Source organism: Cuculus canorus, chromosome 1 (assembly GCF_017976375.1).
Source record: "Cuculus canorus isolate bCucCan1 chromosome 1, bCucCan1.pri, whole genome shotgun sequence".
Taxonomy (NCBI): Eukaryota; Metazoa; Chordata; class Aves; order Cuculiformes; family Cuculidae; genus Cuculus; species Cuculus canorus.
In genome coordinates this window covers 60,624,522-60,768,700 of record NC_071401.1, presented here as the reverse complement: position 1 = coordinate 60,768,700, position 144,179 = coordinate 60,624,522, and the positions used below count along the sequence as shown (strand labels likewise).

Genomic DNA, 144,179 nt, shown 5'->3' with positions numbered 1-144,179 from the left:
GTAATGAAATTATCAATGTTCTTGAATTAATTATGAACATGATTAAGAAAGCTAAAATCTCAGGAGCCAGGATCTCATTACCCATTCAGTCTTAGGGATTGCTTTCATTCAGCAAGGCAAAAAGGCTTTGAGCAGTCCCACAATTGCCTTAGTCTCATTTATTTGTGGTAGTATTAAGGTTTATTTGTTTTCTGGTTTCCACTTCTTCTGAAATTATTTCTCTTAGTTTATTCATTTAACAAAATGTTCTTTCCTGTGCACAGAAGAATGTGCCTATAAGGCCTACATAGGTTCTTCCGTCTGCAAACCTCCCTTTGAGAACATTTCTTTCAACTCACATTGCTGGAGCTCCTAAATATCTTTCAAGGTAAGTCTGAGAATGTAGCCAAAAAAGTTCTTTCAGATTTATGTCTGCAGCTGTACTACAGTACTGTCTGATTCCCATTCAGCTCGGAGCCTTAATGACATCATTATTACGCTGTCTGAACCAGATTTAACTTGGAGTCTGCACTATATTGTTGCTTATCTTCCTTCCTGTGTGGGAGATTCAGTATTACTTTGTTTAAAAAATAGTAATGACCAGGTGATGGTGTCCCAGTTTTTCAGATTCTAAACTTTCGAAAACTGGGGAGACCAAATGAGCATTGGATACCTGCAAGCTTGTCTATTTTGAATTCATTTCTGAGTCTAGGAAATTACAGATGGGTGATGCTTTTCTTGCACTATTGTCTGAATGAGCAGTGTGATGTGCAGCTGCCTTATTTACAGTCATAATGCACTGTATTACTTAACAATTTGACTTTTCCTCTTTATGAGGCCCTTCTGAATTTCTTGTTATTGCAGGGTTTGTCCCGAAATGAATGTCTGTGTGGTGAGGTATAATGATTAAATTCTGGCAGTAGCTCTGCAGAAATAAGGCACTTAAAGCTTTTCAAAAACACAAATAAAATCTTGTTAGCTCGAGAAGCAGGGATCTAACAGACTGCAGGTTTTTCTGATGGTGTTTTTTTTTTTTTGTTTTTGTTCTTCTATTAATAGAAGTTTGATATGTCTTTTTTTTATTGTTTCTGGATTTTATGTTCAAAAAGAAGAGAGGAATCTCTAGCCCTATATTTGGTACAAGCTATTATCTACCAGAATAGACCAAGGACAGCAAAGAACATATTTTAGATCTAAATAAGTGCTGTCTGTGACAAACGAGAAAGATTGATTCCAGTTGTTTTCTCCATAATGCTTTGATATAGTATTTTGCTGCCTTTCCTAATCTCAATTAATAAATATAAACAAAATGCAAAGCAATTAATTTACCCAGAGTATGTACATCACCTAAATGGGACAATCAGACCGAAAAAACAATGATAATGCCTTTCTCTTGGTAACCTTGAAATGTAGGATTACATTTACAGCCTCAAACAAAAAAGCATGTACAAGTATTACTGTTAATCTGTTCCTGTGAGTCTGCAGATCTGCCAAATGACAATATGTTTAAAGAAATAAATTTAGAGGAACTTTTGTTAAAACTGACATGTGAAAGTCATTCATACTACTAGCATGTACATTCCATGGCAATTAGAAAGCAATACTCCCAGTTTTTTTGGGTTTTTTTTTTAAGATTCAGGGATGTGGGTTTACATTTATGTCTAAATGGAAGATTTTACACTCAGTACAATTCTTTGCTGTCTGCTTTAAGATTTCATATTTTATTCAAAAAATGGCTATTGAAGATAATTTGTTATACTCTTAAAACCTATACTCTCTTGCTTTGGGCCTCGTTCTAACTTTCATTTTGATGGCAACTTTGCAAGTATTAAAGCCAAATATGATACAAGGGCGTACATACTGTTCCTGTATCAGACTGAAGAAAAAAAAGATTTTTCTCTTTTTTAGGTTGTTTTGAAAAAGTACTGAAGATACAGCTTTTAATTTTATCTCTTTCATCAGAACTGAAAGTATCTCTGTCTGTTTTGATATTTCTGTCCCACTCCAGCCTTAAAAAGCAATATTCTATAGATGCAAGGAATTGATCAAGTTACAAAGCAGTTTCCAGTTTTATCAAGAGAGAGAAGTTCAGCAGCATATTTTAAGGTGCCATCTCTCACTTCAGCACTTGGATATATTCTGATGCTCAAGCATATTTTGGAGGATAAAATTTATTATCTAATAGGAAATATATAGCTACCAATAAATGCAAGAGTAAATAAATAGATTGTTACCTATATGGTGTGAACCTAGAAAGTAAACCTATCTCTTTAAACTCTATTATCATAAGAAAATACATTGTTTTGTTTTATTAATGTTGCAATATATTTCTAATACAAAATTCATGCTGATTTGGTTATCTCAAAGAGTTCACGTTTGCATAAAGTACTGTGAAAACACCGACTGAACTAAAACTATGTAGTTTAATATGAAGTGTTTAAATCAAATAATCAGTAAGAATCTAACCTTTTGCATTTGTGGAGAATACTAAACTGCACTAATTAAAATAGTTCAAATGTGTAAGAGATTTCATTTAATATGCGAACCTTTGTAATGGTAAAACCAGAAATGCTGACTTTTTGTGTGTGTTTACCATATTCTACAGTTTTGTTAATTTCCGGCAAAGGAATGTATTTAGATGGAAGGAGGGAAAGTATGTGCATAATTCGAGTCACTGGGGAAGGGTTACGGAAGGATTATAAGGTCAGGATCTAAATGAGCTCTGACAAAATTGCTCTCTAGGATGACAAACAAGCTTGCTTGCTTACTAGAATCTGAATCTCTTTTTCTTCCTACTATTATTCAGACGAATAATCCAGAAATAAAGACAATGTCTCAAAAAATAAGTCACAAGGAAATCCAAGAAGTTTGAGATCATCAAATTACGGCTGCTGATTATATGTCACTTCGATTCCATTAACTCGTAAGACATGAGGGACCGACCGTTGCAATCAATAATTTAACCCAAACTGACTTTGGAAAGAGGAGGATCAGGTCCAAGATAATTATGAAGGTGACCGTTTAGTACAAATGCTTGAGCTGAAGTTAGTAGTGAGAAAGTGTCACCAATGTGTGTTGCTTATATACCCTGATTCTCTTGAAGTGCTGTGTTTATCTGATGGGCCCCTCCTGGCTGCAAGCCAGTCGACGTTCACAGATGTGTCAAACTGAGTGCAATAGGATGTTTTTGTCTTTCTGAACACTAATCAAAAAGTAATGCTGGGAGACCTCTGTTATTTAATTACTGGCAAAATTACCAGATCATAATTTAAATAAATTAGATTTGCAATGTTTTTAAACTGTATTTAAATACCTTCATTTGAAAAAATATAAATTAAAGTTTAGATTTTTTTTTTTAATTTAAAGTTGGAGGGAATCTCCATTGAGAAAACACTAAGAATTTAAATAACTGTGGCTCTCCAAAGTGCTAACTATTATTAGACTGCTGAATATAACAGCATAATATTTTCATTTTACTTTTGGAAGTTCAAGAAAAGTTACAATTACATTTTCCATTGCAATGAATAAAAATATCTTCGTAAGCAAATGAATTCTGAAGACTCTCTTCCTATAAGCTTTTTGCCAGAAAATTTCATTGAACTGTATTTAGATATTAACTTTTATAAAAAAAAAATTTTCAGGAAAACTGGCAGTAAGTTGATTTTAGACAGGCTCAGTTAAATTCCTCCTGCATATAGTGTCCTAGTTTAGTTCAAAACAGTTATTTTCAAGAATATTAGATTTTACTCTTGCAAAGTATTGTATCTTTGCAGAGTAACATGCTTTTAGTTTAAGGCACATTTAACGGGGCAGGATCTTATAACATTGTGTTGTTTCCTCCTCACATCTGCTGCTGCTGCTCGGATTCTATGTGTATTGCACCTAGTAACACAGAAATACTTTGCATTACTTTCAGAAGAAATTATTTTGTGAGGAGGTCAGCTTTGTTCTGAATGGGTTAAACAGAACTACCTGCTTTAGATTGATTTAAATCAGTAATGGATCTGCTCATAAAGCTGCTGCTACTAGATATTACACTGCTATCTTAGTCCTTTGATAGCCCCGATAAGAAGTGCTTACCACAGAGGATGCTCCTAAAGGACAGATATTGTTTCCTGTACCTCAGGGAGTAAAACGCCATACTGCTGGATCAGGAACTTTTACTAACAGCAAGTAAATTCAGGCCTTATCAAGTTACAGCCCAAACTGCACTCATGTTTTATTATTCTCATTAGAGATTTAAGGACTAATTCCAGTTGTTAGCGCTTAGCAGCTTAATGTTTTCCATAGATAAGAATTAAGATTCTTCTGGGGGATTTTTTTTATTTGCTAAAGCTTGCAAAATACAATGTGGTAATTCACTTACCCTGATGTAACACAACTGGATTTCCTAAACACTTTTAAGGGATAGGGTTTTAAAAATGTAGCTCTAGCAACTAAATTTTTTCAGCTCCAAAATACACTCTTTTTCAAGTAAATAGGATTCTTAGAGCTAAAAAGGCATGGGTTTTTTTTGGAAAAAAGTATGTCAATATTGTGACATCGAGCTTTACTATGCGTTACTAATTCTTTCAGATAAGTGCAGATCAACAAAGGTAAGCTAAGGATTTCAGCATGTGGAAAATTATTAGTTGAACCAACTTATTAAGACTCCTTTTCAAGTAATTTTGATACATCTTTGGGTTGGAAAAGGAGTAAATATGGGTTGTGTTCCTCCTGAAATGACATATTCAAATATACAATAACTCTTAAATTTTCCATCCATTAATTTATCAGGAAATTCATGGAGGCATGAAATTGAACAATGTGAAACAAATAATTATATATTTGCATTAGGTTGATGAAGGTAATGATGTCAGAGGAATTAATATGTGTTTTTGCTTGATAAGGTGACTTGAAATCGAAGTTGGGGTTTCATTACTTCAGGTTTCTAAGTTTAACTTCCTTTGGGAAACTAGGAATCGATCTTGGAGGTGGGTTTCAGAGCTGTGGCAGTGCCACTGATGCCAGCTATAGTTATGGCAAACGATTTTGCTCCCAAAACTCTGATGCATCTGGTCAGCTTTTAGAAATTAAGCATTGGCTCCCCCATGACTTGTCAGTCTTCTCGTCTCCAAGTCATTCTCTCTGTCGCAGACACTGCAGATACTGCAGGCTTAGTTAGAATGACCTTGCATCTTAGGAAGTTCAGTTTGGGTAATTAAGTCTACTTATCTAAATAATTAATATCATTTACTATAATCCACATGGATAAAATAATCATAATTTCCAGTCCTCATGTTATAAATTCTTGGAGTGTGTTCTTATAGTTGTTGCACTCTGTATGGGCAGATTTCTGTTTGATTCCTCTTTATATTTTCTCTCTAAGACATTGCATATATCCTATTTGAAGTGCTTTGCTTGGTAATAGTACCTCATAAAGGCAGACCCTGTAAAAGTATCACAGCTAATCAATAATAATTGTTGTTAGTAATGATTATTGATTAGTCATGACATTGCATTTGGAAGACATTTTTCATGGAGTAGCAATACCAGAAATAATAGGATAAATCCCACTGACTCAGAGACATGTTTCCAGAAAAGCTTTTAAATAAGTGTATTTAAGTATTGTTTTTAAGTTAGGTTATACGATAGCTAGTTCCTTGAGTAGTTTATTCTTTATAACAGGTGAGGCTCGCTATTGGTACTCCTAGCTTTCATGCAAGATTGTTTTCCTCTGTTATTTTCCTTTTGAAGGTTAAGGTTATACTTCTTGCAGTCATGTTATTTGGTATAATCCTCCCCTATGTAAAGAATAAATTTATTATGAGGACCTCCCACTAGATATCTTGGAAAACTTACATATAGCTATTCTGTGTCCAAAATGCCGTTCAGTAGGTTTTCCAAAGCACCCAGGTAACAGCTGGTGCAGGCCATGTGCCAGCCTTGACAGCCCATATGCTCTCTTTAGTGCTGTAATTATCTCAACAAAAAACTCTGATAACCCAGTCTACAGGGTCCAGTTTCACTAGGTTAAATTGACTCAGTGGCTTTGTTAGTAAGTTCCTTTGGCACAGTAAGAACTTCATCAGGACTTTAAGTATTGCGGCAGGCTTGGAAAACCAATATGACTGTTAGTTTCAAGACAGGTGTCTTATTAACCCTAGGAGATTGTAGGTTTCAGTTCATTATAGTGGCACCCAGCAGCACTACTACAGTTAAAGTTCTGTCATTCCTTCCATTATATGCCCTCCTTTTCCAGAAGACTTTCTGTTTCCTTTGGTTTAGCCTGCTTTGGACTATACTTTGGCATATGGCTTCTCAGCCTGGAGGAAATTTTCTTCTCTTTCAAGAAAATTTGATCAAAATTTATTTAGTTCTGGGTTGGTTTTAGTTTTTTTTTTTTTAATTAAGATTAGAGGAAAAAATCACGCTTAGTTTTTATACAGTTTGAAAAGGTTATGGATACTTTTCTTTTGAAAATAAACACTTTTATTGTGTTGTGAATTTGTGCACACTTCTTAGGTCAAAAAAGACCATAAATAGAATAGACTGGGATCTACTGTATTCCACATTGTGAGTGGCAGGAAGAAAATTGAGTGAAGGTCAGTACAATTATTTTTTTTTTAATGACCCTGCGTGGACCATAGGAACAAATATTCAGTTGCATGATTAGACAGAATTTCTTCTGATACCTTTACAATGCCTGAGCCAAAGTTCAGTGAAAAGAAAATATTATATCTGTGATTTATGTCTGACTTGTGTGCTACTGGTGTTGGTTCATTTTGTTGTGAACAGGTACTCATGTCACTACTAGGTGCTTGGATGGTCTCCTTGTAGTGGCTAATCCACATCGTTCTCATCCAAAACCAAAAGGAGTAAATGAAATTTTTCCCTTAGGCTTTTGGTCCAGCACTTAGTGGATGTGAATTAACTAGGAGTGGTCTCTGTGGTTCAAACTGATGGGGAGTTAACATGAAGAAAGTTAAACTATTGCACGCGTACTACAAGGCTGAGCCAAAAAATCCTTGCCTTGTTCGTTCAGAGCCCTTATTGATTCTTCCATGAATTCTTTACATGGGTGAGGTAAATTACAGCTCACCATTTGGATGATGCTAACTGTCAGCAGCCCTCTGCTTGGCAAGCTGACCTTTAGCATTAGCACAGGATGTATAGGACAACTTTTAAAGCTCTGCAAATTGTTTGCTACCAGTTGCTGAAACAGGGTGCCCAGCATTACTAATACCATAAGTTGTCTTCCCTTTTAAACCACAGCTGTTCTGTCACACAGGGAAAATGCTGTGTTGCACTTTGGAAGTGAATAAACTTCAGATTCACTCTGCTGGAGAAGAAACACAAGGACTCCCTTTATCTAGCTGTCTTCCACAGGTAGTCATGCAACTTGCAGACATCATTTATATGTTGTCAGGAGTACTCACCAAATTTATTGACTTTCACATTATTCTGCAAATAAGGTCTAGCTGCTCTCTTCATATTATAATTAAAACAGCAAGGACTTTAATCATTTATGAAATTTTAAACTACATACGGAATATAAATGTATCATTCAATGTGATAAAATGAATTAAATTCATCATTGTCAAATAAATGTATGAAAGATGAAATATCTCTCATCCCACATCATTATCCAATAAAAAGTCTGTTTTCCAAGTGCTGTAGAATAGCATGTGCTTTGTATCATCTTTAGGATATTTCTAGCAAATGTAAGACTTTCAAAATGCCTTTAAAAACTTCATTTTTCAAGGACTGTGTTTTTAAGAACATCTAGCTTAGAACTAAGCCTTACAGTGACCATAGAAGGAAGCACTTGTTCTTCATTAGTTCTGGGAGGGATGTCAGCTATCTTACAGGTGGGGTAGACTGTTTCTTTCATTACCTAATGAAGAGGCCTCTTACAGTCCCATGCTGTTTAAGTATAAAAGAGACAGGCTGTTATTCACCTCTTATTCTGTTGTCCCACTAAAACTATGTGCCACCTCAGAACCTATGAAGTTGTTGTAAGTACAGGATGAAGGGTGCCTCCAGCTACGGTGATGAAAAAGAGGTCCTGGCACAGCAGTTCCCATGCAGTTACAGTGCCATGACACTGGGCAAAACATCTGTCTTCAAGGGAAGCCTCATTTGTTTTCTGTTGATTTTGTGTGACCATGTGTTTTGGAGGTGAGTCAAGAGGTCATTCATTGAGCTCATGGTTTCTTCAGGAAGAATCAGCCTGGGGAACAAAATACAGAAAAAATCTCAATAATTTTTCTTCCTTAACCCTACCTTGTCTTATGGAGCTGTCCCTGCAGAAAACTTTGTCCAGCTTCTATTTGTCCTTCTATGTTTTCACAAAAACAGCTGCAGACAACATACAGGAAAACTTTTACTAAAAACATGACTGATACTTATTCTTTTTTTAAAATCTCGTCCTTTGCTGGGAGATTTTCTTTATCCTCATCTTTTATCCATCATTTTTCTTTGAATCATTTTATTGTTCTGCAACAGACTCTCATAAACTCCTATGAGTGCTGCCTGTCTTCTCTGTTCTCCCAGTGACTCCTGCAAATCATCTTGTCATTATCAATAAAGAAGTTATCAATTTCACTCTTGCAAACTAAAGCAGCAGTTCTGGAATCTTTTGCTCAGAAACCATATAAAGTGCTGTTATTGGGAAATCACCTCCCTACGCCAGTCTCCTGCAATGGATGGGCAGTTCTCTGGGGTAGATGGAGTGTGACAGAGTAATTTTTTCACTCAATTACTCACAGATTAAAGCCTTTGCATACTCGCCACCTATCTTTGTAGAGGTACTTGTGCTGTATAGATCATCAAAGGATCATCAGATAGTGTATTTTGAACTCCTGCTTGAAATTGTCCAGATGCTAAAAGGATTCCGCAGAGGGGGCTGGATCCAGCCTCGGATCATTACTGATGTAGATTGTATTCAAATCACTGACCTACAATTTATTCTGGGTTGACAAATACTTAAATTAATGAAGCAATCACTGTCTTGAATAACACCGACAATATTTTCTGAATTCACAGTTAATATGCCAGTAGAAAGAAATTAAGAAAATAGAATGTGTTTAATGTTTCTCATTTGTGTTAGATACACCACATTCTTTTTTTCACATGTAGCATAAATTAGATGCTTTCCACTGTATGTATTATTTGTATAGCATTTGGCCATATATCAGGATGAAATATAGTTCTCTAATTAGCTCCTTCCAAGTACTTACAGTACCTCAGGCTGGTGATCACCCATATTAAAGCAAATGTGGCCCTGGTGATTGTTTGTACATGCAATCGGACAGCCATGGTAAAAACCTTCCTAAAGCTTTCTTGTGGCTCACAACCACAGTATGAGCAGTAATTGTCTGAGGCAGTTCACAGGGATCAGGCATTTTCCTTGTTATGGGGAAGCACATATGAAAGAAGACATCTGAGGCTTAATGATATCTTTCTAATAGCTTTATGATAGAGTTCCTTTATACTGAAGGATTTTATTAGGTTGGAAATACAATTTTCATGAAGTCTCAAAATAAAAAAAGGGTAGAAGCAAAGTACATTTGCTAAATCCTTTCAATTCTTTTTCTTTTGCTTCCCAGTATTGTTTCAAAGACTAGAAGGTGATGTTGTATTCCTTGGTGTGCTGTTTAAAGTCAGGAGTGGCAATATTTAGCACATGCTTGGGCAGCCGTGTTTGAAATCCGTGCTTCCTCTCTCTGGTGTTCTGATGTGCCTTTAGGGGATGCTTGCCTGTTTGTAGTTTGTTTTCTTTTGTTTAAGGTTTCAGCTACTGCATTGACTAATGATTATATAGCAGTAAACTCTCGTCCCTGCTAAATTCAGAGGTAATGCCTCAAAAGCATTTTTCCCCTGTGTGACATAAAACAATAAAAGAACTAGACAATCCCCTTTTGAGGAAGAATAATCCTTTGTTTAAAGAAAAAAAACGCCAAGCATCTTCTTGATGCTGGAGGGTGTAGAATTCAAATCAAAGATTAAGCTAATTGATAAAAATAAAACAAATGTCTCTCAGTATAATCCTCTTTGGGCAGAACTAAGGTTTTTCTCCTTAACGAGTTTCCAGTATGAATCACCTATGCTATTTTGAGTATTACATCGCACTTGGTTCTGAACTGTACAATGTCTATTCGATACAGAAAAAACATGGAACATACTGAATCAGAATTTCATCTTACACCTAACTCTAAAGCAAATTTCTTTCCTTCAGCACTGTCTCCTCAGCAGAGAACTGACGGGCCCTCAGAACTCAGAGATTAACATCACATCATTACTAATATAATTTAGCTATATGTAATTCCTGTATTTGGTATCATAAATAAGAGACATGTATTTATAATCTTAATGAGATTTTGGAAAAATCCTTGCCTAGTCTTACTGAGGCATTAATCTCTACATTCAGCCATGCTATTGAAGAATTTACAAAAAAGTTCTAAGTGCTTTGATTAGCCAGTCACTTAAAGGAAAAAAAGAGAGGAAAAAAAGAGAAGACTTCAACACGCTGTTTATTTATGTACTGCCAGGATCTTCTGAGCCTTTCTATAATGTGTGCTGCCAATTTAGGGCAGTTGTTAGCCTAAAATGTTAACAGCTAACTATAAATGAGAAGTTAGTTATATTTGAAAAAAAGGCTTACAGTTAAGAAGCAAAAGCATGGCATGGTTAAACTACCATTTCATCCATAGTCTGCAATTGTTTAATATGTTTCTAGTAGACTTGTTTTTTCATTAGTAGAAGTTTCAGAGCAATAATTACTTATATCTTGCCTTTCATCTAAATAATGCCAAACCTATCGGAGAAAGGTTTGTATTTAGCTTTCAGAAGAGTTATTTTTCTTTTCTGTTTCTATTTTTTTTTTTCCTTTTGCCTGTATTTCTGGGCTTGCAGTCAATTACTAGCATGAAACTGAGGGGGCAATTAACCCCTGATGCAAATGCTATTGCTGACGTGTCTAAAAAGAATACAGAGTAATTATAGACTAACTATCCAGGACTACAGTCAGTCACACCTTCATTCAATTTGACTTGTGGAAGTGGCATTGCTGCCACTGTAGTAAACATGCACGCTTATAAGAACTGGACAGTTGCTGTTTGCAGACTGGTGTCTTAACACTAGTCTGCTCTTTTGTAATTGATTGTGTCCTGAGTTGACAATGAACACAAATTCAACGACTGGGTTGAGTCTCCTGAAAATCTGAGCCATTACATGAGTGTAATCCAACAGACAAACCAGAAACCAGTTAAAATTGGACACCAAAAGCAGATGTTCTGAGTTTGGGCATCATGTTCAGCCTTGTTCACAGAGAAACAAAATGAACTATTTCAGACACAGGTGCAAAATTATAACACTGCTACAGGCAAGAGCAGTGTGTGTAGCCTGAAACCACAGCTTCCCCGGACCGTTTTCAGCATATAAACTCTACTCTCAATGGGAGCACCTGTGTCAGAACCAATGAAGAAAATGAATGCATGTTGGAAGTACCTTCTGCTCTTTATTGCTCACTAGGACCATCACCCAGATTGACACAAGCATACAAGAATGCCTGAGCATAAAGTTACTTAAGGACAATTGCCTTATGTCCATTAGCCTAATGTTTTGTGGGGAGACTAAAGTCTATAAAAATGTTCATATTCACAAAAATTAAGCACCAAAGTCGCCACTACATTTTCTCTGCAGTGAGTTTGTAGCATTTCTGGAGGTTTATCCTTTTGCAAAACCACTTACTCCACAAATGTATAAAATACAGCACTTAACGGAGATAGTACATTTAGTCAAGTGCATTAGATAGTTCTTCCTTCTCTTCCTGCTTGATTGGCAGCCAGAGATTCTAGACGTAACTCTGTAGGAGATATTGTTTATAGCCAAAACAGCAGGATCTAGCACCAGAGATAACTCCACAGGCACTTGTGTTGATGGTGGCTTTGCAGTTGCCTCTGGGTCTTTCATGTGGCTGGGCTGATGAAAGTTATCTAGGCAGTTATACGCTCTTGGAAAACATTTCATTTTCCATTGACATTTTAAATGGTTGTGGTGATTAACTGTTTGTACACAGAGAATTTCAAATCCTCACCACAGTAAGTCTCTGCAGAAGCTGCTGGCACATGATATGCAACTATATTTCTCTTTTCTGCCTAAAAGTCCTTTCCTGTATTGGTCCAAACATTTGTTTCACTGCATTTGTTCATCTTTTCAGTGCTCCAATTCAGAGGAAGAAAATCTGAGGCTCTAGACACAATGTAATGCGAGATTTTAGTCCTAGCTTCAGGTCCCCTCCCCTGAAATAGCTTGGGGACTTCATTCTGCACATCTCAAGATGCAAGGATATGTGGTAGGATACCATTCAGAAAGTTTGCTGCATGTTTTGGAGCAGGTAAGTAATGTAGTACATAGGCCTTGGTCTTTTTTCTCAGCTTCCTGCTTGTCACTTGCTACACGCACAGCTCAGAAAGGGAGAGAAAAGAGTAGTTCTTTGGCCCACAATGGTTTTATATTGGGTAGTCCATCCAAATGGCTAGCCCACACTGCTTCTTGGTGCCTTTGGAGATTGTCTGCTGACTCAGGCACATGCATTGTCTTAGGTAAAAAACACAAGAGATACACACTTTTGGAAGAAAAAACCCACAGCAAAAGAACCTCAGATCCAGAGCTTCAAAGTGGCAGAAGTTCCAGCCTGTCTTGTACTTTTGATCTTAATTAATGTATTTCTCTGCTTAAATGTTAACAGGTGTAAGTTAGTGCCAGGTTAAAGAGTATATCAGTTAAATAAAATTTTCAGCATGTGATGTAAATCAAATGCTTTGCTCTTTATTAGGCAAAAATTTGTTATCTTTGTGATTGTATTTTAGAAGATGAATTCAATAATTTGTATATTCCCAGACTGTGAAAGAAAGAGTGACCCAATCTCTACTCCATACCTTTTTCTTCTTTATTTAGCTCATGGAAAAATGCTGTGTTTTTACATGTTGGATTTTACATTTATGTTGGCAAAATTTTTCAGACACTCTTTAGCTATATTTTCTATTTTTGCTCAAATAGCATCAATACTATCAGGGACAAGTATTTAATTTTCAAGAGTCTAGAGATATTCTTACACAAATGATAGTTTAGTTTTGACAATACGTTATTTTATCTTCTGCTGTAATGTATTTAACAGTAAAATTAACTTATGTTTAATATCATTATTTCTCATTTATGTTTTTCTTACAATTAAAAATATTTTTGTAGAAAATAATACGTGTGTTCCCAAATCCATAAGTCAAAACAGTGAAAAGATGGGTCTGATGTGTCTGAAACTTCAAACAAACTGTGTGTGAATTTTGAGGTCGTGCTTTTGAAACTGAAATCATACAAGATATAGAGTGTGGTTTCACTAGGAACACATTGCTGGCTTAAATCATGTGAAAAGTACCCATAGTACAGACTCTGTACTTGTCAGTGATGGAGGTAGTTTTAAAATGGATAACCCAGAAATTTTTTTAAAAGTAAAACCCTGCAACAAAACTGAGAAAATATTTTTTTTTAAAAAAAGAAAGGGGAGTTCCATGTACTTGTGAACAACTGTTCCCCCATTAAAATCACCATAGGGTGTCCAAGACAAATGTTTCACTTTATGTTGCAGGCTTGCATTGGCTCTGAATAATGCTGGAAAAATTCCTGGTTTGCTGTATGTGGTAGATGGCTTATGGCAAGCATCCTGAATTCTTCTTGTGGACCTGCTGCTATCCTTCCATTTCACTGGAAACCAAGGCTGCTTCATGTCTGCTACAAGTGATATAATGGAAGGAAAAGGAGGGTGAAACATTGGCAGCAGAACACATAGGGAAGAAAATACAGGATAAGCATATATAATTATATAGTTCTTTCTCGATATAGGATCACATTTTGCTAAGGCAAGTCTCTCTGAGCCTCTGTATACGCAGACTTAAGTCTGGTTAAAGTGCATGCTATATACTGATCTACAATGGGAAGAATGGAGATTTGCAGGGGACAGATTTATTTTACAAATATAGCAGTTAATTATCTTGCTGACATTTTGTTGAGTCCCCTCACCATTATTCTTTTTAAAAAGTGCTTCTTTTCAATCCGAGCAGCTTCTCCACCTCTTAGGTACTATGATGATACTTAAGAAGAACAAACCAACTAACATTATTTTAGTTAGGTTTTATTAGGACACTTTTCCAAAATCTATTGGATCATTAAAACTTCGGTATTTTGGGTCAGCCTTCTCGTCTCAATTCAAACACAGCTCCTGCTGGCTTCAGTGGGAATTCTGTCTGAAAGAAGTCTCAAACTTTGGCTTAATAAAATTAATTGCTTACTAAAAATCAGTTGATACCTTATAAATTATCCTGATACTAAAACATCAACAGTATGAGTCCCATGAAAGAACTATAAAACAGAATAAACTTACTGAAAAAATTCTTGATTCATCAAACTCCTCTGTAGAAGTCTATTGGTCCCACTGACATCTTGCTTTGAAAAACAGTAGCAATTATTTAATTAAAAAAAAAATCAACCAAGTTTACTTTGGTTTTGTCTGAAATGTAGTCTTTATTTTTTGTTTCCAAACTTTTTATTTGTTTCAAAAGATGTTGCATTTTATATTTTCCTATTAATTTCTATTTATTGTATTTTCTTAACATTTTTATATTTTATTTTGCTATTCCAATTGTTCTTAAATATTATAGACTATATAAAATTATGCTTTTCAGAACATAAACTGTGAAAACTTGTACAGTTTCCCACCTCTCTAACAGTGGAAATTCCTAGGAAAATCAAAGTTCAATCTTCTCTTCTGGTTTGAAATTTTCTTTTTAAGCTGCTAAGTTTAAGTATAGTTTAGTCAAAAGTTTAAACTTTTAAATTTGAAGTTCAGAGTTTTCATTATGTATATTTTTATCTGAGATATGGTGTCAATCCCGCTAGACAGTGTAATCTATCATGGCAGAGGAGGGACACAAAAAACCCACTAAGACTTCTGGGCATTTCTTCAGCTGTCTGAGAAATGATAAATAGCTCATCTTATATATATGCACGCTCTTTGACTTCACCTTCTATTTTCCTTTGGTGGTAACAGTGTCTAACTTCAAGCAAACTTCCAATGTCTGTCCAGACTGTGACTTCTTGATTTTAAATTGAATCCTTCGTACTGAGAAAATTAAGATGGATTTTATTTTCTATACTACTGAATATTTTGTTGGTATAACTCCATTTAAAGGTGATGAATATCTGAAAATATTTGTATGCTTTTGCCAGTTTCTAATAATTATTTCAAGATTTTCTCCTTGTTTGCAAATATGTGCTGGGAGTGGCTTTTCATGCTTCATGCAGATTTGAACATGCTATTGAAGTTCTGTGTTCCATCAAATACTATGATAAAGAAAATCAGCTATATATGCATTTATTCTATCTCCGGGAAGAAAGTGACCTCTGAGAGGTTTAGATCCAGACAAACTAGAGATGTAGGTAAATAATTCTCTAATGGAACTAGCTTGCTCCCTTCGTATATACTTGATGGTTTTTTAAACTTCAAATTTTAGCATCATGTGTACTAAAGCTACCTAGAATTTGCTGAACTCTGCTTTTGTGTAAGTGGATAGAATGTGGTCAAATCTTGCACATAGTCTTAGTTTAAGTTCTTCCTGCTGTCATGGAAACTATGACTGTATGCAAGCTATGTAGTATGTATTGCGTGAGTACTTCTGGGAGAAATATGTATTGGGTATATGTGGAAGTATGATAACTCTTTTAGTAAAAAATCGCAGAATCAAATAATGGCTGAGGTTGGAAGAGACCTCAAGAGGCCACCTGGTCAAACAACCCCTGCTCAAACAGAGTGCCCAGGACTATGTCCAAATGGCTTTTGAATATTTCCAAGGATGGAGATGACTCTCCAATGTCTTTGGGGGAACTTACCAGTGCTCAATTGCCCTGACAGTAAAAAACGTTTTCCTGATGTTCAGGGAACCTCCTGTGTTCAGTTTGTGCCCATTGTCCCTGGCCCTGTCACTGAGCACCACAGAAAAGAGCCTGGCTCCATCTTCTTTACATCCTCCCTTCAGGAATTTATATACATTGATAAGATCCCCTCCTGAGCCTTCTCTGCTCCGTGTTAAACAGTCCCAACTCTCTCAGCCTGTCCTCATATGTGAGATGCTCCAATCCCTTCATCATCCCTGTGCCTCCACATTGAAACCTTTCCGGTATGTCCATGTCTATGCTCTATTGAGGAGCCCAGAACTGGACACAGCACTCCAGGTATAGCTCCCTCAGTGCTGAATAAAGGGGAAAGACCTGCTGGTAATGCTTCTTCTAATGCAGAAGATATTATTTACCTTCTTTGCAGCAAGGACACATTTCTGGCTCATGTTCAATCTGGTGTTTACAAGAACCCTCGAGTCCTTTTTCTGCCAAGCAACTTCCCAATATCTATGTCCTATATAGTATAGATAGGTAATAATTCATTTTTTGGTGGAAATACATTGTTTCAGAAGGCATACTATACCATAAAATATTAGGCTTGTAGTTTGTTCTTAGTGAGTTTCTTACAAGATTAGAATTAAGGACATACCTTATTTCTTTCACTTGAAGTTTTGAAGATGTTATTCAGCTGTGTTGCAGTTCAATTCTCCCAGCCTTCCAAACGACAGGAATAATGTCAGAAAACATGAGTCACCTCAATATCCTGAAAAGAAAAAACTCTGAAAAGAAAAACCCTGAACCCTCAAAACTTGGAACATCATAGCAATGTCAGATATAATTACAGCTGGTGTGGTTAAGTATATTACCACTAGGCTCCTGTTATAGATCCATTATTTCAAAGCTGTCCACTCATGAATCATAGAATCATAGAATCACCAGGTTGGAAAGGACCCACTGGATCATCGAGTCCAACCATTCCTAACACTCCCTTAAATCATGTCCCTAAGCACTTCCTCAACCTGTTCCTTAAACACCTCAAGGGATGGTGACTCGAACACCTCCCTGGGCAGCCTGTTCCAGTGCACAATGACTCTTTCTGTGAAGAATTTTTTTCTGATATTCAGCCTGAACCTCCCCTGGCGGAGCTTAAGGCCATTCCCCCTTGTCCTGTCCTCAGTCACTTGGGAGAAGAGGCCAGCTCCCTCCTCTCCACAACCTCCTTTCAGGTAGTTGTAGAGAGTAATAAGGTCTCCCCTCAGCCTCCTCTTCTCCAGGCTAAACAACCCCAGCTCTCTCAGCTGCTTCTCATAAGACTTGTTCTCCAGCCCCCTCACCAGCTTTGTTGCTCTTCTCTGGACATGCTCCAGAGCCTCAACATCCTTCTTGTGGTGAGGGGCCCAGAACCGAACACAGTACTCAAGGTGCGGTCTCAGCAGTGCTGAGTACAGAGGGAGAATAACCTCCCTGGACCTGCTGGTCACACCATTTCTGATACCAGCCAAGATGCCATTGGCCTTCTTGGCCACCTGGGCACACTGCTGGCTCATGTTCAGTTGGCTGTCAACCATTACCCCCAGGTCCTTCTCTTCCGTGCAGCTTTCTAGTCACTCTTCCCCAGTCTGTAGCACTGCATAGGGTGGTTATGCCCCAAGTGCAGGACTCGACATTTGGCCTTGTTGAACCTCATGCCATTGGTCCCAGCCCAGCGGTCCAGCCTGTTCAGATCCCTTTGCAGAGCCTCCCTACCCTCCATCAGATCCACACTTCCACCCAGCTTAGTGTCATCCTCATGATGTGCATGTAAGCCACTATCCAGATCTACTTTTGTCTGTTTGTCACTTATTAGTAATGACTTGTGAGGCATTTTACTTCAGAGTTACAGTGAGCATTTCTGATCATGATTTCATTTATAGTTGATGCAAAGAGATAGTCACAAGTTTAATTTTAGAACTAACAATAAGCAGTCTAAGTGCAGGCATTTCGCTTTTGACTCGTGTAATATTGCTGTTAGAACTAGACTGCTGAACTGTGTAGATGTACTTTCATGAGTATTATGATCATGGGTAGTGACTGATTGTAAACAGTTGATCACAAACAGGGTGGAAACCAAAGCAATGTGAATTTCTTGTATACTGGTTTAAAATGTTTATGATGCATTTAATTAAAAAACAGGATAGGCTGACTTGATCTAACTGCAAGGGTCTGAAATTGTTTGCTTTCTCTCTAAATTGAGGTTCATATGGTTACCTAATGAAATCTACAGCTGACCTAAAAACACCTTTAAAGATATTAGTGCACATTCAGCTGTGTTTAGAGGGTTAAAACTTAATTCAGAATAGTGTATTTTTATCCTAGCTGCAGTTGATTAAGCTATATCATATTTTGAGACATTTCTGTCTAGATGACACCAAATGAATGAATTTATTTCTTTAAAATAAACTTCTAATTGCATTGCAACATTGTTCTCAGACTCCCTGGGAACACCAGTAGCCTGGTCGCCCTGTGCCCTAAGAAATCGTTATTGCCATCCCACTGTCTCTCTTTTCTGTAGTGTTTCTGACACTATCTTATGAGCTTTTCTTGAATTTGCTGCAGTCAGAGTGGAGTGAGTTGAGAAAAAGGAACTCAGTTTGTGCCTGTGGAACCAAATCTCGCAGTCAGGAAGAATGAAGTGTGATGTCAATATGCAAGACAAGCAGAAGACCAGTGCTGTGTTTGGGCTTTCCAATACACACATTTATTGATGTAATGTCCAAACAGCCCGTCACAGAGCTAGAACTGATTTTGCCTAGCTTTAGCCATCTCAGATTGGTACATCTAGGGCTGATCTCATCATTCTAGGTGTTATGGGTTACCAGTGAGGAGAAACAGCACCTTTGGAGAACAATTACCCTCATCCTAAGTCGCAAACCTCAGCTGTGTGGAGGTGCCCTTGGAAGTGGATTCATCATTTCCTGATGACTCTGAAGTACATCAGTGGCTCAGACCTCAACTTGTAGGTGTCTAAACGGAGAGTACATGAATCTTGACTGAAAAGATCATGGGAAGTAGATTTACTGTACATGTCATGCTCATGGCTATGTGTATATATATTGTCAGAGTGGCATATCACTCAGTTTTGGACCCCTCCCTTCAAGAAAGACACTGAAGTGTTATGGCATATCCAAAGAATAGCAATGAAGATGGTGAAGGATCTAAAGAACAAGTCTTATAAGGAGTGGCCGTGTGAACTGGAGTTGTTTAGTGTGGAGAAAAGGTGGCTCAAGGGAGATCATATCACTCTCTGCAACTACCTGAAAGGAGGTTGTAGCGATGTGTGTGGTGGTTTCTTCTTGCAAGTAACAAGTCATAGGAAAAGAAGTGGCCTCAAATTGTGCCAGGGGACACTTAGACTGGATATCAGGAAAAATTACTTCACTATAGAGCACTATCAAGTGTTGGACAGGCTGCCGAGGGATGTGGTTGAGTCACCTTCCCTGCAGGTGTTCAAAAGATGTGTAGATGTGCTATGGACATGGTTTACTGATGGTGGACTTTGCAGTGTTAGGTTTACAGTTGAACTCTATGATCTTAAAGTTCTTTTCCAACATTAATAATTCTGTCATTCTATGATCTTTGCCTCTGTAGTGTCTGTACTTGATGTATTTTAGACTGCAGCAGCTTTACGGACAAGACATCTAAAATCTACATCCATATTAGCAAGCTCAGTGGGCCAGGGTCTATTCTCTGATCCTTTGAGCAAGTGATGTGTCAGAGTGAGTTCCTATCAAACACAGTGGCCTGTTGTACACCAGGCAGAGAGCGGTCTGGCCAGTGCTGATTCCCGATTTGTATATAAGCTTTGCTGTTCTTCCACTAATTTGGAGTTTCCTGAAATTTTGGAAGTCTAAACATTTCACAAGAGAGATTAAAGTAGAAATATCCTTAATCTTCTTTCACAAGACTGAGGTTGGCCACTTCTTTCATATTGTCCAAAAAGCTGTAAGTCCCCAAATCCTCAGCCAGGCTATTTCTGTTTTAGCTATGCTTATTCCTCATGCTCACATTAGTGGTTTGATTTCTCAGTTGAGAACAGGAATGACCGATTGCCTTCTTCTATGTTCCTCCTTTAAGTTAAATACAACCTGCCAAAACTCTCTTCTGGTTCCTCAAACCCTCAGTATTTTAGAGTGGTTGGTATGGCCCATTCAGAGAGTAAAAATATATCCTTGTTGTTGGCCACCTTGAAGCACTTGCCTCTCTTTCTTCTGTTCTAGTGTCACAGTACCTCGACTCTTCTTGACCGTGCAAGGTAGCCCAGCTGTAGCAGTGTTCCTTCTGTAACTATGTGATGACCTCCCTCTCTCATCTTTCTTTTGCAAGTTTCTCTCCATTCAAGCAAATACTGGTTTTCAGTACCCCAAGACCTTGTTTTGCTCTGCTAATTTCCAGTTTCTAATTTATTTACCTCTTTCTTTTTGCCTCTCACCATCTCAAGTTTGCTTGTCTTCCCCCTGCCCTGAATATTTCTCTAAATCTTGCTTCTCCTAATTTTATTCTTCTAGTATAGTTTTGCTTTGGCTAGTTTTGTTCTAGGGTTGCAAAGTAGAAGGTTCTTTACTGCTGTCTCTGTTCTCATTCTACTTTTACAGGGCTTTTGATGCTGTTGAATAATTAATAATTGCTAAAGTCCACATTGGAAAACTGAAAAAAGGTTAAAATATGTTAATAAACCTTGGAAAAATATAGAGGAAAGCATATTTAAATGAGCTATGCTAAAACATATTCATATGTCATGGAGTACTCTCCTAAAGAAAGTCATTATAAATGGAGGTAGATGCATAAAATTGTCAGTTTTATGACTATTCTGTGACTGAATCTCCTGATTTACCCCAGTTTAAAGATAGGCTCTAATTTTTCTAAAAATATGTGTAAAATATTATAGATCATATTTGAAAGCTGATTTGACTATATTTAGTTATTTATCCCTAAGTGAACAGGATGGTATTCTGTAGGAATAAAATTAAATTCTTATATTGTATTCTCTTAATACAGATAGTGACTTCAGATACCAGTATTTTGCTAGTTAACAGTTTTACACAGTTAAGCCAGCCTCTTCTATCTTTGATAAGACCATTTTTTTAAATTTCTTTCTTCCCATTTCCAGTTAAAGCACATTTTGCTAAAATACTGCCAGAATCTGTGGTCTATATGATTAAATGAGCTTTCTAAATATAATTTAAGATATTAATGATAAATGAGTACTCTTTGTATCTGCTCTTTCAGAAGTTTGAATTGTTTTAAACAATTAAGGTACCTAAAAAATCTACCTGGATCCTCCTAAGATCAAGATATTTAGGGAAAAGGCTCTAAATCATCAAATGAGTGTTCCATTTCTTACATTGCATATATCCTAGTGATCTTTCTTGAGTTTTTCTTACAAATTTCTCTCTGAAAGACAGAATCTTTCTCAGAATATTTAAATATGAATAGACAGCCATCAAACAACATCTGTGTTTTATCAAGAGCTATGCCTCTTGTCATTTTTCAGGGGCTAAGGTCTTGATGCTGTCCTTAATCACAGATTCTCACCTATATTGGCAGACATTATGGATTAGATTTGATATTGTGTTGGTCACTGGTATAACATTTCACTGTGAAATGAGAATAGAGAGAAACACGTCGTTTTCTACACAGATGTGATTTAAGGAAATTTTGTCACCTCCTTCTGTGGCAAAACCCTCTAGCTTTTGCCTCCTGTTTATCAAAAGCATCTTCTCAGCCAGTAATAATGTGACTAACACCTACTTTTTAATTAAATGTTGTAGCATTTAGGAAGATGCATGCTAATCTGAGACCCACATCTGCAGCCCTCAGCTTTACAAGATGCTGCTCCAGCAGAGGCTGTAAGGCTCTCGATAAGACGGGTAAGGAGCAAGGTGCAGGTCCCACAGCGATAACCTCCTGACTTCAACATTATAGGTCTTTCTGCCGGAATTGAGTTCTACATCTTCCTCGATTGGTTATTGTCACAAATGAGTAATGGATGCACCCTGCCTGTGTCCCCAGGTACACAAGCCAGTCCATCAGGCCATCGGGAAGCACAGCTGCCGGACGCAGGGGCAGCAGATAACAGGCAGACCCCGAGAGAGCTGTTAAAGGCGCCATGACCACCGGGGCACCAGCCGAATACCTGCCGCTCTTCTGAATAACTACCTGCCTGCAACTGCTCCTTGTACTGCTTAGAGGGGGCATTAATCAACCTGCTCCCTGGAATCATGTAGGAGACCAGATAAAGCTGTACAAACAAATCAAAAGCAGAGTGGCAGCTGGAAAATACACAGCATTCTGTCTGTGCTTACATTATTTTATTTTGGTTTATTTTTCAGGAGGGGAAATGTTCAGAATGCCCTGTTCACACTAGGAATTACTGTTTGAAATATATATACTTACATGCATGCATATATATGAAATATATATAAATAAAACTTACAAAACTGTCTAGTTACTAGATGAGCAGCAAAATGCACCTACCAGTTTTTTTTTGCTGTCAGTGATGATAAGAAAAAAGTAAGTTGTATTTTAGTAAACATGCAAGGGAATTTACTCTTGCTGACTGAAAAGGAAGGAGGTAAATAAGATTGTGTTTTAATTCAGTAAGTGTGTTACTTTGAAAGTAGTGTGATTTACATTGCTATTGCTAGTGTGAAGGTTTGAGTGAAGGTTTTCTAGAGCATACACTATTAAGTAAGTTTCTGTTTAACACCTTGGGTAAATCTGAAAGTCAGCTCCATTTCTAAATACATCTAATTTAGACAAATGGTCTACGTGACACTCCAGAGGAGGACATTTGTTGTATTATGCTGCCTAACATAATAGTATCATTAGCTGTATTTCAAGAAATTCGGTTTTGTTATCATGTTGATTCTTGGAATAACAATGATTTATGATGCAAAGCTCTTGAAATATTTTTTCAAAAGTTATAACTAGAATTCACACAGAGGCCAGACTTTTTAAAGAACATAACTCCTGATTAATCAACTCAATAGATGTTGGTCATGTTTCCAAAAGTGGTCAGAAGCCAGAGAAAAGCAGTAGGAGCTGTGGTGTTCCAAGCTCCTTTAATATCTAGTCATAACTAGTATGTTGTCTGTAAGTGTAACTATATCCTCATTGCTATATTTCTATAGGATTTGATTTGACAATACCTGAACATGATAGAAAGCATTATACAACACTTTGTCATACAGAAGATGGCAGCTAAATCAAGGCAGAGACCATATCTGATATTCTTCCGGATGAAAATTGCGAGGTCGTTTTTGGAATATGAAGAGGGAACTCCCACACTGTTCGGGTTTGCTGTATCACTGATCTAGCAGTTGCATATTCTGTGGGAGAGAATGGGGAGTGAGAGAGGAGATGAAAGAACAATCCAAAGAAGTAAGAATTCCATAGTATTTGAAAGTTGCTACTTTGCGTTTCAGAATTATGCAATAGTCTATTTAATAATCTTTCTTCTGTTGTGACTCAGAGTTATAACGCAGTTAAGTATTTCCTTTAACCATTGTTAAAGGGCCTTGACAGGCTTGAGAGGAGGGCAAGTGCAAACCTAATGAAGTTCAACAAGGCCAAGTCAAAGGTCCTGCACCTGGCTCGTGGCAATCCTGAGCACAAGTACAGGGTAGGAGGAGAAGGGGTTGAGGGTAGCCCTGAAGAGAAGGACTCTTTGGACTGTAATTTTAAGTGCTATGGTTTTGCTTGAAACAAAACTGGTTTAGAAAAAAAAAAAATGACAAAGATTGTTCAGCATTTTTGGGAGTAGGCTCAATGATAAAAAAATAGTATTTCACTAGAAACGACATTTCTTCAACCTTTTATTTAAAAGGTCTAGCACCTCAGAAAGGAGAGATGTTGCTGAAATTATAGATAATGCTTTTTCACCATCCTTATTCAAACTTCCCCAAAGTCAGCCAAACTGTAAATCCATGAGTTTCTTTCTTTTCACTTGCTTATTAGGAATATGTTGGGCATGACAGAATTGCTAGGCAGCAAGACTGATGTTTGAGATCAGCACTAAGTGCTCTCTACAGCTCCTGAAGCCTCTACAGGACTCTACGTCTTCCTCCCTACTGCAAGGACCTATAGCAGGCACACAGAAAAGCTTTGCCTTCACAGAGATCTCTGAACCTGTTAACAAAGCTTTTCCATTTTATCTGTCTGTCCATGGTGCCAGCTAAGAAAATCTAGAAAAGCTTGCTCACATTTTGTTATTATCCGTTTCCCTAGTGATGCCAAGAAAAGAGGAAGGAACCTCATGGACTATAAATGAGGAGGAGGTAGTAGTCCATGGAGCCAGGTGGGATTTTAGAAGAGGGCTGGATATAAACTGTAGGGAGACAGAAACACAATGGATGAATATAGAGGAAGGGAAACTGTTGCAACATACTGAAGGATAAGTATATAAATTCCCATTAACTTGATATTCCACCCAAGAGTGCCAAGTGCAAACCTGAATTCATACATTATGGTATACTATATACAGATTATACTATGTTAATAGGTCTTCTCACCTTCTAAATTTCTCTTTGTTAAGCACGCTTATGCATCAAACCTCAGGCCTAATGAGGTGAGCAACCTGAAACAAGGAATTGATTGTTACCCTCAGAGATGCCCATATCCCCACTAGCTCATCTGTAGTGACCATGACTCTGTTCAAGATAACTAGTGAAAAAGTGAGAATTGCAGAAAAAATACATTCTGAGATATAGTCTGCATCTCTATGGCCAAAATGGAGAAGGGACACAGCTCTCTGCAGTGCAGCTCGTCCGTACCAACTGTGACACCATTAATCGCTTCCTATCATCACTTGATCCATTTCCTGCATATGTCCCTCCTTGCTTCTGCAGAAAGACATGCAGGATCTCTGCAAACAGCACCCTCCTTCACTGCACACTCATTTTTTGAGGATCAAGTGTTGTTGTGTGTTGAAAACTCTGGCTCATCAAACCAGGCTATGTAAAATAGCCTGAGATTTTGCGTATCAAATTTAGCTCACCTCAAATTTTAGGCTGTTTAATGTTATCAGAATGCTGCTGGGTGCTCTTCATCCTGGCCCTTGTCTACAGAAAGTCACAGCACTGATGAAGATAAGACTGACTCTGTTTAATACGTAGGTTTGGAATTTGGTCCTGCTCACAGTGGAGTCAACAGGAATATTAATTTAAAAGTAGTAGGCTGATATTCAAAGTACAGAAGGGAAAAGACAGTATGGTAAATTATGATTTTAAGATGGGTTGGTTAATGACTTGAGAGGACACATTAATTTGAAAGAGTAGTCACACACATTTAAGAGAAAAAGTCTTACGAGACACCACAGTCAACAGAAATAAATAAGGGGGAAAATTAATCATGTCATTTCCAGGAGCTGTAAGATCATACAGAGATTTCCCTTAATTCACCTATTTTTTAATCTGTGCTTTAAACAAACAAACAAACCCTTCTAAAATCAATCCAGAGAACTGAGTCTTGGAAAAGGAACCCCAGAAAAACAGCAGTGGGCATTTCAAAACTTGGAGTACTTTTCATCTTTTCCAAACAGTGGAAGTGGACCACTTACTGTATCTAAGAGGTTATTTGTGGCTAAGGCCTTGATCCTCTGGAAAATGTTACTCTTGAAATGGAAATGAAAACAACCACAAGGGGAGATCACAGATTTTGCAAGACTTTTTGTTGATCATGCTGCTTTCCTAATTGGAAAGGTATTAACAGCTGAAACATTGTTTTCTGCAGAAGGCTTTATAGGATATTCTTAGTGCTAAATGCTTTTTCTAAGCACACAGAATCGTTGTTCTGTGTATTGTCTCTGCAAAGTGTGTTTGTTTTAATGTTTGACATATGCGAAATTCAGCTTTGGTGGTTATATTACAACCTTAAAATAATAATAATGTTTACCCCTACCATGAATTCACTTCTTAGAGTTTGCCATTGCCTGAGTACTAACCCCTCTGCTGTGCTTGAAGTGCAGCCGCAAAGAAAGTTCTTGTTAGAATTTAAGACGTGAGGATCCATTTCTGCCTAACAATCTCCTACTCCTGCATTCCCTGAAGTGTATCCCATCTGCTTTTGGGAGCCCTCATTGCAATATGCAGTGATTGCAGGATAAGCACACCATTTTCCTGTCAATACTTTCCTATTAGCCTCCTGGATCCATACATCATCGTCTTGCTGGCCTGCAGTTTGCTTATCTTTGTCTCTGAGGCTGCCTTTGATTTATCTAACACCCAGGTTAATGAGGCATGGAGCCCAGGGTGGCTCCAAGGATAATGCACTACTGTATAAAAATGCTTAAGGAAGGATCAAGTGATAATCCATTCTAGACTAAAAGGCCTAGCTCTTCAACAAATGTTGTATTTCTTAATCGCTAAACTAAGACTATAATAGCTCCCTCTTAAGCTACTGCCATCAGTAAAACTATACACACTAACTATATGAAATTTACAAAAGAACTGAAAATTAGATTTTAATTTGTGTTCCAAAAAAGGCAAAAAAAGTTCATTTCTTAGGAACAGTTATCACCATTATTTGACAGTGTTCTTATGCAAAAATAAGTTAGCTTTAATATTTAATTTACAGTAATAGTTTTATATTCCCTCACTGGGACCTATGTTTTTCTAAAGACAAAAATAACAGAAGCTAGAATGTTACTGTGGCAAGAATAAATCAAACTAGCTATTTCAATAATGGAGGTAATTACAAAGTGTATATATCTGAGATGTACTGAGTGGTTAGGGGTTGTTTAATTAACATAAAAATTTCAATATCATCAGCAAGTGTGTTGGTATCACAAAAGCATTGTTAAAAATGCATCTTAAAATAGTTATGCCTTTTTCTGTTCCTAGCTAGTACATAAAGCTAATATACTTTTCCTTCCCATTTCTGCTAATTACCATCTTACACAGAAACATTTTAACGAAAGCAAGGTGAAGCTCCAAGTAAGCTTTCAAAGCCATATTTATTTGTTTATTTTTAGGGCTCTCTGCTGCATATTACTCTGATGTCTGTTTTGGCTTTTTTTTTGGTTGTTGTTTTGTTTTATTCTGTTATGCTTGGTTGACCTTCATAATATGAATATGCTACAGGCTCCTAAAATAGGTGTAATGGATAACCACTTAGAAAACAACATAGTACCAAATAATGGAATCATTCCTAGGGGATGCCATGCTTGTATTTTGGATTAAAAGTCACACACAAGCAAGACTTTTGCCAGTTGGCTCACGACAGTCCCGAAGGACTTGACCCAGGTAATAAGTCCTTTACTGGTCACTAACCTACATTATTGAGATTTAGTTGGATTTTGATGACATGACATTGATAAGGGTTGTTATTGAGATGTAAATGATCTTCTGTTGGGTTATTTAAGACACATGAAGGACCTAGTTTAGAATGAGAATTAGTTATTGATTATTCTGGCAATTAACAAAATAAAATTTAGGGCATATATTAACATTTTCTGAGGTCTTTTTTGCTTAAACTGACCCAAACAGCTAGATTGATTCCTTAGGAATCTTTAAGTTGTTTTGAGAGAGATAAATAAATGTAAACAAACATTGCTGCATTCTTTGTTGTCTTCTGTTTTAAAAGTCATTTTCCCTCTTATATCTACTACAGATTACAGTAGTATCCAGTGCAATTGCCTATACAGTTTAGACTGTGCTTCTTAGATTCTGTAATATTAAAGAAAAGCTTAGAACAGATATAAAAGTAAAATCTTCATCCTGGTTGTTCTGTCTTCTTTTTCTTCTTTTTGAAACTTCATTAGATTAGCATAATTTGTCAATTATAGAGTTCATTTTCTCTACTGGCATTTCTTTGCTTTATACTTCGAGTTTATTGGCTTAAAAACACCCTGAGACAGAGGGCAGTCTTTTCAGACGCCTGTTGTTATTCACAAGCACCCCTTAATGGCATTGATAGGACAAATATTAAGAGAAAACTTTTCCCTATCTGACTTTAAGTGGGGAGTGTGTTAGTTTGTATATAGCTATTTTAACTAGGGTATGTTTTGCTTGCATTTTTCACGTGGAACAGTGCTAAGAAATCTTTAGAGGCTGTTATACACACCCAAAAGGTCACAGGACTCTTCTACATACTCATTTTGTTGGAAAAAAATCAGAGAATACACAATAGGTATATATTTTATAGCTAACTCAGCTTGGTCCTCTCTTATTCTCTTTCTGTGCTACTAGATGCAGCCAATGAAGAATGTTAGGCACTAAACAGAGACACGTGCTCTCTAGTTATAATTTCACTGTTTGGGTCCCAGTGATGCTTTAATATATAAAATATTTAGGCAAAGAAATGGTGCAAGCAGCTTGACTGGGCTACTAGAACTCATTACTTAATGTGTTATCTGTAGATCGTACTGAACCCACTGAAACTAATACTGCGGTCGTGTGCTGTCTTTTGTGTTTCTATATCATGTTAGGATCCTCCACACCTCAGACAGTATTACATGGAAATTTAGCTGCCTACCCACTGCAGTTTGAACATGGCTTTCAGAAAACTCTTCAATACAGTGATATTTTAGTTTAAAAGTCCCTTTTAAAGTTAGCAGCTAATAGCAGTGGGTTGGCATTTTCTAATGTTAACCTTCCTTGAACAATTCTCTATGTCTTATTACATATGTTTTTTTCTGCTCTCTCAATCCTGCAGATACAAGCAAAGTACCCACTGATTTAAATGAGTTTTATATCCTCCTGTTATGAATACTTGTCATCAGTTTAATATCTGTATCGTCAGGAGAGATACTTAAATTCTCTCTTAAAACATGACAGACAGTTTTGCCTCTGACATTAAAGGAGGATTTTATGAATTGGTATTTACAACAGCTTTACATCAGCCTCTATATCCATAGAATATGTGAGGCCAACTTGGTCATTTTTGGTTTGTTTGTATTTTTTTTTTTTGCCAATGAGTCTGATAAGAGATAAGCAGCAGTTCTTTGTGTATGTTACTAGCTTTTCTAACATAGGGGTTAAATATTAGCTCCTGTTGTTAGTATTTTGAAATACAGAGGAAATCTAATGGGTCAATATACGTCAAGATACAATAATCTAAATACATGCATGAAATTTTTCCCTTGCTAGACTTAAAAAATCCCAAAAGCATGACATATCTACCAAAACACACTAAGAGAGATTCACCATTAAAAAAAAAAAAGGTATTTAAAGAATAAGATACATAATATAGCTGTAACTCTTATGAATAACCGATAAAAAGAAACCAAATATCTTCTATTTTTTATTGACATCAGCAAGTAACTATTGAATTCTTCAGATGCTCTCCTTCATACAGAGCTCTTTTAATATAGTTTATGAACAGCAGCAGAGCTGTTATTTGATTCAGATTCAACCCAGGTACCTGTGAGCTTTCCAGTAGAGCACCTGAGTTAGGAGTAATCACCTGTATGGTAAGTGCAGAGAGACATGCAGCTAAAGAATTGAATGATGCTCTGGAAGTGTCTATTTTTACCCATCAAAACATTGGAGGAGTAAGCACTCCTCCTATGAGGAGGAGGGTGGCGTTTCTGGGCCTTCCAGATGGTCTTTCCTGCAAGCCTGTTCCTGCTTTACTTAAAGTGATCCCAGCTCAATCACCTGTTCCAAATCCAGCTGTAGCATTATCCTGCAGAAATAAGACCTTCAAACCAAATGCAGTTAACTACAAAACAAGAAGAAGAAAATATGATGTCCAAACACATTTCATAATGCATCCAGCAAGACTGTGGCTATTCAAATTCACAGGTCTTGCTTCCAAAATTTCCCTGTAGCTGGGGCTGCATTTCAAAACGCATATCCCTTTGAGGGTGTCCTTTTTCACTTGAAGTTGTCTTCTGTTTTAAAACTTATGTTTCTCTAGACAGATATTTTAAAGAGCTCAGCACTTCACCTTTCCATAGGCAGCATAGAATCACAGCACCACAGATCCACCAGACTCCCTTTCTTTCTGGTGCTATATCAGCATCAGCAGTATATATCTACATATATCCAGTCTTCAAAAGCATTCTCCAGCATGTTTTCTGACCTCTGACTGCAAATAAAGATTATTCCCCTCAGATGTTCTCATAATGGGGCTGTGTATGTTGTGCTGTTTGCATACAGAAAAGCATGAAGTTGGAGATAGGAATATGTGAGCGAATGCAGTTTTGTGGCACTGGAGACGGGGTGCTGTGGAATGGAGTCTATAGATGAGCACATATTATGAAATACAGATATGCATCCAGCTCCCTATTGAGATACCAACCTGTAGACTGTAAGGGTAATATTATCTCTCTCCCTTTCCTGAAGTAGCATCTGCTAAACAACAATTTAAACAATTGCACCTGCAAATATCACCCTATACAACAATTTTAAGAGACATTCGTGTATCTTTCATTAATAATAAACATGAAACAAAGCCTGATATTTTATAAAAATAAAACAAACCATGTTATAATCAAGAAACATCCATAATAAATGTCAGTTTTAAGGAAAAAAAAATCCTTAATACTCTTTCAATAATTAAGGGAAGTTTTTTTGCTTTAATAGCTGCAAAAAAATGCAAACTACTTCCAGTTCATGGTTCCTTTTTGTGGACATTCTTAACTTAAACTCTAGCAATTCTACAGAATTCACTCTATGCTTTACTGTTAACTGAGATAACTGAAAAGATTTTGGTAACTGCCTGTCATGAACGAAGACGTCAAGGGAACTGGCTTAAAAAGAAAAGTGATGGAGTAGATCTGATTAGCACAGATACCTTAGGTCATTTCAATGCCTCTTACTTGTGGTGCCCCAAGAAGAGCTCAGATACAGAAACTATTGCTTCTTGTGGGCAGTCGCTCAGATGGCTATACAGGTAGGTAATTAATATTCATGTAACTCTCATCTTTCATATCTAACTCATCCTTCAGTGGCAAGAAGAGCCATTGATATTGCTTATATTGCTCTGTTCTGTTGTGTTTTGTGTGTAACACAATCACAAAGCCTCATTAATGATGTATTTTTCATTATAACTGTGTAGATTTTTATAAAATATTGTCAGTGAGTAATTACACACTTATATATCCGTTCCACACAGTCTGTGAGCAAACAAGATTGTTCATACAAAGCAGTGAAATGCAATGCGCAATCTAGTGTTTAATTAGAATTCAGCCTAAATTAAATACAGTGAGAATAACAGTCTTAAAACCATATGTGAAGAGACAATATCTAGTGGTAATCTAATACAGCTTCTTGTTGCTCTTATTGCTCCATTTATAAAGTAGTTTCAAAGCAAGGACACCACTTGGAAAAAGAGAAAGTAATTTAAGAAGTCCAGATCTTTAGTAGGCCATTTGGATGAGAAATTGCTCGGTTTCTCTAGGCAGCTGAAGTCCTGCTTTTAGAGCAAAGTGCTGAACTCCACTCTGCCAACTGTCATACGCTGGAATTACTCCCTGATACTGTATTCCAGCAAACATGTGGCTTAGTGAGTTCCTGGGCAGGCACAGTTAAATGTAAAGTGTCAATCACAGAAATTAAGGATGAATAATTTGCCTTTCCGTCACAGGCAAGTAACACCCATGTGTGCATGGAAAAGAAAATGTGAGTGGCTCTATAGCCAAGCTATATTTGGGTCTATATTTATCTTGTCTGACAACACAGCAAACAGCACTCTGGTGAGAAAAGGGTTAAAGAGATACTTTTGCTATTAAGAATAAATACATTTGCCAGAGTGCTGACATCTACAGCTAAGGTCTTCAGAGGGATATCTTAGTCTAAATCATGGGATCTAGATGAACATGCAGATTTTGTAGTAGAATGACAATTTCTGAGGGAAGAATGTGGGTTTTCGTGATAGTTCTTCTTCCTTGGAAATTGCTGTAACTTTCTGATATATCACTGTTCTTTTTACACCTTTTCTGTTTTCCACCTGTCTGATTTAGCTCTTCTTTTGCCATGGTTATCTGCACCTGAAGGACAGAAGGGTGTAAAGGACTGTGTTAGCTAAATCCTGAGTTCTCCATCCGCTGCATAGAAAGATACATAAACCTAAATTACTGAAAAATACACTTTAGCCAATAAGATAAGCTCACACAGTTGATGAAATCCTGAAGCCTTTACTCAGCCTTATTGCAAAAATTACTGGCATACAAGTCACAAAGAGATTTCACTGTGTTATGTTATACTTGGTCATCAAGGTTGTTTTGTTTGAGCAAGATGAAGGGGAAGAGAAGAGTGGGAAGAGAGGAGCTAGGTCACTTTTCGCATTCCTGTTTAAGAAGTTAAAACTGATATAAACAGCACAGGCAAGAGTTGCAAACCTCCTTCATGGTAATGCAAACAGCAGAGTTTCGCAAAGGGATGATATTTGAAGTTATTTCTTGTTTTCTAGCTAAAACAAAAATGGACATAGACATTTTTGTTAAATGGAAGTTAAACACAAGTTCTTCAGCTATTTGGTTGTAAAATAGATTTTGTACTTTTTATTTTATTTTCTCTTTCTGCCCCTTCGTTGGCAAAATCAAATAAGAGTGATGAGATTGTAGGGATGAGGAGAGAGTGACAAAAAATCTATTACGGTTACTTTGTTAATCAAAAATATTGTTTGCACATTTTCAGCTGAAAGCAATTTGATTGCTTATTTTATTCGTTAGCAAAAAGTTTTGTGTATACAAGATATAGCCCCATTCTTAAGGTCTTACAACTGAAATAGAAAATATGTAGTTGAAGTGCTAGTGAACATTTTTTTTCATGCTAAGAACCCTACACCCCTGAGGGCTAATGATACACCCAATGTATACGAAGAAAAGCATTTCCTGAGCCCACAAAAGCACACTAATGTGTCTTGCTGTTTTTTCTGGTTCCAAATTTTCTCTTTGGTGATTTCTTCATCATCAGGGTGAGAAGAAAAACTTAAAATGTCAAATTTCTTCAGTTTGAGAGTGCCTGGCTTCTTTGAAACTATTTTTAGATAGGGAATATAATAAACAGCAATGAAATGCTGTGCTGCAAAACTTTTCTTTGTTTTATCTCCCTTTTCCCCTAATTACATTGTGCAGCATCTATAGTGGTTATGCTTTTCCTTTTTCCCTTCTGGTCCTTTTCTCTATTTCTTTATAAAGATTTAGAAAAAGTATAATTTTAAAAGTTGATATTATTCTTAGTTATTAAAAACAGCAACAATTTTGACAGACCTATTTTATCTTTTTCTTAGACTTTCCTAACCAATTTATGTGTTGTTTTTCTTTCAGCTAGAAGTAGTTCTACACAGCAAAATTTGCATTCAGACAGAGCTGCCTTTTTTTTTTTTTATTTGGGCCCAAAGTGTTAAGATCCACATTAGACATGAGTTGAAATAACAAAATCTGTGTCTATATTAAATGGGCTGCCTCCTGGCAAAGTTTGCAGTCAGAACAGGTTAGGAGCCGGAGCCATTATACAGAAATACAAGTGTAACAATAATACAATACAATGGATGTTATCTGTAGCACTGTATTACCTTAATCTTCCCACCGGTTAAGATATTCATCTGATTAGTCTGAAGATACGACCTTATCTATTAATGCCAAATATACATTAAAATGGGGAAAGCTATGGGTGTGATTGAACCATGATAACATATGGTTTGTACAGTCTTTGGCCTCTTAAGAACTTAACTTCCAGCTGGGCTCTGTGTAACAAAAGAAACAGGGATATCATATTTCCCCCATCTCGGCTTCTGGCAGGTGTGTGCTAGAGACTGACTGCTAAATACTTTGTAATTAATATGCCTTGGAGCAGTCACTGTCATCTTACATCTGTAACTGGAGTGAGGGCACTGTTAGCATGACTGTGTTCATTTCTTTAGCGTCCCAAGCCCACGGACCTATACAAGGCAGCCTGAAGGATCAGTGTTTGATGCATGAATCATGGGCAGACCTCAGAAATGTATCTAATTATACCAGTATCTGACTACACTATTGTAGCGAGATGTATTATTCATAGGCAAAAAATGAACTGCTATTCAAGGACAGAAAAATCTTATATATTCTGCCAGTTCTAAAGTTCAAAGTCTAACTGAAGATTAAGTAGTTTGAGACTATCAATAGTTGTATTTTATATTTTCAAAACTAATCGTGAACTGTTGTCATATTTCCCAGTGTGCAATAAAATGTTTATACTATCTTTCAAAGTATGTGAGAGAGACAGAGAGAGAAAGGTAAATTTACTGCTAAGGTATAAAGTTAAACAAATTTCTGGAAAGGTGTAGCAGTACTTGCAACCTTTGCATTCTTTACTAGATGCCAGGCTTTTTTAGAGCAGTATGTGGGTGTTGCTCGTAGTGCTTTCATTTACTTAAAAAATGTAATTCTCCCTTGTGAGGGCAGTAGAACTGAAAGCCACAATAATTTCTTTTTGATGAAGTGATAGGCTCTATTTTCTATTGGTTTAATCCACAGTATCTATTTTAAACCTACCTGTACCAAACAGAAGCCATATGCTACAAACATGAATGAGCACCTAGGCAGCAGACATCCTTCATGCAAAATCCAGAGGAAGGCTCCCCATTCACAGCTGCAGAAGCTCTGATCATGAGGGGAAGTAAGTTCTATATGAAGATTATGGTGTCTACAGTAGTTGTTTTTCAAACAGAGAAGATTTAGTTTAAAACAAAACTTTGGAGTCAGTCAAGTAGAAAGAGGATATCAGAAGCAAAAGGGTCCTATTTAGTACTTCAAATGTACCTTAAATTTTCCTCTGAAATCAATTGCCAGCACTTAAGAGCTGGTATTGTGTGACTTGACAAGAAGATAGACATCTTAGGAGGTACATTACCACTTTTTTTCATTTTTTTTTCCACAGATGTGTTATGTCCAGAGGAAGATGTACTTTGTGTCATCTCCCGCTCATCACAGGACATGGCATTTCACTTCAGGATCCTTCCATTACACCTTATAGCTGTGGTTATGCCTCTTAAGAGTCACTTCTAGCCAAAGAACACAGTCCTCAATTAATTTTTGTAATGGCTGATGGTACTGTTATCTGTAGTTGTTATCGAGGAAGCAATCAAATTGATAAAGATAATTGTTTTGGGGGAGATCTTGTCCACCTAATTTTTCATTAAACATTTGGTGTTTCATAAAGCAGCCCTCTTAATTTAAATTTTTACATAAATACTAAAAAAAAGACACGCTTCTCAGAAAATTTGAAGGACTCTCTAAATGGTTCCTAAAAAGTAATCACATTATTTACACTTGAAAAAACCTCAGTCGGGTATCTATCTTTAGATGGATAGGATTCTTTTTTATTGAAGAAGGATATATCTGGTAGGATCAGTTTTCTACAGGAGGATCAGTTTGCTAGATATCTCAAATATGATCACTGGAATACTATACATGCAATTCCTGGGCTTTAGTGAAATAGATCAGATCCTGCTTTTATTCTCGAACATGCCTACCTCTAGCTCTGGGAAAATGGTACAGTTTTGTTTACATCTAAAGAACTTGTTATCAGATGTCTTTTGCCCATACTTGCACTTTTTTACATGTCAAGGTTTTAATCTTCACCTTGGTAAACTAAATAGATGGACTATCTTTGGTCTCTAGGGCAGTTTCTCCAGGTCCTGAATGTCTGCTGCTGAGAGGAGTGCTTTAATGTTGTGGCTTGGAAATTCTTGTCATCTCTCAAGAGGGAGTCTTTATCGAAAAGATACCTTTAATGTTTCTTGAATGTTTCAGAACTCTGAGTTCTTCAGCCTTCTTAAGAGGAGCTGGCATATGTGCCTGTATATTTAAAGAATGCTTTGCATTAAATAGTCAATATTCATGTAAATGTCTGACAGCAGTCTGACTGTTCTTAGGCAGGTAAAATTGAGATTGATGCCAGACTTTTCTGACGATCTGAAAGAAACATCTAGCACACATAATAAATAAGAAAATAGTTCAAGGCAATCTCTGAATCTGGTGTGTAATATCCTTCAAATGATTACTGATCTTGGCAAGTGGGATAGGGAAGGATAAAAGCAAACAGTGTTTTAGCCATCACAACTTTTACAGTACAGCTACTTGAAGACATTTTCCAGAGAGGGAAGGCAGGGAATTCAGTCCAGTCTGGACTGAATTTGCTATTCAGTGGTCTGGCTTAGGGAAGCAGTTGCACAATTTCATTGGAAAGGTCTAAGACACAGAGGAGGAACCTGACCTAAGATACTCTGCATGGCCCTCTCAGAGACTTGACTGTCTGCATTGGCTATAGAAATAAGCTATGGTGATGGTTCTGCTCTGAATAATCACCTAGATGTAGTATTCCTCTTACTCATTATTGGATACGCCGGTGATTTATCACCAGCCTATGTAAAGGACATTGCAAGAGTTGCACTGCCTGAGGCTACGCTGTAAAAGGCATGGCATCCAGCAGGCTGAAATCCTCAGCTTTCCTAGCTGTGTGAGCAGGATGCTGTTCCAGCCTGAATTCATCCTAGGTAACCCAGGGGGCAGCTGTGTTCACCTCCAGCCACACCTCTATATTTGGGCAGGAGGCAGACACTGTTGGAAGTGATGCAGAAATTGTCTCTCTCCCAGAAGAGTAGCGTCACTTGCTCCCAATCTATGCATCTCACCTAAGTTAACGTCCTGCTCTGAATCACATTCTCAAGAAGATCAGTTTGGCAAAATAACATAAAGGCAGCTGATACAAGTCAGACAAACAAACACTGAAGTTCTATAAGGTAATAATAGCAAAATTTCAGCTTTTGACATTCAGTACTGACACTTTGACTGTTTGTGAACCATCAGTGTGTCTGATCCCAAGATCAATCCTATTATTTAGCTGGGAAAAAACACCTCTTCTAGTGAATGGGATACACAGATCCTTAAAGAAAACTATCTTATGTAGTAAGAAAAGATTTATTGATAATATCACAGGTCTCTCTTCTCTTTGTTGATGACAGAATATTATGCTCCCCAGGTGGCATTTTTGTCTAGGAGATAGATTATAATATAATACTTGGCTAAGTTTGTGTTAGTTATTCTGCCATTTCTTCTTTCTCATGTTCCTTGCTATTTTACTTTCGTCTTTCCTTGCTTGTAGGTCCTGCTTTTAAACTGTCTTTAATTCCCGAGACTCCATGCTCATGGGAGTCCCGGCACTTTGAGAATACTTGACATTCTGGAAAGTATATGTTAAAAATCAGTGGTGACACAATACTTACAGCCCAAAGGCCAAAGATTTGTATTTCTTTATAGAAAGTAAGTGCCTGGAGACTAGCTTTGCACTGCTAAGCTATAGACATCAAAGAATAATAATATTGAAGTTTAAGACTCAATGGCTTGAGTGGCTTCTGGAATGGTTAAGTGAGGAACTAACTGAGTTTATGGACACTGACTTTATGGATACTTTTAATACAGTGATGGATATAAACAATATTTTTTCATTGAACTGTGAACCAACTCTCCTTGTCTAAGAGAAGGTTGTCTTTTCTGTGCTAAAATATCCATATAAAGTCTAAAATTATAGGATAATACTTTTTCATTCTCATGAAAAAGATGGATTCTTTAAAAAAGTATTTTTGTTGAAGTCACAGTTAATTCCTTGTAAAAAAAAAGGCCTTATTGTGATATTGCTTTCTCCCTTTCTTGCTACTTATATAATAAATATACACCATTTCTGAATGCTTGATTTTTTAACTGAAAACTGAAATAAATCTACTTTAGAGATTCAGCCTCTTTACTACAAGAGGTAGTTTGTCATTTTAGCACTATTTATAGACATTTGTTTTATATTCCAGGAAAGATTTATAATGTTTTCATTTGGCATATTTTACTCTAATAGGCTTAATTTTGGTGGGTGAGACAAAAACACTGCAAGGCATTTATTCCATCATTAGAAACTGCACTGTGCATCTAGGGAATGCAGTGTCATTTGGTTTGTACGTTTGACCCTTGCTTGTTATTAGGTGCACTTTACTAAATCAGCAGAAGGAGATAGGTTACTAACGACTATTACTAAACTAATAATAATTATCAGTGAAAAAAAGCTGTTATTGATGTTTAAGACAACATTTCATATATGCTGTTCCTAAGACACTGATCTGTGATTTGCATTATTAGGAATGAACTTTCTTTGACCTGTCATTTAACATAAGTTAGATTGCTTGGCCTGATAGTTACATACAGTCCTTTCTAATGATGAAATTACTCTATTTAAATGGATTTTTGAATTATTTCTATTACATCATAGTCCTAAAAAAATTAAAGAGAGGAGATAAATTAGAAATAGCTCATATGAGAAAAAAACCTCTTGATAAATAATAAGAACACCAAAAGAATTCAGTCCATATTTTGAAACATTGAAAAGCTACGTTACTTCTGAACAATATACATCTCAGGAGTTTTATTACAGTCTCACTCTGAACATAACATGTGTGTAAACATGCAAGGAAATGTAATGACTTTGGCATGGCTTGAACTTTAAGTTAAATTCTCTGACCTGTGCAACTAGTGGCTATTTTGCTGATTATGGTGGTCTCAATAAAGCTGAATAGACTGAAGTGTGTGGAAACGAATACACTGGGTAGGTTTGGACTTACAAAGTTATTTTGTTAAACCTTTCAGTATTATTCAAGTGAATAAAAGCTGTCTTAAAGGATCCTTGCAATAATGTACTTTGTTGCTGTTTTATGCCCATGCAGAGAGATCTAAACTCTCAGTCAGAGGTCAGTCCATCAGATTTGTGATACGGGGTAGAAGTGAAGCAGAAGGTTCAGATTAGCTAGATCCGACAATGTGCAACTGCAACTGAGAATAAAGAAGCTCGCTGGGAAAACATCGTGTCATTTACCTCCAGCTTATGCCAAAATCTCATGAGATCAAGGCAATTTTTCGAAGTGATTGATTGATTGTGATGGTCCACAGAAGAGGACATGGTTGCTAGGACATATCTACAGCAGGTATCTGAAGCCTGTGAACTTGGGAGGAAGGAAAAAAACAGACTTACCTCAGTTTCTCACAAAATACAAGACAGTTACGGGTTTATCAGAAACTTCTTCCAGATTCTGCTGCTCAGGGTCCCGGCACCACAGTTAGCATCACTGTGGTGGTAGTGGTTGTGATTGCTCCATGTGGTGGCGGTCAAGGCTCCACATGCTTTGCCGTGTGCTGGAATGGGATTAGCGTGCAGGTTGAGGGACCTGTGCTTGGCCAAATAGCCATTTCCAACCCTGCAAAAGATGGTGTCTGACTGACTAGGAGCCTGAAGTATAGGATGGAGTTGGAGCTAGTCAGTAAAAATCCTTCTTTAGTCACCATCAGCTTTAATGAAAAAAACAAACCCCGAAAGTTTCCCTTTATTAAAAACCCATTTGAAATATTAATACAAAATTAATTCTAAATTGGTGACTTCTCTGAGGAGGCTGCAGTTAACTGGTACTACTTGTACCTGTAGAACATATGATACTTAGGCTGGAAATTCTTTGGCCTAGAAAGCAGATCATCTAAAAGCTAAAAAATCATAGTGGTATGGAGAAGAAAAATATATTTATCATCTCCAAGAGGAGTATTAGGAAAAATAATAATAAAAAGTGTAAAGAATGGTAGCAATTACTAGGTTTAAAACAGAGAGAAGAGTCAATTTTTAGCTGTGGAACTTGTAAGAGAATGTTGTATATGCTAAAAATGCTATCAGTTTAAAAAAAATGCCTGAAAGAATGGAGAAAAATTCTACACAGGACCATCAGATTGGTAACTGAGAGTATTCTGGAGAAGTTTTGTTAGGTGCTGGTCCTGTTATATCACAGTTATACTCTTAGAAAATCACTGCTGCCTATTTTTCGAGGCAAGACAGTAGGCTAATTGGAACCTTGATCCAGTTATTACTACATTTCTCATGTTATTATGATGATCTACATCATAAAATGAAATGTTAAAAAGATATATTTTCAATAATTTTTCAAATTTCCATTTTTATCATTTCTTCCCTCTGTCTGTTTTTCCTTCCAGTTTCTTAAAAGTGCATCATACGTTTCATTCTGGTGTGACACTACATGGAAGTACTAGTATATATTTCTGAGTATATCATGCTGGTTTCTCATGGTTTGTCTTCTCTAGGAAAAAGACAGACAGGCAGTATTTTTTGCCATGTGTTTGTAGTTGTGAGAGTCCAACTACAATGAATGAGATTTCAGAAAGCAGCAGTGCTTCTGTTGCCATATCAGGAAAAAGATGCAGTCTCAGCATGCTAGTGAATATGTGGTAAAATCCTAGGGAGACAAAGGAAAATCTCAGCAGAATCGAAGTAAGAACTATATTCCTGTCTAATACTTTACATGCTAGCACATTTTGAATTCTGAGATGACTGTGGATTTTACAACATTTCAACAGACATATGATGAAAAGATGGAGGAATGCAATCCTGGTCTAAATGTAAGGGGTCTCCACAGAACTATGACTTGCCATATTGTAGTTAAAACATAATGCAGATAAGAAACCATAATGCAGAACAGAGGCTGATGGCAACTAGGGCAGGGGGGAAGGAGAAATGCCAGCATTGACTGAAATTTAACTCCATTTACATAGCAAAACTCCACAGTTTGATTTTTTATTTTTATATCATCATCCTAGATCTGATATTGTTCTTCATGACAGGTTACATCATTACAGTGTACCTCTAAGGCTCACAACAGAGGGATCAAGTGAAAATGAAGATTACTATGTCTATTTCAGACACACAGCAAATTTTTTTTTCATGCTTATGTGTAAAAAAAAATACACCTACTGACAAGAGGAGAGAATGAGTTAACTTACTTAAAGATCAAAATACGTTTTGTTTTCAGCTGCATAGCTTTCCCCTGGAAAGAGTTTGCAAAAGTTCAAAGAACATTGGATAAGTGCCTTGAAAAGGAAATAAACTGATCTTTACTAGAGACATAAAATACCAAAGGATGCCTCATGGCTGAAAACAGTTGGGGAGCAGGAGAGGACTAGGGAAAGGACCCTGTATGTTAGTACACTTTGTCTTTATAATCTTTCTGGACTCTTTGAACACTACTGGAGTCCAAAAATGTAATGTCCACAAGATACAGGACATGGTCCTGGATGGGCCCATTCAGACCTTTCTGATGAGGTCCTGTCCTGACCATGGGACCCTTCAGGACTTGGGGAAGAGGGTAGGAAACTTAAACTACTGGCCACATTAGGGAAAGAACAAAGTAGTTTTAAGAACAGAGTAGTCTTCTGAACAGTGAATAGGAGAAGAGTTCAGGAAGATGCCGGTATGGACCCACTAGAGATGGAGCAGACAATTAGTGAGAGGCACGCATGTCTTGCCCCATCTGCCTACTGCCTGACACTTCTGTAAAAGTGGGATTTGAATCTTGAAACAGGTTCATGTAATTAAGTCACCATTTGGGATAGGGAGTAGTCCAGGGGTTAATTCCAAGGCATCATGTGAAATACATACCCATTCCTCAGGCCATGAACCAACATTTCAGATCTGCTTGCTCTCAGGTGAATGCACTGCCACCGAGCTAGAGTGCTGCGTACTTAACCGCTCGCTTTCTGTCTGACCTCATGCCATTTCCAAACAGTGACCTTCCCTTCCTGCTTCCCAGAGTTCATTAAGGAACAGCAAATACTTTTACTAGAAATAATGCTAGTACTCTGCCCATGGAACTCCTCTGTTGTGGCGTGGTATGTGATTGCATCATCTTCATGCTGCACCCCTGCTGTCCTCTTTCTGACAAGACACCTCTAACCACTAGGCTACTATGTAAAATAACGGCTATACCACCGTAATGATAATGCGTGAGTTAAAAATCATTGATGCAAGCCTAGGAAGTGTGATTTTCCTGGAGGCACAAGTGCTGCTATGCCTGCTTTCTGGTTCTGAAGGAGCCATGGGCAGGACATAGGCAGACACCTCCTGTAGTCACCCTAGAGGAAAGGACACTCTTTAGCATAGATCAGATGGCCAGGGTATCTCAGATGAGACAAGAATTACCAAAATACCTCTCCTCTGTTTAAACATTGTCAAATGATTAGTTATCCATCACTAGCAACTATTAAACTTGTGGCATAAGGTGTTTGCTAACTGGCTCCTCTTGACAGATTTTTTTCTTTTCTTTTTTCTTAATCCTTTCTGTCCTTCACTCTCCCTTCTGATGCATACTGACATTATCACTCTTCCTTCAGTCAATCTGTGGGCCAGCCACCTAGTTTCTAAATCCTGGCTTCTCTTCCCCACCCCCCCCCCCCAGCAAATGTACAAGGTCTGACTGTGGCCTCAAGTACACCAGAACTGAAGCTTGTCTGATGTGCGATTAACGCTGAGAGCCTAATTAAAATTCACAAGAGCCAGGGGCACACAAGGCCAACTTTCAACTGCCTTCAAGTCAGCTTCTCAATTCATCCACAAGTTTGTCTTCATATTTACAACGTGAAAAAGAATTCGTGCAGAATGGCCAAACAGAGGCAGAATTAAGAAAACCCGTCATTGAGTACATACTTAGTATATGCCACTACCAATGTTGTTTTGCATATTGTTGATTACAGACTAATTCTTCTCTAAGTTATACATAAAATCACTCTCCCAAGCATGCACACACTTACATATGAGTATTTTCTGCAACAGAAAACTTAGCACTCTGCTTCTTAATGACTGGTGCTGATGGGAAATGACCCCTGCTTTCCTAAACACACAGCAATCTAATTTGAACCTGTGTGCCAATTACTGGCCTCTGTGGAGCACTTTGCTGTGAAACAATCAAGTCACAATAGGATTAGAAAGCGTTGCAGGGAGACCACAAGGGAAAGCAAACACAGACGTAACTGCAGGTTTATTCCTTTAAATTGTCTGTAAATAGCACTGATAGCCTCTTCAGTGCCACCTAGGTATTGTTTCTATAAATCCTCTGTAGATACAATGTAAAATGAATATAGACAATGAGTCTTTTATAGCATACAAACCTTACTCACTGAGCTGGTCTGCCCTTATGAAGATTGTGGATGTTTACCTAAGCATCCTCAGAAGATAAAAGTAGACAAAGCAGGACGGACATCTTGGCTGCCTCAAAATTTTTTTTCTCTTTTTTTTTTTTTTTAAATTCCAACAATCCCTATTAATATTTTTGTTGCTAAATGATAAATGCCGTTCTTGTGAGAGCAGCCACATTTATTTTGGGATGTGCATGGATAGATCTGGCAGACAGACGAGACACTTCCGGTTCCACTGAATTAATACCTTTGTTCCAATCCTGAACCAACAGAGTAGTTTAATACATGGTGAATCCTGTGTACCTCAGAGGCAATGCCCCGACCAGTATCATGAATGTGCTGACTTATCTTATTAAAATGTGCTCTCCATCTACAATTATGTCCTTCAAGTTTTCTTCTTTTCATCCTTCCAGTCCTGTCTGTCTTTATCTGGTGGCTCATTCCAAAACAGAAAGTGTTTTGCTGTTTCTTTTGTACAAGACATTATTTATCCTGAGCAGGACTGGCAGCCACAAGTATAATGACAGCAACGACAAAGAGAAAACACTAAATCTTCTGCATTCACTAATCTAGAGACTGGCAGCTTTCAAGGAAGAATGATGGATTAATTTTTTTACTTTTAATTTGAGGATAATTGTGTGGAAAGAGTTAGTGAGAACACAGAAATGCTACTTCTTAAACAGGCAAGAAGCCGCCAAACACTTACATTCCTCAGGAGTATTTTCGTGGCTGGAACTTGCTGTATCCACACTTGCTTCCCCTGATGCCGTATCCCTTAGTTTGCTTATGGCATCAGCTCTTCCATGCACGGGTCAATATTTGCAGCCATGTATAGGTGGCTGACTCCTGCAGCAGTCAAACCAAAATTCAACAACTTCTGTGAAGGCAACGTACTGAAAGAGATTTCAAGGAGCCAAGGGAAAGTGGAAAGGCAAAAAAATCTTATTTTAACCCAAATCAAAGCTATGGACCTTGCATAAATTGGAAAGAGAGATACTTAGAATTTATATAAGGAAGAAATGAGGACAGACAGGCAGTGGACCAGGTTTCCCAGACAGATTGTGCTGCCTTTGTCCTCGTAGGTTTTCAAGACACGATGACACACTCCCCAGCAGCCCGCTCTGAGCTTAGAGCTGCTCTTACTTTGAGCAGGAGCTTGGAATTAAAACTTCTTGAGGTCTCTTCCAGCCTGAATGGATCTATAATTCTGTGCCCAGTACTTGCAATTCTGACCAGCTGCAAGGTAATGGTTCCAGCTTCCTCTGTGGTTCCTTATTTCTCTTGCTAGAACAAACTTACTTGGTGTTTCAGACAGAAGTATTGAAGTCTTTACAGTATACAATATCTGAATGATCTGGAAATAGGTAATTCATTCACCTCAATATATATATGTCTATTGCCATTTTAAATGCTCTTGGCTATCTGGTATTTCTCAAGCTGCTACCTTAGAAAAACATAAGTATTGTTTATGTTACGTCTGCCACCGAATATCTGCCACCTATCTGTATCAGGGTGTACAGAAGACACCAGATGCTTGTTCTTAGCCATCCAGTTCACTCTGACAGTAACTTCAGCTGACCCAGTGACACTGCAGTATTTAGAGGACAATAACAGCCTGCTGCACCATTTTGGCTTCAGGGCCTCTATTAATCTATACTATTTAAATGTTTATAATATGTACATATCAATACCAGACTCAACCTTAATTAACCTATCTGTTCAGAGTCGTATGTACTAATTTCCTGACTTCTATCTTTGCAAATCATAACGTTATTGAAATAATGACAGTTCAGTTTGGAAAAATATCAGCACAAAATTGATTATACACAAAAAGTGGTCATGCTAGATTGAGTTTTCAAAAACTATGAATATTTGATCTCTTAATTGTAGCTGTGCCTTGAATGACATTTAAAAACCTCTGATTTTATTAAGTTTCATCTTAATAATTTAATTAGATAAAACCAAGATAAGAGGTTTAGTAACATACATTTTGAAATTAATGAGCTGAGTGCCAGAGGATGAACTATATTACCCACTTCAAGTGCACATACAACACTAATTAATGTAGTCTAGCTTTGTTTTAAGTGCATTTGATAATCTGCTATGTGCAGTACTTCTAGTCTAAAAAGAGGAGCCAGAAAAAGAAATAAGTCAAATTCATGCAGTCAGTGTACGAAAGAAATGTTTTTTTCATAAACATTTCAATAACTGAAGGAATATAAGCTTCAGAAGTTTAGAAGTAATTTTTATTTAACCGGAGAGGTAAGCTAAGGTTAATATTCTCCTTTGGAATATCACTCTTCATTGAGAGGAGACCAAATAATGACATCTATAAAGGAAAACTGGAGGAAGGACATTTTTTGTGACTGGTAAGAGAAAAACATTTCAAATTGTTTAATAGTAAAATAATAAGAAGGAAAACTATAAAGGCAATTCAAAGAAAAGAAAATGCACTGATGAACATTTGGGTAATCTTTTTAGAAAGGCTAATGGAAATGTCTGTATTTCATCAACGTTTTATACTGTGAACAATCACTTACATCTTTATGACACTAGTTTTTGCGTAAAAATCTTTTTAGAAGTCTCTATGGTACTCTGTTTTCATTGAAATCTACTAAAGGCCAATTTCTAGGTTTATTCCTGCTATGACTAGTAGGTGTTTTATTAGGAATTGTTGCAGTACTGTTTTAAATTAAAATAGGGGATAATGGAAAGTGTAAGGCCTGTAATCTGGCTGCACACTTCAGGAGATGTTTCGAATACTGGAGAAAGGGTTGGTGTGTTTACTGTAGTGCTGAGATAAGAGTGTATAGTGAACCTTCTTGTCACTAATATATGGGTCTTTTAAAAGGTATTTATTCTTTGTCCTTTTTATAAATATACACAGTTATTTTATATATATTTATGTATGCATGTACACACAAATACTTCCCTTAAGGCTTTTGCAATGGTTTTCCAGACACTACGTGAGTCATTGATATATAGTGGCAACATCATTCTTAACTCAGGTGAGAAACCTGGCTTGAAATAATTTAATTGGAATCCTTTCCTCAGAAATATGGTTACAGTGGTTACAGCAAGGCTATGTTCAGTTGAAACTGGGGCAATATTTCCACCAAAGAAAACAAGAAGTCAGGAAGCCAGAGTGAGGATCCAGTTTATGAAGAAGTTGTGAATGCTCACTCAGAGCCTGTTTGGACCCTCCTTTCCTTTCTCACCTTGCATCCAGTGAATTCAGGTTTTACTGTTCATCTCATAATAAACAAAAAAGAGTGGGCTTTCATAAGAGGACAAAACCACTTGAATGCTCAAAATTAGTGCCAGGATTATGTAAACCATGGCCTTTGTTCCTCTTCTTTTTTGGTATTATTATAATCTGACTTGTCGATAAAAGCCATCTGCCAGTGCGCTGCCACTATCCACTGATCTGACCCCAGAAAACGAAGCAATGTAGTTGTATAAGTGCAGCAAAGGGTCCAAACTCATTAAGAGAGACAGTTACTTAGTCTAAAGCACAAAATGTGTGGAGATGCAGCTACACAGCTTGTGGGTCCTGGCACATATCTGCGCAAATGCCTACTGTGTGTCTGGACATCTATGTGGGATCTCTAGATTGGCATCCCACTGTGCCATGTGTATATAACCTTTGATTTTATGCTCCACAGAGTACAGATGTCTTTTTTTATGTTTTCAGTGAAGGACTAAAAATGCTTATGGGTGCCTTGAAATCAATATTTATGATAGTAATATGGTATGAAGTCCACAAGTTTGAAAACCGAGCCCTCGATTGCATGAATAATACATCACTTTGTAACAACAATACCAGAACTGGAGATGATATAACAATCAAATGCTAAAAAATCTTCAGATAAATAGCCAATATGATGCAGATGTTGACAAACTGTGGGGCAATTGTGAGAAAACCAGGGGAAAGACATGAGATGTTCTGGAGTGTCATCACACCCAGGAATCCTGAGTGTTCAGAGACAGAGGAAATAAAAAAAAGCAGCGGATCTGCATAGCGTGAGCCTTCTGAAGGCATACCAAATCTTCTCACTCTCTCATGCAAAAGTGCCCTTGGAGGCCGTGTAGCCACAGGCCCTTGTTTTTACCTCCCACACTTCCTCCATTATGCCCAGGAGTTCGAAGTGGTGTCTTGGTTAGCAACATTCCTAGCAGGATCTCAAAAATATACCACACCTTTGATTCTTCTGTGGAATTTTCTACAATAAAATAGTGCCTGATAGTTAAGAACAGCCTGTCATTTGCTTACAAGCAGCTCCCATGGCATGATATTCCAGTAGTCAATCTGTTTATTTTTTATTACTTTACGTGCTTTTGAGAGAAGCACTTAATTGCACAATTTGGCACATGTTTTTCAAACTCTCCGGCATGTGATACATGAGATCTTCTCTTTAACTAACTACTACTATAGAAAAAGAAGGAAGGCAAATTGATACTTTTCTCTCCAATTGGTTCAACAATAAGAATACTCCTCAGAAATATCAATTTCAAAATGAGGGGAAACATCCTTGTTAAAGTTTGTTAGCATAAAACTACTGTGCATCGTTTGGTTTTCATTGGAAAAGATGGAACAAGCAATGAACAAACTCACAACCTAGTTCAAGTACGAGGAATTCCAGTTTTCAGTTTGATACAAAACGTTTTCTCCCCTGCAAGTAATGAGGTCTTTAAAATAGTAAAAATCAACTTCTATAGAAAGTTGTAATAATAATAGTAATCAAAACAATAATAACAACAATAATACAAAAATGCATAGTAATAATGCAAATAAAAATCTAAGACAAAAGAACATATCCTATGTTTTATATATTTTTACAACAGTTTTGAAATCCCCAAAACTTGGGCTTATAATGGAAATACTGGCAGACCTGTAACTGTACTGGTGTGAATGGAGCTGCTATAATGAGAGAAACTACTGCTTGGAACGAGGACAAGTATATTCTTCTCTGAGCTTCTACAGTCCCTACACCCCTGGAGTACCATTCAAGACAATGATGAACTGTGGTCTCAATTCCCTTATTAGCTGTAAGACCTAAAAATTATATGTGCAATTAAAAGGCAAAATGCTGATATTACTCATAGGAAGCACTTTGTACATTAGCAAGGTACAAAAGTCTGCTGACACTTTGCAACAGAGAGAGTCAGCAGGGCAGAAGATTAATAGAGCCTCATAAATTTGCAGGGTGAAAACAGTAGATGGGGCAGAATAAGCATGTTGTGTTAGAGATAAATAAAGGGCATGGTCATCATGACAAAACATTTAACAATAATACCTTCTCTTCTTTTAGACAATTTGCTGGGCTAGCATTAAGCTGTTTTATGTAACTACATATAATTACCTCATAGTAGTTCCAGCTAGTATCACAAAGACATTCTACTATTCCAGGCATAATAGTGTTGGGAAGAAGCCTTTTACAATGAAATGAGTTGCCTCATTTTTTCACTTCCTTTGATACACAACATTCTTGTCATCTCTTTCTGGTCACAGGCTCGTCCAAGGAAATGCCGGTTCTTCCAAACGTTTCTCAGTGTTTGGAGCAAAGAGTCTTCTTGGTTTTGCATGTGCAAACTGAGAAAACAAGAAGCTCCTGTTAATTAATGGACATGGTATATCCGTTTATGAAAAGTGCTTCATTTTATTGTGAGAAATGCTAGACTGAGACACCTGTGACAAAATTTTATCTTGAGATACCCTGCTTTCGTCCTTAGAAACAGAAGGACCGTGTTCATTTCAGGAAGGCATAAATTTACTGAAATGTGCACAGTGGGTATTAAAAAACAAAGTTTGATCTAGGTGTGACTAGTCTACCAAACTTTGTTTTGTCAAAAACGTCCTCTATGTTCTGACGGTGGCTCAACCTGAAAATGTTCAAAATTACATGAATTATCTGAAATGTGCAGTGCTTTTTGCTTTCAGACTGACTGAACTGCAGAGCTGAATATATGCATGAGAATGAGAAAATATCAGGGGAGAAGCATTAAACAAACCAGATTACATATAAAAACACAGGCAAATATAATAATAAATATTGCATTGCAGTGACAGATGCACCCCCACAGTGACGGAGGGCTGGTGCTTGGAAGAGCAGGGCATGTACAGCTCGTGTGACTGTCAACACGTGTCAGCTTTTCAGCACTAGTCATTCTGATGAAGAAGGAGAGCAGATAGCCGTTGTTCTTTAAGTAGATTTATTTTTCTTCTTTTTTCTTTTTTTTTCAGGCGTGGATGTATTTTGCCCATTCCTTATGTGTTGCCACAAACCCAGAGCTAAAATTGAAAGGCAAAATGAAAAAAAGAGACAATCTGATTTTTTCTCCTATTTTCATATGTATAGTTTTTATTTGCTAGCCCACATTTATATAACGGTGCCTCATTCTGGCCAACGCTACCCTTGGTAGCAAGACATTTTAGACAGGAAACTGATATGCATGTAGGTACCAGCTATTCTTTTTATGGTATCAACAAGTGATAAGATATTTACATACCACAAAAGCTGTAATTTTCCCCACACTTTAAATGTTGGAAGGCTACTTTATAAAACTGTAATTCTGGTCTAAATGAAATTTTAATTTTTATTTCACCTGTCTGCTTCCTTGTGAGGTACCATATATTCTTACTAAACTGTATGAGAAAGAGAAGGTCACACACGCAATTGGAAGTCAGGGGTGGGAAGTCATCAGCAGGACTGTGTGATCACCAGCTGAACTCACTACCCTAATATATTTGTTCACATTTTCAGAAGAAGCGTCTTGATGAGTTAAGGTGCTAGAGAGAAATCTTAGAACTGCTTGGATTGCATTTGAAATTTGAAGGGAGTTGTGAAACTGAGTCCCAAGGGCTTTGTAAAATGAAAAGTGGTCTAATAATGGCAATTTCATCCTTGCAGAAGGGATCCTATTGGTAATCAGCAAGATAAGTCCATTTAGATTTCATCAAAGACGGGGGTAGGATTTGACCTCAGAAAAGTGCATTGAGGTTCCTAAGGGGATCTGTAGTCTCACAGAAAATTTCAAAGCCCTCTCTTACAAGGATCGTAATAAACACAGTTCATTGAAACAAAATGCCTATTTTGGGAAGCTTAAATAAATGAAGAGTGCTCTCCTGAGATAAAGGATAGGGCACATTTTTATTGGAAGATAGATTTGTTCCTGCGTTTCTGCAGGTTTTGAGCAAGCAACTGAAATGGTTTTGCACTCCTCTCTCAGGGAGGTTTTGCCTTAAGAAGTGTTTATATATCCCCCCTCCACAAGTACCTAGGGAGCAGAGCATTGTGTTTTGCTTTGTAAACACATTGCACGTATTTTGAATTCACTGACATTGTCACCTGCTAAATCACAGAAGCATAGAATGGTAGAATCATAGAATAGTTGGTGCTGGAAGAAACCTTAAAGATCATCTAGCTCCAACCTCCCTGCCATGGGAAGGGACACGTTCCAGTAGATCAGGGTGCCCAAGAGGAGATGTTTTGTGATCTGATGATGCCTGACTGGTCTTAGGTCTTTGGTGTGATTTCTTTAAAATAGAAAAAAACAAGGAAAAAGTTTACTAGAAATTTTGACATTACCAAAATAAAAATACACCCTGCTAAGCAGGTCTGAAAAAACCTCCCCGTATTGTAACTTTGCTCTGAATCTGTATTTATTACTATTCGTGAAGAGTAAATATTTTTAAAAGACTTTTTTAAATTTATGAACTAAATAATGCACCCTTACTTGGGGAATTAATGTAGTGTAGATTTATTACAAGTGACACTAAATAACAACTATAACAATTTACATTTTAAATAAGATTGTTATGCTAAATATAATTAGAGCATGTGTTAATCTATTTGTTCTAACTACTGCTGGCAAAAAGCCTACCCAAAAAATAATGTGATGTTCCATTTTCAGACAACTGGATGCCTTCTTTTCAGTGAGCAGATACTATTCAAGCAAAAAGTACAGCACTATTTCTCCTGAGATGCTTCAAATTTAATTGTTTTGATAAAGCACTTTAACTAGTAGGTGATTTTTTTCTTGAAGTTTAAGGTGAAAGGTCAAATTTAAGTGCCAGCTTCACTACTGTGGTTTCTGGTGTTGTGAGGTTAAAGAACAGACTGATGCTGTCCATACCTGAATTATCATTAGAAAAGGTGGATTCTCAGGCTTTCAAGTGTTTGGGGAGTGCTTTTAGAGTTTAAAGGTCCTGAGTTGTAAAGCATAAATTCAGACCCAAATTTCAAGAAGGATGTCAAATCGAAGGGTTCTCTAGAACCTAATCTGTGAAATGATATCTGGGCATTACTTTTATTACAAGACTGGAAATGTTTCTGGTTTGTCAGTTTCTCAACCAAAATACAATTGCATTTGAAGTAAAATAATGTTTTCATTATTCATGACGCCACTGTTACGAAGAAAATTTATCTTGCTGGGATTTTATCCTTAAGAGCCTTGGAGCCTGTTGAGTACGTCTTAGTACCAGAGAAAGTCAGCTTCTGAAGTGCAGTTTCTGTGAGGGACTGCCTGAACATCTTGATAGTACTATCAGTTTTCTGTATTTTACATTTAAATTGTTGGATAATAGATACAAATCAGAAAAGTAGGACACAAGAGTCTATTCCTTTAACATTTCCTCCACCTTCTTACTTAGTCCCATCCTAACCACTAGAAGAACACCAAGATTGTAAAAGTAATGTAAGTAAACCAATAGAACCTATCTCTGAAGCAAAGGAAAACTAAAGATAATAAAATATTTGCTGCAAAAACATGTATTTGATAGGCATTTTCTCTCGAATAAATTGTCTGTGAATATGTTTTTCAATTCAGCTACTGTCAAATAACGAAGTTTGATAATTTCTTTTGCCACTTAACAAATACATTATGCAAACATATTTACTGTTACTTGATGAGCTCTAAGTGTGAGCACCTTGAGCAAACTCCCACATAGGAGATTTAGACTAATAATTTGAGCAAATAAGTCTCATTGCTGAAAGGACTACAAAGAAATAAAACAGATAATTTTTCATTTTAGCAGAGAAAAAAAATCTGTTTACATTGCACACTTCCTTTTGCAACAAGCATTTCTTCTGATAGTAGGGAGAATTAACTTTACACTCCAGTTACGGTTATCTGAAGTTGCTGTGGAGACATTTCAAGACTCCATTTCTTTTTAGGGAAGCACAAGTTTAAGTGCAGTGGGCCATAATCAAAGGAGCAGAATCAGACCTAAATGGCAGGATTTCAGAATAATCACTTGATGTTTGGTTGGGTTTGGCCAGACTTTTATGGCCTGAATTATTAGCTACGTAGGTGTTGATGGATAAAAGCAGCAAATGTGAGAACAGCCACTGCTGGCCATGGTTTTCTTATTTTTCCCACAGACCAATTTTATCTTTGAATGAAGCAGGAATAAATGTTACTAATGTCAGTGGAATTTAGTTCATGACAAAGCCTTCATTGTATGTCATTGAAGTAAATTTATGTAATAGTGAAGTGCAATAATTACAGTAGAAAAATTAAATAGAATACTTACATTTACAGTCTGATTAGCAAAACTTTAATAATAGCTGATTATAAGATATCAATCACAGGGCTAAATTAAAATATTTGCATCCTTTTCCAGGTTAAGTTTTCACAGAATGAAGTGTTTTCTCCTTGAAAAATTCTGAACTTGAGGATATGATTCCTTATGCATAATCGAGTCAGTGTTTTCCAGGAGGTGATCAAGGGCTGCCAAATTACTTCCAAATAAATGAATGGCTAATCTTCATTGGGAATGAAATCTTTCTCCCTGTGTCCCTTGTTCTCTGTTGTGAATAACTAGGCTCAGTTGGTGAATAGGAGTAAGGTGAAAAAAAAATATTTAAAAACTGTTAATTGCTACAAATGTTATCATAGTGATACAGAAAAAAAGATGCATACATTGAAAACTAAATGTTTGAATACCTTCCCCTCCTAACTCTATTTTGAATCTCTTTTTTTCCCCTGTTTTTTACATTTTCTTTTAAGAAATAAATTACTACTCTTGTAGGAAGCAACTTGTTTTCTCAGCCCATGAATTTTATCAGTCATTAGGTAGTGATATTTACATTGTCAGCTTTCCAGAGCATGATGATCATATAAATGTAAATAAAATTCTTCCGCTTGTCCATGGTGCTTGTTGAACAGTGAACTATGGCTTTCAACGTCTAACAGCCACCACCTGCTTGATTGCCTGTCTTGTGAAAACTGAGGCCTAAATTTCCTTTAATTGTGTCCAGGCCTAAAGCAGGCATAACACACTGGTGGTTGAAAATAAAAGATGGAAATTGTGTATCGAAGGTTAAGAGTTAAGGTAGAAGTAACGGGAAAAAAATGTGTGTCGCATTTATTTAATGATTTACCCTTTATTATTCACTTGTTAAATTTCGCAGCCACTTAGTGTGAAGAATTTTCACAGGAGCAAAAGAGACAGAGTAGAAATCAGACTAAGAAGATGTGCTTTAAGCTGATTTCCAAAGGAAAGGAGCAATAAAAGCACATTCATGTTTCATGGAATTACTGGTTTTGGAGAGTGTGCGTCCTGGTTTCTGTTAGGATAGAGTTAATTTTCCTCCCAAGGGCTGCTGTATTTTGGACTTAGTATAAGAATGATGTTGATAACACATATTCCTTTAGCTGTTGCCAGGTAATGGTTAGGCTTGGATGGGATATAGTTAATTTCCTTCCCAGCAACAACAGGCTTAAGAGAAGTATGTTGATAATACATTAATGTTTTCAGTTATTCCTAAGAAATCAAGGACTTTGTTCATTTCCCATGCTCTGTTAGCACGAAGGTGTGCAAGCATTTAGGAGGGGGCATAGCCAGGCAGCTGACCCAAGCTGAACAAAGAGGTATTCGATACCCTATAATGTCATACTCGTTACGTAAATGAGAAGCTGGCCAGTTGTCAGTGTTCATTGCTCAGTGATGGGCTGGGTATAGTTCATTAGGCAGTGAACAATTCATTGTGCATCACTTGTTTTGCGTATTCTATTATTATTATAATAATAATTATTATCCTTGTTTTCTCTTCCTTTGTTGTATTATTAAACTGTTTTTTTCTCAAACCACAAATTCTGCTTTTCATTTTCCCTTGATTCTTTCCCCCATCCCACTGAAGGAGGAGAGCGAGTAAGTGGGTATGTAGTGTTTGGCCGCCTGCTAGGTTAAGCCATGACAGTGGCTTAGATTACTGCTCAGGGATACATTTATGTCAATGTTACATCAAGGTGAATTGAGGCAGTAAATCCAGAGTCAACATTACTTTTAGTTTGATGTGACTTCCGGTGGCTGTATGTGTTGTTTAAGATGGCAACACTTCCATGAGAATGACAGCTTTTATTTTTTTGTAGACTGTATATTTTGTTCATCAGAATATCCCTGCTTTTATTGTTTAACTGCAAAAGGGTAGAGTGGAATTGGCTTAAACTCTGGCAAAAGAAGAGGAGCCCCTGGCCAGCCAGACACTCATCCTGCTTATTTCCACAACCTTCAGAGCCAGGTAAAGAGGCCCCCACAAGATACAGGGATAGTGGTAACAATTATTTCTTCCACTAGCTGGGTTTCACTTCCCATGTTGTCAGGGCAGGTGACGAATACCACTGAAACTCTAAAATAAACATGATAAAACTGTGAATATCTCATGAAGAACAACTAGGCCACCTGTAAAGTCCTGCATTTGGATCATGGCAACCCTCAGTATCAATACAGACTGGTGGATGAAGGGATTGAGACTATCCCTGTTGAGAAAGACTTGGGGATGCTGGTGGATGAAAAACTGGACATGAATCAGCAATGGCCCAGGAGACCAACCATATCCTGGGCTGCATCAAAAGAAGCGTGGCCAACACGCTGAGGAGAGGGGATTCTCCCTCTCTTGTCCACTTTCATGAGACCCCACCTGGACTACTGCATTGACCTCTGAAGTCCTCAGCATAAGAAAGACATGGATCTGTTGGAACGTCCACATAAGGAAGAATTTTTTTCCATATAAGGAAGAATTTTTTTTACAGTGAGGGTGGTGAGGCACTGGAACAGGTTGCCCAGAGAGATGGTAGAAGTGTATTGAAAACATTCAAGGCCAGATTGGATGGGGCTTTGAGCAACCTGATCTACTGGAAGGCATCCCTGCCCATGGCAGGAGTGTTGGAACTGGATGATCTTTAAAGGTCCCTTCCGACCTAAACTATTCTGTGATTCTATGATTTTATAAAACATGTCTGCACATCAACAAAAGTCATCAAGTGGTTCCAGGCATGAATATCAAGAATAGAAATATGTCAGGATGAGATAGGAGTCTGTCCATATTGTCCAGTTTGTGGTTCTCAATTATAAAGTCTACGGCAAAGCATAAAACCAGCATGAGCAAGTACTTGCACTTTAAACAGATTGAGATCTCACTCTTCAGCAAACTACAATTCAGTTTCTTTATGAAAACTATAACTGAAAGTACTTTTGATATTTTTTTTGTTTGCAATACAGACCATTGCCTTGGCTAACTTGGTCTCTAGCCAATTTCAAGAGAGTGCTCTCACTGCTAGAGCCCAGAATATAAAGCTCAAAGTCTGTGTTTAGACTGAGAGAGTTATGTGCTTTGTGGTAACACTGGTGGTCCTGATTCACCTTTCATCAAAATCAGTCTGGAACATACTGCAGCTCCAATGTAGAGTTATTCCCTCAGGATCTCATATTTTGGAGACGTTGTCAGGATCATTACACTGGACTTGGTCATAGACATTGCCATCTATATCTTCATGTTTTGAGAAACAGACCTTATCTCACCTTGTTCAGGACCTTTTTTAGTGTACACCTGTAAGGCTATCCCAAAGCTCAATGTAACTGATGAAAATAACCTAATAACTTTACCGAGCTTTGTGTGAACCCTTTGAAGCTGACATTTGTTCGTATACACGGCACATTTTCAGCACAAAAGACTTTCCAAATTGGAGAGAGATGGATTTGATATGTGGACTGTTTGGTGGATAAGAAATTGGTTGGATGGTTGTATTCAGACAGTAGTGGTCAACAGCTCGATGTCCAGATGGAGATCTGTGGCAAGTGGTGTCCCTCAGGGGTTCATATTGGGACCAGTGCTGTTTAATATCTTCATCAATGATATAGACAGAGAGATTGAGTGTATCCTCAGCAAGATTACAGATGACATCAAGCTGAGTTGTGCAGTTGCCACACTGGAGGGACAGGATGTCATCCAGAGGGACCTGGACAAGCTGGAGAAGTGGGCCTGTGAGACTCTCATGAGGTTCAACAAGGGCAAGTGCAAGGTCCTACACCTGGGTTGGGGCAATCTGCAGTTTTAATACAGGATGGGAGATGATGAGGTTGAGAGCAGCCTTGTGGAGGACTTGGGGATGCTGGTTGATGAGAAGCTCAGCGTGAGCCAGCAATGCGTGTTCATAGCCCAGAAGGCCAACTGTATCCTGGGCTGCATCAAAAGAAGCACGACCAGCAGGTTGAGCAGATTCTTCCCATCTACTCTGCTCTTGTGAGACCTCATCTGGAGTCTTGTATCCAGTTCTGGAATCTTCAACATAAGGAATATGGAATTGTTGGAATGGATCCAGAGGAGGGCTAGAAAGATGATCAGAGCACCTCCCATATGAAAACAGGCTGAGAGAGTTGGGTTTGTTCATCCTGGAGAAGAGAAGGCTCTGAGGAGACCTTATAGCGACCTTCCTACCTCAAGGGGACCTACAAGAAAGTTGAGGAGCTACTTTTTGTAAAGGCATGTAGTGATAAGACTATGGGGAATGGCTATAAATTGGGGAGGGACAGATTTAGACTAGATATAAGGAGGAATTTCTTCACAGTAAGGTTGGTGAGGCACTGGAACAGGTTGCCCAGGGAAGTTGTAGATGCCCCCTCCCTGGAGTGTTCAAAGCTAGGTTGGGTGGGGCCTTGAGCAGCCTGATCTGGTGAGAGGTGTCCCTGCCCATGGCAGGGGTGTTGGAATTAGGTGCTCTTTAAGATCCCTTCCAACTCAAATCATTCTATGATTTTCAACACGAAAGACAGCTGTGATCACACGTCTGAAGGCAGAGATGTAGTGACTTGTATTTACTAGAGTTGGAAATTACTCATAAGAACCAGAAGCAAAAACTAGAAAATCCTGAATTCACTTTAAAATAATGAACAGCTTTCATAGTTTCCAAAAAAGTTTTTCTGTTTTAATAGCCCAACTAATTTCGGAAAGGAATCAGTCATTCTTGTAGGCAGAAAACTCCACAAAGCATTTAATTTAACAATGCAGAAGTAATCAAAGCACCTCTGAAGTTTGGGAAGAGGATATGAATCCCACATCCCAAGGAATCAACCAAGGAATCCTCATCACCAGCACTATGGGTTTTCTAAAATAGGACTTGCTAATCTCTATTGATAAAGTTGTTCTACTTTGTAAAACTAATTAACTGTTTGTTAAAGCAGAGGCTTCAATGCTGGTCTCCCATATCCCAGATGAGTTCTGTAAATGCTGGGTTACAGAGTCAATTTCTCCCTCATGCTTAGGCTCAATTAATTTTTAATTATTTTTTAAACAAAACAAACCAGTTTGCAACAAATAATCTAGCTTAGGATTTGCAATACTTTCATAAAAATTTTCATACTACTCTTACTGATCTGAGGAGTCTGTTACAGAGAACAAGCTGTATTTTTGGGTTGTTTTGGGCAGGGTTCTAAGCAAAGAAACTCAAGTTTTTAATAAACTCCTTTTACAACAGCATTTATACCTAGTGAAATGCTGCTAATAACATTTAGGCTTCAATCCTGCAAAGACCTGGCTCTTTGCCAAGACCTGGAGACATGAAACGGGGCTTGTATGCAAAAGTCTGTCTGTTTTTTCCAATTATATCTGCGGATCTAATGAAAGATATGACTTCTCATTACAAACTTTTCCCTGTTTAACTCTAGGCTTTGAAAGCAGTCTCCTTGGGTTTAATTATAGCATGTAAATTTGAGCACACAGATTGCTCTTCACAGGATCAGGGCCTCAACAATTATCTGGGCAGGTCAGGTATTAAAAATTGTCGTAATTCCATAGCACAGCTCCAAAAATGGCTTGGTCTGCTCCGTTGTGTTTTTGTGTACAGGTATCAACGTATGACAAGAAAATGAAGTATCTTTCTCAGAAGATTAACGGTGAGAAGGGGAAATTAAGCCCAGACTGACAGTAGGCAGTGGAGTACAGGTGCTGCACTGCCAGTCCTGAGCCTCACCCACTGTGGGTAGACTGCTTTTTCAGACCCATCCTCTGCTCTTCTGATCTTCTTTCAGAAACATTGGCAATTCTCAGACTAAGCCTTAGATGCAAGCTTTCAACAGCTGGCACTTCTCCAGTTTAGCACTCCTTTTCACACCACAGCTCTCATTTTTAAGTATTGACATGCAGAGTTAGCCTCTCTGGAGCCAGTTCAATTCCTGCTCAATTCCTGCTATTGTATTTAAAGCTTTGATTATTGTCAAGTGCTATTGAGAGTTTCCGGTGATCCTGTAAAAATCCTCTTAATCAATCTCCTCTGGCTGTACGTTGTTCACAGCTCTGATTAAATACATTGCGTGTGTACTGTATGATTATGCAGCTGCCAATCCATTTGTCAGCTTATAATGTATACATGTAAGTATATTTTTACATTCATATGTGGACATACATGAAACACAAAGTAAATGAAGGCATTTTTATGACCTCAAAGAACATTACAACGTTCTTTAACGTTGTTAAATGAAATAATAGCATGTAACTCACCATGTTAAAGCAGTCATAACCCTAGTGTTTGGTCATCAGAATTAACCTGATCGCTCTATTTTCTTTCTGTTGAAAACTTGTCTAATAATAGGATGCATCCAAATAATTTTTCAGAATACTTGCTTAATTCCAGTGCTACGAGCAGTCATTGTCCTGTATTAGGACACATTTGAATTGGTTTGCAGACAGTCAATACATTCTTTATATCATTTTAAATTGTGATAATTTAATTTTGGACTCACTTGCAGATCTTGCAGTGCAGATCAATATATTTGACCATTATTTCTCATCACAGTACTCTAATTCCTTTCTACCTTGGAGAGACTAAAATGAATAATTAGTAAAAGATAGCCCAGCTAATGTTATATGTACTATTTTGAGGTTAGGATGTCTTATTGAAACTTTCAGATGTTTTAGGCTAGAAAGAGTACAAATAAATTGAAATTAGAGCTTACAATTTCTCAGTTATTGCATAACAGGTAAATAAATTTGTACAATTCTATGTTTTATATCACGTGCTTCTCTTTCAGAGAAAGACAGAGAGGTCATAATGTGCTTTATGCTTGCACTTCTCAGAATAATGGGGCAACATTTAAGAGCCTTGAACCTACAGAGGAATAATTTCAGCTGGATTTCTTCACTGTGGGTGTCTCTTTTCTAGCCTCCATGTCTCCTTGTCTCACTGCTCTGGGTGGGAATGGATCACAGACTGTTAGACTGGGGCATGCCAATGGAGATCATCAGCCGAGTGAGACTCATTGTAAAAATATCATCAGCTGATAATACTTAATGAAACCCTCTGATAATCTGGCTTTTGGTTTCTCCCTCATGTTTTTTTTAGTTGGTCATTTAACAATATGCAACAAATGCTCAGGTTCCAAATGCCTTTTGTTAACCAACTAAAGTTCTAATAGAGGATATGTTTTAAATATATCCTCTACCATTTTTGCTGCTACCATTTTTATGGTTATATAAAGATTGTATTTATAGTTTATAGTAAATGTATATATGCTATATATATTTATTGTGTTACTATGTTTATTACATAAAATGTACTCATTGAAAGACATATTTATCTTATTACAGAGAATGTATTTTGGACAATACAGTATAATGAAGAATACTTTAAAAACAGATTATGGAACTCTGATTTGAGATTTCAAAGCTTATTGTTCACTTGCTAGTAAAAGACTGAACTTTGTACAAGGAAGTTTTTCCTTGAGAACTGATGGATTGATGATTTTAAGAATTTTTGATCCTTACTGATAACTGGACTTAGTAGGATTTTACCCTGAGTAAGGAGTATAGGATAGGTCCTTTATTCCTACAGTGTAGGTGTGCAGCTCCTACACTGGTTCTGTGGTTGCCGCCACAAAGCAACTGCGCATAAAAACAACAATGTGAACTGTTGCATTTTGATAGCATAGCTGTGCACATATGTGGGAAAACACCATCTTCTGCTGAAGAGTTTGCAGTTCATTATTTGGATGATCACTTTAGAGTGATATGAAGTATCTCAGTTTCACATTACGCCGCTATTATTGAACCATTATTTGGCATGATGTTGATGGCTTCCATTTTCTTAATAGCTTTTAGCAAACCAGTAAGCTCTTAGTGGCAATATTTTGTCCTTCAGTTTGCAGCCCTATGGTTTTTGCTGTCATCAAGTAAAAACATGAAAGATTAAGTCAGAGAGCTATCATTCTTGCTCCTTAAAATGTCTATTTCTTCCCTGCATTTGCTACCTATGCTGCTTGCAGATGGGTGTTTTCAATACATTAGGGCAATTTGTCTCTGCTCTGCTAGCACTACTACTTGCAGCTCTGAGGTGGGCTATAAGGTACCACCACCCCTGTCACATTCAAACTCAAAAGTCTGGGAGCATCTCCACTCCACAGATCCCGCTATAGCCAGTGGTGTGTTCATTTTAGCTGTCTTGCAGGCCTGTTTAATAATCAGATACGTTGTTCCTTGAGAAGAACTTGAGTCATTTCACTGGTTAGGATGACAAGCTTGACTTTGACAATGTCCTTTAAGATGCTCGGGTAAAGTTAACCAAATTCTCCTATTATTATTTAAATTTCAATTGGATCATCACTGCAATATGACCTAGCTCCTCTACAATATTGCCTTTAAGTCAAGGATAGCATGGTGAAAATTCCACAGACATTATTCAGCCAAGTTAATTAGGTCTGATAAAATGTTCTAACAATAATTTATCTTAAATTCAGTGCAAGGTTGATTAATAAATTAGAAATTTCCTGTTGAATCACAATTTTGTTTATGACTCTCTTTCTTCCTTGAAGTCGTGTGTTTGCCCCTGTGTGGTTGTTAGTGGTACACCAAAGAGGCTCCAAGGAAAATTCAGATGAAGCATCAGTTTTCATCAAGGCCAAAGAAAAGCCAGTTATGTAGAAGGAAAAAAAAGTTTCGTTTCATGTTCTTTTACCATCAGTGTATTTCCAGATTCTCCGCTAAGTATAAGTTTGTGGAACACCTGTTACTCATGCATATGTGCAGTAAAATGGCATTTGTATCTTGGTAAATTAAGATTTTTTTTTAATATGTTGTCTGAGATTTAGTTCCATAATTTATTTTAAATTCCTCTATTACCAGAATTCATATTTTAGATAAAAATTTCCAAATGTTAGTGAATCAAAACAGAAGACCCAAGTAAAAATGCAGTAGTTTTCCCTTTATTAATATTTTTCTTCCCAAAAAGTTAGGCAGGAAAATACTAGTTACACAGCAATACTGGACAAGACTTAATTTGACAGTCTTTCACACAGGAAGATCTTGGAATCAGATTTTGTATGTGTGTATGTGTGTTCTTTTCCTTCTTTTCCTATATTTTGACAAAGCTTAAAGAAGTGGCAGGGACTTAGGCACAAAACATCCTCAGGTGAATTTTGAAGGCATGAGACATGGTGAGAATATTAAGATTTTTCTGTGTTGCAATTCTTGAAATTGCCTGCTTTGATGTAATAGTTTCTCAGTAGAGTCTTGCAGTCTGTGTAGTCTCAGAGACGTATTTGTTTAATTCACTGAATAAAAATAGTTTAAACAGCTTTCTTCCTCCCCTCCTTGTTAGCAATTCAGATTAAAAATCCCAAGATTCACAGTTGAATTTGCAGATTCCAGATTAAATGTAGATACTCAGCTGCCATGAAACCTTCTCTTTATTTTTAGAAGGAACAAAAATTTATCTGTCTAGGATTACCAGAAATTAGTTATCTCTTTTTGGTTTACTTTTCCATTTATGAGGGAGCTGATGCAGTTGTAGGCTATAATCTTCAGTGTAATATTCTAGTTTTTGTTATTTTCACTGCTGAATTTCATTACGAATTATTGGCCTCTGAACTCAAAATGTCTTTTAATCTTTTGATTTTGTTTTCAACTTTAAGATAACAGTGAAAGATACAGCAATTCTCTGGTTTTCTGTCAATGGGGAAGGATATCTAACAGAGCATGAATTTCTTTTAAAACCTAGAAATTATTCTTATCCTCCACAGTTGTAGATGTTGATTTTATTCAGATTGAGGTGATTTTTTTTTCAATTAAAATATCAGTGGAGTGGAATTTCAGAAGTGTGGCAGTGGAGATACTTGTTACACTTATCTACCATTTAAATTTGTGTTAGAAATTAATTCTAGAAAAGTGTGTTTAGGGTGACTGATCTCATTTCTTTCACGAGGGATAAGTCAATTCTCTGCTAGGCATCGTGGAGCTTATTCAGTTGAACTTCTGCAGAGCATCAAAATCCAAGATTTAAACTTTAAGGTCTGTAGTCATCACTTTCATTTGTGAAGAGAGTTGCACCTGTGGCATGTTTTCACAGCATGTTTTTTAAAACTCCCCAAAATCTAAAAGCCTAACACTTTGTGCTGCTCCCTTTTTAATACGAGCTTAGATTGGGCACACAAGTTCTCCATCAGAAGATCCAAAATCTACTAAGTTATCTTTCCAAAACTGATTCTTAGCAGATTTTTCTTAATGGGTCTCAAATGCTTACTGAAAACAGTTACAGTTAGCTTTTTATCTCCTGAGAACTGATATGTCAGAAAAAAGTGAATTATTATCATGAGAACAATTCATATACCAGTGTCAACTAAGTCAAAAGCAAGGATTAAGTTAATCTCTTTCAATTTATAAAAATATGAAAGGGTAAATGGAAGTTACTCCCTCTCCTCTGTTGTGTTTTGAAGTTCAACAGCACAATCCACATAACTGGATGAAGACAGAATCTTCAAACACATGATTAGACTGGACAATTTGCATATTTTAAGTTATTACCTGAGACATACAGTCAGTTGATGGAATATCTGAACCACAAATGGGAAAGACCACTTTGCACAATCTGAACTGTCACTATGGCCCTGAGGTTGCACTCCATCTTTGCAGAGGATGAGATTTTCACATCTTATTTTTATGTTTTTCTGGTCTAAAATGTGTTTCAACAATTCAACTGGTTAGAAAAATCTGTGCCTTGAAGAAATTTCCACTGGCATTGGCCACAATAATGCATGTTCTCAGAGATATGGAGCCCTTAGTAAAGAAGTGAGGAACAAGTTCTGTCTGCTATGCTTGCCCTTCTGAAGAATAGTGTTTACATTCAAGCTTTTGTTTATCATTTTCACAGCTTGTAATACCTGACTACAAATGTTTCACTCTTGAACCACAGTAACAAGCTTCTGTTCCACTGCTTGTCACATTGGGGTTGTCTACAAACTTCTGTCTAAAAGACTAAGATTTTTCAATTTCTTGCTTTCAGTTCCAAATATACGCATATTTTTAAGTCATCCTTCCTATGATAATTGAGCAGAGTGCATCATATTTACCTAGGAATGCACATATCCCTGTCTGCAATCCTTAAAGCAGAGGTAGTTATCGTCCTAAAAAATAAGATATAGTTTAGCTTGCCAGATTTACTGAAGAAATCACTGTGTTGTGCAGGAGCAACATTCATAAGCTATGGTTATGGTTGTGTGATATGTTCTCAGTTTGACAGAGTAATAAATGATTGTCATAATTATAAAACAGATAACAGAACGTATCTAACAGTCTTTAAAATAAATAGTGCTTCTTACTTGTGTTAAAAACAAATATTGTCGAAGAATCATACAGTTTTTTTTTTTTTATTTAGCTAGATAGCATTGTGTAATGAGTTTAGTGCATATTACTGAAATCTTTATTTCCTGTAAGAAGTTCACTGTGGGAACACTACAGGATACAATAGACCCGTGGACAAATTTAGTATTGTAAATCTGGGGTTCCTGAAAGGGAAAACATGCTACTTATTTTAACAGGAAACAGATAACTAGTCAGAAATAGAACTTGAGATTAAGTTTCTTATGTCCCTTTATGTGTATTTGAGAATTTGTTTGTTCAGCATTTTCACAGGAGAGGTATCAGTAATATAAATTATCTTTAGCATGCACTTTTGCCTCATGGTTTTCATACAGGAACACGTAGCTAACAAAAAGACTATTCTTGTAAATACAATTCATTTAGCATCTTTACATTATCCATGGGTGTTAGTGGAATACATGATACTATTTTCCATCCAAGTATTTATGAGGAGGATTTTTCCTTACAAATTCCAATGGCATGAAGTTACATTAGTGTTCAAGACCTTGTGCAGCAGTGGCTCTGCTTTTTGGAGATTGCAACAGATTTTCCTAATTGTGGCATATGGAGCTCCAGAGTATGCCCCTTGGCACATTGTCCGGTAACTTGATACTGTGTAGATGTACTGTAGAACGCTGAAGCTCAAGCAACATCAGGAGCATCAGAACAAGCAGGTGGCAGGATGTGGAGGTGAGTGCCCATCCTACAAAACAAAATCCTTCTTCTTTGCCTTTCACAAAGGTGGCTAGACTGCGAGACTCAAACCAGAGGAAGGGAGTGAGCGTAAAATCTGGTAATATTTTTTTAATGGGTCTTTTTTTCTGTGACAGGAAGTTTGCCAATGTCTTTGACTCGCTGCTGAGTTTGAAATCAGACACTAGTACTGCTATACCCACTTCCATTCTATTTATTGAGATTGGTATTATTATTATTTTTAAAGGAAAGTTTGTTTTCTTTCAAATAAACAATTTTATACCCTAATAACCCTTCTCAAAATAAATGGCACAAGTGAAAATAAACTCTGAAAATAATTCTTTAGAAGTAATTTATTATCACTGTCAATAGGATTTCTAAAACTGAAGTCGTACATTTTTTTCAGAAGCTCCTCAGTGGCTTATGATCTTGGATGCTGCCTGCAATAGTGAGTTAGGAGATGCGGTTCCTGTGCTTGAAGGTGCTCAGGTGTCTCTTACATTTAATGGATGTGAGTCAGTTAAACCTGTGGATTTGAGACAAAATCAGCTATGCTTAAATCTTACATTCATAACTGTGGGTGATACACCTCCCAAATCTTTAAATGAAGTAGCTAGGATGTCTAATGAAGGTTCTCTGCAAATAGTTGTCTCTTTCTTTCTTCCTCTTTGTACCGGCAGCAGACACAGTGTAGGCTAAAACTGATAACTTCTGGAGGGCTGAATTTAGGTGGAGGTGACTACCCTGCTAGCGTCTGGTCGTATGACTAGAACACTTCTGAACCAACATGCAGAGCTCCCATGGACTCGCCAGGAGTTACTAATACTTGCCCACAGACAAAATGTAGCCTTGATGTACCAAATGCCTCTCACACGTTGTCTTAGAGAAAAGTGCTCCTCAATGCATAATAGATCTAAGTCTCACTTTGACACCTCTCAGATCCTGCAGAGGCTTCATTTTCAGTTTATGGTGCGATGATTTTTTTCACTAAGGGAATTTCCCTCTAACTTTCAAGTTGTTAACACTTTTTTTGCACATCTGTTTATGCTTATTGAATCCTCCTAGCAACTAATTTATTATTTGTCCTGCTTGTTTAGGGCTCGCCATTTTCTAAGTCTCTCTTTCTTGACCATTATTTTAGTTCATTTTCCTTTGTTTCTTTTCAAGTAATTTTACTTCATTAAAGGGGAAGGTTGGATTTTTCAAAAGTACCAGCATGGACCTTAATTATCATTCCTGTTTCAAATAATGTATTAGATCAAAGATTGAGGTTCAGCTTGTCTATCTCATCTGTCCCCAAGTTACTCATGAAGGTCTATATTAATTGGATACACTCCTTTTATAGTCAGTGAAGAAAGAGATGAACTTCTAGACAATCTAAAGATAGGCAGAATGAATAATAAAACATTAAATACCATCTGTCTTAAACACATATTTTAGGCTGGAAAAGTAGGAAGTCTCTTTCCATTGGTTATAGACGAAGCCTAGAAAACCAGCCAGGATAACATGACTAGGTTTCAAATGGCTAAATTTAGATGAGATTAATTGCACAAGATATTTGTGGTCTGTTTGATATGTACTAAGAAAAAAACCCAACAACAGAATTTTTTCCTGAATTACTTGTTTTCACTAATTTCTCTTTATATTCTAGCTATGCATATTGCAGCAGTCTTTGGACTTACTCTATCACATTAAGATGCTATGCAGGTCAGCTCTTCTCAGACAGATTTGGCGAACAAAGAAGGCCTCTGGAACTTTACAGAGGGCAATTATTCATATATAAAAAATTATAAATGAGTCATCTGAAGAAATAAAGAAGAAAAGCAATGTTCAAAATGGTGCAAAAATGGCAGTTTGCAACACTTGCTTAGAGGATAGAGTTCTAAAATGTGACTTGAAGAGTAAAAAGATGTATCTGTAGGTTTTGGATCAGAAGAGTTCCTAAAAGTCCCAACTGAATGAATTATTAAATGTGGATTTTAGTGCCTATCTTGAAACATATGGATTCAAAATGTTACATTTAAATTTCAGAGTTCAATTGAACAAAACAGATTGACAGGACACACCTCCCCAGATAAGAAGAACTTCAGCTGCAAGCTGTGACTTCACCACATGTGAAAGAGTGAGAATAAAGATCCATGTGTGTTGCTGACTGTTCACTCAGTGTTGGTAGAGTCATCAGTTGGCTGGGGGCAAGCATGCAGTGGAGATAGTCCCCTCAGGGGAAAAGAACTAATGGGGTGTCCGTACAAGGTACTTGTGAGAGAAATTAGAAAAGTATTTTCATTAAAGTGTGCTCCAACACTTTGAATTACAAGACTGAAAAATGCCAGGAAACACTTTGCATCCCAGAGAACAGGTTAAACTGCAGCTTATGAAAAAGTCTGAAAAGTGAGGAGAATACAGAACTCTACAGAAAATGTCTCAGCTAAGAACTGTTAAAAAGCTTTATCAAATGCACGCTTCTTTATTGCCAGAAATTACTAGGTCCTGCCCTGACAGAACAAACATTATTTTTTAAGAATTCACACGAGGTATCAAATAGCATGTATGACATGACTGCCACCTCTGATTTGAATTAGTATAATTTTAGTGGTAATTAAACTGTGATAAATTAATGTAACTTGAAGAACTGAATTAGCTCTCTAGAAAACAGCTAATTTGTCTGTATTGAAAGGTTGTCATTGCATTTGCAATAATGGCTAACCCTCGAGGGGTGCCAAAGCTCTAGGGATAAACACTACTTTTAGATCAGCACATGTTTCCCAGCAAAGCCTTTTCTCCCACTGAGACAAAAAGGCTGTATTGCTGTGCGTGTCTCTCTCTTTCTCACACATCATTTTTTAAAGAATGTGAATAATATCAAGTGAACGTATTAAATACTTTTTGGCAGACTAACAGCAGGCCGCTTGTTGACCTTTCACCTCATATTGATTTATCCTTCAGTCATTTTTCTTACTGATAACTATTTTTCCTTCATATCTTTTAGTTAGGAATAGGAAAACTTTGGTCATTGCTGCTGAAAAACACACAATTTGTACTCCACAGTAGAGATTACATCGCATGATATTTCATTCCCTTTCAGGACTTTGTTGGTTCAGGATTCTCCTATGAGTTAGAAACCTTCATATGCTCCCCACAGACATGTATATTCTCCTGTTCCTCCTTCCTCTGATAGATAAGTTCCTAGGAGGATATCTTTAACCTAAAGAAACGCAAAAATATGCTCCCAAGGTGATAAACATGCCAGAATGCTGCTTGACTGTATAGCAAGGATTCCCCTGTCTAATGAGCTGGAAGGGCTCAGCAGTAAAAGAAGCATCTTGCCATATTATCTAAATATCTTAATAGGATTTGTACTTAAACGGGTCTCTGGAGATGGCAGATTCCTGACACGTGAGAGTGGTGTCGATGAGAGCGCCCTACCCCAAGTGCTCACAGGCAGCCTCCCAGAGAGGTGGTGTGCCCAACCTGCCGTAGGGCAATGGAGGTCCTCCCCTCTCCAGTGAGGTTCAGCAGAATGCCTGGCAGTTGTGGGTTGAGCCTGAGGGAGTCAAACTGATTCCTTGCCTGTTTGCAGCCCCAGACATTTTAGGGAGAAGAACACAAAGTTGTGTCTTTACTGTTGAATAAGCAGTCTCTCTCATTTCCTTCCTGCAGTGGTAAGCTTTATTAAAAAGGTAAAAATAACAGTTACAATGATAAAAAATCCATCACAATTAGCCTACAAGGCCTTTGAAAAAGTATGAGTTGTCTGCCTTTCTGGTGTGATCCCAACTTTACCTTTTAACTACCAGCACATGTAAAGTACACACCTGTCAAAGGAGACTTGTTTTTCAAACATCATTGCTAGCTCCAGTGTCCGAGTGATGTTCCATTTTTGGACAATTTTCTTCTGACTATGTCAAAACAGTCTCTGATTTAATAACATGGAAAATCCTCACTCCCTAAGTTATGTTCCTAGTTGCTACGTCTCTCCAAATATATTCTGCCAAATTAGTTGCCTGTCTAGAATGAGCAGCCTATTTACATGGTTAGTAGTGTGAATGACAGGTTTTGATGTACCTCTAAAGAAAGCAGCATGGACAAAAATAAAATGAGAAGAAAAAGAGAACTTGAACTTAAATACAATTTCACGTGAATACCACGAATTTAAAGTGTATGAAGAAATTCAAATTGTAGTTCTGTTTTATTTGAAATGGAGGTATTAAAATCTGAGGTGATTTAGTTTTTTAAAGCTGTCATAGTTGGGTTTTTTTGACAGATCCAAACTGATTAGGGTTTATAGAACTTGAGAAATTTGGACAAATATATTTCCAAAGCCTCTTGTTTATCAAAAGGGAGGAACACTGGAAACCCCACAGAGTCAATTACTCCACCTTGCTGGCCATGCTTTCTTTTCACATTGCTAAAGGTCTAAAAGCCCATATCGTTTTACAAAATTGTGCCAAACAAACCAATTTAATAACAGTGTACTTGCACTTAGCATGTGCCCATCTGAGAGAGTGATTCCAGGTGGCTATTGCTAGATTCATACTAGTATAATCAGAGTGCAGCAGAATCTATGAACAAGCCCTAGGGGGTTTGTTGAGCTGGTGCTACAGCTGATATCTCAGGCCATTTTTTAATTAAGCCTGCTAATTATGCAGAGTAATGATCTCTCCTTCCCATGCTTTTTTTCATAATGCAAACTACAAGAGGCCAATCTGAGACCACTATCTCATGACCTATCCTAGATTGTGTCTCAGAGCATGCTAATGTGTACAGAAATCATTACTTTCAAATTAGTCTTATAGTAATTACATTAATTTTTTTTTGAAAGTCAAAATAAAAACAAGAGAAAGAAAAATGATAAAGCAACCAGAGGACAGTACATTGTATAGATAATTACTCAAGTCAACTATGCCAAATGCTGCTGGGCGCATGAGTTATTTTATTTTGCTTGCCAACCCATTTGCATCTAATTGAGCAAAACATGGAAAACATTGTTTTTGTTTAAGAATTCTGTGGTGCTGGACTGAGTGCTGTCCTACTGCCCTTCTCTGATGGAAGACAAAAGCCTCTAATTAAGAATGACAGACACCTTTGGTGAAGCAGTTTTTTAAATAGCTCTCTTTCCTTAGTCAGAGCTGATATAATTTCAGGGTATTTTATTTCTCCATTCACAGAGTCAGTAAGAACAGGAAGAAATATCAAGTTACGCAGCAGCCAAAGGGACAGATCTGTTTACTTGACAAAGCTAATTGATTATGCTGAGTTCACTCCAATACAGGGTCATTGAATAGTTCTCTTATTGATGAAATGGTACTGTCTACTGAGCATATTAACCTTTTTAGCTTTCTGCATAAGTGTTGCTATGAGGTCTTGCTTCGATGTAATGTAAACGCCTTGTACTAAAGAGGAATAAAACAAAAAAATGCAATTATTGTATATATGCCTAGGTCATCATACATGAATATCGATGTACACGTATATATACATATATACATAGCTATACCCAGAAAATGCTATTGAACATTAGAACCTGAGTTACCTGGACTGAAAGACTTATTGTAGGTAACATGGATATAACATTTAAATTATCTTAAACTTTCCACATTTCCTGTATTTTGTAATTGTGTTGAGATTTTTTATAATATTCCTTATAGTTCTAGAACTATGGAATATTATAGTTAGACAACCATATACTATACCTTTACTTTAAGAGTACTAATTAACTACTTAAACTTATCAGCTATCTAATTTTCACCATATACTATACCTTCACTTTAAGAGTACTAATTAACTACTTAAACTTATCAACTATTTAATTTTCAAACTCCCTTATGAAGAACTCATTCCTTTTATGGTAACAGCTTTAAACAGTTTTAACAATTTTAAACATTGCAAAGTTTCTGCCTTAGCAATGTCCAATATATTCTAGAGTTTATAAAGTCAGTCTAAACATTCAGTGTAAGCAAATGTTCTAGATGTCCACATTTGTTGCTACTTAATGTTAGATATAACTAAGAGCAGGGCAATAATTTTGCAGGCAATTGCTCCATTTAAATATACTGAAATTTGGTTAGAAAATCATTCCTTATTTGAGTGTGTTCTGTAAAAAAAATAAATAAAACACAGTAAATTTGTCAAAAGGGACTATAATACAAAACAGTTATTAATGATGATGTTATCTCAGTTATTGAAAGGTTCATATGAAAGCTGGTCCGTCTTCTTCAAAACAGTTTAATTGCCTTTAATTTTGCAATTGGAAAGAAATTCTTTCAAATAAAAATAATGAGATAAATGCAAAAGTGGAACAAGAACAAAATGGTCCACCTCTGTTGAAATAGTGTATTTCCATTAATGCACATTTTAATCACTAGAAAGAAATATTCTCATCTAACTTCAGCCTGTAACAGTTCCAGTTTATGTTAGTTACCAATCTGCTTCTGTAGAGGACAGAGAAACGTGGGCAGCTCCAAAGGCAATTCAAGATAATATGTGGGCTGAATTGCCCTCTGACACATGCAGGAGGAAATTCATTTCTGTTGCTGTCTCAGGTGGGATAAATATCCCTCAGAAGATGCTGGTATCTCTCTGTTTTCTGAAGAAGGATTGCAGATAATTTAGCACTGAGACCCATGAGGTGGATCTATTCACAATAATGGTTTGTGCAGAATATTCTGATTTCACACTCTCATGTACTGAGCTTTTTCCCATGCTGAGACGCTCTGGGCTTGACACAGAGCAATGAACAGATAGTTACTCAAGCAGTGGGAACTGTGTGGTTTGTCAGGAATACAGATTTGGGCTGTGTGGTTTGGTAATGAAAGCCTGAACAGTGTATGAACGGGGAAACACCAACTTGTATTTTTTTCCTGAGTTTTTTTGCTTGTTCCAGTTTTAAAATATTGAACATCTATAGTAATAAAGCCTGAAAGCTGCCCCAGAAAATTTTGATGACTGTGGAATTCCTCCCAGACTCCTGCAAAGTGGATCCAGGACATTGGGTTTACTTTTCTTTTTCAGCTCCCTTTAACTGGAGGATTATATGATTCTATTTCAGTAATTATAGAATTAAATTATATAATTCTTTTTTATATATTTATTTGCCTGTTTTTTTCCCTGATTTTGCTTTTGGGTCTTCTTCTTTGTCCCGTCTATATTAAAGGTGTAATACAGAGACAAGTTAGAGAGAGATGTTTGTTTCTTAGTTCTGTGATGTGGGTGTTAGTTAATTGTGGATATTCCTAGCCAGAATTTATGGCTGATAATCTCAGCGATCTAGTTGTCCTGTCAGGACCAGGAAAAGAAGAGAAAAACAAAGGGGCAAAGTGAATGTAATGATAGCATCTGGCACACATGGGCTTTGACTTCCTCTTATGGGGTGCATTTCAAACCCAGGACCATTATCATGGCACTGGAGTCAGTAACTCAACACCACATTTTTACTAGCACTGCTGCATGTCACACATACTGCATCGTGCTTTGATTGTTCTCTCCTTGCAGACAGAGCTACTTGCTGCCGTGTGTTTACCCTTTGTCATTATGCTGCATCGTGCATATTTAATTGGGCACGCTTCCATCATTCATGGGTGCAAGACATGTCTTCGGCAAAGCACAATTTTGCTATCTGCATTGGAAATTATGTCAGATTCGGGGCCAGATTCCCTGGGGAAAAGGAGCATAAACAGCCCTGTATTCTTCCTCAGAGACTCTTGCCACGTGACAAGAAGAGCTCTGAGATCTGAATATGAAGAACTGATTTCAGTTGCTTAATCTCCTCAGCCCCAGGCAGATTTCTCATTGAGTATATGCCTTGGAGTTACTTTTGGTTAGTCTGTAAACAGCTGCGTGTATGTAACCAGAGACTTTCTTCTTGGCCCAGTGGGTGATCATGCTTAAGCAAAGGTGGTGTTTGAAGCTGTGAAACAGCCAGGCAAGGAGGCTGAAGGACTGAAGAGAAATGATGTCTGTTGTCTCGGTACAGGATTTCCATCTCTTTTTTCTCATCCTGCAATCTTAACTACAAGGATTTTCCCTTTACCCCATGTCATGGATGATAAAGGCCAAAATCCAGATTCCTGTGTCTGAGGCAGAAGACGGTGGCTGCCTAAAATGTCCACAAGAAAATCCACCTGTAACTGTTAAAGGTCAGTGCTATTGATGTATTTTAAACTTTTATTCCATTTGCAAACTAATGACCGAGTAGAATTAAAATGAACCACTATCTCAAGATCAGAACTATCAGGAATATCTTGTGGCAAAAGCAGTCCCTACAAAGCTCTTACTAGCTGAACTTTTCCTAGGGAGAGAGTAATACACAGTAAATGTTTTGACATACTGTATCTGTCAGAGTGGTTAAGACCAGCGATTTTTCTGTACAGGAAAAATTAGTCATGTCTGGCACCATGTTTTTAACATAAAATTGAGTAACCCCTAATCTTCTGGTTGTGTAGGGCAAGTGCAGCTGCTTGAAATTTATGGGTGAGGGCAAAATTCTAATGAGATTCAATAGTGGTATTCAGAGAAAAATCAGTGTCCTGCATTGCAATAGGGTGCTGTATTCATTTAAATCTAACCAGAAGTACTCATTGGACGGCTGTCGTTTTCCTGTCTTCTGAAACATAGCATTACTGAAATGTCACTTTGTGTTAAGATCATCAGTGGCCTTTGCTACGTACCTTCTTCCATCTTTCTGCACAAAGATAGTGAAACACACTGGAGTCTTAACTCTAGAGATTGATTTCTCTTCATGTCTGATATTAACTTACATCACCAGGGCCAGGGTGGGTGTGAAAGAGGTGGGCAGAATGGTGTTTATTCACTGAACCTTGAGGTAGAACTTTAGCAAATGGCTGAGCTGCTTTGAGTTGCTGAAATGACTGCAGTTTTGGTACCTTTTTAGGGTTTGCAATGATAAGAGCAGATCTCTAAGGACTTGAATGTCTGAGTGATCTAAAACCAGGGCAGTCAAGCTGAAGAGGATGTGTGCACTAACCTGTTTGCACTGAATAGTGTCCATAAATAATTTACAGCTATGACTGCTAGCTATTATTACAAAAATACTGAATTGCATTTTGACACATGCAGCCAGCTTGTAAGTCAATAGATACATTTCACCTAGTATATGCAGACCACAGTTTCAACCATCCATCCATGTGTTTCACAACAATGCAATCTACAGTTCCAAAACAAGACTGAGAAGACCTTTCAAAATACATTTAAAAAATCAGAACAGTGGTCAGGCTGTTGGATCTGCTATTGTATTGGTCCTTAATAGGGTACTGCCCCTTTCCTGCAAACAGCTTTCAGTTTTAGACACTTGTGATGTTTTATTTAAGGATCCTACTCTGTAGCCAGTGCTGTAGAGTCACTCAGGATCTACTGCAAGATTTCAGAAAAGAAAAAAATTAAAGGATGCATGCCTGACATTTCCTTTACTGTGTTTTCCTATGAGACTTGTTCGAGTGACCAAGAAAGTATTTCATTATAGCTTGATTTAACCAGAGTGTCAGTGAGTTTTGCCTCAGTCTTAGGGGTTAGCAGGGCAGGGAAAATAGTGGAAGAGTACAGTTTCCTATAACAATCAAGTGAAAAGACACAACGGTATCTTAATTAATCTCAACAAAGTGAAAGAAGGAAAGTCTTTTTTTGTAACCTAATAAATGTCTCCAATGCCTTAGGTGCTAGTCTACTTAACACGTACTTGGATTTGTAAAGAATATTATCTTCCCTAGACCTTATGTTTTAAGACAGGAAAAAAAATGCCATTTATTATAATTTCTTTATTACTCAAGAAATGTACTTTCATATGAAATCAAGGATCACACATACATATATTTGAAAAGTATTTTTGTTATGGAAACTCAGGATAGAAAGAAGAAAATGCAAAGCAACAACTAAAATACAAATATTGGTCGTAGCAATATTGCGATAGAAAATATATTTTTCTCTGTAAAAGCCTAGACAAGAGCTGAAGTGGGTGCTTTCTGAGACAGCTGAAATCAAGTATTGATTAGAACCTGAGTGTGAATAGTAATTATCCAATGGTTCAATCTCACTAGCTGGCTACTTGCGTTTGATACCACAGTCATGGATTCACATCCCACTTCTCATATGGTGGAAATTTTCCATGAATGAAAGACTTTTTCTTTATTCCTTATTACCTCTCTGTGCCTATTGTATCATGGAGTTGTACAGCAAAACATACCAGGGGGAGCCTGGGATAGTGAGGCAGAATAGAAAAGAGGATACCGTCGGGGAGAGAAAGCTAGAATATGAAATGTCCCCATTTTATTGTGTTTCCATGTAAGAGCACATCCAGTCTGGATACATCATGAAGCAGGGAATGCTCACACAACAAGTGGTCGCAAGAATCTAGATGGACTGTTAACTGAACATCAGCAGTAACATATAGACTTTAAGCAGTGAGTCACAATTTCATTAAAGTTCTTCATGTCCACCCCCTCTCTCAAGTGAAGCATGTAATACCTCCAGTGTGAGTTAACTCTGTCACTTGGGTAGAGAATCTATGCTTCATTGTTGATCACATCATTGTCTTCTGTATAAACAGTTAGGAAAGAAAGATGCTTGAAGAACAGGATCCAGCATACAGATTAAGACACCTAAATTAAGGTTGATAATGTAGACGTCTGCGTATCAACTATATATCTAAGTTCCCACTTTAGTCAACAGCACTAATCAGCGCAATCAATGGAGTTTAAGAAAATCCTTGGCTCACTAAACTTGTGCTTAGTCAGTTGAACAGCTCAATAAGGTTATGAAATTGCCAAAAAATGGGTGTTTGCTGTTGCCCTAGCATGCTCTTTTACAGATGTCCTATCACATCCCTGCTGGCCTTCTGATCACTTCACAGATTATGCATTTCTCCTGTAGGTACTGTATAATATCTGACAACTCCAGGTGGTTGTTTCCGACTCTAAGGAGCAACTAAAATCATGGAATCACACAATGGTTTGGGTTGGAAGATCATTTAGTTCCACCTCCCATGCTACAGGCAGGACCACCTCCCACTAGATGAGGCTGCTCAAGACTCCATCCAACCTGGCCTTGAACACCTCCAGGGAGGGGGCATCCACAACTTCCCTGGGCAACCTGTTCCAGTTCCTTACCACCCTCACTGTGAAGTATCTCTTCCTAATGTCTAATCTAAATCTTCCCCCATCCAATTATAGCCATTTCCCCTCATTGTATCACTACATGCCCTTGTAAAAAGTCCCTCCTCAACTTTCCTGTAGGCCCCCTTCAAGTATTGAAAGGCCGCTATAAGGTCTTCCTGGAGCCTTCTCCAGGCTGAACAAGCCTAGCTCTCTCAGCTTGTCCTCAAATGGGAGGTGCTTCTGCTCTCTGATCATCTTTGTAACTCTCCTCTGGACTCTTTCCAACAGTTCTGTATCCCTTTCATGCTGGGGATTCCAGAAATGAATGCCGTACTTCAGGTGGACCACAAGAGTGGTGTAGAAAGGGGGAATCACCTCCCTCCACCTGCTGGCCACATTTCTTTAGAGGCAGGCCAGGATACGGTTGGCCTTCTGGGCTGTGAGCATGCATTGCTGGCTCATGTTGAGCTTCTCATCAATGAGAACCCTCAAGTCCTTCTCTTCAGCGTTGCTCTCAATCATGCTGTCCCCAATCCTGTATTGAAACTGCGACCTGCCCCAACCCAGGAGTAGCACCTTGCACTTGGCCTTGTTAAGCCTCATAAGGTTCATGCAGGCCCACTTCTCCAGCTTGTCCAGGTCCCTCTGGATGTATTTGGACAACTGAATTGAAATCTCTGCTCAAAAGCACACCTAGATGTAAGTATTTACACTTGCATTCTCATTTTGCGATTACATTCAAATGTAAAGTTCAGCGTCCTTTTTCCAAAATTCACTTAATTTTCTTCAGGAAATTAGCTCTTACAGTCTTTCAGAACCTGCAAATAGCTACAAGCTAATATTTTAGGATATCTAATAATAATTTGGGAAAAAAATCTTATTTCTGTTGACTGGGATTCACCTTCCTGAAATTCTAAGAAATGTGAGAAACTAATGGTGATTATCAACATATGTCTTGATAATACACTCCTGCTTGACAGTCCTTTGCTTTGAGCTGCCTCTCCTCCCGCTATCCAGCTGTGTAACTTTACAGAAATTTGTTGCAAAACTGATTAAAAATTTGTTCAAGTTTATAAAAGCCAGAAATAGAACAGATGCAGGTATGCAGTACGTGTACATGAGTTTCCTCACCTCAGGAGCTCCACAGATTTCTTGTTAGTTCTGTTGAACTGGAAAAAATCCTTCAGAATTTTTATTGGGAGGTCATTCAGATCATGGTATCATGAAGGGTATTGTTCCCTTCCCTGGAATAACTAGTTGGGAGAAAGAGGACACACCAGCATCTGTGCTAACTGAAAAATAAGAAATGATTTCATTCTGCCATGCTTTTTCCAGACTTTTGGTACTACCTCAATTCTTTTATCTACCTTTTTTCTGCATAGGTATCTAGATCCAGCTTCATCTGAAGGCACTTACTAATTTGAGGCCTGGTTTTCATTTCTGCCTGAATCTCTTCGCATAAGCAAAGTGATGTAAATGCCATCTAGATATACAGTAAAGGCTATTGTAGCTTATAGGAAGTAACGTGGCAAATTCAATCATGCTTTTATGCCCAAATGACCATAGAACCAATATGAAAAAAGATCTGAAGTTCTTAACCTTGCCTATCAACTCTTTCTTGGGTGCACTCCAGTAGCTGCACATAAATGAGACTAATCTAGTATAATTCTCCTCAGTCGCTTAGAAGAGAGAAGTATAGCAAGCACAGCATCTGCTGCAGGATGTTAAAATATAAAGGTGGAATGTGCTCTATCCCTTTGGTCATACAGAAACTGCCTTCCTACGCTTTGTCATGCAAATAAACCACAGCAACATTTTCTTATTCTTACAAATAGATGTATCTACATTAATCTAAAGAGTGTATCGTATTGTAAGGAAAAGTAATGTAAACTAGTTAGTGCATTCTACTTTTAAATTTGAGTCACAAAAATTCCTCTGTCGTTCCTTGGGATCAAGAACTGTGTTGGATATATTTAAGAAATGGTTGCAAATGGTAATATTTAAGAAACAGTAAACTGAGGCAACCAAGAAAATATATGACTGTATTGATACTGTCCTGTTACCACCTACAGTCTGGCTAGAGACTTGGGTATTTTAAATTTGCATTGCATGCATGCTAACAGTGTTAGTTTGAGGGTCTGAAGAGGAGATTTTGTAAATGAAGAGTTTCAGAAAAAGAACAGATCCTACAGTATCTCATTTGCTTTTGTCTTCTGAGTCATGTTTTTTAAGTCCAGCCTTCAGTATTGGTAGGCTGGAAGGGGTTCAATAATCTATAATAATCAGGAAATCATTCAAGTTCCTCGATTCTCTCTGAGTGGCGTAACAAGGCCCTGTAGCTGGCAGAGATCCAAACTTAATTAGTATAAGAACAGATCACCGACAACTCTGTAGTCATCCATAGGCATACGTGATGGATAACTACTAGTGCAGCATTTTCAGTCATCAATCATTTGAGGAAAAGTACTGTGATAGCTGGATGTCTTGCATCAGCAAAAATGACCACATGGTAAAGATGCAGAGAATGATTCAGTCTGTAACCTGAGAGCTTTTTTTACTGATTTCTGAAAACTTCTATATTTCACCTTAGTTTTAAACTCTGTCCAGTACATAAATAATGAAATGAATAAAAGTGTGAAGAATACTTTTATTGAGATACAATATGAAGGGACCCTCCCCCCCATTTATTACTACTGACATATGACCAAGAGAACTTAATGATAAACTTTTGCTATATTTCAGAGACAATATTCCAGATATTATTAGCCTTCTTAATAAAATACCTTCTCTCACAAAAGGCCTTTCATTTTGATTTCTGATAATTTTTATCTACAGTCCTCACTATTACTTCAATTTGTGTGATCACTTAGATGGAAACACGTAGGAAACTATTTTATTTTTTTGTGTAAAAAGATTCTTTTAACCCCTCGATTTCCAGCCACCACAAACAATATTCCCTCATACACACCACTGACACTTGTTCTGTGGGTGACTTTGGAGACACACAGTAGGTACATCAAATTCCAGTGTTTTATTCCAGAGGGGAGTGACTGCTGAAAGTCATAAGGAACAAGCCCATATTTTAAAATAGATCTATTCTAATACAATGTTTTGGTTGCTCTCACACAAATAAAATTTACATTAAAGATTGGTTTGGATACAAAAGAAATGCAAGACTAGATCATTTGCTGTTTTAGGACATCCATTCAGCTAATTATCATTATTAATACTCTGTGAAGTAACAACACTTCTTGAGAGATGTTCTAGTACTGTCAAGAAGTGGCAGGAGATGAAAATAATTTTCTGGTTATTATTGTCATGAGATGCTGAAACTGAGAAAGACACATAATAGAAAAGGTCAGCTAGAGAAGCTTTTTATCCAGGTTAGGATCAGAGTCACTTTTACTCTATCATTATAAAAGGATCGGCATATGGAACAGCAAAGTCTTACGTTGGTGTAACTGTCTTTTTGACATTATAGCGTCTTTCTAGAGTAAGTGCCTGTAATTCCTTGACCAAATATATATTTTTTTAATTATACATACAAGGATCTGATTCTGCACTACTTCTAATAATAGGACTGCCATTCAAAAAAATGTTGTCCATTGTAAAGACCTTATGTGGAACAGAAATAATTTTATAGAAGAAATTTTTTCCAGAGGTGAAAAATACAGTGTCACAGTTGACCTAATCATTATTTGTGTAGTGGCTTCCAGTGAAAACTAAAGTACATGACCACATAGCATCACATCATAACATGAACACATCTATCTTGTCACATGACTGTGACAGTCCTCCCAAATCCCCATCACTCTGAAATTATGTTCTACATGTAAGAACTTCTGAGAAACTTCAGAGCATGCTGCTCATCTCAGATCTATTGTCCAGTTAAAGCAGGGTTTGACCTGGTAGCTGAAGTAGTTAAATGATTTGCTGCTAAGAAAGGAAAGTCTGCCTTGCCCCATCTTCCACCATCAGCCATAAGCTCTTCTCCTCTCCCCTTATTTGGTTTTGGGTCTAGTGAACACGTGGCTGCAGTGTGAGTTGATTTGGGAGGCTGACCCACTGTGCTGATTTTCAGGTGAAACTACTCAACAACTTAAAAATAAACTCATCTCTATACAAATCCTTCCCTACCCTAGACTTAAAAGGAATCTGGAGTAATGACAGGAAGAAATGAGCTCAACATGCAGCTACAACATCTGCATTACCTGAACAGAGACGAATGATTTGAACACCACCCTATCATGACTAACTGGAAAATTATGGCAAATTGTTCTGATTATAATTGTCTCAGAAAATTCTTCTTTACTGTAGTAAGTATGGCTTAAAAAGTCAGAGAGAATACTGATGTCATGCCCCGGTGAACTGGGAGTTGCTAGTACTGCCAGTGGAGAGGGTTTTGCAAATAAATATTTTCTTGCCAATCCTAAATTAAAGTTATGCTAAGACATTCAAATGGAGGGGAAAGGTCTGCTTGTAGATAGATATGGTCTGTCAAACACAAACACTAACAGCAAAAAAAGTGGTGGGAACCTGAGAATTGTATCAATTACAGGAAATAGAAACAGGGAATCTGATCAAGGTGGAGAGAACTGAGAAGGCTAAAGCCCAAGGAAGGACAAAATTTCTTAGTGCTTGTCATGTTCTTGGGACTGCTTCTCTTTAAGAGGAATCAGATAGAGCAGAATGGAAAGGTAATGCAGGAACCTGCAACAGGAAATTATACATTGGACATACTATGGCCATGTAGACAAACAAGGATGGAAAGACTGTCACAGCTGGAAAGAGATAAACAGAATACAAGAGTAGTTTTCTGCCAAATTTCCCAAGGAAAGTAGATGACCACTGTGTGTATATATCTTCCCTTTTCTGTGCTACATAACAATTTTGAACCCAGTCCTGAATTTTAATCAAAGTTAAAATTGAAGACTGCTTTCTTGAATATCTGTCTCTGAAGCTCAAGAGTCAAATTCCTAAGAAACCTGTCTGCCTTCACTTTGGTGATTACACAGCTTCTGATTCTTAGATGTGAAGCTTAGGACATACTTACCACAGGACAAGATCCACTTTAAACTATTAGTTAAAAAGAGCATGTAAGTACAGAGGAGAAGATGAAAAGAAGCTTGAAGGATTGTATAGGGGTTAAAAGAAGAAAGCAATTAGGTAGAATTTGCCCTGCTCTTGAAGAAAGAGGAACGAGAAAAAAGGAGCAAAGTGGGAGAAGATTAAGAAGAGAGAAAGTGTGGTATAACACTGATGTTCTCTAAAAGGGTTATTATGAACCATGCAGAAGTGATAGACAGTTTTGCAAAGTAGAGGTGATCTTTGGCAAACATGGGCACAATTCAAGGAGGATGGAGAATAAATATAGCCTGCTTTGACAGTTTTGTAAAGTAGAGGTGACTTTCAGCAAACATATGGCAAAATTCAAGGAGGCCGGAGAAATAAAAATGGCCTGCTTTGAAAGATGAGGAATTGGAAGGAGAAACCTCAAAAATATAATTATAAAATACTCTACATGTCAATGCAGTTTTTATCCACAGCCACTCAGCAGTGTGGGAGCAGGAGCACAGGAAATGAATATTGGGCAAGGTGTTCCTTATATGGAGTTTCCCTTGTGAAAATGAAAACATTTCTATTGCTCTCTTGAAGCAGAATGTAGAATTTGGTAGAAACCTGTATACTGCTACAGCATTTTGCTGGATTTTTTCATATATCTATAAAATCTTATGATTTACTATTAGTGCTCTTTCTATGTAAGAGTTTGTGGAATCAATACATTCTATCCTAAATTCCATAGGATTTTTCCATAAGGATCACCAATGCATCTTCTGCGAAAAGGCACATGCAAAAATTGTGTTTACTTCTCTCCCCTCCTCAGTTGGGCTACTCTCTTAGGTCTGTTACATGAAATAATACATTCTGTGTCCCTTATATTGTTTACTGCATGATCTGTTACCTGTTTTAATGAAATGTAGCATAGTCCCACAAACTTGTCAAGTGCCATCTGAAACTAAAATGCATAACATTATTTAGTCCATTCAGAAACAGATTTATAATGGAGGAGTCAGGGGTATAATAAAATAAATGCTAGAAAGAAATGTATTCTAGTTAATGTGGAGATCAACAACAAACTGCTTCTTAGGTATTTTTGTCAGAATAGCAATTCTTTTTATTCCTCTTCTCTAAATAGACCTATCTAAGCCAGTGTCCCTGACACATGATGAGCTGTAAGTGGGGTTTATTCTTTTGACTTTTTTTAAACAATTCTTAATAATGCTTATACAATTCTGCCAGAAAGTACTCATTTTAATCATCAGTCAGCATTTTTATTATATTATAATCCTTAATTGATTGACGTTTAATCACAGTCTTTGTATTTTACTATCCCTTGTCTCATAAGAGGCAATTTTCTCTTTACTGTAGTTTAACAGCTGATGAAAAAGATTTAAGGAAACCTATAAACTTAAGATTGGTTAATGGTCCCTTATAAAAGAATATTACACTTCTAGGATCCATTGCACAGATGTGATACTCAATTGTAGAAATGTGCATGGGGTTTATTAAATTACAGCACAAATCTTCAGTCTTCTGAATTATTGTTCATGTTGGTATTGTTAGGCAAATGGGGAGACACATTATTGCTTCCAGTTGTTCGCATTACTGTGGTGTAATACAGTCAGAGACAGCTGGCACATTGCTCTAGGCAAATGCAGAGCTAGAGCAGCTGCAGAGTTCTGGGCCCCAAGCGAAGGTCCAGCACCGCTGAGTCAGTACTGGGTGGCTCATCAAAAGATGTCCAGAAATTAAATGAAAAAGTTGTTTTTTCTCAGAGCTAGCACACTGGATTTTGTGCAAATAGTTAACATAGTTTTTTTCTGTTTGTATGGAAACTAGCGAACAAGTAAAAGTAATTAATAGTAAACCCATTTGTCTTAGTTGTATTGCAGGGTGTAAACCGCAGATATTGCTGGTATCACTTATAAAAGCAAAGAAGATGACAAGTTCTCAACTGTGCCGTGAAGAGTTAATGTTTTTGCAAATTTTGAGTTCTACTGAATCCTGTTTAAAAATTAATACGCAAATGTAGGCTGCATCTGACCATGTGAGAATGTTGTGCTAAAATCAAAGATTTTATGATTTAGATCATAGACATTATACAGTTAATAATATATCCATTCTTCATGGGTTTAAAGATCACAAGAAATCATTCAAATAATTAAAATTCTGTTCTTTGAAACCTTGCATGGTCCAACTTGCTCTATTTCATCCAGCACATCTGAATTCCAACACAGTACTTTTAATTAAACATATTTTCCAGGAAGATTTCTAGTATTCCATAATTTCACAAGTCCTTTAGTAATTTGCTAAAATAGTTACTGTAAAAGATAATTTTATTCCACTTTGAACTGCTGTCAACTCCAGCCTTTGCATCTCATTGTGGAATAGGGAGGTATGAGAGTTTTGGTCCTTTTTAGACTACTCAGAGGAGCACATTTTTTTTTCTTTGAGAGGGATCTGCAACTTTAAGGGTAACATTTTGGTCCTACTGCAGATAAGGAGAAAACTGGCACCAGAGCTATTCAGAGTGCTGGACTATAGACAACACCTTAGAGCCTTCCATTTCTATGCTGGAATTCTTTCTCCTGGAGCATAAGTTAGAGTTTGAAGAGGTGTAAGCACTCACCTGCACTTCCTGAAATACCATGGGCATGCTTTAACTAACGCAGTGTATACTCTAATTTTAATCCAGATCTGTTCTCATGAGAGTATTATTGCTAAAAGGCCACATAAATGTGCATGCTCTTAATTTGAAAGTGGCGCATATCTCATGAGGTATTTGGTTATTTTGCTATACACCATAATTTCATTTAGAAACACATGATATTTGATTACTTTTCTGTCTAATCTGGATTATATGAGCAAGTATCCGGAATGATGGCTTGGAAAAGAGGAGTTGCCAACACAATCTTGCAAAATCAGTTAAGGTGCAAGTGATGGTGCACTTGAGAAGGGGCAAGGAACAGTTAGAACTCTTATGAGAGTTTGGCATGCCTTCACTTCCATTTAGTAGCTAAATTTAAGTGGGTAGTGGGTTCCTCCACCAATTTTTGACAATCAGAGGATGTAGCAAACTTCCCCGTCCTGTCTAGCTAAGAGACTGTAACTTTTTCTTTTGACTGATGCTCTTAAGATTATTACCTGGCTTTGGATGCTTTAAGTGCCTTTTGCTGCCAGCCATTTTGTACTGTGTTGCACTTTAAAGCCAGATGAAGGCTAAAGTTAGGACAGCTTCAGAGACAATTTGAAGCAGGTACTTTTCTGGGTAGGGGTTCTCACTAAAAGAATTGTCTCACCACCCTGGCATTTCACAGTCATCCACTGAACTCTGTAGCTTAACATGTTTGTTAAGGATTGCTGTGCCTCTAGAACATGAAACTAGCTTGAACATAAACTAAATAGGATATTTTTCCCCTGTATGTACTGGTGTTGTTATCTGCAGTCAGCATTTGATGCCCAAGTTGAATTCTCTTTTGTCCCACAATGAGGTTGCTTTCTGGGGATCCCTGAGACTCAAAAGACTCAGCTGCTTCTTTGGCTCAGAACAGCCCTATACAGTTGTCTTCAAATGACACCTGTTTAATAACATTCTTTAACAGGGCTGAAGGTATGTTTCCCACAATGATAAAAGGTTGGGAAGGAGTCTCTGTAGGATGCTGCTTGGCTGAGTTCCTGTTGGTATGATTATTTTCATTCTTCTGGGATTTTACTGTATTATTAATGATATGTGAAGGAGTTCAGAGCCTTAGATAGGCATCTTTTAAATTATTTTGATCTAAAGAAATTAATTGTGGCTACGCTTAGAAAACCACATCAACTCACTACAATCTTACACATTGCAAAAGCCTTTAACTTGATCTCATTCAAATCTTTTCCATATATTACATTTTTTTCACAATGTCCACAAGAAATCCAGAGTCATAAGAATAACAGAAGACAGACTAGGGTATCTAAAGGGCCTTCTCTTTTCTTTATTTCAAACTGTAACATCAAGGCAGGAATTGTCTCTTTTGATGGCTCTTAAGTCATTAGGTCAGATTATCATCACTTGGGATACTAAGGTATTTCCCTGTTGTTAGTTTAACTTTTATATATTAAAGTCCTGCTCTCATTGAAAATCCATATCCATTTGTCACAAAATGAATGTGAGCAGCTTTGAAATGTTGCTGAAGCAAGCCTGCAGATTTCATTTGTGCAAATATTCACAAATACCCTTTGCCCCTGTGCTCTACTCCCTACCCTGCAACAAAACACTCAGCTCTCTGTGAACAAAGAGCCAGAGCAGTTCAGTTGGTATTTGGCATGGATGCTATTCAGCAGGTGCATGCTAAATTGCATTAGACTTAACACCAGGAATCGGATCACTAATTGGGCACCAATGTGAAGAATTTTTCTCATTTGGGACCTGAATTGCAACACTTATATCCCTTTAGGCAAGACATCACAACCTTCCTATCCCAAAGCAACAGCGCTACCGCTTGAGCTAAAGGAGAATCTCCATTAGCCAACAGTAGTTGCACTTAGTGAGTATCCTGTTTCCAAGCTGCAAGCCACTATAGGGGAAAATTAGCATAATCCCTTAGTGATTGATAATCATTGCGATTTCAGAGGTCTCTTCGCATTTGCTTTTAATTTTGTGTGAGATCTTTTGGATAAAACAAGCAAAGAGTGCAGTGTTTCTTAAAGCTCAGACAAAAGAGATTTTCACATTTTAAGGAGGTTGGAGCAATTAAACCTGTTTGATATTTTTGTCTCTCCTCATTTCTTAGCTCCTTTATCCCTGTTATTTCAAAACCATAAAATCTTTTCTCACTGCCACTCTTCCAGAAACCACAAAAATTTATAAATAGACCTAATGTTACATCTATAAAAACAGAAAAATTAGTTTTCTCCCTCATGGAAAACAGTATCTGGGGGTGCAGTTATTTCTGAAGCTTGTCTGTGATGAGTCCTAGTCACAGTATGTGGATCTAAGTAGAAGTATTTGGCATCTTGTGAAATCAAACTACCTAGCTGACCACATCTGAGAGACTGCCTGACTTGAAGCACACACAGCTGAAGGATTTTATCTGTTGCATTTCAGCTGTGAGAAGTAGATGGTTATAGGCTCCTTCTGTCTGCTGAAAGTTGTGTCCTGAGACTCAAATAAGATGTGCTTCTTGAGTACTTAGTGATCTGTGGACAACAGGATTACATACATGCACATTATTAAAATCAACAATATTTCTATTAAGTCACAGTGCTAGACATAATGTTTCTCTGTTCACGTAGGCTGTTGACATTACTGTGGGCACTTCCACACAGTGCTCAGATTTTAGTTTCTAAAGGCAACTTGCCGTGTGGGACTGTTTCCACCCCCCTGTGCCTCTCATTCTAAATTGCTTCAGTCCTATTAAATTAATCCTTTTTTTTCCTGGGTTAGTTGTTTTCTTTCATACTTCTACAATTCCTTCTACAATACAAAGGAATTATATAATACTGTGCTAACATTTGCCAGAGCATTAGACAGCACTTCAGATAGAAGGGTCTTTATTTAGTCAAGGAATTGTGCATGTTCTTAATTTAAAATGCTTCAAGAGGATCTCAAGCATGAATGCAAGTGCTCTGTTGAAACGAGATCATAAAGAGCAGCAGGAATATATCATTTTATGATGATTGATTATTTCCTCATCAATTAAATTTTTTATTAAAACTAAATTTTATTATTATTAGTTCTGTCTCTCACTAGAAATTCTTCTTGCTCTTAAATCACCTTCTGATCTAATTCGTTCTGCCAATCATTTGTAATAGTTGGAATTACAGAATTATCCTGTAAGGAATTATTATATTTCAGTTTCCTTTTCTTCCCAACTCTAATGCAAAGATGGCATTTAAATAATTTCCTAGGAAAACAGACACTCAGGAAAATATAACCTGAAATTCTATGGAAACATATGACTTGAAAGTCAAAATTATAGAGATAAAAATGAAAGGATTTTGCTCTTTTGAAGCAAGTGTTTTAATTTGTTCATTTCCAGGAAGGTTTTTTTGAGGGGGTGGAGGAGGTTAAAGGATTTTTTGTCCCAAACAACCAGTACTTTATGACAGAAAACTCTTCTATCAAGAATAATTATTTTCTTACTAGTACTTCCACCTATATTGCCCAGGATGAGGGAAGAAATGAATGCACAGAACCAGAACACAAGTGTCTTTCAGAGCTAAACACATTTTCACCTGCCCTGGAGACTACTCTCTTGTTGATACATTTCTATAGTTTCAGAGAATTTCAGTGGGGTTTACTTTTCACTCGCTGGCAGTCAGAAATTGACACCTGTTCCAGAGAAGAAAATCAGAAGAAATTCAGTTAAAAAAATGTGTGGAATGGTATTATTCCCTCCTAGTGACTGCAAAGTCCTTCACAGAAAATTCCCTAGCTCTGAATGCCCGGCTATTTGTCCTTGCAGCACATTCATCATCAAATGCTGTTGCATAAACAGAACATAGAATCATTCTCTGAATACATCATTCCTCCCACTCAATATTGATGAGTTAAAGATTATCAATAACTCAAGGAAATACAATAAATCATCTGTCTTTTGCCAGACTATTATATGTTCTTTGCTTGTCCTCTAGTTACAACTAATTTCTGAGATTTGCTTGCTGTTATTTTAACTTTTGTTATAACATGTTATATTCAATGCACTGAAGCAAAAAAGAAAAAATAGTTAAGACCATAATGTGTTTTGATTTTAAAAAAAATAAATAAATCTGAACTCCTATTTTTTTGCCAGACTAATAAACTGGGACTACTTAATACATCAACAGTATATATGCCTGTAGTGTAGGCCTACATATAAGCACATCAGTGGCAGGAAATATGTACATTCATCTGTGCTACTGTATGTTTGGGTTAAAAGGAGAGGAATGCGCATCAGGCCCACCCTGTGCTCCACCGTTCACCCCAGGGGTTCTGGGAGGTCTGGCTGCAGCAATGCATATCTAGTGAGATGAATCTCAGATAAGCAGACGGTGCAAGCTGTAGCTGAAAGGAAAGCCTATCACTCTTCTGGCAGACGTGTTTCAGTGCATATAACTTTTTCTTTATCACATGTGTTTAGCAAAATATAACCTGACTCATATTTTGAAGAACTGCTCAGTATTTCTTTTCCGTTGTTCTCTTTTTCTGTGATATTACGTGAAAGAAGTTCTTCCCAGAGACTCTAATTCCTTGTTAGTAGAATGATTTCTAGTTATTTGTAGGTACCTGTATTTTCAGATTTTTCCATCCTCTTCTTCTTTGGTACTTACTTTGATATGAGAACAGAGTAGATGGTCCTTGAATGATGAAAAACAGACATGATTTTATAATAGCCGATGTTCATTGCCACACCAAAACCTGGACACATCTAACACATAAGTTGTCTGCTGCTCATAATTACACTCCACAAAAGCGTTTGAGAGCCTGCTTAAGTGCACACATAGAAGTAATCATGTGCCCTGCACATCTGTCCCGTCTGTCTTTGCTGGATTTGGGCCACAGCATGTACTTTCAGATGCTGACATGCAGAGTTGAAAACACTAACCACCTTAGGACTTCTTGCTCCTGTGCCTCTTAACAGAGAAGAAAAACATTTAAATCAAGGAGAGGCAGATGCAGTAAGGAGACGCATGTATTACAGAGGTGGAACTGAGACAGAGTAAAATCCCGCTGTGCTTGTCCTTTTTGTGGTACATGTGGAGAAGCAATGTTAAATCAGGAGAGTGAGGAATAATTAATGCTAGTTTGTAGGGGATAACTAAAGCAATATCACTGCAATCTCAAATTGCACAGAAAACCAGCTGTGTAGTTGGGAGATAAATAAATGTCTTCCTATGTTCTTCACAAAGAATAGAGCAGTTTTGACAACTCATCTTCTCTTTCAAATGTCACTAATTATTTAGGAGGAGAGAATGTTTGTTTTTTATTGCCCAAGAAAAGCTGTCTTGCAAGGCTTAGATGCTGGAAGCATTGTAAAAACTTGAAACCCACTTTATAATGCATCAAAACATCCGTTCCAAAACATTACTTCTCATATTTGTGGAGGGGTCTGCATCACATACATAATAATGGTGTTTTCTGAATTTCTCAGAAGAAATCGTGCATCGTAACTTCTGTAGACAAAATTAATTTATATGTCTTTTTGTTGTATATGTACATGCTTCTTTTCCACTGCAGACAGCTTTGTCTGGTGAGCATCTTCTTATATTTTGTCTCAGTCAAAGCCTATCCTCCTAGAATCAACTGTGAAGCATCAAAAATGTTAATGTGCAAGTCAGCAGTATTTCACAAAACTCACTGTTTCATAAGAGAAAAGTGAGATTAACTTTAATAATTTAAGAGAGGCTCGAAATTAACAAAGGAAGTGGACAAAGTAACTGTACTGCACCTACACAGATGCCCTTTTCCCTTCGATTTTTTCCCAGATTCATAGTGGTGTCACTCAAGTTTCAAAATTCAACATTACCAGTTGCTGTCCTTACGTACAGGACCACATGCCCAGAGCAAGATGTTAAGCCTCATAGATGCAGCTTTGAGGACGAAGAACATTAGTGTCAGACTGCCCTAGATAACTGGAGACACTCCTGTACAATACAGAGCAAACACAGCCATTTGTAAAATAATACTTTTTTAACAAAGAGTCTCGGAGTCAACTAGGGATGGCGATGATTGCCAAGCAACGAATCCAAATATGGATTGGTTTTGCTGAAGAGACAAAGAAATAAGGAAGAGCTTTGGCAGATGAGAGTTTTTTGGGTGCATGTGAGCCTGTTCTTAACTCCTAAGCTTATTAGCTTGCATGGCTTTACCCATAACTCCAGACCTTCTCCAGTCTGTAATAGGGAGGAGGGATAGGGTTGTTAAGGAAAGAAGATACCATGATAAGGATCTCAGAATCATCATGAGCTTTATATTTTGTCGCCTAATCCATACATCTATGAAGGAGTAACAAAATGGGAAACTGTAGTAATACAGTCAACATGTTACATTGTGCTAAAAGATGAGCCTTTTGAATATAATGTACACATAGAAGTGAAAATTAAGTCTCCTTGTAAATAATACTTTAGTTGTACTGATGAGAATTTGGCCTTCCTAACTGATTGACAGCATGCTGTGATATCAAATTAGGTAACTTTAGAATAAAGTTTCCTTTACTTATGCTGAGCATATACTGCTTAGTACCAGCTTGGAATGTTTCGCTAAGAGATCAAGTCATAAAGATAAATTTGTAATGGCTTAGGAGAAAAAGAAGTATTGTGCCTTGTTCAAAACCACTACAGGCCAGAGATTTATTCTTGGGAAGACGATATGAATGGCTCATGTTTTGGGGAGCCAGCCATAACTCCACTTTCTGAAACGGACTCTCAAAGGTGATTGGCTGTCTGCACTGAGCAGATAAAGTTAGGAAAATAACAGGTAGGATGGCAGCCTCCCTGCTAATTTTCTGCTCTGCAAGGACATGTACTTGGAAACTCTGAGGCAGGGAGCCAGTTTTCCATTTCAGCTTTATGTGCTGCTCACTCAGTGCACACACAGTTTTTAAATGCAGGTCTCCACCTTGTCTGAAGGGCAGTAATTAAGCAGGGTTTTGGTTGCCCCAGGCAGCCAGATAATAGGAACTTTCCTATCTTGATGAGTGGTCCCAGAGGATCTACGCTTTTGGTACCTCCTGATTTGACTGCTGCGATGCACTTGATATGGGGCAACATTGCAAACTGCTAAGAAATGCCAGGTTCTGTGGCAGGTGGTGATCTGCTTGCTAAGTCTGAGTTATTCAAGTGAATCCTTTGTCCCAACAGCAGCAACTGGCTAAGGATGCTGTTAACGATTCTCGGAGTTGGATTTAGAGGTGGTAGTAAGAGGAAAGGAGAGCATGTCTCTGTTGAGAGCTAGTGTTTGGTTGGTCCAGAAGTGCCAGATTTCATTTGTTCCATAAGGATCCTTGCTTCATTGGCTCAGCGTAGCTCAACAATTTCATCGTTAGGATAACATATTAACTCAGCTTTCTAGGAACGATTTGTCATCAACTATACATTTACAAGGAGCAATTATTTTCTGTATTGATTTTTCTTATTTTTAATTATGTTTAATCATGTTAATTAACCTGAAGATTATGAGATTATACCAATTGCACCGTGCATACATGCAAAATAAAATTTCTAGCGAGAAAACTAATGGACAGTACAGCTTGAAAAAAATGGCAAGCCTATTCTGAGGAGGCAGAAACAGAATTTCTTAATCTATGAGACTTAAAATAGATTAACTTTACAATGCATGGAGATGTTGCCTAAACATTTGAAGACAAAGAGAAAATGTAAAATAGTAGTTTTTAAAGTAATACAATTCTGGCATACTTAATCCAGCATCAGATGTTAAACAAAACTTCACCTGCTATCAAGATCTTCATCCCTCTCATGCTATTGATCTGACGTAAATTAGAGTAATGAGAGGAGAGGGAACTGTCAATAATATTTTACATCTTATTAAGTTATAAATCTAGCTAATTTTATGGCAATAAAAACAAAATAGCATTTACAAAGTCAGAAGATTGCCATTGAGTCCAGAGTTATACCTCTGCATAGCTGATACCTATGTGCTTTCACCAGGGATCCTAGGGAATTTGGAGATGCTAACGAAAGACATTATCAGTCTTGATATTTATTCATTGAAGGATTTTGAAAACTTGTTTGACTGAAGCCCAAACCTTTCACAGGAATTTTTGGCTAATAATTTCAATGAGAGTGGTTCTCAGTAGCAGTTTGAATTTTGTGTTAAAACAAAAAGGAGAGAAGGAATCTGAATTTTCCAAGAGACAGGAAAGACTCAGTTCAGATCATTCCTCAGATTCATTTAGTTAATCTAGTTTCTCATCTGGGTTTTTTTTTTCTTCTCTTTTTTTTTTTTTTAATAAAAAATGTCCAATTGCTTTCACTTCACAGTTTGAACCCTCAAGATTTATTCACAAAGCACAAAAGATGTTTTCCACATGGAGTTGCTTGAGGGATTCTAGGGGAAAAAAATGGTACTTTAGTCCAATTAAGCCAAGCAGAGCTGAAGATAAAGGACTCCTGAATATCTGACTTAGTGCCTCATACTTTTAAACAGTCCCTCTCAACAGGCTGCAGAGAGAAAAAGAAACTTTACAAGGTATAAGTGTAAGATTTTGTCAAATCGAGTGAGTGAAACAGAGGTCTGAAAGTGCATAATTCACTTGGGCTTTTACATTATGTAGAAGTTTGTGTGGTGGGTTATTTTAAGTCTGATAATCACAGGTATTATAATTTCAAAACAATTTTTTCTTTTTTAAAAAAATCTCTAATAGATCCAGTAGCTGTGAAAATGGGTCTGTGGAACAATTTTTTAAGGCAGTTTTAAAATACTGTAGGTCAATATCTGTACCCGGTTATCACAGAGTAGTATGATAGAATGATAGAATTGTTTAGCTTGGAGAAGACCTTTGAGATCATTGAGTGTAACTGTTAACCTAACAGCGTCAAGTCCACCACTAGTCCATGGCCATATCTACAAGGCTTTTAAATATCCCCAGGGATGATGACTCAACTGTCTCCCTGGGAAGCCTGTTCAATGCTTGACAACCCCTTCAGCAAAGTAATTTTCCCTAATATCCGGTATAAACCTCCTTTGGTGCTACTTGAGGCCATTTGTTCTTGTCCTATCACCTTTTACTTGGGAGAAGAGATCAACACCCACCTCATTACAACCTCCTTTCAGGTAGTCCTAAAGAGCAATAAGGTCTTCCTTCAACCTCCATTTCTCCAGACTAAACATCCCCACTTCTCTCAGCTGCTCTTCTTAAGACTTGTGTTCCAGACCCTTCACCAGCATTGCTGCCTTTCTTTGGGCATGCTGCAGCATTTCAATGTCCTTCTTGTTTTGAGGGGCCCAAAACTGAGCACAGTATTAGAGGTGCAGCCTCACCTACACTGAGTACAGGGAATGATCCCTTCCCTACTCCTGCTGACCACACCATTTCTGATACAAGTCAGGATGCTGCCTTGACCACCTGGGCACACTGCTGGCTCATATAGTGTACTTAAATTTGATTTAAGGTTTGAAGTAAATCACCTGTGTTTTCACTTGTTTGTCTTTCCAAGATTAAGTTTTATTAACCTTGCTAGTTTTGTATTTGAGGCTATCTGAAGGCAAGAAATAAAATTTTCCTATTTTTCAACATATCACTCTATTAGCACAGTTATTTAAAATATGGCATATATGTAATTGCCAGTTGTTTGGATGGATTTGTTAACTAAAATTCCAACATTTAAATGTGGTTTTAGTTCAGCAACATGAAAAAATGCTGTAAAAAACTCTGCTTCATTTGCTTACCCGCAATCTTTTTGACAAATAACTGCAGGAAAGAAAGCCATACTAGAAATTCTTAAAAACATCTATCAAATGATTTGTGTTTGTTTGTTTTATTTTAAAGGAGACATTTGAATCCCATGTTTCTAAACAAAACTGGAAGATTCAGGGCAGGTCAAAAAATGACGAAATGTAATTCAAATTTATAGTATTAAACCCTTTCACGTGCTCTATTTGATTAGTGTCTGTTAGTTACAGAAACCAAATTCAAAGATAAAATGAAATATCCTTTCCCTGCACTAAGTTTCTCTTACATAAAGGTAATGCAATATTTCATGGAAAGATGATTTAAGAGTAAGTTAAAAGATTCTTATTTCTATAGGAAACAAATTCAGCCATTGAACAGTCAGCTCAATTTATTTTCAAATAGCACCCTTCATGCAAAACTTCCGTAGACAAGTCAAGAAAGAGTTATTAATGCATTCTTACATCCCAGTCAGTGCAGGAAGAGATCAGGGAAAAAGGTAAATGCAAATGATGATGAGTTTTATGAATTAGTCCTGAAATTTTCTGGGAAATCTTGAGACTTGAGAAAGGTAACAGGCATGTTACCCTGAAGTGAGACCCCCTTAGTTTAAAACAGGATAACATAACCTATATATAACAGATAACACGGCAGCTCCTTCAGAAAATATCCCCTTAGCTGACATATTCAAAGTTGTATAAATTGATAGCAAGTGGCTCTAAGTCTGCAGCTAACCACTTAGAGGAGAGTTATGCAAAATTCCCACTGACTTCAAAGGCCGAGGACCTGGTCCATAATAACTAAAAGATAGTATGGCTCTTTCAGCAATGAAAGACAATGTTGATTATTTTCCTCTGTGAGAAAAGAAATAAAAGACACTAACCGACGTACTGGAAACTAAGGGAAAAATAACACAGTACATTCAAGCATTAATACTGTAACTCAAATATATGATATTGCTAAAGCTGCATAAAGCCAACAAGTGACTTTCATAGAGGTGTAACAAGGAACCACTGGAAAATGTAGAACTGTGAGCGGCACGAACGGCGGGTCTGATAGTCTGTAACCCCAGAACACCCGTAACATCTTCGCCTGCAAATAACACAGCTTTTTGTGCTCAGCAGCACAGCTGACAGGCTTCAATCAATGTAGAGATTATGCCACCTTCTGGTCGTCACACAGATGACAGCTCCTGGTGTTTGTAAACCCATCCTTTTATCAACAGTTTATGCAAAACTTGCTTTGAAGGTATAAAAAGACTTGACACAAGTGCTATGCTTCTTTCCTTTTCTCTTTTCATAAATGCCCTTTAGTGACTGCTTCCAATCAAATGCCTTATATCACTGCTACATAGAGGACAGTACAATGTAAGGTATTTTATTCCTTGGGAGGGACAAAGAAATGGGATTTATCTTTTTTTTTTTTTTAGTTGCACTGTTATATTGCTAATTTCCATAAAATTCTTAAATTTGAGGATGTTTGCTGAGCTGAGTGTAGGCATTTGTTTCTTATATTCAAGTCAACTAAACTGGAAGAACTTCCTATGACTCTGTAATTTGGCAATCCTGCTCCGGTAATCCCCAGATAAATGCTAAATACGCAATTTTCCTCAAATTCCAGGTTGGGTACATTCCATCTTAACTGCCTAATTTTCCATAGCTAGTCTCTAAAATGTATTGTTTGATAGAAACAACAGGGAAGAATGGATGTTATATTTTTTTTCCTAGAAATAAATGCTTTCTTTTTTTTTTTTTTTTTCCGAGGCAAATTACTTTAAAAAAATCACATCAGTTTGAATTACATATTCACCTAAGTAATCTTAGACCACAGAGACTGTGGTACAGACTTCGTTTCCAGAGCAGAAATTCTAAGGTTGAATTCTTTGGAAAACTTCTTAGGGACAAATACTCCTTCTGATTTCAGTCTGGAAGATTATATGGCAGGAGAGATTATTTATTCTTTCAAATATGAGCCAGATCAGACTTACGATGAAAAAACCCTGTGGGTCTGTCTTTCTCTTGAGTTCCTTCTTTCCATGCTCCGGGCTCCTCAAATTCTACCTATTCTTATGCTTATATCAACCAGTCAGTTTAAAAAAGTTCCTCTGTCGGTCTTGATCACCTTTTCTGCTATCATTGCTGCTTTCAGAGATAAGTTAGGACCCCCTAGGGAAACAGTGTACCTACGCATGTTACCACTAATTGACTTCCACATCACTTTCTAGAACTGCTGCCTTCAGCCCTCTACTCTTATAGGAAAGGACTGTGTGAATGGATTGTTATTAACCCTCCTCCTAGCCAATGCAGGCAGGAGACCTAAATAAAACTCAAATATTTAAATCCACTTGGGTAATTTGGGTTGCATACTCTCAATATAAGTTCCCCAAACACATCTTTACAGTACTTATTCCCCATTTATTTACCATCCTTCTTCTTTGGACCTTAATAATGTAAGACAAACCATTGGTCTGATTTCTGCAGTCTTGAAACATAGCCATTGTTTTCAATTATTTTTCACGTTGTAGTCTCTGATCATTTATTTTTTATGCTTAGCTATGCTAATTAGGTTAAAAGCCTCTAGTTGTAAGCAGTATTTTTCTTTCACAGTATTTGAAAGTTATATTACATAGGCTGTGACAATCCATGTGTTTATAAATGAACAAGATATAACATTCTAAAAGGTCTAGCCAGTGGAGAAAAAAACAATGGTAGGTATTTTTCATATTTCTTTTCAGTGGAAAAAAATCCTGTAAGTACAGAATGGAATTAGTATAACTAGCAGTTAATGAATTATGAGTAGAAAACTAAATACTGAAAAGATGTTTAAATAACACATTTATCACTGTTTTTAGACTTCTAAAATTGTTCTTACTGAATCATATACTCATGAATGACTCTTTCAGCCATTGCTCCAGAAAATACATCAATGAAGAAATAATTTTAGCTCTTATCATATTTTTGGCAATATATGTACACAAAAAGGTATTTCCTGTTTAGGAAAAATATGAATGATATTAACCCAGCGTTCTACACATTTCGTGCATCCTTACCCAAGGTAGGGAGGTTTGCTGAGGTAACTGGAGTTGGTAGCATAGCTGTGTGCAATCCTAAATTTTATTTAGAGTTCAGCCTTCCATTAGTACAAACCCAGGTCACTTGAAGATCCACCTAGTATGTACTTGAAATAAGATGTAGTCTTCAAGGTCATTTAAGATGAAGAATCATAATGAAAGCCAGTGCATCCCAGCAAATACACTTCTGTTATGATTTTGAATACAGGATCAGGCTCTGCAGACTTGCCCTGAAATGCTCTATGTCCCGTTACATGAGATCCAACAAAAGCTTGAGAAGTCTATAGTTATCTTAAACCCACCAGTATCATGAATCACGATGTGTCTGTTTTTAAGAGCGCATAATAAAAGAATAAACAGGTGAACATAGGGATATGAAGTGTCAATTCTACTCACTAGAGTGTGGAAGTGCTGCCATTTAGTACAAGGTGAATAATTGGATCAGATGTGTTCAGTTAACCTTGAGTTCTTTGATCCAGTATTTTAATGGTTAAAGGACACTTAACTACATCTTAAAACCAGCAGCAAAGTACTGGTCTCCCAAAAAGGAAGGAGCTAAATAGACTACATTATTTTTTTCCCAAGAATTTTGTTTCTGCTGCCCCAAGACTGCAGAGTCTCAGACATTGCGTACCTCTCAGGGTGGTGTCTGTGACTCCAACTTTCATTTCCATTGCTACATCTCACCTTGTATGTGGGTTGGCTTTATTCTCTAGATATACTTTGAAGTCAGAGTGTTCTTAAATGAAACTTACTATGCCAAGTGAATAAGAAAGTGGTGCCCGGTTATTGGAACTGAGAGAAGGCTACGCGGTAACATGATGTTGGGATCAGGCCTTCATCAATCTGCCTAGAGAAAAGCTACAGGATGCATCTTTCAGTATCATGCAGGACTTCTCTTGAGGTAACGGAGAACATTTTCAGGAGGGAAAGGAGGAATCAGGTCATGAATCTTGGGTCACTGGGGATGCCACTGGAGGTAGCAAATGAACTCAATACCCTAGATTCAGTCAGTTTTGTATTAGTTGCAGTTAAGAAAATAAAGTGTGGAAAAAAAAACGCCCAAATATAAAAGCCCCAGCATGACAAAATAATTTATCGTCAGTTTTATATCATAAGTGAGCTAACACGGTACAATGCTGTACAAAAGCAAAGCATGCTTACTTTGATTACCTTTGTTGTATCTCGTCTTTTTTTCACATTAAAGAAAAAAAATGCTCTGTCATTATTTTTAGATTTCCAAGTGATCCGTGACATTTGACAAAGTACCTAAGGAAAGGCTGGAAAGCACTCAGGGACTAATGACGCTTTTGCCAAGTGATGAATTCTGCGGGCCTGGAAACCTGGCATTTTGCATTCTGTCAAGATCAGAGCTGGTTTTAAGCTGTTTAAGTTGTGATTATTTTCTCAAATCTGTTTCCTTGAAAACTAATTGTAGATCTGAAGTTGCCATTTTTAAATAATTCATAAAAACATAAATCCAGAGGAAAGTGGCAAAGGTATACAGAAACTCAGTGAAGTACAAAGAGAAGGGTCAAGTCAGCTGCTGTTATCTGAGTGCTTCTCTTACTCCTGAAGTACTTAATTAGGCCTGTCTGACTGTTTGGCCCTGGGTTGATTTTTTCTTTCAAGAGAGCTGTTGACCTAATGGTATATTAAAACACACTCAGCTGTAGCTTCAAAATGGTTACTGAAAACATTTGTAAATGCTGTTGTTTTGGCAATAGGGAAAAAAAATGTAGACTAGCTAGTGAAACTCATACATTTATAATTTTTTTTTCATGTTATTCAATAGCCTTTTAGCTCTACCAATTACACTGATCAGCTAGACAACATCATTTATTGTAGGCAACAAAATGCCCAGAAGATCCTTAACTATGAAAACAAGAGCTTCCACAAGTTTTGGAGGGTCTCCTAACTAGGCAATTAATTGAACTAATTCAACTAAACCTTTAGAAAGTTTATAGCTTCTGGAATTATTGCTGAGCTTACAGAAGCATTTTAAAGATTACATCCTCAAAACTTCTAGATCAATTACAGTAGGGGTAGACCTCTTGTTTTAAAATGCCTCTTTGTGCTGATCTATCATTTTCCCTAATATAGGCTATTTTTGCTGAACTAATTAGTAACTTATGCCCTGGAGAAAATTCTGTCTGTTGGTTTGTCCTCTTCTTAGAAAAAAAAGAATTTTTACACTTCTATCCACAGGAATAAACTCATCTTCTGTGAAGATAAGACATTAAAAGGAGGAATTAACAAGGAAAAAACCTGAACCCACACTCAATAGAGCTGCAGCTACAGCTGTTTTGAGAAGGGAAAGGGTTCTATCCTTTGCTTGTTTGCTAGTCCAAGGCTTTCCTACTAAGAGCTGTTCAAATGAGCATTCCTATGATTATTAACACTGCCCTGTTCTTAATAATTTGGATGTGACTTCTCCCCTCTCCCTCTCAGCATGGTACCAGGCAGGCTCCTGTTTTATATTTTGTTGTTGAAAGGGAGGCTGTCAGCGTTGACATTCTGAAATATCCATCTGGCTCCTTAAATGCTATCATGTCTCTTTTGTTTTCCCAAGTCTCCGATGAGAAGATGTTTGTCACTTAATTGCTGCTGAGGATCACAGATGATGGTTTATAGGTTTAGGCAAATTGCAGGCAGCACTTTGTTAACAAACGGTAGAGCACAATGGTACTTCATAATTATCCTATAGAGCTCAATTGGCCCTTAACGGCACCTGCATGTACAGCATCAGGGAGCCTTGTTTCAACACAAAAGCTCCTTCTTGTTAATTAACCTGTGTGCACTTGTTACAAATGAAACCTATTTGTTTCCACTTAATATATTTGCAGCTAGTTTAAATATTCATTTATTATTATGCTTGTTAAGTGAGGAGTGGAGAAGAATAGTTTGGATCACTTTCATTAGTATGCATTGAGCTTAAAAGAGGTAGCAAATAGACCAATATGTCAAGTGTGTTCCTTTGTGCTTTCCTTCTTCCTGCTCTGTAGGCCCCCAAATTAGGCTAACAAAGATGTATATCCATTGCCGATTGAAATAATACAAAAGGAATGAGAAGTATAAGAACCTCTGGGAAAAATCAACAATTTCTCTGAAAGAGGCTTTGTACCAAATGACAAATACAATTCATTCTATGTGAAAAATGCCTTTTATTGCATATTTAGAATATGTACACTCAGATTTTATTTGTATGTAAAAATCTGCAAAATAAAATCAAATGCAGTGTATTTAATTGTTACACTGTTATTCACGGTGTTCTAGTACAGATGCCTTTTAATCTTTAGCCAAAGGATTTACTTCTATTTTATCCTTACAGGCAGAGCAATTTTTGCTCTTTAATGGGTAGAAACTAGGTAGAAAATGATAGACATTATTCTGTGTTTATTAGCAACTGTAAGTACATATAAAGGGCCATTAATTAAAATGCATAAAGAGATTAATTAACAGTATTTGTTGTTGTTGTTGTCTTCTATTTTACTGAATAATTTTCCAAATGCTTTCATTCTTGATACAGCGAAAACAAAATCTCTCTCAAATATTGGTTTTGATTATTTGTTCCTTTTTGAGTGGCTTTATGGCCTGAAGATTTTCCAACAGTTTCTTGGTAATATGAATAGTCCTACCTACAGCATCAACTGCAGAGTAGATCTATCTGAGCAGTGATAAAAAGCCCAAATTTCCTCCTGCTTTTCAATTGACTTTGTGAAGATATTTCTAAAGTATATCTTATCCAATATAGCCGAGTTCCTTCTGAAAAGAAACACAAAGAACAATCATCATCTCTTGTTTAGCCAGTGTGAATCCTGAGTAATTCCATTTCCTTCTCAGTGATTTACACCAGCAGTACAGACAGTAGGATTTAGTCCAGAGAATTTTCCCTGTTGCGTCTCGGTATTAACAGATAAATATATTGAAGCCTGGTGGAGGAGGGGGAGGAGCAAAATTTAGGCTGCAGATGAATACTTGTAACAGCATACTGAAAATTGTCGAAAATACACTTACGTATTGATGTAAGATGCATTCCAACAGCTGCTAATCAATGGCTGTGATTCTTCTGCTTTGAAATTGGTCCAATAATGCATTTTAGAATAGGTCAATACTGCCTCCTATGCAGAGTAATACATCTAATGTGTTTCAATTCATCATGATCATATATTCTAGGCCATTTTATTTAAAATTTCAACTTGCCAGGGGGAATTAATAACACAGAGTAAATTGTAAGTTACGTTTATGATGCACGCTTAGAAGATATATAAGACAATACGGCTCAATAATGCAGCAATTAAATAGGGAAAGGAAAACCATATGCTTAAGTTGTATGTTTCTGTATGAGTTTGTGTGTAGTCATTTTGTAACTGTATATACATACTTCTTACAAGGGAATTCAATGTTTATGTGACCTGCCAGGTTGAGAATCAAAGTAGTATAAATATTCTCTAGTCATAGAATAAATGTGATGTCTTTTGTAACAGAGGAAGTTTCAGCATGTCATCCTTCTGAAACACCTTGCTTTTTTTCACAGTGAGAAGACCTTTAAGAATCGTACGTTACTATTCCCTTCCTTTAATCAGCATTTTATTGCTGGGGCTTCCAATATGTAAGTGCAGAAAAGGCCTCTATGATGTATATATATTTTCTAGGCTATAGATGGCACTAAGTCAGCAGCCACTTTTGGTTATTACTGATTCACAGTGGATTTCAATAGTTCCTTAGAAGTGAAAGTGCTTATCAGGTCAATGAACATTCACAGCCCTAATGAAGTCTCATTAAAACATATTTCACCTTCCAGGGCCCCAAATCTCTGCAAGTCTGCAGGAGGAGTTCTTCTGCTTTTTTTCTAGTGCAGGTGGGATACTGAGTCATTTTTTCTGCTGCTTCTGTGTTTTTGTTATAACTGTCATGCCTCCTCACAATTTGCAGAATTACAGAAGCATAAAAGACCTCAGTGCACCCAGCATATATAGCACCTGTTTCACTCAGGTCCACAACAGAATCTGAGAGAAGAAAGAGAGTACAACTAGCAGTCCAAACTATAGCTATCACTATTATAATGAGCTATATTTTATTCTCTTTTCATCTCTCCCCAATGCACTCTGCTAGAGAGAGGTTTCAGAACCCCTCTTTAGATATACTTGTACAGTCCCTAGACTAGATCATGGGGCTATAGCCCTCTGTTTTTTACCTGTGAAAAAGCAGCAAATCCAGCTGTATTTCGCGCCTGCAAGGCCACTTCTTCAAAAAGAACATTATTTATTCATTGCAGAGTACACAGCATTCTGAGAAGGGAGATAAAACAGCAGAAGACCTACTTCTGAATCTTATTTATTCCTGTGAGTTTTCCGAAGTTTTTTTTCATAGTGGACACCGCTTTCCTACCCTGGGAGATACAGACAGTTGCAGCTTCCCTTATTTTTATTGCCTCCCTGCAGCATTTCCTTGCAACTAAATACTCCTCATATCACCCTTCTTTATCCAAGGATTTATTTCTTATTTAAACAGTTTAATTTTCTTTTTCTCTGAGGCTTTGGCGAGGCAAAATACACCTGTTAGCCTAACTGGAGACAAGCAGGTGCCTGTCTCACAGTTAATAGCTCCTTGCCTTCTTCCTTGTCACTTGGCATTTCTCTGGAGATAGCTCTTCTCTGTCACTGTTTTGTTTCTAGCTTGTTTTTTTCCCTAGCAGCCTCTTTGATTTAATTCTCTGTAGTCAGATGGAATAATATCAAGCTAGAGAATGTAGGTACATAACACATTCAGAGAAAATAATACTGCTATCTCCCTCATTAGCCTCAGAGGAGTTTATGACTCAGAAGATAAAGGAAGTGGGAAGCACTTAAAATAAAACCTATGTTCCAGAAGAGGATTGTAAGGCAGGTTTTTTGTTAAGGCAGTGACCTGCTATCCCTTAAATAGCTCACTGGTATGTGTACCACTACTGATGGTGCAAGATCGGTCTTATCTTTCATCTATTTCTTGCTTCAGATTCTGCACTCCTGCACCCATCCTCAAATGTCCATACCAAGCCATTCTCTACAGGCTCACCTTAGCTTCTTGATTTCAAGCTTTCACCACGTGGACTCATTTCCATTACATTCACTGCTGTAATAACTGACAAAACCCATCTGTGTGACTATTCTGCCGCAGCCACCCACATTGTGTCCACGGTCTCATCTATGTGCCTTCTCTGTCCGCTGACATTCCTTCCACATTAAGAAAGGTATATACTGCACTGCATCTATTTTAAGCATTTTCCTGCCTCGTTCGTGTAAGGACTGCCCAGCTGATATTGACCAAGAAAGAATCTTGTGATAGGTGTCTGATGCTACAACAGTGGGAGTCATTGAGAGGCTGGAAGACTGCTAAAATTTTGTATATCTTATTATGTGCCTGCTTTTTTATGACATGCACAACCTCTGGTCTCATTTGCTGCTGTGTGTATTCAGGAATCAAGTGTCTATCATAACAACATACAACAGCCACTGAGCTATGTGGTCACAAAAGTTAAAATCTGCCCGGACAGTGGGAAGTGTGCTCCATTTTCTTGCAGAATTACTTGGCATCACTAACCTCTACTGCATGGAAAAGTACCTCTTTTTTCTTCTGTGTACCCAAAGACAACAAACCCTATTCTATTATTAAGGCTTACATCTCTTTTTGCTCTAGATGGACCTCTGAAGAGAAATACTTCCTGCACCAATCTGCTCAAACACAGGTCTTTGTTTTTAAAATCTATATATACTATGTTGATACAGGGTCTGCCTGTTGATAAGCTGATATGTTGATATGTGATACAGTGTCTGCCTGTATCAACACAGTATATACAGAGAAAAAGTGAGTGCTTTCACAACTGTGTTCACTGCTTCTGAGCTTTCCCAGAGTATAGAAACCATTTTGAAAATGTATAATTCAGAAATATAAAAGCTTAAAGTGAAATCCATAGAGCCATGTTCTGAACTTAAACCTCTCCTAGACTATGTGAACGATGTTAGATACTTCATATTGACAGCGTGATCAGAACAACATTCACCAGTGCCAGTCTACTGTGGTTCACATGGCCCTGGCTAACTAATCTGAAATGCATAGAAGAGGAATGTGGTTTATGTCCTAGCAGCTCAGGGGCCCTGCTCAATTGAAAGCCAACATCAGCCTGAATTCACACCCTGAAACCATCAATCCAGAGTCAAATAACGGCGTTATATTCCTTTAAAAAAAACAGTCTTTCTTGCAAAATGTCTTCACAATGCAGCTTTCCTTTTCAGTGCCTAGAAGACACACTTTAAAGACGATGTGGATTTAATTCCTCTTCTGTTGGCAGAGGTTCAAACCCACCATTCCCGCCTCTCAAGGGATGCCCTAATCAATGAGCAACCATCTGTTCAGGGAAGAAGGGAGGGCGGGCTAGCTTGCTCCAGTTCCCTTATTGGTGTCCTCCCACTACATAGGAAGAAGATGTCATAACTAATTGGGCTCAGTAGTTAAATCACTCACCTGAGGATGGGGGAGACTCTGATTCCTACTCTTGGTTCAAACGCTGCTCCTGCAGTAAGTAAAACGCACTTCATGTAAATAAGTTTTCACACCTTTAGGTATGTTAATAGCTGTGAGTGTGAAGAACTCTGGGTGGACTTCAACAGATATGTTAACACATATATGTGTGTGTATGCGTATCTATATATATGCCTATAAAATTAACACTCTGAAATCCTTTTGCACACTATATTGACAATAAAATCAGTAGACAATAACCCAATTGAAAAATCCTAGTAAAAAACAGGGTTTGACCAAAAAAATTTCACTTTTTTTTTTAAAACAAATGTTTACACCAAAAAAAAAAAAAAAAGGCCAAACAAATGAAAAAAAACAGGCATAGCAAATAATGTGTCGGGATTTGATTACTAAAAAGTGAAACAAGATATTGGTTTTTCCAATGTCAAGCCAACAAAGAATAAAATCATCTGCAAAAAAATAATTAAAAAGATATTTTGTAGGGAAAAAGTGTGTATGAACGCAGGCTATATTTTTGTTAGGAATAGCATTACTTATTCAAGCTAATGTCAGAACATTAACAGTGGTGTATCTTACAGGGACGTGGGAAATGTGACATACAAAAAGCTGGGACACATTTTTCTCTGCAAGAAACAACTGCTGAGTTGACGTTCTGCCTACAAAGTCCCATAGATAAAACACTGAGCGCTGGCCAACACAGGCTTTAAGCCAGGAAATGTGACTCACTCTTGTATAATTTGGTAACTTCCTCCCAGAAAGACACTGGAGTCAAAGTTGTTCATTTTGAAATAATTATATGTTTTCTTTAATAGCAGAAAATGGTCCTAAATTTTCTAGGTTCTCTTGGTGATCACATACCTCATTTCTATGTCTTAACCCACCATAATGAGGTTTTGTTAACCCTTTGAACAACTGAGTGCCGTGACTTTTAAGGTATCAGCTTGGATTGTCACATGGTTGACTTAGCACCGGTGAGCACTATACAACCACAGATTCATTTTCCTCAATTTGTTAAGTGGCTAATTATAAAGATTCACAAAAGAATTGACACAAGGGAAGGAGACAGCCACACTTCTATCAGCAGCCCCATGAGGCCTGTACAAGTGTCGTTTGTAAAACAGAGCACAAATTAAACAATGGCTATAATAAGGTCTAGGGGCTGGTGGATAATGAAAGAAAACTTCCTGTGTAGATGCAAAACAGGGACTAAATGGGTTGTTTTTATATTTGACAACAAGGCCCTTATGTAACTCTTCATGAATTCAGAGTATGCTGTTAAGGTAATATTCTTGGACTAGACTAGATGGTAACAAGCTAAATAAAATGACTACTATTTATATTGTGTCAGTGGCTGTGATTTCCAATTTAATTTCCATACTGTAGTATATCAGTAAGATTTTTTTAAAGCAGATTATGGTGCATGCACTGTTTCCCAAATAAGGAGATATTTAGGAATTTGCTAGTAGAAATAACTGCAAAATGAGCAGTGTTTTATTTTAACAACAAATGCAATCGACATGTTAACAAATCATTTGTTCTATCTACAGTCGTCAACTCCTTATTATGAATAGCTGAATTTAAACTAAAGAATAAATTTAAGCAGCAGCCTTTTCCTTGCCTGCAAGATTTATATACAGCAAATTGGACTTACTTTATTTTGCCGGTTTAAGTATTTAATGAAATTGAATGAAAGTCTCTCTTGTGCATGTGCTGTTTTTCCGTTTCACCATAATACAGCTACTCGCTATGCATAGTGTTTGCATCATTATGTAAGACATTTGCAAATATGTATGATGTGTTTGCCTATGGGAAAACCCTTTCTTCTAATGTATTCATGAAAGATGAATTAACAGTGCTTTAGGTATGATAAAGAGATTCATAGTATAGTCTGTTATACTGCCAATATTAAAAAGCAAGCTCATCATTTAATAAGAAAAATGTTAATCTTTTACAATCACGGCAGTACGTTTTATTTCTGGGAAGGTCTTCCTTCCACCATTGCCTTCTTATCAGTTACAATTTTAATTTGTCATTTATATTAGGCTGATATCTAGATAATAATCAGGACATCATAGTGCTGACACTGTACAAAGACAGCATCCCTACCAGAAAGATCTTTGTGTCTGTTTTCTTTCTTCTTTTAAGTTCCTTTTTTTCTCTTGATCTTCTCCTTTTCTCCGTAGCATAGAATTCAAGCATTTCTCCTCCAGGATGCCAATATTATACTTTTGCCACAGCAGAAAAAAAAAAAAAGGTGTGAAGCAATATTCTGCAGGATGATGCAGTCTCTGATTTTCTTTGGATCTTTGTATTTCAGGTGATAAAATCTAGGCATTCTCTGGACACCTGCTATCAATTTGATATGCTATCAATTTGTCCTCAAGAAGCTCTTTCATAGTTACGTTCTCCATTTGTGCTTTGCTAGCTGAGATACTGGTATCTTCAGCTCTGCCCACATTGTTGTATCAGCTGAGATCTCAAAGTTGCACTGTAGTCCAAACTACCTGATTGTCCCCACTGTGTTGATTTCTGTCCAAATAAATCCTTAGTAAAGAGTAGACTAACAGCCCTCCTAGCAAAGATGCTCAGACACCAGCTGGCAAATGACGTGCATTCCAATACAGTCACATAGGGAACAGAGAAGCAGTTAGCTCGAGATATTTCACTCTGAAGAGCAGAAACCCAACTTAGCAGAGCGACCAAACTACAACTCCTGTTGTGATTCATGGAGACATGCAGTGGGACAGGAGAAAAGGATTAAGAAGAAGGATAATACTGGGCAAGAACAGACAGAAATCCAGGAGACTGAATCATTTGTCTGCTCTCAGACATGTAGGGTCCTTGTCTATTTATCTTTCCTTCTCAGCGTATATATCATTGTCATCTTCTGAAGGCTTGTTGCTATATCCACTCTTTCTCAAGCTAGCACTCCAAATTTCTCATGCATTTATTTGTAATTTCTTGTAATCTGCACCAATTTCCTGCACATAATCCCCTGAGTCATGTACAACAGTCAGTAAGAACATCTTCTGTGAAACTACCCTGCAGTTAAATACATTTTCTTATGAAACAGAAAGGTTTTGCAGAAACTGTGGTATCCATGACATTATTTTCATTAGTAGATTTGAGTTCACAGTCTGTAGTTTAGGGGATACCCAGACACAGGAGCCTGTGCAGCTGTAGACAAAGAACAATCTTTCATCCCATGGTTTTTTTGAGAGGGACCAAAGGTTTCTTGCAGCACACTGGCAGCAGCCACTGCATTATTATGTATCGTGACCTGGAAGCTGTACTCACAGACTTTCTTACTTCATAAATTTCTGAAACCTGAAAAACATTAACTTTTTCACTGAGATTATGAGCGCTTCCACAAGTGTGTTTTCTTCCTGTATTAATTTCTCTTACTGCTGTTGTTTCAGAAAAGGAAGTGCATTGTGCTTCATAAGCATATTGACCCCAAGCACACTTGTTGAAGAAAATACAGAAAGAAATAACAGAAGGTCGTTCATTTCATTTATTTCTTCATCTTCACATTTTCTTACTCCATACCTATTCCTGCCTGTCTTCTGTTGCTTCCTGTTGCTCAGCTCTCTCAGACACATCACTATGTTCTCAATAGCAGTCCTGAGTAATAAAGCTAGAAAATCCTTACAATTTTGTTTGAATTTTGGTTTTTCATTCTATCACCTTTTCTGGTGACCATACCCATGGTTTTTTGGAATTGCTTGGCAGAACTCCCTCACTTGTCAGGGAAGGAGACATGGACATTAGGATCGAGGGCACCCTCAGCAAGTTTGCCAACAATACCAAGCTGTGTGGCATGATTGACACTCTGGAGAGAAGTGATGCCATCCAAAGGGACCTGGATGATCTTGAGAACTGGGCCCTTGCTAACCTCATGAAATCCAGTAAGGTCAAGTACGAGGTCCTGCACCTCGGCTGGGGCAGTCTCAAGCACAAATACAGGCTGGGCAGAGAATGAATTGAGAGTGGCACTACCAAGAAAGACTTGGGATGCTGGTGGATGAAAAGCTCAACATGAGCTGGCAATGTATGCTTGCAACCCAGAAAGCCAACCGTATCCTGGGCTGCATCAAAAGAAGAGTGACCAGCAGGTTGAGGAAGTGGGTTTCCCTCCCTCTATTCTGCTCTCACAAGACCTCACTTGGAGTACTGCATTCAGTTCTGGAGTCCTCAGCACAGGAAGGACATGGATCTGTTAGAATGAGTCCAGAGGAGGGCCACCAAGATGATCACAAGGCTGGAGCACCTCTCATACGAGAACAAGCTGTGAGAGTTGGTCTTGTTTAGCCTAGAGAAGAGAAGGCTCTAGGGAGACTTTATAGCAACCTTCCTGTACTTAAAGGGGGCCTACAGGAATAAGGCTCTTTATCAGTGAGTGCAGTGATAGGACATGGGATAGCAGTTTTAAACTGAAAGAGGGCAGATATTAGATATTAGGAAGGAATTTTTTACTCTGGGTGGTGAGACACTGGAACGGGTTGCCCAGAGAAGTTGTGGATGCCCCATCCCTGGAGGGGTTCAAGTCCAGGCTGGATGAGGCTTTGAGCAACCTGATCTAGGGGAAGATGTCCCTGCCTATGGCAGGGGGATTGGATTGAGATGATATTTAAGATTGCTCCCAACCCAAACCTTTCTATGATTCTCTTAGAAGAAAAGATCAACAGGATATCATAGCTTGTGTTTAGAAATAGTTAACAAAGATTTACACCTTTTGTTTGACTACATTGGGAAAGTTTTTCACCTGATCTTTTGTCAAATATTGAAAAGGAGCTATTGAAACCAACAGAATTACTGCCATAGCCTAGTGTTTCTTTTCATGTTAGGGCAAGAAGGGCCTAAGGAGAACAGAATGATACCAAGCCTACATTCAGATTTCCAGACTTACTCCGCAAAATACAGTAAGGATCGATATTTGTTTAACAGAAAAAGGAATTAATCCTCAGATTCCTAAATTAGAGATAGATTAGTAATAACTGAACTCTTAAAAGAAGTGTATAGGGGGATAGATATTGACGTAGACTGCATATAAATATACAGGCTATGTATTATACATATATGTGGCCAAATTCATGTGTTTAAAATCCTTTTCACAAAGGAAAGACAAAATTCTTAACATATAACAAAATCTACACAGTTAAGCCCACATTTCCCTTTAAATAATAAGACTGAGACCACACCACAGAGAACCACAAGGGGAAGCGTCTGGCATGCAAGAGTTATCAAATGACATCATTCACAGCTGCAAGCACAACCTTGCTATCACTGTTTCAGGTGTATATCTGATATATGAAGACAGTTTGATATTTGCCTAATCATTTATAAGTGCAGCTATGGTATCACCATACACGATCATTTTAAATGGATGAACAAATTTGACAAATAGTTGCACAAACATTTCTGTACATTGTCCTTAGCCTATAGAACATGAGGAATTGAGGTTGTGAATTTTCATGAAAACGAATATTCACTGCCTTAGGTTGCATTTCAGTTTTGTATATAAGTTCACAATAAATTGATTTGTATTTTTAAAGGATAAAATATTTATAACCCAAATTTATAAATCTTTTATTAAAAATAAATTCTAAGTATTCTTTGGGTAGCGTTTGAAACCATCATTAATGGATTTTGTTTCAGTTTTGATTATGTTTTTAGAATGTCCATCCTTTCCACTTTAAATTTTCAGCATGACAGTGTTTCCCCCCCCATTTGAACCGAGCTGTTATTAAGGGATAGAAGTTTTCTTGTGAATGAAGCAGCCCAACTGCTTCTCATGACAAAGTTAGTAATTAGAAGGCCAATTTAATGGTGAATCAGGCAGAAATATTCAAACCATGACAAATGACTTTAATAATGCAGCTTGCAATGCTTCAACAGAAATAAATTTCACTTCTGAAACTCTCGCCTTTTTCTGCCTGCCTGGAAGATAAAACTGTCCAGGAGGTATTTTGTACCCTTTATTCGGTAAAGCTTTTACTAGAACTTAAGCAGGCAAAATAGCTTGCAAATTCGAAAACATCATTCAAGTTCTTATGATTTTTTTTCTCCTGAAGGTAGGCTGCATTGAGATTCTGTATAAGTCAAAGATTTATTTTTTTTTATGTCCTATTTAACCACTGCAATAGTGGTTTATTGTTTTATCTCTGACTTGAAGCAATAGTCTACACGGGCTTCAAAACTGAAAGCTAATTTCAGTGCTCGTCATAAGTTTGTTAAAACCACATGCATTCCAAGGTTTGAAAAATTTCATTATTCTGTCCATGCTGGGGCTTCGTAATTGGATAGTAAGGATGTTCAAAGACTAATTTAGTGAATTGCACAATATTTTAAATGGAATTATGCAGGTTTATGGGGCCTCAGGGGATTGAGCTAGGAGCCTCTTGAGAAAATCTGTTTATCAGTAAATGATATTAGCAGCTTTCACCTAGCTTTTGTCTTCATTAAATTGCTGCTCTTCCAATTGAGGGTCACATCTGAGGACTGCTTTGATAATTTGTCATTATTGTCTTGTTTATTGGGGCATAAAGTTGATACAGCAAAGGTTGTGCAGTTTATATACAATGTGCAAAGAAGTTTTTCCTCCCAGTCCTCCCAACCCTTTATCACAGCAAAGCATGTCAGTGCCCAAGAAATTGTAACATGTCCAGTATTCTAAAATATACTAAATCAGTAGGCCTCTGTCTGTTAATTTCCTAGTATTTTCTAATTGAATGTAACATTTTATACTCCAAGTTACATAAGATTGTCTTTTCTTTCTTTCTGCCATTCTCTTTCTGCCATTCTTCAATTATAGTCTGAAATATCTTTTTCCTAAGAGAAATATAAAATAGAATTTTGTTTTCTGTCACCATGCCCCTTTCCTAAAAATACTCTGGATTTATCCCAGTGTAAATATGATCAAAGTTTATCCCAAACTATTGAAATAAATTTTCTGTGAAATAGCTTATGTAGCAGACTCAGACTATATTTTAAAACACCAAGGCCACATTTACATTATCATTTGCAGTATGCAATTTCAGTAAAAAGATATTTCAATGCTCATATTTATGGGAAGAATAGTTGTAAATATAGACAGGATGTTTTGCCCAATTATTCATTTCCTTTCATGTTATCAGCTCTGTAGGAAAAGTTTTATTTCTCTAACGGAAACTGTATGTAAGATGCACCAATACTACAAAGTCTGTATAGATTGAGAGATTATAGACCAACTTTATACATGCTTTCTTCAGGCTTACTGTCTGTGAATTATGTACCATTTCAAACTTTATTTATGTGTAGAGATCATATACCTATGATAATGCATATGAATTAGGCTTATTCAAACTACTTGAAAAGGCTCGGTAGTATCGTTACATTTTTTATGTTAAACAATTCTGCAGACTTATATAGGAGTGAAGGAGCATTCTTCTTGTTACATTTTATGTCAGTTTCCTAAGAAAAACTGAAACTTCCAAACTGAAAATGATACAGGTTTGAAATAAACACTTTAAAAAAAACCAAACAAACCCAAACATTAGAAAGTACATTCTGGACAAGCACTAATCATCAGAGTTAGTGGATGACAATTATGTTATCTGAAAACCTTCTCATAGAAAAGCATTCTTTCACAGGGAAAGCTGCCTAGAAGGTGATTTCTGTATCAAAACAGATTTTTCTTCTTTTATGAGACTTCAGTATTCAAAGAAAGAAACTTCAATCTCAGTTCTGCATTGTTGTGAAGAGGATTCCAGTGCCAAAAGAATCTCAAGGCCCAAACCCTAGTTCCTACTCACAATCAAAGCAGATCCTTCTGCCTGAAAGATTAAGCCAGACTGGTCTGGAGGCATATGACAAAAAATCGTATCCAGTTGCTTACCTTCCCAGTCAGACCATACTAAACTGCCACTCAGGCCCGAAGGTCACAGTTTGTTATCATTCATAAATGTCTAATTGAACTTGGCCATAGACCATCAGCTTACCTTTCCATCTTTCCCTGTCTGCTCCTTTATCCATGCACTGTTCTCCTTCTCTACATTGTTCTCTTCCTCGACACACTAGCATTTCTATATCCCCATTTACCTTGTCAAATTACCTCAATGCCTTTCTCTGGCTTAATTTATTTTACCTCTCAGCTCTGTTATCTTTGCTGTATCAGTTCCCTCTTTCTGCCTATTCTAGACAGTGCCCAAAACCCTGACTTCAGTGGAGTCAATGTGCAAATTTTAGTTGAGCCCAAAAGGTGAAGACTGAAGCTAAAAGCCTCTTGCTTGGATTATACCAGTAGTTCAATGAATATCTGTAGTTGTTCTGTGTGCTCTTGCTCATAATTTTCTGTCTTAAACATTTACTAATCTTGGCTTCTTGCTTGAGGTTTCCATGTCATGTTTTCATGCTGCTGCTGCTGCAGAAGCAACAGAGGGAGCTATTTAAACTTCAGTTCTGTGCCTCAGCTGCAATGCGTATCTTACTTATTTTGAGTGGGAGACTTGTTATTAAGAGCTCAAGATATAAACAGTAACGGCGTTGTGGGAACCTAGGGGTATAATCTGGTACAGATTCCATAAATAACTCTGATTTACAGGACAATGCAGTAGTTCTAGTGTTCCTTTACTTGGAGCAGAGTAAAAATAGTCCAGGTGGTTCAGACTATTGGATATTGTCATGGTTTAACCCCAGCCAGAAACTAAGCACCACACAGCTACTCACTCATACTCCCCTGATTGGATAGGGGAGAGAATTTGAAGAGTATAAGTGACAAAACTCATAGGTTGAGGTAAAGATAGTTTGATACGTAAAGCAAAAGCTGCACACACAAAGAAAACAACCAAGTAATTCATTCACTACTCACCACCGGCAGCCACCTGTTCAGCCATCCTTGGAAAGCAAGACTTCATCATGCCTAATGATTACTTGGGAAGACAAGTGCCATCACTCCTAGTGTCTCCCCCTTCCTTTCTCTCCCCCTAGCCTTCTATGTTGAGTATGATGTCATATGGTATGGAATACCACCTCAGTCAAGGTCAGTTGTCCCAGCTGTGTTCCCTCCTAACTTCCTGTGCACTCCCAGCCTACTTTCTGGTGAGGTAGTAAGAGAAGCAGAAAAGGCCTTGACTCTGTGTAAGCACTGCTCAGCAGTAACAAAATATACCTCCATCCCAGCCAAAACCAGCACAGGTATTTTCATAGAGAACTGCCTCTCTCCAGTGACTATAGGAGGAACTGCACTACATGTGTTTTGCTAACTAGCATTTGCAAAACATTTAGTAAGGGGTTAGCTGGTGCAAATCCTGTCCATTGTTTCTGCTTTCTTTCCTTTCCTCTAAGACCACGAGAACTTCTTCTCTATTTTTCTCTCTTGGTGAGGTATTAAGTTCAGAAAAAGAACAAACCAAATGGGCCTCTGTTGCTCAGTCACTGTTTATGTGTTATGCATCAAGAGTCATTGTATAATCAGCTGCAAGCATGGTAGCCTGGAGAAACACAATCTTTTCCCCTCATTTTACCTTCATGTAGTTATCACTGGTGACATATAAGTGCTGCCTCAGATTGACACCCGTTTTAAATGTTTCTGAACCTTGGACACTTGGCTACACTGAGTAACACATTCTACAGAAGCTAAGAACTGGTCAGGAGCTGAAGGGGTCACTAAACCTCTCTGATGTGAGTGCCCCAACTATTGTGGGTTGAAGATCACTCAGTTTGCTCTCAGAAGAAAAGAACCATCCAGCGAATGTTCCCCTAAAGGACTTGTGCGATTCAGGGTAAGGATTATGACAGTGGCCCCAGACACCCTCAATCACTTCTGCGTATAGGTACCTAATTCCAAGACAGGGCAGGATTTCAGATATATCTTTCCCTTTCATGCTTCCACTTGGCCGTTTTAGGCATTGAACTCTTCCCCCTTTTTTGCCACTTAAATTAACAATATGCTGCTGTTGTGAGTCCTGATCTTAGACTCTGAACATTTCCCACCCTGCTGTGAAAAAACTTCAGACCATAATTTGGTTTTTATGAATATTATCTTATTATCTTAGTGTTATGCTGGGAACTGGCACATTAAAAGTAAGCATGACATCACTTAGCATCATGATATTATAATCCTTTTCTAGATCTGCTCCTCACTGAACACATGGCATAGCAGTTACCCCCACAGATTCAGAGACTGTGGGTCAAATCCTTGTTACCACAAAACATATTTGTCATTTATGACTCTCTAAATGACACCTAAGGCATGTCTATACCACAACAAAAATTACGACTGAAGCCACCATAGGAGCTCCCTGAGCTGGCTTTAGAACAGCTGGCTCTTGTGAAGGGAGTCTTGTAGTTATGGCAGAGGTGAGTCCAAATCAACCTAGGCAAATTCCTAGCATTTAGTTTGTCCTGAGCTTTGTGCTGCTGCATCATCATGCATTTGCACCATCTCAGGTGTTGATACAAGAATAGACACAAGACTGGCATGTATGCATTTGGTTGAAGTGCCATCATAACAAAGTTAGCTGATAGGGTCCCACCAATATGACAACAGAATCAGCAGATGAGTTAGATTGAAAAACTTTACTGGTGCTGCAAATTTCTGCCTCGAGCTCAAATAGAATGAGTGTGTAGTTAAGATTACATCTGTACAATGTTTTTTTCAGTGAAACATGAGGGATTTTGTGGAAATAAAACATACAATGGATTGTATTGGCCTTGTACCACCTTTCTGATACTGTCTTCTCTGGAAATTAATTGGTCTTATGGCAACTGGTAGGTGGGGAATGATGATAGAAATATTCCTTTATGGGTAACTCTTTATTAACAATGAATTTAGAAGCAGGCAAAACATCCAGTTAGACTACATATCTAATTTTTACATGGCCATAAAAGAGGTAAAAAAGAATTCACTCAGTGTCATGCATTACTTTGGATAAAAATCTAGATCTCAGACAAACCTGAAATGCATTCTGTCTCCTTTGTTTGCAACCTTTATTAGAGGATATTTACATAAGTTTAATACTGCATATGCATGTATTGTCATACTTATAACAGGGGCTTCAGTACAAATGAATTTGTTGTCTTATTACAACTAAGCTAAATTCTACAATACGTATGTTTTGCATATGTGAAAACCATTTTGGCATTTTGAATAAATAAATTTACAAAAAAGGAAAAAATATATTAGACTACCTGCAAATATTCTAAACACCTGGATGTGAAGGGACATAGACATAGGCTAGAAAGGAACATACAGCTCCAACTGCTTTGAGAGAGAATTCAAATATTAAGTAATTTAAATATGAAAGTGAGATTATCATGGAGGCCAATGTGAGAGTGTAAACTTATGGCTCCCAGCTGCAGTGGGGACTGCTCAGCCATTGTGAATACAAGGACACACACTCGTTCTCCATGTTAATCTGCTCTGTGTTTATATATGTATTTTTCAATTCTCAGGGGACATCAAAATGGTAATGATTTCCTATTTTTATAAACAAATGGAAATACAACCTTTCATGACAGCTGTTACTTCAAAAATGAACCAAAGAATTTATGCAAATTACAGCCTTTAAAATCTTCTCACTGAAGGTGTTTTCCCTTTTTGAGAAAGACTCTGACAATTAAAAATAAAAACAAATAAGAGTCAGAACTATGCCTGTTATTGTTTAGTCCATAACAAAGACAGCTGTATATATCCTTGTTGTGAGTCTCTTTTATCTGAGCAACCTTGCTTAGTAAAATTGGACAATTTATCACCCCAGTGCCTGCAGCAGTATGCACCACATGCAAGTGATTAGTTTGCCGCTTCAGCTACCAGCTTTGATACACCTCTGAGAAACTCATAGTCTGAATGAAAAGGTCACTGTGGAGCTTAAACTAACTCTTGGTGACCAAATGGCCCAGGGGACTAATAGTGGGCTATGGTGTCTTCTGCCTGTCTCGGCAGTACCTGGGACCTAGTACCACCTGAAGGTTGTTCCTTCTAACATAGTCAAGAGAGACACTTAAAAGTGACTCTGCCTGTGACTCCAGTGGTTGCCTATGTTCCCCTCCTATGACTGTGTGGACTAATGAGAAGAGCTGTGTCTCTAACCTACGTGCTTAACACTAGAAAGGACCAATATGACCTTCTGGTTGGGACTTCTGCACTTAAACTCAGCAAACCAAGGGTTTTTCTGGATCTGGAGAACTCAATCTCTTTTGAGTCCTGCAGAAGACCTCTCTCAAGGCCCATCACTCAGGCTAGCTGGGCGAACTTGCAATTCCAGCACTCATTTAATGAATACATATGCAAAAGATTTCAGTCTCTGAGGCTTCTGTAACCGCCAAATTCAATCACACAATGCAAAAGAGTGTATAAATAACAACTGTAATTTTTAGGATGCACATGGCTTTATCTGAGCTGAATAAATTCTTCACAAGTCATTGTACATTTAGAAGCACAGGAAAAGGTTCTAAGAAGGCTTTACTCTGTGGGAATATGAAAAAATAACTGGAATAATTATTCTGTCTGCTTTTGAGGGGTAAGAGTAGAAGGTCTCCTTGAATCCAATAGCACCAGTAGTCAGACTGTACACAGCTGGAAAAGAAAGGAAAAAAGAGAGTTTTGATCTCTTGCTTCTAAATAACCAGAAATGAAAACCAGTACTGGTGTATTTTGGCTGGTAAGTCAATGGTGAGAAAGGGGAAGCTTACTTTATCTGAAGCTGCAAAAGGTTTAGAGTTAATAATCATCTACTCTCATTTAAAAAAAATTAAAAAAAAAGCAAACCAGCAAAAACAGCAAAAGAGAATTTTTTTTTTGGCTGTAACTCATCATAAATACTTCACTCTAGATCTTTACCTAATATACCGTAAAGAAGCAGATCTCTTTCTGAAGGCTACTCACTGACTTTATACCGGGATTCAAAAATTATTGTATATTATACAGATAAGCCAGTGTGGTTTTCCTCTAGGTCTAGGTATATTGTGAACTGCAGACTAGTTCCTACTGGGTCACAAATGAAACTAAGTCTGATGTAGCCTCAGCACTGTAAAATAATTCTTGATTCCTGCTGAAGCAACACAGACTTCCCAGGGATTTTAGCTGCTGAAAATTGCAGTTTAAATGGATGTCTTGGAGAAAGCCTGTGGTGAAAGATCCTGAGTGCTTACCTGATGTGCTGTATCCAAACCCCTGCTTCACAGGCAGCACAGGAAATTTTGGCTCAGACCTTCAGACAGTTCTACTGGACTCCTACTATCTAGGCACTGCTCGGGTGTCTGTTTGGGGTGGTTACATCCTGTGCCAGTTTCCTGCCTGTTCATCAGTGGGTGCTCTGAGTTTCACAGCATCTTTCTTACAGATGCGGTTTTAGTGAGAGAGATTCTTAGCTGCTCATTCCGACCTGCTTTGCAGCTTAGATTTCTTTTTGTAAGAGCACTCCTTTCTGGTTTTGCGTGTGTATATACTTCACGTGTTACTTAATTTAATTTCTTCTCATAACTAATGTCTGGATAATTTTTGGATAGCCAGCTGGTATTGTAGGTTTGATCTTAATAAGAGCAAGAAGCACTGAAAGATGTCATCTTTTCTTTTATTTCTGGTATCCTGAACAATAAACTTTAAAATAAATTTCCTTACATCAAATATTTCTTTGGAAGATAGAGCATATGAAGTCCTTGATTCTGTTGTAGATCTTTAATGCTTCTATATTTAATTTGTTACAGCAGGAAATTTCTTTTGAATTCTACTCTTTAGAAAAAGAAAGTTTTAGCCCCTTGAAGACCCAATAAATTACTAAAACAGGGCAATTTATGATCTTCCATGCATCTCTGCAAAGAAAATTCTCCCTCCAGGTAGACTCAGTCTGTCTAAGATTCAAAGATATTAGAAGCAATTTTATGAAAGGGATCATTAATTATAAGTCATGAAATTTTAATAGGAGGCTTCTTTTTCCCGATATCTTGCATGAGCCAAGATCAAAGTACCTCCTGTATGTTGACCTAGTAAGCATGTTAACTGTGAAGATCAGCTTCTCCATCCATCCTCGTTAGCCTCAGATAAATCACAGAAGTGATGTGTTTTAAGAGAATGTTCATTTCAGTGTCACACATGTAATCATACAAAAAGATGATGCTTTTTTCACGACAGGAGAGAACTGAATTCTGCCAGTGATGGTTACACATATCTGTCACAGTCAGAACAAGGGTTCCTGACACCTTATCAAAGATGACTAAGACTTGCATGCTGCATGTTCAGCTTGCCTGCTGCTTGACAAGATGCCTAGTCATATTCAGCCTTTATAACTGGGTCATATGAACTGTTTTCCTCCCATGTAACATGAGTCACAAACCACGCTATCATTAGTTAACACCATTGTGATAATCCAAATTTGGCTGCTTTTTCTGCATTCTTGTGCTCAAATACATAACATTTTCTTGCACTAATATTGAGACCAGAATGGATTCATATCACTGCATCAATGGTCTTTCCCTTTCATTACTGACTGCTTCCTCCATCTTTATGTCCTTTGAAAACTTCATTAGTGATAATTTTATATTTTATTCCAGGTCATTGATAAAAATTTTAAACAGAACTAAACCCAGTGGATGTCAGTTAGAAATGCACCCAGTCAACAATGATTAGCCATTTACAATTACATCTGGAGAGCTACCAATTAGACTGTTTTTAATCTATTTAATTGGCACTATATAATGTGTTGTTCTAATTCTATAATCAAAATGACATGAGTCACCAAGTCAAATGTCTCACAGGAGTTTTAATGTATTAAACTCACACAACTGCCTTTTGTAACTAAACTTCTAAACACATTACAGTATCAAGACCAAATTTCCAAAAGCCTTTATTGATTTGCATTAATGATGTTATTGTGCTTTAATTCTTTGTTCTCAAAATTAAAAAAAAATCTCTTATTTTGAACAGGACAAGAAGTCTATCATTATCTCAGCCATTTACTTTAGATTTTGCTCTATCAATTTTGAACTTCAAAGTAGTTTAGGAGGTATTGAAAAAACAGTACCTATGGCCCAGGAAACTCCTCTTTTAGAAACTACTGAATTTCTTGCATGCAAGTCTCTTGTTGATTTATTGTTGATAATTCTAATTTTAACTGAATTGCTTTTGGACTGGAAAATGCTTCATCATCTTGTAAAGAGACTGCAATATGTGGCTTTTCCTCTTCTATAAAAAACTTGCTTATTGAATGTTTCTCCCTTTTCTGTTCCGCCTCATAATGCATATTGCCATGAAACTACTTTTGTTAGGATTTCTTTTGTTGATCCACTTCTCAAGTTCAGTTCTGTTGTCTTTAATTCTGCTCATCACAGATTTCCCTTGTGCACTTTCATTTCCCTTATAAAATTCCTTCACTTCCTAGATCCTCATGCATGAGTATATTCAGTTCATATGAGTTTTTAAATTGCTTTTCATATGTATAACGCCTATATTGAAGCTCATATGCCTTACAAGCACCTAATCATTTGATACTAGTAAACAAACATAAGATTATGGAGAAACAGTGGCTTATCCATATTTATAATTGCAGTTAATTTCCAGTGTGCCTGTCTGATTTTGAACCTCATCTTCAAATGTAAGTTAAATATATATCTATTACACACATATATATATATATATGTGTGTGTGTGTAATAGTGTCATAGGAGGTCTGCTTCTGAGGTAGAATTTCCCACAAGATTTGAAGGAAATTAAACAAATGGTTAATAAATAATGAGATCTTAAATGTGTATTTCTTCATCAGAATAATAATAAAAAAAAGCTAAGATTTGGCTTTGCTGAGCAGAAAAAAAAGTAGGAAAGAGAGAGAGAACGTATTTTGCAGGATGCGTAAGTATGAGATCAATGCTCAACACTGATGTATCTCTGAGGAAATGCTGACTTGCCCAGCTTTATGTTTACAGTCCACCAGGGCACTGTAGTCCTCACTTGGTAAGATCTGCGTGAGGTGGAGGAAACAAAAGCAGCTAACGGCAACACTTCAGGGTTCAGTGTATTCTGGAAGGAATGTTTACCTGGAATGATGGTCTGGAGAGGGGACTGAGTAGGCTGAAATGCCGCTTGGGGAGGGCTAGCAGAGATGAAGGAGCTCAGCCCTATAGACTGAAGAACATTTTTCTTCTCCATTACAATCCCGATGTAACTCAGTACTGATCAGGGCACCTGCTGCCATTCATATGATACCTTATTCCAGATGGCAATAAGGGGGCAGACAAAAGCAAGGACATTTAGATCCGATTTATTAATTTACCTCCAAAAGTGATTTATTTCTTCAACGTTTGCCCCTCAAATAAAAAAAATGTAATAATAATATCAAGATAAAACCAGAAATCAGCTCATAGACAAGAAGTTACTCGTGTCAGAATTGCCCCATTTTGCCCAGTCTGACAACAACCTCTTGTTTAGTCTGATTTGGATAAAGGGAATAGGTATTAAATCTTCTGGGAAGCCCATTCTTTTTGACAATGAAATAACCCTCTGTACTTCCGTGAGTGAGTTCTTAGGCAACGACATCTTGTTTTCACTATTGCTTTCTTCTTCCTTGCCCCTTTACTCCTTTTCTACAAAACTTTGAAAAGTTTTCTGCAGAGCGAGATGGTTTCAACAGCACAACTGAAGAAGACCTGTCCTCTCCCATCCCTTATTTCCAATGCATAATGGATGTGAGGCTTCACACCATAAAACCAAGCTCAGGTTAAACTATAATATCTCAGTTTCTGAACTAGTACTGTAAGAATTGTTTTATTATTGGAAAGGGAGTATGCATGTTTTATGAAACAAAGTAGTTGTGACTGCAAATTTCAGTGTTGCTGCCGTGTATCAGATGTGATCCAGCATATAAAATGTGAAACCCAGCAAGGAACTTGAGCAGAGGAAACTCAGCTGATAAAGTCTCAATGGCTTTATGATGCCTGGATGCTCAGCGATGCCCAGGCAATAGACTTCAATCCCCCAAATAAGTTTTGTGGCCTAACCACAAGCATGTTTTGTATCTCAGACGCTTCCATTGTTCCTGGATCACCATCCTTACTCTGCAACCAGGCTCCCAAGTCTTTTTCTGAATTTATTTTCTGGTATCAGTAATAGTGTATCCCCAACTGCACTCAATACTGACTCTGACAGAAAAGCTGCCAGCATTTGCTCAGCAGACACTTTTGCTGAGCTTGCTGTAGCTGAGTCCTCCAGAGTATTGTACAGCTTTTTAAAAATGTAATAATTAGGATTCTTTGGACCAGTAGGACAAGCTGATTGCCATTAGCAGTGCCTTTTTCTCCCTGTTACCATGTGTGCACTGGTGTTTGTTTTTGTTATTGTAAAAGTAAAGTATGACTATGTTTCCTCCTATTCTTTTGATCCTAATGCGCAGTTTGATATCCCTCTCTGTTTCATAGTGTTTGATCTAGCTGTCTAAAATCAGAGAACGCACAGGATCACAGCATCCAGAGTTACATGTTAAGTAATTAGTTTGGAGACGAAAGATTTTCTCCTTCCCTCAGTTTATCACTTCAGCAGAAAGACAAGTTCACAATAAAGAACATGATTCAACTCATCCGTGTTTCCATGACTCCCTATTGTCTCTTTCTGTGAGCTGCACTCTTATTCTGCTTTGTGTTGAAATTCCATCCCTTGGAAGTGAAGGTTCAAACAAGGGTGCTGTAGATCCTTCATCTTCATATTGATACACAGCAGTGCTACATAGCCATGAATACAGCAAGAATTCTTGGGAACAAGATCTTACAACCTTTACCATAGGCATAACCTCACCTGAGCTTTATATACCCTATACTTTCATGAGATCTTAATTTATACTCAAGCCACATATGAAGTAGAATAAAAGATCACTCTGTAATCTTCTCATCTAACTGACAGCATGGTGTACAATTCATCACCACAGCAACATCCTCCTGTTGCCCCATTCTGTGTTTGGAAAATGCTTAAAGGACTTTCATTTCTAGATGATTTAGTATGATATCGATCTCTGATTTTTCATACAGCTTACTAAACTGGTTGTTGGTTTTCTTTATCAGTGTTATGAGCAACAACAAGGGGATTTATTACCTGCTGGCTACCTTCAATCATCAGGCAGAGAAAATACATTGTTCAAGCTTACTTCTTGTTAAGCACAACACATGTTAACAGTGTTTGGCAAAAATGTTCCATTTTTATTTGGTTTTGTTTCTGTTCTATGTTCATGAGAAATCCCCACCCTACTGCACCCCTACTGCATCTTCCTTGTGACTTTTTTTTATAGCAGATAAGTTCTTTATAACTGGAACAATTTGTAACAAATTCAAAGAGAAATTGCAATGAACTTCCTATACTAATGAAACCTTGAAAATAACACTTCACTAAGCAAAAAGAGATACGAGTAAACAGATAATTTTGCTAGCTGGTCAGAAACATATTTTTTAGTAAGTACTAGGAAAAGCACAACTGGAGATTTCTCTAGACACCATTGCTAGAGCTCAATAAGGAGAGTTCCTTCATACAGTTACAGTCTGACTCTAACAGACCTGCTCAGAAGGGGGGGGCAAGGGAGGAAGGTTTCTTTTGTGTGTTTGCACAGCAGTCCAGAGTAATGGCAATCACTTCAGGGATCTACTCAAAATTCCAATATTTATTTGGAACACAGTCAAGGTTATGACTCTCTACTCTGTGTTCATTCAAACAATACTCAAATCCCAATCTGTACTTTGAATGCAGTCATTTACAACTCTGAACTTTGAGCTCACTCAAAGCAACCACAACTTAGAGCAACAATCTTCTACTTTGAGCTTGGTCAATGTAACAAACAGTTTAGGACAAGATCTTGTATACAACCTAATTCACCCAAAAGTGGAGAGAAAAAGGTGAGGTAAATTTAAGAAGAGAATAAGGGAGACAGAGAAAAAAGAGAAGCAGCAGAAAAAGAGGAATATAACATAAAAATAATCACCACCCCAAAGAAATGACGACAAGGTGTATGCTCATGTGTGTTCCTTTGACAATATATCTCTTACTCACAAGCACTTTCTGAATCAATTGATGAATTTCTGTGATTCTTTGTTACTAGTTTCAACATAATTTGGCAAAGACAATGGTCTCAAAGATGTTTGGACTCTCAAGAAGCTGAAAATTGTTATAATTCCTAATTCTGAAATCATTCCTCCTCAGCCTCCCCCTCCCCCTCCCCTTTCAACTCCCAAAGACTGCTTCTATAAAAGTAAAGCATTTGTAACTGAAACTCCTACGTATGATGCTCCTAGTTTGCCTAGCAGAAAAGCGTGCCCACCCACTGTTCTTATAATTCTCATTCTGGATACTTCTCTGACCTTTTTGAAGATATCCACTCCTCTGCTATACCTCACTTGACACATAGGCCAGTTTAAGTGTCTAGAGTTCATAGAAGAGAATTAATGCTACAAAATTTCAGTGGTGTCTATTTTATTCACTATTTTTTTTTAATTTCCTGCCTGTTGTTTCCCTTGACTGTTGATATTCTACCTAGAAAAGTAACAACATTGACTGGAAAAACTGAATTGTGAAGTAGAAAGAAAAATGAGGAGATACATAGTAATATGTTTAAACTATATAAAAGATGTTGAAAGAGGTCAGGAGTAATGGGCTTAAATTAATGAGATTCCGGTTAGACATCTGGGAAACATTTCTAGCAGTAAAGTGGTAAATTAAGTTGCCTAGGGAGACTGTAAGGACTCTATCAATGGAAGCTTTTAAAAACAGGTTTAACAAACCTCTGCCAGGGTAGGTGCACTTGTAACTGATCCTGCCCTGAGGAGACTTAAATTTGAGTTATGGTCTCCACTCACAGGGACCATGACACAAGAGTGTCATGATGCCAAAGACATGCAGCAGAAGGCAATAGAGGCTTATCAGGAGGTAACACTATTGCACTGCTGAAATTATGCCTTGCTTTCTCCTCCTTGTTTTCCACCTGGCTCCTTTCTTTCCACAACAAAACATGGGAATGCAATGCAGCCCCTAAAAGTGTGGGATTGGAGCGTAAGGATGTGCTCTGAACAGAGAAGGATGGGGATGAAGTTTTGGGTGTGTTACAGATACACTTTCTTGGCTACTTCTTTCTTCTCCACTATTCACTCTAGCCATATTTTAATCATGAAGCTTGGGAGCCTTCCTGTTTTCCAGATCTGAATGCATGCTCCAGCCAAGTCCTTTATTCACTGTAAGGTTGATAGGCTTTTAGCTCTCTAACCCAGGAAACCTCAGCCTAAGACCAACAATAAAGACTGAGTCTCCCAGAAAGTTCTTCTCTTCGAACACAAATGATGTCAGGACCATGATACCCTTCAGTAGGATCCTTTCTTCTTGTCCTCTCGTCCTTCCCATTTGATTTGGATTCCTTCAGCTCTTTATCTGATTCAGTTCTTCTTTCTCCTACTTCTTTGTGTTTACTTCCTCATTTGCCAGTTCTCATTGTTCTTATCCCTTTCCCCCTCTCTTTGAATATCTCTTTTTTATATCCAAAGCCAATTTGTTTCTTAGCTAAGTTTCTTCTTTCAGAACTAAATCCCCTCAATCCAAATTAGGATAATTGTTCAATAAAAGTTCAGGATAATTGAATTTAAGTAAGATCTATGTAAATACAGAGAACTGTGGAAGTTTGCTGTTGTTTATTGTAATAATTAGGAAAAAACAGTGCCTTTGATTGAATTAGGTAAGTTTCATTGCCTGAATCCTCTTCCCTCTGCAGTCCACCACACCACTCGGTGATAAATATGTCAGATATTGTGTTTGCTTGTGTGATTTTGAAACAAGTTACAGCACCGTTCTAGTGCTTTCCTGGGACATATTTTTCTCTCAGACTCAAAGTAGGCAACATACTTCAGCCTGTATTCACCACCTCTTATATGGAATAATTATTTTATAATCAGAACATGCATATCTCAGTCAAAATCTTAGTTTTGTGTATATATATTATTTGCTAGAAAATATACTACTCCATTACCCGGTAAATGATTTCACAAAATATGAGAGTAGTGACACACAAGCACACACATACATATACATACATTTGTATAACCTTTGTTTACGAAATGCATATATAACTTGAGGACTAAGCAGGAGAAGCAGGATTAAAAATAAAGGTACACACACCCTAAGAGACAGCACTGCAAAGTGGTCAGCTATCACTGGAACAGTAAAATTTAGAGAAGAGATAAATTAAATAGTGTGGAACCTGGGGATACTTATTAAGCCATCAGCAGGGAGCAGGATGATGATGTCACACCTAGCAGAGGGACGAAGACTCATGTAAAGTTGGATGAGATCCAGTTTGTGCTGTAGATTTATGCAGTTAATTTTGTCCCTTGACTGCATTCAGATGAGCATTTCTCCTCAACATACACCAAGAAAATTGCCGCATTATAGCTGTGTTAATGGTAATCAGCATGCTAATGAGCACCAGAAGGTCGTTACAGAAAAGAGAGGTTCAAAGATGTATAACCTAGAGGAGAAGATGAAGTAAATCTTTAGGGAATGGAAGTGTCTTGTTTGTAGGTCATAGATTATTTGTTTTGGTCATTGCAGAGCACAGGGAGTTTAATTTAAGGAAAGAAAAAGATTAAGCTTTTTGAATTTTAGGAGCAGCATAACTTAATTAAATATATGCCTATGAAGTAGACAGCAAACAGTGCTGGATTGTTTTTATCCTATTCTAATGTGTTCTCTGATAGAGAATATACAACTGTAGTTTACGTCTTTCATGACATGAATCTAACGCTTATCCATTCTTAATATATAATCAGAATAAAACTACACCTACAGCATTTTGTATTTTGCTAATGACAGAGTAAAAGAGGAAAGATTTTGCAGAAAGAAAATCAGAGCAAGCACATCAAAATATAAACATTAGAAGTAAGTAAAATCAGAGGAAAATTAAAATCTATCAATGTGTAAGAGATACCAGTGAGATAAAAGAAATAATGAAAAATAATAGTTATAAAATTAATAAAAAGTTGAATATCAATTACATAGATATCATAAGGAGCATGCAAAATCTTAAATTGAGAAATACCTTCCTATTTAATTTAAGTTTCTATTTCTGTTTAAAAAAGTTTACGTGCTCCCTGTTACTCCCTGAAGATGTCTATGCATTTGCATAGTGTTCTCAGAGAGAAAATGAGATTGCATAGGACTATATCTGTTTTAGGCGAAGCCCTCGAGGAGGGAAAGACCTTACAGAAATAGGGTGACAATAGGCTTTTTGGAGGTGTAACACCTCCTATAATCTAGGCAGACCAGATCTGGATGTAGATCTTCCAGAAAAACCCAAAACCCAACCCAAACTGCATATCAGCAAGTATTTGAAATACTTGAGTTTCAAAGGAGAATCACACATATCTGCTCTGTCTGGAAAAATAGGAACACAAGTTTTTAAAAAGATATTTGCATTTAGGTGTTCAAACAGGGCACACTAAGCTTTTCTGGAGCTCTAGAACATGAGAGAAGCAAATATCAGATCAAACATTTCCTCCTAACTCATTTTTTTTTTTTTCCTTTATTGATAGGCCTTTGAGGGGAAAAAATAATTAAAGAAAGGATCACAAAGCAATCCTGTCTCGAGCTCTGTGAAAAAAATCTGCATGCTTTTCAGAGGCATTGGTAAGCTGTACAGGACAGCTAGAAACTGACCTGCTTAGAAAGTCTGCATCTCTAACTCCTGGTGCCTAGAACTCATTTTAGACCACATAAGAAAAAGGTTTTAATTCCTTCCAAGGGTCATGCGTCTTTTTAAAATGCTCTAAGATAACTCTAATCCTTCTTCTAAAAATTAGGGCTGCCTGATGCTTTCTGTGGGAATCAGTTCCACCAGCTGAAAGCACATATCTATTTTTTACCATTTGTAAGATTTGATGTGATTATTTAGGCTTCCTTATGGTAAATAGAGATTAATTAGTACTTCTAGGGGGTAGATTCATTGTAAAGTAGATGCAGAAGGCACAACAGTCTTACCAACACAGGCAATCCATGTTTTAAATACTCAACAGCCCTGAGTCACTTGCATCAGGTTGGTTATGCAGGTCTTAAGTTGATTAACATAAGAGGAAAAATACTTTAACAGCATATTGTTTCTAAAAATTAAACTTTCTGCTTCCAAGTGCTCTGGGCTCCGTTTCTGCAAGTACCTTTCAAAGCTGTGAGAAGACTGAGATTCCTATATATTTTCTGAAGATGCTATGCAGTAGTCACTTTCTGTGCTTCTCTCCCTCTCAGACACAACCAGAACAAAAATGATGCCATGAAAAATTGCTGAAAACCCTTTGATATTCACTGGAGCAATATGTGTAATTTGTATTCACGGACACAAGAAACAGCAATAGAATTAGAAGAATAATCTGTGGAGAAACAAGTATAATGGCATTATAATGCAAGAGAAGATGGGAGAGAAGCCATAGAACAGACATTAGGTATTAGGTGACATACAACATTTGGTGAAAAAAGTGAATAAATACATAGTGTCTTAAAAAGTCAGAAAGCTGCATAAAATCAGGATGACTGATTGTAGTAATTGTTGAAGGACACTGAAATTACCTCGAGGAAATATATTTGAAATGGTTTTGTATACATCAGAAAACCTCCCAAGGACAGATATAGACTCAACATAGCGTGGAATCAGTTGCATAAACCTGGTCTGCTGCTGCAATTTTAGTTCCCTTAGAGTCTAAACAACACTCCACCTGCATAGCTGACCGATACGATGTGAGACCTGTGGGAGAGCTACATGTGCCTGACGTGCAACCAAGGTGGTCGTTAAGTGCTGTGTTTTAGCTATTGTACCTCATCCTGCAGAAAAAAGGTTGTTTGAGATAACAGAATGGATACGGTCTAGGAGGAACAGGGACCAACACCATCTTATGAAGATGAACCACAAATATGAAAAACTAGATCAGTCAAATAGTTTGCACAGGTTGCATAAATACTGACTCTATGTAGCACCTCAAGTTTTAGTAGTCCCAACAAAGCTGTTTAAGTGAAATGTTTACATATATGTGTTGTTTTGTTGTTTTTTTTTTTAATGTTCTGAACATAGCCAAGCCTAACAAAGGAAGCTGAAAGAACTGAATTGTGGCATCCGAAGGTCTCTTTCAGTCACCTGAGAAATTGAGGGACTGAATTATTTCTTTCGCAACTTTCTTAGATAATTTTGCTTTTTCACCCATGGCATGTCCCTGAAGGCAAGCATGAAGTAGGAGCATTTCTGCTTCCCTGTACAGAGGGAATATTGTCTGAGCTGCTAAGGTTTTTGTTCTTTGGAAAATTAGACATGCTTGTAGGATCTGGCAATTTTCCACACACATATGAAAAACTACTTTTAGCTTTTTACAGTTGCCTTTTGGAATGTAAGCTAATCAGCTCTTGAAGTATTTCATCATACACTGAACACTTTATTAAGATGTCTTAAAGGAAGGAAATTATCAAATGGCATAGTGTTTATGGCAGGCAAATTACTATTCCATGAGCAAGCCATTATGGATAAAAAAATAAAAATATTAATACAAATTACAAAATTCAGATTTGTTTTCCCACTAGTCCCTAAAGAACAAGATAACAATTTTGCACTAATGACCTAAGTATTATTGTTAAAACTGATATTTTGTGTAGCTAGGAGAAAAACTCTGCAAAATGGCAAACGCTGTCAAATCTAAAATTCTGGGCAGTCAAAAAAAGCTGAAATATACATTGAGTTTTAAAACAGACAAGAATATTGAATCCCTGAAAAATTATGAATCTTAACAGACTGTCAAAGTATTTCCTAGTAGAAGTATTTTCTTCCAGAAAATATCAAAGCCATAATCGTTTCTTATGATTTACAATGATGAAAACAGAAAGAAAAACTTTCAAGAATATGCTGTCATTGGATGCAGCCAAAACATTAATAATAGGATGAAATATCTGTATGCACAGATTTTGCAACTATACAGTGTATACTCTGTATTATGACATAATGTTTAATAGAATAATATATATAATAATTACTAAAATATTTCATGTATCCCACAAAGAACAGTGTTTTCCATTGTGATCTTCACTGTAATTTGAACAGTTTCTCATGAAGGTTGTATGGTCATAGTTTTCTGTCTTTACAGTCATAAAGAGAAGGAAGAAGAAGATTAATGTTTCTGATGGAAAAAAATGAACAGGATGCTGTGCTGAGAAGAAAAGCAGACTGTAAATAAATGACATCATAACACTCAGAAATTACTAGTTTTAAAATTGTTTAAATTTCTGGGCTTAATTTAGTTGTCAATACATTGACATCAAACGATGTTTGAGAGACGTGGCATTTTCCACCTCTCCTCAAGCTCCTATTGCAGAGGACTTGTACTGTAGATTTTATGTCATATCTGCCAGTGCTATGTGGATATGTAAGAGATTTTTATAGCATCTAAGATATAGATAGATTCCTATGTGATGGCAGCTGATTCAAACCTCTATATTTTGGATTTGATTCTTAAGCAGGCACATCTAGTGTCATTGGAGATACCTCAACTTACCTTATCCAGCCTCCTAGTTCTTGCATGGGTATCCTGTATGTCCTAGATCAAATCTACCGACCCCATATAGATGGGATATTTCTGGTAGCAGCAGTAGTGTAGCACCTTAGAAAAGGTTCAGATGCACCTTTTGATGATAAGAATCCAGAAAAAAAATGTGAAGATGTGAATTCTTCTTTAGAAAAGATGTGATTATATATTAAAAGTCAATAAAACAAAGGAAAGAAGAGCGAAAGAATATGGGCCATATCTATTTGGCCTGTATCATAATGCAAGAGCCTGAGGGTGGTCAATGAGAGTTAATAGGAGTAGATCCTTATCTGGCAGGAGGAGGTGTTTTCAAGCACTGCATAATTACATGCAAGAACACTACCCAGAATGACAGCTCAGAATGGGGTTGGATATCAAAACCCTTTGGATTATCTACAGTAATGATAGAAAGAAACTCAACTTGTCGTGCATTCTGGGAGTCCAGGTGATCTCTTTTGCTTGTCAAATATAAGTTTGTATAATTATTTGTTATTCTTCTCCTCTTTTGGATCTTTGGTACATGTCCCTTCCTATGGATGTCTAAAGTCAACAGTTAACTCCTAAGGAAGTGTCATTTGATGTATTTTAAATGCTTAGTTTAAATTGAATAAATATTGTCTTGGAAGAGTTTTATTCTTTCCATTGTTTGCAAAGACACCCTAAAGCAACTAGCTCATATGTAGACCTCTTCTGAGCAGATGAATCCTGGAAGGCTCATAATATGCTATGTTGCTCTGTACCGTGATCTACAGGCCAGAGATCTGGGGGCATTTCTACAACTAGCTGTAGCCAGTGAGGAAGCTTGTGTTAGAAGCAGTTTCATCTACATTTGGCACTATCACATTCCTTCTTTTTTGGTCATTCTTACAGACACTAAGTATTAGGTGAACATTTAGTCTCACAGAAAGTAGAAGTTACTGTAGTAAGCTGTCTGTACATAATGTCTAGAAGTAATACACGTTTACCCGTACATATGCATGTGTGTATCGTTATATACCACTTTATATTGCTATGTGTTACTATATGTAGTAAATTAGAATTAAGTATAGTATATTGCTTAGTAATGACATCATTAGTGACCAAATATCTAGCTTCAGCAAAAACATTGATCTGTACTGCAGGCTGGGTAGCAAAGCATTTTCTTGCCTGTTCTTATGCATCACACAGTTTCCATGCAAATGTTAACAGTATTTTTGTAGGGGTGAAGTATTACATACACAGCATTATTATATATACTTTCCAAGTTTCCTAGAAACTCATCTTAGAAACAAATATATCTTCGAGTAGCATTTGTGTGTAACATGGGAAAACCTGCCATTTCTTCCATTAAGAAATGACTTTTACTGAGAAACACATACAGTATAACTCTTGTGCCCTTTCTCTATAATTATGGAAGTATGAACTTAAAGAAAAGAGAATTATGGCCCAAATTCTGGATTTCTACCTCCATTTACTTCTTGGTTTTGGTCTTTCAGTTAAAATAATTCACTTCACCAGTGAGTCAATTCAGAAAAGCACTTGTGTATGTGTGCAAGCCCTCTCCTGCTTTAGGCAAATACCTAATCTAAGAACTGAGAAGACACTATGAAATGTAACCCAGAATTGGAATATAAGATTTCTCCATCTAACGAATTATGCCAGGTTTTCTCTTTTGTTTTGATTCCAGTCTTTATCTCTAAAAACCACTATAAACCCATTTTTTAATCAAACCTCCCCAAGAATTCCAGGGACATCACAGGCTTTATTTCTACATGACTACAAAGAGCATAATGTTCTAGTTTACTGCAAATTGAAGAAAATAAAGTATAACCAGCAGCACTTTTCTCCTTTCTTAGTCTTTCATTGTAGTAAAGCTGACTGCAATGCCCTTAGGTTTTTTTCACTATATATGTGGATGTGGAGAGAAAAACAGCTAGTTTTGCACAGGTTCAGAGACAGGTTAAATTAAAATGGTTAATTTCTTGCACTTTTTTACATAGTGTGTATATACTAGAAACATCACCTCAGATCAGCTATTTTAACATAATGTAATTCTAGAAAGTATTGTTTTAGTCACAAAGCAATTCTATAGAAGGAAGCATATTGGATAAAGTATTGCTTGTGGTGTAATTTTAATTCTGAAATATCTTGCTAAGAGGGCTTATTTAAATAGGTTCTCTCTGAGATGAATATTTAGAAAAAATTCCTACAGGATGATTTATAGAAAAATTATATGAACAGAATGAAGGACAGAAGAATTTTATTACAAAAAGAGACTCATTTCCACAAAATATAAATTATACCTTTTAGAAAATATATTGAATTTTATTAATATTCTGCAGACAGCCTGCAGTGTTAATCTCCACCCCCTACCTATAAGATTTTCATTATGAGGTACAAGGTGTTTTTACCCTTTAACCAAATAATTTTTGAGTAGTTCAATGCAGCCTTGACTGCAGTTTACATATCTTACAAAATATTTTCTTTTTGGAGGCACAGCTTATTTTATAGCAATATTCTATATAGCATGCTGAAACATTTACCTGTTTATGAACATATACACGCAGTTGAATATACACATATGCAGCTCTGTAAATATGTTGTATATGTATCAGTAGCCAATGTATACATTTTTCATATTTCCATTAGAGGTATAAAACTGTTTGTACGTTGTACATAGGATATTGATCTTTACCAGTTGTGAATACACTTTGTGACCTCAATTACTTCACTAGCCCAGCAGACACTTGAGTTTATTTCTGCCTACTGGGAATCGATATAGAGAGAAACATACTAACAGTTCATTAAGTAAAGATATTTGGATAATCAATACTTTGTTTACAATTATTTCCTATTATTATTTTTTTCACAGGACTCCTCCTTCCTTTGAAGCTCAAGAAATGAATTACAATTGTTTTTCAGGTGAATGAGGCAGCTCTCCACAGGAACTCTGCCTCAGTCATTCCAGAAATATGAAGATGGGTTGTTTACAGAAGAAAAAGATATAGAGTGTCTTCAATGTCGTGTTCTGGGAGTAGATTTCTTAGGAAGAGTTCCATAAATTATACTTATAACCTTGTGAACTCTAGAAGGCAGTGTCAACTTCGAAGAATATTTACATTTCTGAACAGATGATTTGGCTTTCTTTTAAAACCTAAATACTTAGAACTCATCTTAATCACAAACCTCTTAATTGAGACTAAATCTGCAGAACTCCAGAATTAAAAAAATAAAATTTCAACAGTGTATGAAAACTTGAATCAAACCTCAAATGTACCACAATTTATTTCATTTTATCTAAATAATATATTTGGTCTTGCTTAATAAAATCTTTCTTTGAGAAATATAAGATAAATATGCTTTGAAATTTCCTAAATATATTTCCACAATAACAAATTCTTTTCCTGCCCTCTTCAATATATATAGAGAGAGTACATAATCAGCCCATTATGTCAACCCATTTACCTTGATTTTCTGTGCTTTACAACTGGTTTCGAGCTCACCAGAACTGCTTTATGTTATTATGTGGAAGAAATTTATACAGTTTTGTTCGCTGTTAGTCCTAAATGCATGACTAACCTACTCCTTGCAACTTGGAAGAAAACATAAATCACTTAATAGTACTGTTTATTGTACAATAGGGATCTGATTCTAGCCTCAGTGCCAAGCTTGAATAAATCAGATTTACTCAAGCTAGTTCTGCAGACAAAAGAGCTCTGCAGAGTTGTTCTTTCCTGGACTGTGACCTGCTTGGAGCTCTCTTATAGTCATAGGACAGCAAGAGCTTATGTGTCTGTTGACCCACATGCTCCATGTGGTTTCATTTGAAGATGTTTATCATCACAGACTGGCCAATAACATCAAAGACAACATGAGAAATTTTATTCCAACCCCCCTAGAACAGTTAGCTCTGTACTACAAAAAAGCTGCAATTTTCCCTTTTGATGTATTTTCCCTGTAATTGCAATCAATCCCATGGCCATTAAAACTATTCACAGCTAGCGAGGTAGATGCAGGGGTTTTTTTCAGTAGAATCAGCTGGCTAATATTTCCTCTATAACTTCTGGTTGTCCTTGTCCTCTCAGTCTTAACAGTTCCTCCAAAAAATCTAGTGGTTCTCCTCTTCTCTTCTCTTCTCTTCTCTTCTCTTCTCTTCTCTTCTCTTCTCTTCTCTTCTCTTCTCTTCTCTTCTCTTCTCTTCTCTTCTCTTCTCTTCTCTTCTCTTCTCTTCTCTTCTCTTCTCTTCTCTTCTCTCCTCTCCTCTCCTCTCCTCTCCTCTCCTCTCCTCTCCTCTCCTCTCCTCTCCTCTCCTCTCCTCTCCTCTCCTCTCCTCTCCTCTCCTCTCCTCTCCTCTCCTCTCCTCTCCTCTCCTCTCCTCTCCTCTTTCTCTTCCTACAGTCATAGAGTTAGTTATTCCAACTTCGAAGTCCTGAGCTGCAGTCTAACAATAATTGTAGTAAAGGACTGTTGCCCCTAAAATACGAAAATGTCTTCATGTCTCTTACAAAGGAAAGATAAGTTTTTTAGGCAATGTTAATGAACTTTTAGTGGTCTATGTGAACATCTGTTCCCATCTGGGCACTTTACGAACTGCAGTATTGAAACAAAGGGAGATGGGGAAACAGGTCAGCCCAGAGTTGGAGCTGGTAAATCGCGGAGAATAAATGCCACGGGTTGGGCGGGGGTGGGTTGGGGAGTGGGGGAGGGAAGTGTGGGACAGAGCATCTAGGAAGGAGCCAGCACTCAATTGAAGAGCTAGACCTGACTGGGGAAGGTGACAAGTATAAGAAAGTGAGGAAAGGACAGGAGAACCTGACAGCAATGACTGGACAAAAATCTGAAGATGGAGAAGCGGAAGGTGCTGGAGTATAGGAAAAGGAGGAAAAGAAAGAAGCCTGATCTGTATAATAGCTAATTACTCACAGATACAGTCAAATATCACCGTACTTAGAAGACAGAGGATGGTAAATATTTGAAAACAGCAGATCTTGGGCTTCTCAGACTACTGGACTGTTCATCAGGTCTCCCTTGACAAACATGCATTCTTTCAGAGAACAATTACAAATTCAAATTAACACGTGCTACCATGTGTGGAGGACCAACATAACACAGGCCACAAGAACATTTGGAAGCCTATCTTGTCAGCTGTGGATGTGGCATAAGGAGAAGAAAAAGCACCAAACAGCTCTTCAATAATGAAGCACTATTGCACAATGGACAAAATGAGGCTGGGCTTCTTGGAAAAGGCTGTAAATGATCACATCCTTAAGCTCTACTTCTTAAAAAATATGCATATGAGGATTAAATGAAATAGTGCAGGTCAATAGGCCACAGTTGTTTGTTAACTCTGTCAAGTTTCGTTTTATTTTATGGTATTTATAACAAGGAAGATTTTTTTACATAGTCATACTTTATTTTTACCTGGGCTAACCTGACAGTACCCCAATACAACAGACAAGGTGTAAGAAAAATATACAGAGAGGTTCTGTACCCCAAACTCCCACCAAACTTAATTCATACTTAACACAGAAAAGAAATATTCATGTATAAATGGAAATTACATAACTTACCCTTCATGGATTAAATGTATGGATTTGGCTCTGTGTTTCTTGTTAAGTATGTTTGGATCTGCATGTAACAAAGACATGTTACAAGCCAAAAAGGAGATGAAGAATGAGGCGAAAAGTAAAACTAAAAAAACAGAGCACAAATACTGATTCATGAAAGAAAGGGATAGAATTGTTTTGTATATTTAAATGCTAAAGATAGACAAGCCCTCAGGCAGGGTTGACTTGCATAATCGACCTTTACCGGATTTGGCAGATATAGAAACCAAGTGTGACAGTGCTAGGCGTAGGAGTTTTACCAGGCTGAATCGTTCTTCAGCAGTCATTCTGGTATACAGAGCTAGGCACAAACAAGTGTTCCTCCAGCCTCCAGTGAGCATGTTTCTGTTATTAGCCAGTGCTTTTGTCTCTTAGGCATGGAAATGGATGTTATTAATTTTGGCAAGTTTGGATCCTCTGTATGTTTCTTGCCAGACCCCTCAAAAGCATATGTTGGCATTATCAGAAGATCAAAGGAGAACAAAATTTATCTTGTCAAAGACAGTCATTTAGTGCAATCTAATTTGAAGAATTTCTTTGCTATACTTCAGAACTAACTGACAGTTTGCTGTCATGCCGTGACTGTTTTTATTAGGTGACTGAAAACATTTGAGTGCAGCTTCTTCATTAATCACGTCCATATGGTTTAAATGACCTTTGAGGTTCTTCATTCTTTTATTATTCTATTTAGCAGCATTTTTTATTTAGCTACTTTTTGGAAGGAAATTTAGGGGCTCAGTGATGATTTAATTTCATTATTTTTTTAAAATAAAGAGTTATGAGCTGGAAAGTGGATTATAATTCTAAATCATATAATCTGTATTTTGTTAGATTAAACTAGTGACAATGATAGGCCAGTTACATACTTGTTCTTTAGTTAGCTGGACTAAATAGTCTCATGATAATTATTAAAGTTCTTCTTGGAAATATTGTAACATTGTATATAAGAAAGGAAAAGCTACACCATGCTTTAATACTAATTATGCAGTAAGATTTCTAAATGCTTGGCATATCCTATATTGATAATTAATTCCTTATTCGATGTGATAGAAACAAACTACAGATCAGAGATCAGAAGGCATTTCTGAAGAAGTAATCTGATCTTCTTACTAAATATGTTTCCCCATCACATGTGTAATTTTCACATACATTTGTAAATTAAATCCATTGATTAAGATCTTCAGGATATCCTTTGTACACCTGTATGTTGGTTGTCATTATAGCATGCTGGGAATCATCACCCTGTCAAGGACCAACTTTACAAATGTTTAGAAAATTCAGTGTGGCTTCGCTAACAGAAGGGCAATTTATACTAGAAGTTTTTTTGCTATCTAGGTTATGATCATTTCAAGCCTAACTGTACTATATAGATTATTGGTTTTACTGCCCTGTTAACGGTAGGGTTTTTTTTCATTCTACTGACCCTTGACACATTTATTTCATTCTTACGCCCAAGTTCCAGGTGCTCTTATATCTACAACAAATGCAATCAAATCTTTCAATAGACCTCTACAAAACTTGTATTTATACTTGTGTACAAATAACAAATATCCCAATATTATCAACAAGCTTCTCTTGCCTATTTCTCCCAGTTTCCCCACACACTTCACAAATGATCAGAGCTGTCAACTGCTAATCGTGACATTTTACTTTTTCCTTTTGGCCTCGACCGAATTTAAAGCTCAGTAGAATGATGTTCTGAACTCTGGCCCCAAGGCACCATCCACTACTACAAGCAGAAATCTCAAAGCATTAAGTTCTGGCAGGGATTCTTTGTGTTAAGCCATTCATAAGGTGGAATAAAGTATTCAAACTGATTTAGTCCCTACTAGGGAGATCTCACCATTTGCTGTTCTTTTGTACTATGTGAGTACATGAATGGCATAGTGAAACAACATTTTGAAAGCAGCAATTTAAAACTGTTTAGAGAAAATGTTTTTTTTTTTACAGACAAAACACAAAGCCTGCAGTGTTCTTTGACACTGTGTACCACTTAAGCCACAATCCAGAAAAAAAACCTTCAACATTGTCATCTCTTGGAAATGTTTCATTTGAATAAGAATGAATTAAAAAATTAAAGTAACAAAGTAAAATAGAATTTTGAAAATGCTTGAAAATGTTAAAAGTCCTTATTTTCATTGTTTATGCCACCTGATGTCCAGGTTATTCTCTCTTCCAAGTTTTTTTCCTCTTCCTCTGAAATATGCACCAAGAAACACTTAGGGCTTGATTTAATTGTCTAAATGTAGAAACCTATTGCCACTTCACACAGCTTAAACCACCAAACCTTGAAACACCTGCATGGAGGTAGTAAACCTGATACAGAATTTATGGGACACTAGCACTTGCCAAGTGGAAGCTGAAGACCAAATAGGATAACCTGGGGTACTTCCAGTGGAGTCTAGCTTGAAACATCTTTATTTATCCACCTATACTGAAGCAGCTGAATTAGGTCTCAGGGGCAAGATTTAGGTTGAAATCAAGACCTCTGCATTTAGGAATCTGCATGTAAGTGACTGTTTGTGAGCCAACCATGGAGATCTAGACTGTGCAGTTGATAAAGTTTGCAAACTTTGCAGAGCAAATATAGATTGTTAATTTAGGGTGGGCTGAAAAGTTATGTAAACTCCTCTAACTTATTGACTTGGGGGTCAATTTGGCCTTCAGCTCCTGCTTGACTCTAATTTATTGACTTGGGGGTCAATTCGGCCTTCAGCTCCTGCTTGAAAAAGTTACAAGTTTCCCACAGAAACTTGTAACAGATAGGCCTTCCCTTCTGTGTAACTTCCCACAGATAGGCCTTGCAATCGCCCTATCTGTAAACATCTGTGTTCAGGCAATGGAATCAAGCTCTGAATGTCCTTTGACTATGTAGGGAGTTAGTCAGTTAGATGTCTTCACATAGGCACTAAAACTCAGTTATCTTAAGCTAGAGGTGAATCCCAGGTTTGTGGCAAAAGACTGAATTGAGCCAATTGTTTGATGGTACCATTTGTATAATTCAGGAGCCAGGATACCCATTTAGTCTGAATAACTTTGTTCCCATAGTGGAAGCTAGCACTCAGAATTCACACAGGGGCTGGTAGTCATTATTGCTCCTGGTCTGAAGAAGAAAGACGGGTGCGTCCTTGCTCTACTTCACACAAAGTACCTATGACAAAGTTTCAGGCTTGAACACAACTTTTTTCCTTCCCATCCCTATCTTGTGCACAAAAAAAAGGAATCATCTTTCAGTAAAGTTGCATTGAAAACAGTTCTAAAGCATATAGTCAAAACTATTTCAAAATATGTAGACCACAAAGCTCAACTAGGAAAAGAGCAGAGGAAAAACGATCTGCTGAAGAAGTAAACTCTTCTTCAGCAGAAATCTCCTGAAGCAAGTATGTCTAAAGTCTTCAAATAAAATAAATAAAATTCTAACAATTTTTTTTAATGCTTATGCATCAAAGCTATCAGGAACTTACATTACATTTTACAAATACTGATGGTATCCTTTAATCCCAGATTCTTATGACAACCTTACTTGGCTCAATGATGATTAATATAGGTGATATGATATGATATGATATGATATATGTGATGTGCGATATCATATCATATCTAATTTTAAAACAAATACTGAAGAAATTGGGCTGTATGAGGACTTCTGGATCACTGAGTCCCATTATTAGGTATCCATGCAATCAATCTTTTTTTACAGCTTCAACCCACTATTCTTTTGCAGCCACATGCTTATCTCTTCACGATTGTTATTCTTTTCAGTCTCTATGAAATATTTTAGGAGTAAAAATTCTGTACAAGAATCTGTTGTAATGGGAGAAATGTGGATGAGCTCTGGCTGGTGATGGAGGGACTTTAGCATAGGAGAGTTTAGGATTACCTAGTTGAGAAATAATAAGGATCTTGAAGCAAGGAATATTGTTGCGCTTAAGATATGGGGCAACTACTGTGGGAGCTGAACCTGGGGTAATGTGAAGGAACAGGCATTACAACCGGTCACCTGTCACCAGGATCCCCACTTGAAAAAGAATAAGCGTAGAAACCTGTTCCCTCCAACCAGGTCTGGCATTCTTAATTCCCTTCTCACCCAATTCTTTTTTGTTGAAAACGTAGTACTGATATTTTTTTTAAAATGTTATACTTAAATTTATCAGGCGTTTGTTAACATCCAATGAGCCTGAAAGTTAATATGAAGTAGAATCCCTATGCATCTGCCCTAGTAACCCTTTGCTACACTCTTCCAATCTGAATTTACATTTTCCAGAAGGTGAATAATCAAACCAGTCCAGATTATTGCAGACAAACTTTTACTTGCCTTGTTTGTTTTTGTTTGTTTGTTTGTTATTTTTTTCAGAAAGCCATTGACACTATCTTATCTTTATTGAGGAATACCAAAACCAACATACCTAACCATTGCCTTTATTTTTTTCATGGCCACATCACCTTTGTGTCTTATAGTTCCCTCAGATGACATTAATCTCACACAGATGTATCTAAGTAGGCAGCCCAGGGTTTCTTTATGGTCGATTTACAGAAACAGGCACTAAGTAATCACTAATCTTGCCAAATATCTGTTTCAGGATGAAATGGACTATGCCATAAAAGTGCTGCCTATTTCTCCCAGTTGACTGTAAAGACATACATCTGTCTTTGGTCAAATGAGTCTCTTTTCTTTCAGTCAGTGAATAGGTCTTTCCCAGTTCTGTCACACCTAGCCAATAAACTCTAGAAAAAATTCTCTTAATGTGTCTTGAGCCTGTGTGATTAAATTTAATCTGATTTTTTTTTCTTCAGTTCAGAGTGTCATCTTATTCTCCCTTTATGATATCCCAGTTCATCCTCTTTGACTATATCACACAAATTTATGTTAAAAAAAAATCCTTGTCCGCAGTCTCTTATCTTTATGGCCATGCAAAAATTGAAGGTTTTAAACAAGATCCTTTGAACTGACTCTTGAAAAACCTAGGAATATCCTGAAATCAAAAGGTTCCACATCTAGACAATTTAATTAATTAATTACTTAATTAAGTAATGAAGAAATTGCATGTAATATCCATGAGATAGTTACCTTTACCTCTGCCAGTTTTCGCAGCCATTTATATTCCTTCTCTCAGTCACCTTTACTGCTGCTTCAGTCAGTCATCTTCATTACTTTCTCATATTAGATATCCTTGAATGAGAAATGAAGGATGTGCATTTCACAAATCTTCTCTTTGATCTGCTGTCCAATTTCTCCTCTTTTCTATGCTCTGGTCACTGAGACCAAACTTATTTGACTCTATGTTGATATAAATGTCACAGAAGTCTATACCAGAGTCTATCACTGTAAGCTTCTTGCCTAGCCTGTTGAGAGAAATAAGCATTTCTTAATTTCTCTTTAAAATTTCCTACATTTTTAAGTGTAGGTGGGAGTCATTGCTCTGAGTGACTAAACTAAATCTTCTTGTGCCTGTTTGTTCATTTTTAAATGTGTCAGATAACTGTCTACTAATAAAAGATAGAAGCTGGGCTTCCCGATAAGGAACTTAGACCAAAGACTTTGTCTCATTTCCAACATCATCGTGGAGTGATCGTTGAAAATTAAAGGCCATAATCAAATCAAGTGCCAAAACAACTTCAGTCATCCTCAGCTGAAATCTTTCTGTCCAGGAAAATATATATCAAGGACAATGATGCTGACACCATCTGTTTGAAATTTGTCTTCTAAAATGTGTAACGTTTTAATAAAAATATTTTTCCACATTGTTTTCGGAAGATTGAATTTTTCATAGTTTTGTCCCCTCATCTCCCCTGATGTGTTATCTCCACTCTCAAAAAAAGAAAAGTGCATCATTGATTACATAATCATCTGCCACAGCCAAAAAGAAATAAAAAAGGAAACATAGCACATCTGAAGAATAATTCTTATCTTCATGAGACTTGTTTTCATCTTAGCAATGATCTCAGAAATAAATGCTGCAGTTATAAAAAATTATATTTCAGGACTCTGGAGGCCAAAAATATTTTAGGAAATTTAAACTGTCATGGAGAAGAAAAATCCACTGATCTCTCTCCCCTCGTGTTGGAATGATAGTAAATTCATGAAGTAAACTAACTGGAAATTCCCGTTTTGCCCAGTTTCAGTAAGGACATATGAGGCGACATTTTTTTTTTGCGTATAAAAAGATATAAACCCTAACTTTTAGTATCTTGTATTAAGAAATCATTAAAAAGTTCAGCTGTGTGTTATATCTCTACACATGCCGGTGGTGGTAGATTGAGAAAGACTTGTTTGGTTTTGTTGAAGTCATGGCATGTTTAATAGAGTCCCTTAGTCAGTAAAACACCTGTTTGCACTCATTTACTTTTAGAAAAGAGATTATTTTATAAATCTTGAATAAGTGTATTACCTATTTGCAGTATGAGGAACAAGATGCTCAGTGTTTGCAAATCTGAACTCTGAATCAATTATAAAACCTTCCTGTGGCATTTAATTTTTTTCTTGAATTTCTTTTACAAATAAAACCCAGGATCAATAGTATTTAACCTATAATTGATTATACAATACCCAAAATTCATATAAAGAAATTACAAGGTTAATTTGTAGTAAACCTTTTTGTTTTTTACTGAAAGAAATGTAAGGTTCTGGTACTAGTTCCTGAATTATATTGTTTGCAAGCATTTCATAGTATCATATTATAGTTTGGGTTGGAAGGGAACTTAAAGATCATCTACTTCCAACCCCCCTGCCACGGGCAGGGACATCCCACTAGATCAGGCTGCCCAATCTAACCTGGCCTTGGATGCCTCCAGGGATGAGGCATCCACAACCTCCCTGGGCAACCTGTGCCAGTGTCTCACCACTCTCAGAGTGAAGAAATTCTTCCTAATGTCCAGTCTAAATCTGCCCCTCTTCAGTTTATATCCATTTCTTACATCTGAAAATGATAAAATTAACAATAAGCTGCAATGTATTTTGAAATAAAAATTTAAAAATTGTCTTGTTTCTCCAACAGTATATTGCTGTCAGATAAGCTGATGCTGTACTCTTGGAAGTGATTTTTTTTCTTTAATGCTGAAAGTACTCTAATGAAAACAATGGTCAAAGATCTCAAAAATAAAAAGTCTGAATTTTGCTGCTATGTAAGTCCAAAGGTACAGAACATGAACAGCTATTTCAACTGCTCTGAATCATGTTCATGAGTTCTCAGATTTATCCTTCCATTGGCCCTTCTAGGAAAGTGCCTTTTTTTCCCTCTTGCCCCTTGTCTTCTATATTTCATTTCATGTGTCTATCGAGGCTATGAAAGATAAAGCTATCTGCTTTCTCCTGTAGTAAAGAACTATATGGAATCAGTTCACCTGTCTGTCACTCCTCATTAAATTCTTACCCTCTTCATTCACATACTGATCTTTGCAAATGAACATTTGCTTAATAAATGTTCCCAAGACTAACAGTGCAGAGTGAAAATCCCATACAGCAGTAAATTATTAACTCAGTCACCGGGGGAGTGCCATATATGACTTTTCAGAATGAGTTATTATGTGGATCATCATGTAATTATGAATTTTTCAAGCCATGATAGAGGAAAATTGAATATTTAATATTTTATGGACATATTCTGCACTGAGGACATCTTTCAAAATTTTATGATAATTTTTGGAGTGAGCAAAGAGCAGAACAAAAGTTACAAAATAATTACAAAGTGGAATATTTAATCACCATGGACATTATTGGTGATTTCTCAGATTGCATAATATAATCAAGGTCGTGAACTTTTAATCATGATGTATTCAAACGGAAAAAATATGTGCATTAAAATTAATCTACAAGTATGTTTTGGTTGTTTAAGAAATGAGAATATGAGGCTTCATACTTTATTGTATGGTAGGTAGAATGATGTAAATATTTATGGGAAGACAATGGGCTGTCAAATGCTCCTGAATAGTCATGGATTGCCCATACACGGGGCATTTAGAAGTACAGAAACATGAACATGAACCTATGCTGCTTGCTCCAGGAATGCTTGCTGCGAGCAGAGAACATGAGCGGGAGCAATGCAGGTGCCAAAGCATAGGTGTTTAGCCCAACTTCAAACACCCTGGGGTATTCACAGAATCCATGTGAGGCTGGCAGAGACAACACAAGATCTGCGGGACACCGGAGCCCTTCTAAAGCAGCAGCTGGATGCCAGGCACGATATCTTAAGGCATCTAAATGGTATTATAGACCTATGCTCAGGCTTTGAATCACTCTCTAGGAGTCAAAGCTGAAACCAAGGATATTTTAAATGGCACTAAATACTCACATATTGGCAGCGGATATGAGCTGTGACCTTCAGAAAGCAGGAATCACTAAGGAGAGGAAAATATTTACCTTTTGTTCTGATAAACAAGAATCTGTAAAGAAAAAATATTTTTAAGGCTGTGTTTCTGGGAAAAAAAGTTATCAAATACTTGATAATAAACCAAATCAGATATCGATTTTGGCACTTTGATAACCAATCAACTCAGTGCAAATCTACCTCAGGTAGTGTTCTTTTCCTCAACAGTCATTTATACTTTGCCAGAAAATCTTCTGAAAACTGAGGTAATGGAAGTGTGAAAGCTTGAGAAGCCCCTAGAGCAAAAGAAAGTATATAGTAAGTACACTTAAGAACTACTTATGAGCTCATGTATATTCACAAGTGTCTTAATTATATTTATTTTAATTTATTTAACTAATTTCCTCCATATCCATTACTAAAAAGTATCTTTATCCCACACATGAAACAATTCACAGTAAAAATATAAATTATGACCACCATTGTAGATTTTAAGGCACTAGCCTTACTTTCTTTGCTCAGAAGGGTAAAGGATGGAAGTTAAAAGGTTTGGACTGAATGACTCTACATAGGTAGTATGCTCAAATCTTAAACTTACTTGCAAAAGACATATTAAAAGAGCACAGCAGAGAAGAGGACCGGTAGGTACCATCCAGATGCTGAGAGGGTCCAAGTCACCCAAATACTGAGAAAAAATATTTTGCCTCCTTTTACTGAAAATTCCCATGTTGTCCTGAATGATGGCTGCCTGCTTCCAGACAAAACTTCTTCATGCCCTTGCAAAGTGACCGGATGAATACAGGTCCTGTAAGGTGCTGGGCTGAGAAGAGCCACTGAAAAAAGTTAGTGTAATATATTGTCTTGTTTTAATAACATTGCATACCTTTTTTTGGTTTGTAGATGGACCTGTATGTACATTTATATGCAGTGCAATATCTAATTTTCAGTATGATGTACTACTGAGCACGTACCTCCTCATTGCTGTGTTCTGTACTCCAAAGACAGCTCTCAAAATTCAGAATGAGAAACTTGTGAAATCTGAATTTCGGAAACAAAGCTATACGGTGTCTAGGTGAAAAGAAAACATTTTTCTTTTAAGCTACAAATAAACATAGACTTTAGGAAATGCTAGGAGATGAGTAGTTAATGTCAAGTGTG

General features: G+C 37.2%; 1 long non-coding RNA gene across 1 annotated transcript; it reads right to left on the bottom strand.

Annotated features, from left to right (window-relative positions):
• Positions 1-45,255: 45,255 nt before the first annotated feature.
• LOC128854100 (uncharacterized) lies at positions 45,256-106,200 on the bottom strand. The gene is made up of 3 exons (XR_008453001.1): positions 105,705-106,200; positions 103,581-103,629; positions 45,256-48,467 (listed from the first exon to the last, which is right to left on the bottom strand). It is a non-coding gene; the product is annotated as an uncharacterized LOC128854100 (long non-coding RNA).
• Positions 106,201-144,179: the final 37,979 nt, after the last annotated feature.